This window comes from Columba livia, chromosome 1 (assembly GCF_036013475.1).
Source record: "Columba livia isolate bColLiv1 breed racing homer chromosome 1, bColLiv1.pat.W.v2, whole genome shotgun sequence".
NCBI classification, from domain to species: Eukaryota; Metazoa; Chordata; class Aves; order Columbiformes; family Columbidae; genus Columba; species Columba livia.
This window is the reverse complement of record NC_088602.1, coordinates 144,507,274-144,631,973: the sequence shown is the minus strand read 5'-3', so window position 1 is coordinate 144,631,973 and position 124,700 is coordinate 144,507,274. Positions and strand designations below refer to the sequence as shown.

Here is a 124,700-nt window from a genome sequence, read left to right as displayed (position 1 = left end):
AATCAGAGGCCTTACAAGATCTCAAAACAATGCTCCTACTTTGTTATGTGGTAGCCTGTCAGGTTTTATTTCCTACATTTGTTTCAAGTTACATCCACACCCTAAATGCCTCTAATAGTTTGATTCTGTTATGTTGAGGCTACTAACCTCGCTTTCAAACTGTTCTTGAGTCCAACTCATATTCACTTAAACTGCCTTATGTGGCTACATGTCCTCTTGCAAAATTGTTGGAAAAGTGATGAATAGGTTTGCGATAAGGAAAGCACACGTAAGTCCAACTTACTGAAACCAGGACTCATGGAAGGGTGGGGTTCGTGGTACTTTGTTAACCAAAGGATTTAATGAGAAGAAATCTGTTACCTCTGGAAATTTGCTATTGAGCAGCACAGGAATTCTGATTAATTGCTCCTGGCAAATTGCTCCCGGCAGTGTTATGTGACGCCTTCACAAGAAAGGCTCACTGGAACAGGACCTGGACTGCCCTGTCCCTCCTGCCAGTGCTCTGGAAGCATTTAGTCCTTTTTTGTTCTTTGTTACCTTGGGGCTAAATATTTATAGCACCAGCTGTGAAAAGGAGATTGGCTGGTCCTATCACCCTGCATTGTGGAGGAACAAGCTGTGCTGCTATTTGCCCTGTGGGCTGTTAGGATACCTGAGCTGCAGAAGTTTAACTGGGGCTCTCCCACTTTTATTTATTTTGTGTGTGTGTGTGTGTGTGTGTCCTCCCATCTGCTTTTGGTAATACAAAAGGAAAAAAATAGAAGTAGGAAAATATTTTTTTTCAGTCTAAAATATAAGTTTGTTTGTTTGTTTGTTTTTTCCATTGTAAATCTTAAATGAAATCTTTTTCAAGGTTTCTGAAATTCTTACCCAACGTTATTGCGATTTGGTTTATAAGAGAAATCACCATGCTTTCTCTTTCATGGTGATTGGGCTAATATTATTTGGGATCTGCTCTGCCGTGGCAGTGTGGGAGGGCATGCCCGGCAAGCAGGGAAAGTCATGCAAGGTTCAGTGGAGCCAGAGGTACAGAGCTGCTTGTGCTAAAACTGGTAGATAGGAGCAGAGGGGCACCGCTCTTCCCAGTTCATCTGGCGTGCTGGGGAGGGGATGCTGCAGCCCCTGCTCACAGGGCTGGCTGAGTATGCCTCTTTTGTTCCCTCTCCTTGAGTGCCTGTCATATGTGTTGTCGGTCTGTGAGCGATCCTGTGTCTCAGGAGAGCAGAGCAGAGCTGTGCCTCCTCTGCAACCTGACTCCTGGGGAGATGTGGTGCAGCAGAGCAGAAGGCTTTGGTGTGGTCTTCTTTCATCTCCTCCACCCTCAGTCTGTGCACCAGGCTTTGCTGCAGCCACGCTGTTGTTGTTGAGGCCATGACAGATAAGGTGGCAACAGGCACAAGGTCCCAGCAGCAAGGCCGGATCCTTTCATCAGTGGCTCTACTAAGGATTATTGCTCCCCCGCCCAGATAAGTACTCAGGTGTGGCAGTGGAGACAGTGCCAGGTGAGTCAACCGTGCACTCACTCCCTGGTGGCAGTTCCTGGGTGGAGGCCAATGCCTTCTCCTCGCTGCTCCCTGGGCTGGCTTCAGGCAAACCCAGTGGGTCCATCCCAGCAGCAGTGAAGTGCTGTGCTGGGTATGGGAGGGGGCAATGCTCTCCTTCTGCCATGAGGGATTTCCTTATCAGCTGTGAATTCACAGGGATGCCTTGATTTCTCATAAACTGTGGCTGCAGTAAAGCAAAGGAGAGACCTTCAGCAGAAATGACATGAAAAAACAGAGTAATCCCATTTAAGCTGAAGCTGAGGATGGGTGTGGTTTTCCTGTCTAGAGTTCAGCTGGCCAGCTGTAAATGAAATAGCTCCAACAGCCTTTTATTCTTACGAGTGATCAGATATGGCTTGTCAAGTGTAGATATGCTTTGCTTTGCAGTGCTTTCCTTTGCCAGCTACAGACAAAGGACCCAAGGGAGTGAAACCGTGTGAGGCAATTCCTGGTGCATACAGTGCAGAGCTAGTGTGTAAATATGACCCCACCCCGAGCTTTTAACTCCTCTGTGCTCAGGCAACCATGAGCAAGGAGAATGCCTTCCAGAGCAGTGGCACTTGGAGACCTGAACCCCTTATTCCCATGCCACATCTGGAATGGTTTAAATCGGCACAGCTGGGGCAGGCTGCCCTTGGATGCTTTGTTTTCTTCCTTGAAGGTTTGTTCAAGAAGACTGACGGGGCACCAAGGAAGTGTGGAACCACTAGTTAGTGGTATTTTGGGTACCAGAATTTCAGATTTTCTCCTGACTGGCAGATATAGATGAGGGGAAAACGCACAGCCTGCTACCCAACCCTTTATTTTAACGAAAATCCTAGTGTTGGTTCCTGTTTATCCACAGAAATTGTCCTAGTGAGTCCTGGCAGCAGCTAATGAAGTCCCTTTTTAAGAAGGTCAGCTTTTGACTTGGACACCTACACTTTGTTCAAACCTCAAAATATTAATTTAGCTCCTTCCCTAAATTCTGTTCATTCTTGTAGGATGACAGCTTTGACTAGGGACTACCAGAGCATGGACTACCTGTGGCTGACAAGATGTAGCCTCTTGGAAGTCTGATGCTGCAACTTTCTACCGTGCAAGTTCTCAGCTAATCCAAAGGAGAAGCTTGCTTTGGCCAGAGGTTCAGAATCCAGCCGTTAAGTTACCAGGTGATATTCAAACAGGTTGTGTTTGTAGCTTGTACGTAATACATGCTACTGCAGCTCTTCCAAGATTAATGAAATAATGGGCTCTGATACATATCTTTATGGCTTGTTTAGCGGTTGTGTTCCTCACTCAGTGGGCAATCTAAGACAATGCTTCCTGTAATTAATTACTTTTGAGGCAATTAACATCATCCATGATCATAATGCAAGCAACAAGGCTTCTGTTTTTTCTCGTCTCCTTAGGGAGGAAGTACAGGTCTGGGACCTGAGTCAAATAGCTTCAAGCAAGACAAGACTTGAAAAGTATGACTCCTCTTGTCCTCTGAAGGAAAGAGGAAGGGAGCAGCTCTTTGCAGACTCCAACATATAAGGTTATGACCCACTTCCCTGGTTAACCACATGAACATGATGGTGTGGTATGAGAGGCATGCATGCAAACATTGAGATATTATTTTCCTGGAGTGCTTGTCTTCTGATTAGCTAACACTCTGCTACATGGGACCTGGCTTACTTTATTGTTCCTTGAAAGTCCTGACCCGCAGGTATGGCACCACAAACTGGCCAGTGATGAGACTGGCTGGAGACTTGCGACAGGACTCAGTGGCCTCACTGAAAGGCACATATAAATGAACTGCATGAAATAATAGCGAGAAAGAGGATAGCTCATTGTGATCATGATATCTCCCTAGTGCTGCAGCAAGAGTCTTCCTTGTTTGATGAGTAAGGTGCCTGTCAGGCCATGCATGTCAGAGCCATAGCCAAGGTTGGCGACATGACAGATTGAATGATGCCAGAGCATCTGCAGGCAGAACCTTAGTTTGCCCCTGGTGATGCATGGGTGCCTGGCCTAATGGAACACATACCTGACACTGAGGCAAGCTGTTTGGAGAGCCACACAGGCTCCAAGGAGCCACAGCAAAGAAGGTGAAAAACAGAGAAAAAGGTGTTGAATAAACATCAGAATTGATGCAAGAGAAGGCAAAGTATAGTCATGCAAGAGCAAACAGCAACTGTTTTAAGTTGGTTTGAACTATTGTAAAACCGCACTCTGAGCCAGCAATGACATCCAGACTGAAACACAGGATTTCCCTGTCCTGTATGATGCTGTTGTGGCTCACTGTCTTTACTTTGTTGTCCACAGTAAACATCCTTCAACACAAGCTTTGGGCTTCTAAGTGCTCCATAAAACTGCTGAATGATCATGTGTTGATTGACCTTGCTAAGGAAGCATTGCAAATACTTGCAGTTTACAACTAGTTTAAAACTAGTCAGCAACCAGATCAGACTGGAGAGGCATTCTTCACAAAGAGAGTCCAAGTACAATTAACCGATGGTTCATAATACCTTAAGGCAATTTCTCTTTGGTTTCAACCATCTGTTTTTTTCTCTTTCAGTTCAATTCAAAGTCATTTAAATCTCACCTTAAATCATAGGACACCTTTTTCTTGATGTCAGTCTTGTTGAGCATATGTGAAGATACAGTGGTGATGGCAAATCAGGGAGTCTACTTGCTTACCATTGCTCCAGTTTAATCTCAATTGTAGAAGCATTTTTCAAAGTTGGGTGATAGAAGCCATTGCAAGATCACCTAGTAAATACTTGGCAGGCAGTGTATTAGGCACTCTTGGTCTCTGTCCTTATCTATTGTTGTAATTGAGGTTCATATATCGTACAAGAGATTAAGTTGGTGTGATTGGTCTATAAATTCTGATCTGCCTTTTACCCTCTCTAATGGTAATCATAATGTTTACCATTCTGTGGTCCTTTTGGACCTCGGCACTTGTGCTAGAGATAATCAGTTGTCTCCAGAGATTATCTGAGTCTAAGTATTCTAGTATATGTTTTCTTAGATCCTAACCGCTACAATATATATTTTATTGCATTAGTGATTAACTTGTTTTTGTCCAGTCTGTCTTGTTTCATTTATCTCCCTTATCTTAGCAAGATTTTGTGTGTAGGGTCCTCTTAGAGCACTGCATGAACTACTGAAAAATTGAAGATGAGCTTAGGCATTTAATTTGGCCAATTCTGATGCTGTACTGAGGGTAACAAGAAAGCAGTCAGGCCACCGAAATTTAAACTTCTTACATGGCTCCATAGCTGGACATGCTACAGGCCTTGCTGGAACAATTTTCTTCGTCTGCCTCTTTATTTTGGATCTGGAAAAGAATATACTGCACAAGTGAAATGAAAGTGTGAGGAATTATTTTATTAGCATAAACACCAAGGTGAGCATTCCCTGTGAAGAGAAACATATTATTCTAAGAAGAATAATGTTCCCAGGGCAGAGCAGTGCTGTGGTGGCACTGACAGGTTCTCACCTGTGTGGGTAGTGAAATGCCACACCGATATTTCAGCGACAGTCCTGGGTGCAGATTTCTGTACTGAGGCTGTCTATAAAGACTGTGTTGCTTTTAGGCAACGTCCCCACCAAGGACACACACATGTCTTGTGGGAAAACTGTTGTTCGCAGTCTGGAGAGCCAGAGGGTTGCTCTGACATGCTGGCACATCTCCGATACAGCCAACGTAAAATCTTTTCCCTCTGGAAATGTTCAAAACTGGCCTAGATGAGCAGTAACGTTCTTCAACGTTTCACATTGACCTTTAAAAGTCCCTTCCAACCCAAACTATTCTATGATTCTATACATACTAAAAGAATCAATTTTCTGGTACAGTTTTTCTGATTCTGGCAGAAAGACGTTTTGGAAGGCTATGCTTTAATTTGTGATTCTATTATCATTATGAGAAGCGTATTCTGAAACACAAAGGCTTTGTTTCTAATAAGTAGTTACTTGCCCAAACCAGGCTAGAAAAACCAGCTGTTCTAGTTTACCTGAGCTGTTTACTCTTCTAGCTTTCCTTTGCAATGTCAGTGAGAAACAGGATCTTGTTTTTCTATGTTTGTATTTTTCAGGTGCCGGGTGAATTTGTGGAGCTGGTAGGTAGATAAGTCACCACTGCTCATCTGCGCAGAGTACATTTAAAAGTGATATTGTACATATGCACCGTTCTCACTTTTCTACAGGTAACTTTTGGCATGGGACTTCACTTTGTGGTTGTAAATGCACTGCAGACACAGTTTAATGTCAACGTTCAAAATGTAGCAGAAGCTTAAACCTAAACTTGGCACCTAAAGGCCTCCTTCCAGGATTGTGGGGATGGGTTGCCAAAGTAAGTTCTCTTCAGCATTTATCTGTGCATCTCACCCACTCTTGGCATGGGATGGGCCTGTGCAGTGTGAAATGAAGTCACAGCTTCAACATAATGTTGAAATGTAATAAATTAAAGCTTCTAGCCAAATTGAACTTGTAACTGGTATGTCACTTTCAAATGAGAGAATGGCTCAGGCAGGTTCAGTGGTCTGCCCAAGCTGCAGAAGTGCTGTAATTATCCTGTGTGGTTTTTAATATCCCTGAGAAAAATTAAGTGCACTGGTTTCTAGAACTACAGTTTGCTGTCAATATGCAGCTGGCATCTAAGCATTTCAGCCATGTGAAGTGTTCATGAACAGTAAGGCAGGGTCAAAAATTGTTATTGCCAACACAGGGTGCGTTACTTGTAAAGTTCTGTGAATTCCTGTGGACATAGACATTAGACTGTCACTAAGATTGTAATTTAATTTCAAGATTAAGCTCTTCTTTTCTGTTCCAATGCAGAGAATATGCTGGAAACATAAAAGGAGAGAGCAAAAAACGTAATTTTACTGCTGGTCCTTCCTAACTCTCAATGCTTGACTTTTTTCCCTCGTTCGTGAGGACATTCTTCTTATAACCACTGTACATAAATTTGTATAGACACACACAAGCACAAACACATATAGAAAGAGACATTGAAATTTGGTGTGCCTGAACAAATTTCACACCTTACTATCAACAATATGATATGAAAGCTGTTTTGGCAAAAAGGTGCCCTTAAGCTAGCATATTGCATGAGGAAGTTCCTACAATAAGTGTGTGTGGGAGTAGCTGAATATATTTAATCTGTATTTGTCTGTCAGAAATAATAAATTAAAAACAACAAAAAAAAGTTTATAGTTATTTGACCTTGAAGGCGGAGTATCACCCAACTAACTCCTGAACCTGCTGTGCTTATAGCAGTCTGAATGATTATGAACGCAGGTAGTGCTGCTCAGAACGTTGATGCCCTTTCATATCAAGTTTGTGTAATAGCTAAATATTGAAGTGGCCAAAGTCAGGTCAGGGAGATAGAAATCACCGAAACTGCAGTCCATCCAAACTGTAAACAAGTGATGTTAAGTGACAGATCTATCCATATGCTTGTGGCCTTTCTGATCTTTTGAAAAATTTTTCCATGTCTTTGGTCACACATCTGAGATGCAGTTGTGTAGTCTTCCAAATCTGAGCCTGAGGTTTGGTCTGGGCTGCAGGACTGTCTGCATCAAGCTGGTTCACACAGCTGAGTTTAGGCATGTTGGGCTGTAGTGTGGATGGGCTACCTATACATTTGGAAAACCTATGATTTTTAACAATAAGAACAAACTATATGTTATTAAAAAAATACTGAAACAATACAATTATATGTTAGCTAATGCCTGTCTATTCCATAACTCTACAGTACACTGACCTTTCCCTTTCTTATTTCTTTCAGCAAGGATGGGAAGCTGATGTATGGCCTCCCATCCACATGTATTGGAGGAAGGCTCCACATGTACACTCAGGAGGGTTCCACAGTGTCCATCGCTGCAACAGGACATCTGTAAAGAGCAGCTTGCTTGCAAAGTGATGTATCTACTCAAACCAGGGAGGACTATTAAAACAAACAAACAAACCCCAAACAACACAACTGCAGATTTTCAAGTTAGTATACGGTTATATAACTGTGCATTTTTTAATGCAAAGATTTGATTGATATTGCTATTACTGCCTCCATCTCCACAGGGATAAGTGAGTATTGCCAAGAATAGTGATTGTTTTGTTTCTAAACTGAAACATTGAGTTGCTGTGGATATTCCCATTGCCCCAAAGAAAGGTTTTGGTAGTATCTTTGGTCTCTCTCTTTTTTTTTTTTTTTTAGGCTATAGCTCTGTATGTTCATTTCACATGCGTATGGGCTCCTAGCAGACACAGAAAATTCTACTTGATGTATCTAGTCTTTCAATTAGTTTTTTCAAAGTATTAGAAGGCTACTTCAACAACAACAAACCACCACATCAGTACTTTGCATGGAAGTGGCATGGATTGTGATCACTGGAGAGTAACCTGAGGTGCATCTTTTAGGGTAGAATGGAGTTATGTCCCTGTGGAGTTTGATGTGCTCTTCTAGATGAGGCCAGGGACAACTGGTTGTTTTTTGAAGGGCATCAAGTTCATAAAATATTTTGATGATGCCAAGAGACTTTAATTGATGAACAACAATAAATAGATTACCTTTGGGTGCAGGAATCCAGTATACTCTTCAAGAACAGGTAAAACTTGTTGCTCTCTGTTGGAATGATAAAGGACTCAGCATTCCGATTCAATGTGAATCACACAAAGCCATTTATTACAGAAACAAGCCTCCTTATATATGCAACTGTTCTCTAATAATGCATCCACGCTCCAAGCATGGATTCGCTAAATGAGTATCATGGGCTGTCCACGCGCTGGAGTCTCACTGATGATAGGTCCGATGACTCATGCCATGTTGGGGCCCCATTAATAAAGAGACGCGCCTCTTTCTCACAGCAGATTCTGTTCTCAGCTTCTGGAAGTGGCCTTGAGATTCCTTTGAGCCTGACTAATTCAACAACAAATCTCCATCTATCAAAACCCCGCCACAGCTCTCTTCCTGCAGTATATTCTAAACCATAATATCTACATGGAGAATAAGATTTGAGCACGGTGTTCAGGTTGTTGTTTCCTCTGTACTTTTGTGTATGCGGAGGCTTAGACATAAAATACTAAAGGGTAGTTCTGTATCCAAATGGCATTTTGTGATTTTTCCTTAAAGTGCCTACATACTTTAGGAATAAAAATTCCATTTTTTTTTTTACATGCAACTCATGATGGTAACTAGGCTCCTTTAAGGCCACAAACATTGAAAGGAAGGCTCTAGGGTAAAGTTATTCTACTTGCTGAGGTTTTTGGTGATCCTTAAAACACTTATCTTCACTTACTCAATTATTTGCATCTGGACTATTCGCTTGTGCTCTGCACAAGCATTTCAGTTTTGTAAGGCCAGGACTAACTCCCCTATTACTAGTTAAAGCTGACTAGTTCATTTATTTTCACAGAACTATAGCAGAGGTTGGTCAACACAGCATAACTGCTGAGATGTGGGGCTTTCAGCACATATTCGTTAAATTTTACATCAACTAAGAAAGAAACACGAGATTTATGCTGTAAACAAACTGCCTCCAACTTCACGACTGCTGTTAGAATAGCAGATTTCTGTGGTGTTCTTCCTGGGGTAGGAGGGGAGGCATAAGAGGTAAATTACTTCGGTATTAAGTTCTTTCATATGATTTCTTAAAACTGTACTGTTCCCTCCTGAGCTGTTATACCTGTTCCTCCCTTTTGCTTTGTTCAGCATTTACTAAGTGACAGATGCAGCACAAACCTTACCTATATATTAACTGTTACCCACAGGCCCAAACCTTTTCCCATTCCCCTTACCTAACTAGGAATTAGGTTTCTAAATATGCTTAAAATCTATGCTCAGCCTCCATGGGCACTTGTTTAATCCATCAGTTGTTTTACCCTGTTCCCAAGTAAGCTAGTGTCTATAACTCAAAGCTGTTGAAAATCAAGAAGCAGAATAAAACTGAGGCAGAGTTAACATATCAGTTACAAAATTAGTTGCAGAAGCTCCAAAATTTGAAATGAAGCAGACTCTACATCACATTGTTATCTTTCTCTCCTTTCCTCCATGATTTTATCTCTAGGAAAAAAAATGAGAATAATGAAGACTCATAAATCCAAATTAATCTACGCATCCAAGTCCTAGTACTTCAACTAATGATAACCTACTTTTTACCTATTGAATGTGGTAATTTACATCCACAGTAACTATAATGAAATAAACCAGTGTCACATTATACTAACATCAGCACCGAGGGCTCAAGGCTTGGATCCATCTGGAAGCCATTAATTGATTACAGCCAGTGAAAGCAGCCAATGAACAAGGTTAGGTTTCCTCCTTATCTGAGGCCTTTTTTACAATTGGCTGCGTTTCTCATTCATCAGCTGGGCAAGACTCAAAATCCTTTAAGAGGTGGGACTGCTTCTTGATGTGAGGGTCATATGTAAGCTCCTGGTTAGTGAGTTGACTAAAGGAATTTCCAAAGTTGGCCTGTTCTGACTGATGGTGGCTATTACAGCTGTAATATGAGAGTTATACTGAAAGGAGAAGACAAAAGAATAAAAGGGAAGGGAGCTGTCACAGTTATGAAAAATCAATGCTCAAGCAAAAGTACAGTAGATTCTGAAAACAGATATGGGGAAGCTCTTTTGTAGTGATGATTTTAAGACCTGCTTCAGGAAAGCCTGTAAGTTAGGTTTGTTTTTTTCTTTTTCTTAACATGTACCTTTCCATTCATGAAAGAGACATATGAAATTTCATTGAGGCAGAACTGTTGGCTTAATTGGAACAACAAGAAGGAAGTACAGACGCATTCAAAAACTGTGAAAAACTATTTGTTTTGCTGTTAAGGTTTGTGGTAGACAATAAGAAAGGGATTTTTTTAATTCTAGTACAAGGTCTAAACCTCTTGTTCTACTGTCATTGGTCAAACCAAATTAATGCTAATGTTAGCTGGAACAAATGTAGCTCTGGTCTGCTTCCTGCAGCACATGGTGTTTGGGTCCCCAACTAGCGGATGAGATTGCAAATGTTTCTTAGTCCTAAGCTAAAGTTAGCTCAAAGAATTTACCTTTCTATCCCCATGAAAATAAACTGGTTTGTTATTCTTTCACTTTACACCGAGAAGCTTTTAAATTCCTGTAGGAATTATATTGTACTAGAGGGGAGCAAACACAGAAGCACCACTGAAATGTCACCTGCTGTCAGCAACTGTCTTGGTTGCACTGGAGATACCACCATTTGCACTGTGAACAGGGTAGGAAATATGTAGTTACTTTGCCATTTTTTTCTAGCCAAGTCTTCAAAAGTGTTAAGGGTGGAGCATCTCTGACCTCTCTGGGTAGCCATTTCTAGTGTGACATCACTGTCTTGGTAAGATTTTTTTTTTCCTAATACCTACCCTAAATCTCCCAAACCTCAGAATGATGCTGTTGCCTTGTTGCCTTGTTCCCCCTTGCTTTACCACCTATCACTATGTGACAAGTTTGGTTTTGTCATCTCTGGGGTTTATTTTCAAGTACTGGTAGGTTGCTTTACATCACCACTTCGCCTACTCTTGACCAGACCAAAAAAGCCCATGTCCTTCAACCTTTTCTTTCAGATTATGTGCTTTAGGTTTCTCACCACCTTCGTAGCTCTCTGCTGGATCCTCTCCAGTTTCTTGGCATGTCCCTTCTTGAACTAGGAGGGTTCAAGTCACAGCGCTGCAGTGCAGTATTCTTTCCCTGCCAAATGAGGGTAACAACTTCCTTTGGTCTGCTGGTCCCGCCTCTCCTAACATAGCCCATTATGCCATGTCCCCGGTTCACAATGTAAGAGCACTGTTGTGTGAAATTTCACTTGGTGTCTGCTCTAACTCCCAGGCCCTTTTCAGCAGGGACTTTTCTCAATTCCAGCCAGCACTGACATCTGGGTTTATTCCACCTGCAGTTTGCACTTCTTGAACACTGAGATCTATGTTGTCACAGAATCACAGAATGTTAGGGATTGGAAGGGACCTCAAAAGATCATCTAGTCCAATCCCCCTGCCAGAGCAGGAACACCTAGATGAGGTTACACAGGAATGTGTCCAGGAGGGTTTTGAATGTCTCCAGAGAAGGAGACTCCACAACCTCCCTGGGCAGCCTGTTCCAGTGCTCTGTCACCCTCACTGTGAAGAAGTTACTTCTCATATTTAGGTGGAACCTCCTGTGTTCCGGTCTGAACCCATTACCCCTTGTCCTACCACTGGTTGTCACCGAGAAGAGCCTGGCTCCATCCTCGTGACACTCACCCTTTATATATTTGAAAACATTAATAAGGTTACTCCTCAGTCTCCTCTTCTCCAAGCTAAAGAGACCCAGCTCCCTCAGCCTTTCCTCATAAGGGAGATGCTCCACTGCCTTAACCACCTTTGTTGCCCTGCGCTGGACTCTCTCTGGCAGTTCCCTGTCCTTCTTGAACTAAGTGGCCCAGAACTGGACACAATATTCCAGATGTGGTCTCACCAGGGCAGAGTAGAGAGGAAGGAGAACCTCTCTCGACCTACTAACAACCCTCCTTCTAATACACCCCAGGATGCCATTGGCCTTCTTGAGCCGGTGTGTCCAAATGAGTGTCTCTGTTGTAGATCCTAACACAGCTTAGTCTCGTTTCCACTCCCAAGGAAGGCCATAGTATTCCTAGGAAACTTGATTTTGCAAAACTTATAGCCTGTTTCTTTTGTTTAATATTCACATCCAAACCTGAAGTTCTCTTTGCACTTCTTCAGTTACATGTAATACTCTTGGATTGAAAAATCACTGATATCTCCACTGGTAAGCCCAGACCAAATCCTCTATCTAGTGCAGGCATTAGCAGTAGCAGTGTGGCTGTGAGAGCAGCATGCCTGCATTTTGGAGAGACTGACAAGAATAGATATTAAAAGAAATAAAATGTTTGTTTTGTAAAGTGACAAGTTGATTTGGTGTGGATGGAAGAGCTGACCACCTGTAATGATACATGGATAATGTATGTGATAACAGGGATCAGTGCTCTACTCAAACATGCCTGTCTGTGGGATACTAATGAAAGAACAGGATTGCAAAGCTCCTGAGCCCCTAAAACTATTTGTGTTTAAGGAGAAGCATTTAAAAACTAGAAGCCAATTAACATAAAGGATTTTTAAACATGATAAATCACATGTTGCTGTATTGCTTGAAAAAAAAAAAAAAGTTATAGAAAGCTTTTAACAGAACTTGAAAATCCAAGATGTAGTGATTTAATTTTTTTTACAACCTGCAATTTTTTTGACATTGTTGTTTATATCAAACTGTAAGCTCAGTTTTCACATAACTACCCATCCCAAGCCCCAAAAGTCCCTTAGAATAGGCAGCTGTTTATGGACACAGGTGTCTCAAATAAGAAGCCTTTTTATAAAGACTCCAAACAGACCTTCTGTTATGAAATCTCTATAGTGGATGCAGTTATCAGTCACGCGCAAAGAACTATGTACTGCACAACACAGGTGTGAGAAACCCGTTGTATCTCCTTACCTATAAATTACAATGGCCAGAGCTATGCAGGGAAGGGTTCACAGGTTTGAAAAAGTCATAGTGGGAAGAAGAAAATGGCAAGTGAGGCAATGTGGGGATGGTCTGCTAAATTCAGCCATGGGTGACAGCCAGTGACAGTTGAACGAGCTGGCATCAAGAGGGGATACAAGCTTCTAGATACCACTTTACACAGAAATGATGGGGTATTTCCACAAACCACCACCTCAGACTTTGTGGTATGTTGCTGAGAGGTGTGTTTGGAGAAATATGGACAACTAGAACAATATTGCTGAAGATGCTTCCCATCGAAGCTCTTCAGGGAGTAATAAATAGGCATAAGATAGATGTTTGCCACATCTCTCTTGTCCCTTCAGAAATTATCTTGCATGTGAACAGAGTTTCAGTGAGCTGGACTGTATCTCCTGATACATTCCAGTGAAATGGCAGGTTGCAATGCAAGCCTGAGAGCTTCTGAATCCTCTTACCACTGACAATGCGCTATCTGTTATTTTAGGGGTATCCCTTACAGGGCCCATGTTTTTAAATTCCCTCTCCATCCCCTGGAGATTCTGTTCTTTGTATGGTACTGGTACTGCAAACACCTGTGTGCGTGTGTCTGTGTGGAGCTTTCCTGCACTGTTGTGACCTTAACCCTCCCCACCTGGGGAGAGACTGTAAACCTGTGAGCAACCATTGTATTAACACAACTACTGTAATGAAGAAGAACCCAAACAGATGTATATGTCTTTGTTTTGGCAAGAAAATCCTCAAGCCACATTTGCGATATCCTTTGTTTCACGAACCTCCCTTCCATCCACTCTGTCCTGACTTTTGTGTGCCTGGTAATGTATTTTGGGTTATATGGAGGTAAGCAATATGTTACTCTGACTTCACTGCTGAATTTAGAGGAGGTGAAACTGACTTAGATGTGGGAGCAGAGATGGGACTGCCGAATTATTTCTGCTTGCATCTGTGTCAGTGAGATGTCACCCTCAGAGATTGTCTGCTAAGCCAGAGCAAAAATCATTTGTACTTTATAACATGTTTGCAGTTTTCAGCAAGCCTGTTGTACAAAGAGATTCTAAAAAAAAATTATTTATTCTGGATGGGGATGGACAAAGAATAATAATTTGCTTAATTTAGGGGGATAGTTATTGTTTTGGGCCAGAAAGAGAAAAAATGTTGGGAACATCTTCACAGAAACCCTTCTTCTCTTTTCCTCCTTGCCTTCCTCTTCTTACCTGAAAAACCTATGTTAAATAACATGAATATAGAATTTAAAATGGACAGCAGCATAAGTCAGTGTAAACTATGGGCTGTTTGCTGTCCTTTCTGTGAAGGTGGCAGGTCAAGCTGGGGCTTCACTTGCATCCAGAGCACTGGAACAGGCTGCCCAGAGATGTTGTGGAGTTTCCTTCTCTGGAGACATTCAAAACCCACCTGGACACATTCTTGTGTGATCTGTTCTAGGTGAACCTGCTTTAGCAGGGGTGTTGGACCAGGTGATCTCCAGAGGTCCCTTTGAACCCCAACCATTCTGTGATTCTGCTGTTTTGGGGACTGTCTGGGGTCAATGAAAGAAACCTTGCCAGTGGTGCTGTTAGCAGTCAGGATAGTGTTTTCCTGCCCAAACCACAGGGTCATGAGCATTTAACAAGAATTTCATGTTTAACAAGGATTTTGTTAAAATCCTTCTTAATCCTTAAAATCAGCACACTGATTTTAATTTTTTTCTTAGCTGTGTGTCTACAGAGGAAAAAAAATCCAAGCCAAGGCCCTACAACCAGACCACATGAGTGGGAACAGTAGCAGAGAAAAATATATATCTGTTGCAGGTGGCTGGTACAAACTTATGAGAGATCAGGGACCATTGTCCAGGGTTACACCTTATTTACCTTTGTTTTCTTTCCTGGCTGGGAATCAATTAACTGCTGTTTGCCAACTTTAATGGAGAACCTGAGAGCAAATGAGAGCTGGGATGGGCCAGGGGTGGTTGCCATGAGCTGGGCTGCTCTCTGGCCCTGTGGGGAAGGCAAGTATGTGCCACAGCAGGGCAGATGACACGTGCCTGCCGTTTTGTTGTTGGAGTCATACAGTGAAACTCTCACGTGGACCAGTAAATGTTCTTCCAAAGCTGCTCCAGTGCTGTGATGCGGTGGAACATGCTATGGGTGCTGGGCTTTTTTATTTTAATTCGTCTCTTCCTGAGTTACAACAGTAGGATTTGAAAGTACTTTTCCATTGAAAAATACACAAAATGGTAACAGTGGGGTCCAACTTTTAAATCTACATATAAACATCTTCTTAGATCAAGTCACCTCAGTTTCTTATGCTTTTTCTCTCCTTTATTTTTTTTTAAAGCCAATGTAACAAGTCTACATCTGTATCCACCGTGGTAGATGTGAAGAACACAAGGTTGCCTGTAAAACACAGGTCCATGTCTCTCAGGTGTACTAAATACCTCTTTTTTAATAGGTGAGCATATTATAGACTAGAGAATTTATTGTGTCCTGCTTACTATCCATAATTACCTCCACAATAACTTAATTATAACCCCAAGCCCCAGTAATGGTGAATCTGTCAGTCTTTCGTCATAACAGGAGAAAATAACTGATCTAATTAGGAAGAAGGTCCTTGGTAGACAGGTGATCTGCAGTGCTTGTTCAGAAAGCACAGCACTGGTCAGGCTGCCAGCTGGCAGATGTGGCTGCACAAGAGACAAGTGCCAGACCACTGTTGGCTTCCCCCAGCTCAGTGTGCAGGACTACAGAAACCTGCAAAACAAAATGCCTTATCTATGCCCAGCCCCTAAACCTTGGAAATATCTACTCCAGCTTCATGTTTGTTCCACATACAAGTTGAGAAGGGAGTTTTGTGGAACGTGGTCAGGGTTATCCTGAGATAAGTCCTCCTTGCTGGAGATGCTGGAATTGCCTCTGACCCTGCATCTAGACGGTCTTACTTTCTGCCAAATGAATTTCAGAGCTTCTGAAATTTCTCCTTTCTTTTCCACACTACTCACTTGACCTTTCTCACTTTCACAGTTTACTCCCCTCATAACTTTTTTGCCAAGATAGCATTTGCTGCCTGACCCTGTCTGGTAACACTTCTCACTGGAGGTTTGGTATCCCTCCTCTCTCACCAGAGAGAAGCCAGCTCCCTTCCTTCCTCCCCATGCTCTGGCTTCCCTGTCCCTTCCTCAGTGACCTGTGCTGCCAGTCTCATCTCTTTCAAATGCCTCTGCTCCAACCTTTCACACCAGAAGACAGATTTTCCTCCACCTCTTTGTGTCACTTAAGCTGTGCCAAAGCTTTTGCAATAATGCCTGCAGGAGCATTACTGCTATGCAAAGCATCACTTATTGACTTCCAGGTTTTAAGTATTTTTGGGTTGACTAATAGCATAATTAAAAATGAACAAACAAACAAACAACCCCCCCAAAACCTACAGCAATTCCTGTAATCACAGTTTTCATGTTAAGCGTGAAGTAGGAGCTGGATAATACACTTAATCCAACCTGCTAGCGAATAGAGAGAGCTGACACCCTGTCCCTCCTCAGGGTAAAGGTTGTCTGTGAAAACCTCCATTGTTCTCTCTGCAGCATCCTGCCTGTTACCCTCTTGTAACTGCAATGCAAAAGCAAAGGTAACCACAGCAAAAATGCACCATATGACCTGCCCCAGCTATGCTGCTGGGCAACATTTTAATTACAAAGGGGAAGTTCTATGATGAAAAAGAGTAATTCCTCTTCATACTATTTCCTCCCTTTTATTTAACAGCTTTTTTTTTTTTTCTATGCAGTCTGTTTTAATCTCAGTTACAAATAATCCCACTTTCCAAGGTTCTTCAGCCTTAAGAAGTTGTGTGGTTTAAACTTGTGCAGTTTTTAGTGCCCAGTTTTGTCTTAAACTCCAGTGTGCTCATGTGCTCTGAGACGCAGTGTGCTTTCCAGAGAGAGTTCAACACTGATACTACAATATTACTGATTTATTTTGTTATTATTCCAAGCCAAACACAGCTATTCTGACTGTGGCCCACTATCTCATGACCTTCACAGGCTTCAGAAAGTTTTTGAACTTTCTGAAAGATATTACCCTCTTAGCCAGCAGCAAAAAAATCCCCCTCTGTCTTCATCATTTGTCTGTGTTTGCCCAGTGGCTCAGGCTTGGCTATTTCATTTCTTGGTGAACACAAAGTAAGACATATTTTTGAGGGTCAAACAATGCCCTTAGATCTCTCTAGAACTGAAATCTCTTCTTTAACTTACAGGAGTTCTCAGATATCTAAACACATTCAAGGCAGTAGTGGTGTCCTTCTGATCTCCAAAAAGCAAGAGCAAGCTGGTGAGTCTTGAGACCAACACCTTTCAAGGTATAAGTGATGGCAGGTTGGCTGGTAGTCCTACGGCTGACTACAGCTCAGAGATGGCAAAACACAGGCAAAGGTAAGAGAGACCCTTGTACAATTTCAGAGGAAATATGTGGTCAACATGGAAAAAAGAGCCCACTGATGAGTGTTTGCAGCTGGTGTCCCTGTTCCCTTTCACAATCATGGTGCTGCCTGCCCTGTGACCAAGGGCATGGGCATGTTCAGAAGGCCTGGGGGGAATTTGCAGTATTGGCTCTAAGCTGTAGCTGAAAAGGACATATAAGGCAAAGGCCTACTTCGTCTCATTGATAGCCATGGATATTCAGGCTTGTCTGAGAGATAACTAAGAATAATAGGATACAAATAAGGGAATGGGAGCTTAGGTTGAATAATGGAAAAATTTGCAACAAATGTTACATTCCTAAACTTGAATTATTTACAGTCACACTGGGCACAACACTGGAAGACACAGCTGAAGAACGGATGCAAGCAATCTCTAATTTCTGATCCTGAGATGACAATACCTTTACTGTATATAATAAAACTGTTCTGGCTCTGAACACGTGAAATAGGATAAAATGGGCTTATTTCCTCATAATATGCAAACCTATTAACATATCCAAAGCATGACTGTAGAGAATGGCAAAACCCTGCTGTATGTATACTATCTGGTATAAACTCGCTTTTTATCTTTTGTATAGTTGAGCAAATCTCCCTACATTTTTTTTCAGGGGGAAAATGCTGTGCAACATCTAAACCAACATGTTAAAAGCAGACTCACAGGGTTATATCCACACCTGATTCTTCAAGCCTTGTCCTTGATGCACTGTGATGTTGAGCTAAACATGCGTTTTCTCCAGCCCGATTTCTGCTGCTACTTCCAGATCTTTTTCTCATGTCAGATGATGCCTTAAGGTCATGTTATCTTCCCCACGGGTTGGGTCTAGAGTTTGAGTCAGGAATGCAAATTGAGGTTTTAATCAGTAGCAATTAAAGTAAAAGAAAGGAAGAGCAGCTGCTGGAGTTGAAATAACTTACTTAACATCAGCCTCATCACTTTGCATAGCTTGTGTGTGATTTACCCTGTGACTGTGCTCATTAGGCCATGAACCATCCCCCAAGGGGGCTGTGAAGTGATACTGTTGGGATTTTTGGTCCTGAGCCTTAAGGACAGGAAAAGGCAAGCTGGAGCCTAAGGGCTAAACATGGTAAGAAGCAAATGGGCAGCCTGAGGTACAATCCATCAGCTTTACTGAGTTGCCTTTTGAGGATGTGCTGCCAGGCTGAGCAGTGGCAAGGGAACGGGCTGGCATTTTTGTATCATGGCTCATGATGGTGTCACTTCATCTCACCTCTGGTTTTGTACGGACCCAGCAAGGAGGGTTGAACCTTTCTTAATATGTAACATGTTCCTACTCAAAAGATGCTCTCCCTCTTCCCCCTCTACAAAATGCCATGTAACCTAAACCCTATGTCTGTGCACAATATAATGCAATATTTTATGTAGTTTAATTCTATCTAGCAAGGAAGAGAGGAGAAAAAGCTTTAATATTTAGAAGCAATGACAGCAGGAAAAAGGTAGGAGGATGAAATGGGGAAAGGAATGACTAATTCTCATGCAATGAATTAATGTCTATATTCTGTGGTATCTACTACAATATTATCCATACTAAGGAAGAGTTTCCACTAAAACAATTCAGTGAAAGGTGTTTGCACTGGATTGTAGTTAAAACACTATGTCAAGATAGCAGGATCTGGTGTCCGTTCTTGGTTCAACCAAACACTTTTTAGATGCTACCCAGCACGCTTAAATTCAAGGTCTCAGGTCTCTGTAATATTTCTTAAATCCAAGACTATGGTGAGGATGATCCCAATAACGTTTGAGATCTCCAGTGATGATATGGCCCATGGTAAAGTTTTCTGGCAAAGACCAATTAAAGAGGGGTGAAGACAGAGGATGCCAGGTGCTTTGATAGGTCAGCAATACTGCACAAAGAGAGCTGTAACAGATTTTGTAAGTAAAAATAAATTGTTTGCAGAAGCACGCTGATGTCAAAAGGAGCATTACACAGCTTGCCTTCAGGAACACTCTCCTGTTGTAGAAAAGTCTAAGTCTCTGCACCTAGATTAAATTTAGATATGAATTTGCTTTTTTAAAGGAAGGGCTAAGGCTTGAAAATTTGCATCACAGCAAGTAGGTTCACTAATAATAACAAAGACCAAAGACAGACTTTTTGCATTAGAGAGAATACTTTATTATTTCTCTGACTAACATTGTTTGCTTTCTTTGGATTCCTGCTGAAATGTTTTTGATTGCATACAAGTAGGAGATCAGTTGTACTAAGGTGTGTCATTGTTTCTCATCCCTGTTTATAGCTTTCAGTTGTTGCCCAGTCTGATATTCTTCCTTGTGACTTCTGAACACTGTTGGATTTTAAAGGGACGCTGCCAATAGAAACAACCCCAAAAGTTTGCACCCCATTCTTAGGGACATCTTACTGGGACTTAGATATCTTAAGAAGGGCATTTGAAAATGCTCAAAAAATGCCCAGCATTGGTCTCTTTTTCTTTTCTCTTTTTTGAATAGCGTGTGGGTTTCACAGAACTAAACCAATACTCAGGTGTTTCTGGAAGCCCCCTTCCTGACCTTTAGGCTGCTGATCTTCACTCCTGTGCTGCTCTGTATTTAGGTTTACTCTATGTATATTAATTGTGCCTATTGCTACTTTTTTGGACAGTAAAAGCATATGTGTCTGGGTTTCCTGGTGTTTATTCATTCATGGCATACACGGTGTTACTTGGGTAAACAAGTCAGAAGAAGAAGTTAGATTTTAATTGTCTGTTTTCTATCATATTTTTTAAAAAATTATAAAAACAATTTCCTTGACATGCAGTGTTGTAAGTTCCCCTCCCCTGTGTTGCTTTTGGATCTGGAGTATTTTGAAAACAAACCTCTTAAAAAAACAATAGTATTTTTAAAACCTCTTACTGGAATGCATTTGATTTGAGTTATTCAAAGCAAATGCGGAGGACTAACAGCCCTATGAAAATGATCTGTGATGGGAAAGCAGGGCTGTTTGCCTACCTCCCCAGGACACGTTCTGTTTTGCACGCACATGTGGAACTTCCTGGGAACCCTATGAGAACTATGTGCACCCACCAGCAGAATTTAGCTTGCCAGTATCCAGAAATATGTTTGGACATAGGGCAATGTCACAATTGGCTGGTTGCAAATTTCTGGCAGGAGCAAGACCTTTGGCCAGGAGTGTTGAAATGAACAGGCTTGATGATCTCCTCTGTGAGGTCCCTACTCAAAGGACTGTGCGTCCCTTTCTGGATAGGAGGAGCTGTAATAGCTGCTGTACCAGTAGCTCAGCGTGGGCGTACAGGACGGGCTCCATTTCTGCGGGAAGGATTGTAAATACATACGCCAAAGTCCTGGTTGCCATAAATGTAGCTTAGCTCCCCTGATTTCGGAAGAGACCATGTCAGCTGATAATCCAATCCACAGAGTTTTATATATGAGTATCCTGTTGGTTTAATGGACAATTTAACTACAGGTTTGTTGAGACAGATCTCGCTTACTAAAGGTATCAGATGGGGTTTTTTAGTGCTTCTTTTCCCTCTCTGAGGATCATATCATGCCTTTAAGTACTCAGGAATTTTTCTTCTCCTGTTACCTATTCCCACATGTGCAGACATAGTCCTTTGGTTATCACGTTGCATGTAATTGCTGTAGGGAGAAGGATGATTTCAAGTAAGAGAATATGAAGCAGGATCAGATGAATTCCTTAAGCAGCACAGAGCCTTATCTCTTCTGTGTGTGTATCTGTTTCTTCAAAAATAAAGGCGAGACTCCACTCCCTTTACTATATATAGATTAGCAATAGAATCTTTTTGAAAAAACAATTTTCTTAAAGTAATCACTGAATCACCAGCAGCTAACTCTTCCACCAGTTAGCAAAGAATGATGGATCTAAAGTCAGCCCAAAGTGTCTGAAATATATTGGTTCTAGTTAAAACCCTTTCTGGACACAGTTCTAAATTCCAACAGCCATGTCAGGGAGGATGAGAGGAACAAGGTATGATAAGACCTATGTAAAATCAGTTTTGTTGCTGTTGCTAATGAAATCTCAAAGAAAAGAGGCTTAAGAACCAGTGAGCACATGTATACAAGCAATACAAAAAAATAATAATTTCAACTTGATTGGTGCTTTTATAATGCAGGTAGTGAAACAGCTTATTGTGAATACTTACAGAATCTGGAGATTCTTATTTAGCATGTGGGAAGAAACAAAAGGGTGAAAAAGTACTATGTCCTGAGCAGTGCACTTGATGATTACCCACTGTACAAAATGATCTTTATGAAACAGTCTGAAAAGAATTTGCTGCCAATCAGCATTACAAACCCCTCTGTGTAAATGCCTGTTAAACAAAATGCAGTCACCTGAAGCTCTGACTAGTGGTTAACCTGGATGAAACTTCACCTTAGATGTCCTGAAGAATCCATCTTTGGTTATTCATATATTGATATAAGCTTCTCAAATTGAAATATACAGTGACAACAAAGTGATTAGGATTAAAACCACAAAACAGTTATCCTCTGGTCACTCAAGTCCTATATAAAACCAGCCCCTTTTTTCTGAGATACTTCCTGATTGATGATGGCAACACCAATCACGTGAAGATAGTTACGTTAATTGATGTGTAATCTCATTTGTCTTCAGTGGTGTTACGCTCTGATTCAATCTTTTAGTGAGTTATAGGCTTTTGTGGTCCGACTGTTGATGAAATCCGCCTTCTTAAAGTCAGCCTTTGGAATGAAAGAAACAGAATAATTCGTTATCTTCAGTGCCAATTCTGCAAGGGAAGGGTGGGTTCAGAGCTGTCTAAAAGGGTACAGGCAGAGTCCTCCACAATCAGCAGAGACAGAACAGGCATCTCCCAGGAGTGACTCCGCTCAGTCTAAGATATGTGAGATGAATCACTGGAGCTGCTTAACTCTCTCCACTAACTGTCCAGGGACTTTTCTTCTAGCTCAGCTCTACAGGCTCCTAACTCTTAGGTGACTAATGTCAGCTGAGATTAACCCTATCTGAACAAATATTACAGGGCAATACCAAAATGACTCAGGACATTATCAGTCTTGTTTGACCAAGTGATTTCTGTTACTTACTAGACTAACTTTTCAAAAATGTCTAGCCATTAGGTAGCCTGCAGTTTTCAGTGCTGTACCTGATATCTCTAGGGGACGTGATTTGCTCAGGAAGAACAAGTATTCAGCATTTTTTGAAACTCAGATCCAACAAATGTGTCTTACAGGCATACTCAAAGTATCAGTGACTTCAGAAAATTCATGCCATGGGGGATATTGCTGTACAGCGAAGCCAGGAATGTGGTTGCCAAAAACCAGAGACAACAAAACTCAATTAGAGCTTATATGGGTATAGCACTCTTATTCCTGAATGCAGATTTCTGGCTTGTAGGGCAGTGTACCCTGCTGAATGTGATGCAAGGCTCTTAAAGGATACTACACTAAGTAACTTTTCGAACAAATTTCAACAAAAAATCTACAAGAAGGAACCAGCTGACTAATAAATGTCAAAGGCTAGAACTTGAAAAAATGGAATAATTTTAGGTTATAGGGAATGTTAGGTGACAGAAATTCTGAACAGCAAAAAAAAACGAAGAATGAAAACAGATTGAAATGCAGGTTAAAAGTAGGTAGGCTGAAGTCAATCCACCTTCGTTTTCAAAAAGCAGTCATAGAACTTCAAAAGGAGAGAAAAAACTGTTTTGTTTGTTGATTGATTCTGGTAATTTTTTGTTTGATTTTAACTGTGGCTGTAAATGTTTGCCAACACCTTTCCTAGGCTGCCCTACCTTTTTGTCTGAATATAACTAACACCTGGGCTTGCAGACAATATAAAGAACAAGGAGAACAAAACTGCTCTGGTTTTAAAGCAGGAAGGTGCTTTGCCCTGCCTTTGCTTTTACTGACACCTTAAGCCCTACGTGTCAGGTTGGTTCAGTCGGTGGTGGATGGACTCCTACTGTGCATCACTTCTCACCACCAGAGACTTCTGACAGGCAGCAGTAATGTTTCTCATAAATTTTACCAGTGGATATAAAACCAGAGAGGAAGAGAATATGAACACAGATGAGAAAAAATTAAGGGCATGCCTTACTCGTTCAGGATTATGTACAAGCAATAGAAACACTAAATTCAGACACCACTTGAAATCCTATCACAGGTTGTTTCTTAACAGTGCAGAAGTGCTCAAGGCCCCAAAGGACAAATGACAATTCTAGGTCTGAAAGGACAGATTACAAGTCTTTGTCCTAACCCAGATCTTACCTTTTTGTAAGCACTGTGGAGATCAGTATGTGACCACAAGGAGTAGAGGAGGACTGAAGCAGCCCTGCTAGCTTTGCTGAACATATTGCTGCAATTTTGTGGAAAGAATAATAAAACATCTTTAATTTCCCACTTCATGATCACAGTGCATGTGCAAACTTCAGCAAACGTAACCTCGTAGCACATTTTCTGTCTCTCTCTCTCCTCCTAAATGCTGTTTTACTGTATTTTAGGTATTCTAGCACGTTTCAGGCTACATACGTACCTCCCTGCAACATACCTCCCTGTTTCATTCATTCTTCAAAGTTAGAGGGAAATTAAGTACTCTACAGCCTTCATCTTCAAGCAGCTATCATGCTGTTTATATGCAGTTTAAAAAACTAACTCTCAACATAACAAGCATCTGAAAGGATCTTTCCAGCAGGTACAATCTCTGGTTAGTTAGACAGGATTTAAACTATTCAGAGCCTCATGAGGTTTCCTTTACTGAGATGAATTTCCTCTTTCATTTTGTAAATAAGAGAGGAAAGCAAACAGAATAATTATTCATATTCACAAAGAATGAATTATTTTATTTTGAGTAAACACTGGTTGTGATTATGTATTAAATAATGATTAAAGGAAATTCAACATGTATTATCTAAAATGCCCATTTATAAATATTTTTCAAGTTCTCTCAGCTCTATAAAATGTATATGCATTTTTCTGCTAAAGATTATCAGGGCTATGTTACAAGGAACAGGAAACATAGAAACTATTTGGGGACAGATACAATCTGATGATCAGTCACTATATATATTAGAATATTGTGCCATCATCTTCTGAGGAACTGTTTAAAATGCTGGAACATGGCAAATTTAGCTGTGGATGGAACAGAAGTTATAAGAGATTTTTCTGTATTTCCCAGTATGTGCAATTCTATCCACATCACAGTAACTCATTTAAGCTGTCCTGTACCTTAAGATGCAACGTTTTCACCTCTGCAAATTGCAGAGGTTGCAGGTTTTTTTCTCCCCAGGGAAAGGAGGAGGGGGAGGAAAGGCTTCTCAATCACCTTACCTGTCATTCATGCTTATGGCAATAATCTTGGGCAGGCCGTCAGCACTCAGGAGAAGCCGTGCATTGTGTGAACTGCTCTGTGTCAAATTGTACAGGGTGTAGCAGATGGATGCTGTGGTTTCACAGGCAATATCAGATGCCAGGACAGAACTTGGAAGTATCAAGACCAAATCAGGCAAAACTTCTCTGGCTACAAGTTGGAAGAGAGACAAGCAACTCCATTACTAACAGGTGCAGATTTATCTAGGGGTCCCAGAAGACCTTACTCCTCTCATTATCACCTATCGGCATGCTGTGTGCTCCCGCAACAGAATCATGGTTTCATACCTGCATTACATCCCCACAATTTAGGTTAAGCTGCATCTGTCCTAAATTGGACAGTATCTGTTTGCTTCTTATACACAGCACATTAATACCTCATCTACTGTACTGAGGACACTATGCATGCTCTAGCAGCAGGCTGCCACTTCCCAAGGAACCCTGTGTGCCCTATAGGTAACCATGGGTATAGCGGTATACAGCAAACTGAGAGAGGGTGATGGCTGTAAGTGGAACTCAGTGTCCCGAGCCAGTGTGTGTGCTGTTTATTTCAGAAGAGCATCATATTCTGAAGTCTATCCCTACTCAAACACCTCATCACTTTGACCATACTGAATGTGACCTCACCAGCCAACCAAACATCAAACAACAGCTTTGGACAGCAGTTGAGTTTGACTGTATGTTGTGAGATCTGTGCTGTATGGACCAGAGCTGATGGAGAAAATTACAGCAGCCAGCAGGAGCTCATAGTCAGCTGCTCCCACTGTAAGAAGTAGCATCGGGCATTTGGAAAGCAAGGAGGCTTTTGTATTCAGCGTGAGGCTATTTTGTCCATTCTCCCCTCCCTGCCCAGTGTTTCACTTCGATAGAGCACTTTGATTTCCGCGTGGTCTGTTTATTCGTCCAGATGGTGTGTGACAAGGTTCATGTGTACAGAGATTAAACTACACGCAATTGAGAAAAGGACCTTTAAAGCAGAATGATCCGGCTGCTATGCTGAGTCTCAGTCAAAGCAATTATGTCAGATGTGATAGCCCATCTTTTCTTCCATTGGTAAAACAAGGAAGGCAATTTTCAGTAAGTATATTTGGCAGTATCTTGATAATGTCACTTCAGAACAAAGGTTATTTTTTTCAAGTAAAAAAGGAAAATTTCAGTTGCTTTTAAATAATTTTTCTTTTAGATATGTTTTATATTAAATTTATCTCAATTTAATATCAAGGGTTCATTATGATTAATAAATATAGACACTAGGAAACTAGGAAACAGCATGCCCTTACAAATGTTTTCCTTTGTCCAAAATTACTTGGAGAATTTGACTTGAATGAACACATGTCAGTCAGAAAGAACACCTTTTCATGGAGAAAAGGTTCACCCCAAATTCCCCCAGTTCTCTCTGCCATGGGTAAAGCAAGAAAATGACTGTGAATGTGCAAGGTGAAGCACCTTTCTCCAAAGTTAATGCTATCCTGTCTTTTCCACATGATTTCATAAATTGTTTTTCCTGATGAAATTACAACTTCTTGGTTTAATTTTTACTCTTTCTGGGGGATTCACCACTTGTAATTTTTAACACCATATGGATTATCCCTTTGAAATCAGTCCATGTTACAATATTTTCATTAATAGGGAATGTTCTCTAAGGATTAAACAGTGCCCAGGAGACTGTCCTGCAGAATTCTGGAGGTTAATCTGTCCCATGAACCAGCTGTATGCCTGTAATCTCCCCTTCCCCCTTTGGTGGGAACACAGAAAAGGACAAAAAATCATGTGAATTCATTTTATCTTGTACATTAAATTGAAATGAGAATACTCAGAATAAACATGGCTTCTGATGTCAAAATAATGATAACATTTTAGAAATGAGGTCCTCTAAAAAGACTGGACTATTTTCTCTATGGCATCTTCTAGCTTCCATTCTCAAAAAACTTATGCAGGAAAACTATGAGCTGCAAGCTTCTAAAACTTTGGGTCTAAAAGAAGAAAATACCATCTTCTCTAGAGGAATCAGAGATATTCTATGATTTCTCACAAAGGATTATGTAGCTTTGCTAGCACAGAACTCTGCACTCATTTTAAGCAGAAGAAAAACTCCCTCTCTAAATCTGTGTAGGTTTTACTTCCATTATGTATGTTTTGAAAGTAACATCAATGGAAGTATCTGATGAGGACTATAAAAGTCAGAAAAAGCTTGAGGTTAGAATATTTCTTAGGCAAAACTCTTTATTTGCAATTCTGTATAAAGACTGCAAGTATTTGACCTAAAAATCCACTAAACTCACATATCAGGTTTTTTGCGCATTTATTTTTTTTAAAGAAGGAAAGTTTAAGGTAAAGAGAGCAGAGAACAAAAGCCCAAGAGATGTTAAACCTTCCTCACCTATATCACTTTGCAGAGAGGTGTTGCGAGACAAGTTCCTGAGCAGTGAGACTGCCGTCTTCTTTACTGTCGGGTGACTTACATGCAGCATATTTCGAATACTTGGAAGGCCATTTGCTTTCTGAACAACAGTCTGGGCCACCGCAAACGGCATCTGTTATGAGGCATGTGACAATAGTGTGTCATTACCATGAATGTACAGCTTAATAAAAAAATGCAGCAGGTTCTCTACTTAAATTTAAGTACGTTTAAAATAATTTAAATCCAGAGTGACATATGAGCTACAACAGAAAAGGAAGGTGATATAAAAGAAGTTATGAACCCTTTCCCTCCCATGTGCTCTATGGCCAGCTCCTCAGACAAAGGTCATTAGTTTTTTTCACCAGAAAAGTGATCTGCCATTGTGTCAGAGCCTTCCTCTCCCCATGGGACTGATTATGTTCCACAAACCCCTCTTTTTTCTGTGCTTTTAACATTTATTCATCCCTCATTGTGCAACGAAGTAGCAAATTCACATGTGAGATGTATATGGACTGAGAAGAAGCAGTCCCCATATTTGCCAAAAAATGGCTGCACTGCCAGTTATGACTTTCCCTTCAATATTCTTCAATTTCTTGACCACGTCTGTGAGACAGTGACTTGTCAGTGGTTACCTGATCTGTGGCCGTGTTGCACTGCAGCTCTAAACTCTAGGCATTCACATTAAGAACAAAATGACAAGAAAAAGAAAAAAGCTGACTTACTGGTCCACTGCCAGCTGTGAGGTTTTGAAGAGCTCCCAGGGATGCTTCCTGGGTGTAGTTTCTGGTACTCTTTGCTATTAAGGAGAGATATATCCTAATCAGTGTGGAATGCCAGAGAGATTCGACACCTCTGGGATTGCTCTTTTCTTCAGGTATTGGGGTGTCCTGCTGCTTCTAAACATGTAAACAGATTAAGCCTTTAGAAACAGTGACCTGAAATGACTTGATGCATCACAAGCTAAACTAGCCATTTTGTAACTCTCTTTGACCAGATTATTTCCAATCATTATCAAGTTGTGAACTCAAATGACAACATGTAAAATTTCAGTATTTAATAATACTGGCCACTCCGTCCAAAGAGAGGAGACAGGTGTTGAGGAAGCTGCTTCTCATCTCTCAGCATTTGACACTGGGGGCTGAGGCCAAGGAGAAACAGAAAAGGCCAGCTAGAGTTGTACTGTGGATGAAGCAGAAGACAGAAGGCAGAAGACACTCCAGCAAAACTAATAGATGGGGAATCTATCCTTTTCTTTTGCTTCCCCCTGCCCCGACACCTGTTTTCTCTCCAACAATTCCCAGTTGCCAGATTATTTGTGATCTGTATCACATGGCATCAAAAGAGGAGGTGTGAAACAGTTCAAAAGCCAGGAAATCGTGGAAGTGACAAGTCACCTAAAGCTGGTTTCACTGGTGAAACCGTGACAATGCCTGCTCATTAGTAAGGCACTTGCACAATTGCTGTACGTGGTACAGATACCACCTACATCCACCAGAGGGGATGAAACTGAGCGGATAAAGACTGTTCCTTAGCTAAAGAAACAGTGAATTGCTATGTCATTTTCACCATCAGCAGCTGAACAAGATAATGGGTTTTAGTAAAGACTACCAATAAATTTGCATGTTTGGGGCAAGTAAGCATCACACTACCAGATACATCGATAACAGACTGTTAAGTAGATTACAGCCTTATTCTCCAGAAGTTGCTACAACTGATTAATAAAATGAGATGCAAATAAACAGATGTTTTACCTCTTTTACTTTTCTGCTCCGTGTTCCAAAACAGCCCGGTGTTTTATCATTGCTAGAAATATTTCTTCTTTGCATATATATTGTCCGGGCATAGCTCTCAGGGAGCTCTATCTCTAGCTGGTAGGAAAGATTGTGAAGAATGCACACACAGTTCTCTGTGGCCTAAAATAACAAATGAATAGAAATCTTTAAAGCTTTGGCACATGTTGAAGGGACATGTATAGACATGGGAAAAGCTTTCATTTGTGGATCTTCAGCAACTAACTGCAGGGCTCACAGAAAAACTAGTCTTTGTGCCGGTGATCCACAAGACTGAATTTACACTGATAAATTAAACATGCCCTGGGATGTTCCTGAGCACTGAGGCCAGCTGGCACACAGGGCTTGCATTCAGAGTGGGGTGCATGCCTGTCGAAAATGATCTTGGGACATTATAATTCCTGAATTGTGCCTGGGAATTGTTTGGGCGAGTGCTATTTGGCACAGACCAGAAGTGTGCCAAGGAATGTTTAAGAGCTTAAGAGAAAAGCTGATCACGTACACACCTCACTGTAGCATCAGCAAAAGGGAAGGTTTGTATCTTTCCTAAGGAGGAAGCAGTTTTCTGTGGTAGAATGCTTTTTTAAATTTGATGTGCCATTCTGGGCATGGCTAAGGTTAGGTCTACAATTTCTGAGTGATGAGTCTAGTGGCAAACAGCTTTATTAGCAGTTCCTCCTTTGTTGAAAGTAAAAAAAGAATGAGTGGTTTTAAGACAAAACGCAGCTGGGAGCTATTGGCACAAGTGTAATGTGCTGGATTCTCCCTGAAGCTAATGGCACTGAATACAGGGAGATGGAGAAGCTCAACTAACTAATCCTAGAACAGAGCTATAAATGTGCCGTAATTACCATTACACAGCACAAGTCATAGCAGGCACACTAGAAACGCCTCACAGGCTACAGCTAACCTTCTCATAAGTGACAGCTGGTCTTCTCACCCAACTTCATCCAGCTAAAAGGCAAGCACCTAGTCTGAGCAATGTTCATGGTTTATCTGCAGTCAATGGTGGGAGGAAGAGAGTGAGAGAAACCGGCTTCTGGAGGTGTCCATGTCCTTGTAGCTACTGGCTTAGGCAGAAGGTATAACTTAGGAAAAGCAATCTCATTCTAAATGATGCAAGCTCCTTAACTATGTTGCGACCCAAAGACATTTAGGTTCTTCATTTTCTAAGGGGTATATAGCACTAAATATACAGGAAAGTAAGCAGATTATTTTTTTTAAGCTTCTAGCTGGCTAGATCCCTGAGACAACTATAAAGGTAATATCTGACTCTTCAGGTGTTTCAGTATCTCTGAAAGCTGTGACTTCACATCACATTTAAAAACAAAACAAAACAAAAAAACGACAGAAGTTTCTAGCTCTTTCTGCTGATTCTGAAAATATTTTCCCAATGCCAAGGTATGTTATTCTTTTGGACTGCAGCATAAGAAAAAACAGTTCTGAAAGTTTCTTACTGGACTTTCATCTTTAGTGACAGTTCTAAAAGCTCTGGAAATAAGTTTGGCAGTTACATCACAGCTGTTCCCGAATATTGGTTTCTAAACAAAAAAATATTCTCCTAGCAATTTCCCCTAGGAAAAGACTTTTCATCTCAAAGAGTACCTTGTCATTAGGCTCGTGGTCTGCAATAGTTCCTTGAATATAATACACAAGAGAATCAATCAAGCCGTTGCATTCTCTCATCTTTTTCCTTCCTTCTGGGCCGGCAGAGCTCATGTTTCTGTGCAGGAAGGAATATGTTGGTCAGAAGAGATTTAGTCAAAGATATTTCCTTGTGCTCCTCTGACAAACTTCTCCAGCTACATATTAAAGATACTGAAATTAAAGTTTACTGCTTCCTTTCTTTAGAGCTGTAAGATAATCTGAGCCTCTGCTAGGCAAAACTTTCACTTTAGTGCGCTCCCAGACAAACATACTTCAGAAAAACAAACTGTTGTGGTTGGATGAATAAAGTAGGACCTGACTCGTATCTTCATCTCAAAGCTGAATTAATCCTTTTTAAACAGTCAAACAAACTGGACTTGTTTTTCCATTATTCCATTTGTCAATATATTTTTAGCATATGGGACAGTAGCTATGTCAAAATATCAGAGGAAAGATACCTGTAAAAATTTCCACGCACACAATCATCCTTTAGCATTTACCTACACCAAACCAGTTCTTGATCCAGGATGACGCATCAACAGACACATATTCAGAGAGTTTTAGCAACTTTTGTACATTAACAGGTAAAGATCACCGAAGTCAGTTATGGTGCCAAATTCATATGGTAACTAATATGCTCATGGAAATGCTTGGAGGGATGCGAGCGGGCAGGGGCGACACAAATGCAGCCGAGCCAGCAGGACAGAGCAGCTGCCTGGCCCCGCTGCTGAGTGAAGGGCTGATGTGATGAATCATGACATGGCAGGACAAGGAAGAGGAGAAAATACACTGTGCTCAGCCGACTCCCAGCTTCCCAGAGAAACTAATGTCATCGAAGCAGAAAAAAGCTGAAGCCACCAGAAGCTGCTCAGTCAGAGCAGAAAATGCCAGATGACTTCTGCAGAAGCCTTCTGCTGTCCTACCACAGTGGCTCAGACACTGCTCCACACGCTTTCTGCTTCCTCCAGACCCAAAGGAAGCCACTGTTTGCCTGAGTTTCAGGTAATATTTTATGTGTTTTGTGGTAACCCAAGTACAACTTGAAGATGAATTATAAAAGTGATTTTAAAACTCTCAAAAAAACCAAACACAAAATTGCTGCTTGAAGTTTGGCTCTAAATAAGCTACTGATTTCCAGGGAAGTAGCAACACTTACGATTTTCGGGTATAATTATTTTTACAACTGAACAAACTCTGAATTATGGAATGCTGGAATTACAAACCTAGGCCGCATTATTTTGGACTCCCGCAGCTCTGCTGGCTAAAAGGCTGCATGCAGTATCACATTCCAGCTTTTTTGTTTGAAATATTAAATATAACCCAATCTTAACATTCATCACAAACACAGAGGGACATGTTCCTTTAGATAATTTCAGAGTGTTTATTTTGCATGCTTACTTTACCCACTGGAAATTACAATGGTTTAAAATTTTATTACTGACAAAGCCAGTAAAGTACAGTTTTAAACTTTCCTGTGGCTTATGATTGTGAAATGAATGTAGTGGTTTATATACTGTCAATGCAGTTCTTCTGTTTCTTTCTCCCAGGAAGAAAATATTCAGATTAAATACTAATGCATTGTAATTATAGTTTTACTGTAGGCCATGCTGTTTACAATATCCCCATTTATGAGCTCATTTATTCTCTCATGGAATTATATATCACAGAATCAATATTCATATTCTTCAATATGGCCATCACTTTGGAATTTAATTTTACCTATATATGTCACATTCGAGGCATGCCCCCTTTTCATATGTTTATGGTTATGCTGACAGAACTGTACATGTTACAGCCCTTCTAGCACATAGTCAAAATAGCTTCTGAGGCACACAGACTAAAAATACTCTTAAAAGATAAGTGTGGAATTTCCCTCACCAAAGACATTTCAGCTGATCCAGTATTTCATTTCGTCACAGTACATTATTCTAAAAATCCCTGAACTTCTCACAGCTATGACCATGCTGAATGGCTGTGCAAGGTGAGGCCATCACCTGGTCTTGCTGTCTAGAATGATATGATGGGACACGTAGCTTTATAGCTCCGGTGGCAGAGAAAAGCCTGAATCAGAGGCCCTGGCCTGTTCTGCAAAGGAAATTAATTACTAAACTCTGTTTCATTAGGAAGCTGATGCTCAACTGCTCATCCAGACAGAGATATCAGTGTGTGCCTGTGTGCATCTGTACACATATGGCTTCTCCATTTCCCACTTTTCCCTGTTTCTTTGTCACCAGAATATGGATGGGGAAGGGAAGAGCTCCTGCTCTCCCACTTGCCCAATTATGGTCATAACCATGTTACTCTGAATAAGGTTTGAGCTGGTTTCAAAGCAGAGAAGAACATTTCAGGCAAAAGCTTACTTGACAGTTTATTTGCTAATTAAAGCTTGAGAAATTCCAAGAAATAAAAATATTCTTAGACCAGAAAAAAATAAATGTTTCTGCGATGTTTCACAGCAATGTAATTCTAAAAATAAATAAATATTGATTTTGACACAATGGTAACATTTGCTTAGAAAATTGTAAAACTTACTTCATCTTGGCTTCCCATGATTTGAGGTTTCTGACAACTGGAATGCCTTGCTCTGAGCTCAGGAGTTGGACTCTCTTGGAGTGGAGCTCCTGGAGCCCTCGAAACACCCAGTGCTTGGGCAATTAACATGGTTGGGCTGGCCGAGTACTGTGGCTCGTGGCAACTCCATGGTGAGACTTCAGGGCTACCTAGAAATCTCCAAATCTGCTGTGCAAGTTTGTTTTACTGGCATTTCATCTCAAGTACACTGAGATAAATACATTTGTGGAAAAAAGGATCAGCTGGAGTCAAGAGTCTTCTCATAGAAAAACTCTTCTGTTACACAGTTCCTGATATCTCAGCCCTGTGTTGGTATTGAGTGGCTGGGAGAATACAGCAACAGGGAGAATGCAGCCTGAGGGAGATTGCTGCTTGTAGGGATGCGCTCCTTTGAATGACTCAGAACTTACATTTTGGGCTCATCTAACTATTAAAAATTTCTGGCTTTTGGCATGCTTAAATATACTAATCTTGGTGATACGCCAAAACTGTGCCGCATTCTAATGTGGCTGCATCGTATGTAGTTATGTGCCTCATTTATCTCCTCCTGTATTCACTGCTTCTGTTTTCTCTTGCACACACACATGGTATAACTATATCTGTAACCAAAATAGCCATTTGCCCATATTTCTGTGGCATTTGTGGAGGATGAGCTAATTCCCTCTTGGGAAATATCATTTTTATCCAGAGATATGAGGTAAATACAAAGAAGTGCAAGATAGTAAAATCAAGGGTGATTTTGAAAGAAACAGAATGATAATATATGTTCAGTTAGATTGCAAATGGCACCAAATGAAAGGGATACTCCCTTGAAGCCTGCACGGAGTCACACACTGGCTGAGTATGTTGGAAAAGGTTTTTGCACTGCTGTGAATGATCCACACAACTGTGAAAAAGAGCGTTTTTACTCCTGGGACTCATTCTGCTAAAACTGGTAATTGGAATGTAACTCAATTATGTGATAACAATTTCCTGAAGTAGTTCTGGAAATTCCATTCCCTTCATGACTTACACAGTTCAAAATGCAACAGGGAGGGAAAAATATCCAGGGATCTACTTAGTGACTACAGGCACCAGGCTGCAAGCTCCTTGCTGGAAATAATAATTCCTTTCAGGAATTAGGGGAGCAGATAAACTGAAGAGGAGGCAAGAGAAGATAAGAGTGGATAGAAATAAAGGAATGGCAATGCTATGCAAGAGGCCTTGGTTCAAAGACTTGCTATCACTCATTTGTTTTATGTTCTCTCTTAGAAGCTTCCATTATGAAATTGAGCTGCCATTACACTTTTCAACACACAGTGAGAGATTTGGCTTCACTTCTCTCCAGAGCAAACAGAAGTAGATGTTTACACAGCCTCCTGGTTTGACATGCTCCTTGTGGGTCAATGTGTAGTTCACAAAGACCTTAAAAGGGAGCTGGGACAGATGGAGGGTGAAAAATAATAAAGAAAGAGGAAAAGTTACTTCCATTTTACTGGCTGGGGAACCAGGAACAGAGAGGTTGGTTGACTTTCTGGAGGCAGTTGTCTAGAAAGGTTTGAAGAATTAGGATGCATAGGACTATAGGGTGCTTCAGTTGCAGAGCAGTTAAAAGGGAGGACTCTGTAATGAAACACAGCAGTTGCAATTGCTAGATCCATCACTTAAATGAAATATTTTGCAGGAGGAAGTGTGATCACTAAACATAAATTTTGGAATGTTAAACATTGCAGAACTTTTGGGAACAGGTATTTCAAGCTAAAAATGGAATGAGATCACTATCAGCTTTCAAGGTATAATACAGCCAGCCTTCTACTAAGTCTTCCCTTTTATCAGAGGAAGAATCATGCCAGAAATCCACTTACATATATATATAATATTCAAAACCATATGTTCTGTATGCTATTGGCATCTTACCCTTTCAGACTCAAAAAAGGAGTATGGAGGAGGAGACTAAGTGTCTTAAAGACTTCTATGCACTTGTAGTGGAACTGGTGACAGAAGTATTATGTGTAGGACTTTCAGGCTAAGAAAAAGTGACTTTATCTTTAAAACCAAACAAGACTTGTCTGTAAAAGCCTGCAATACTCCTCTAGGTAGTTTAATATACAAATTTTTTACTTCTTCAGCTTGTTGTCAGTCAACGAGTGAAGTCTTTTGATTTGGCTTATTCTGCCTGTTCAGGGCACAGTGCTTTTCATCATATTCCAGGACTGAATTATACCCTTACTTATTCTAACTGCTAATGCAGAATTGTGGTGTACACAGCTTCTTTTAATTATATTTTGTGGTTAATGATTTCCATAAAACTGTGACAAATTACAGACCTAGAGAATGGGATTAAGAAATCCTTCTAATGTCAAACTTCCTTATCTGTGACTACATACACTGACACAGGTAGATGAAATTCAGGACTCCACAATTCTTGTTGCAATAACTGGTTCACAGAATAGAGAATGTTCCAGTCATTCACTCATTCCAGTGTTATTTTCTGCAATAACATCTGCTAGATGCAGATTCATTTCTCCTGAAATTCTGTCAGAGGATGAAGAGAGCTTTAATTTACTAGTTGGTAACTGTGTTGCACTGTGCAAATGCCCATGTCAGATGTTAGTGTTAGATTTGGACTGTGGGTGTCCCTGTCAGTCAATAGGTGCATGTAAATTTTTGAAAACAAGTTTTGGCATTCTCCTATAACTAAGTACAGTACTATGCATAAAGTATCGCACTTCAAAGAACTATTTTTACCCTGTAATAGAAGCTGCAGGCTGTAGACTTTATCAACATACATAACAAACATGTTAGTATTACAAAAGGGAAGACTAATTATAGACTTATATTGTGGCAAATATATATGCTCTTTAAACATCTTCATTAATAACATCATTCCCCCAGTGCACAGTTTTTTTATTTAGTGGTATGCTCTTCTTTTACTTTTCAGCACTTCTTTGTGCAGAGAGATTTTTTTAAAATTTATATATGAGGAAGCAATACTTTTAGTGACCTAGCTTGGGAGGTGCATCAGTTTACAATAAAGAGATGCAAACTGATTATTCTTTAAAAATTCAGATATTTGGTCTGTACAAATACGGTAAGCCTCATTAAAAACTCTTGTCTTCTAGAAAGTATGTTGGCTAGCAATACTGCAGATCAGCTTTAGCTGTGAATCACAGAATCACAGAATGTTGGAGATTGGAAGTGACTTCAAAAGATCATCTAGTCCAATTCCCCTGCCGGAGCAGGAACACCTAGATGAGGTTACACAGGAATGTGTCCAGGCGGGTTTTGAATGTCTCCAGAGAAGGAGACTCCACAACCTGCCTGGGCAGCCTGTTCCAGTGCTCTGTCACCATCAGTGTGAAGAAGTTACTTCTCATATTTAAGTGGAACCTCCTGTGTTCCGGTTTGTACCCATTGCTCCTTGTCCTGTCATTGGTTGTCACCGAGAAGAGCCTGGCTCCATCCTTGTGACACTCACCCTTTATATATTTATAAACGTTACTGAGGTCACCCCTCAGTCTCCTCCAAGGTAAAGAGACCCAGCTCCCTCAGCCTTTCCTCATAAGGGGGATGCTCCACTCCCTTCATCATCTTGGTTCCCCTGCACTGGACTCTCTCCAGCAGTTCCCTGTCCTTCTGGAACTGAGGGGCCCAGAACTGGACACAATATTCCAGATGTGGTCTCACCAGGGCAGAGTAGAGGGGAAGGAGAACCTCTCTTGACCTACTAACCACCCCCCTTCTAATACACCCCAGGATGCCATTGGCCTTCCTGGCCACAAGGGCAAAGTGTTGGCGCATGGTCATCCTGCTGTCCACCAGGATCCCAGGTCCCTTTCCCCTACACTGCTCTCCAACAGGTCGTTCCACAACTTATACTGGAACCTGGGTTTGTTCCTACCCAGATGCAAGACTCTACACTTTCCCTTGTTATATTTCATTAAATTTTTCCCTGACAAACTCTGAAGCCTGTCCAGGTCTTGCTGGATGGCAGCACAGCCTTCTGGAGTGTCAGCCACTCCTCCCAGTTTGGTGTCACCAGCAAACTTGCTGACAGTGCACTCTATTCCCTCATCCAAGTCATTAATGAATATATTGAATAGTACCGGTCCCAGTACCGACCCTTGAGGGACTCCACTAGATACAGGCCTCCAACTAGACTCTGTCCTATTGACCACAACTCTCTGGCTTCTTTCCTTCATCCAGTTCACAGTCCACCTCATTACCCGATCGTCCAGACCCTTGTTCTCCTCTTAGTTTTAATTTTTAGTGCTCAAGCTCTTAAACATTGAGAAGGACTAGAATATGGACATCATATTTTTACAATAGGTAATGTATCCTTGGACATCTCAATAAGGGCAGTTTAAGAGACTTTTCATTGAGGCTGCAGAGCTAGCTGCAGCTCTGGAGCAGCCCCACTCTCTGACTTTCTGTACAGAGTCAGGTATTTTCAGAATCTAGTGTTATTTAAATTAAAACAACTCAGCTACTGCTACTCTTTATTTGTCTCATACCAAGTTGTGTCAAGTTGCAGTGACAAGCTCAGAAAGAACAATACCATGCTAAAATGGAGAATGATTCTATGTTCCCACTGGCTGTCTCATTGGAAGAGATGGTTCCAGAGTCCAAATGCAGGAGAGGAGCAGAGCGGCACAGCTAACAGCCAAGCTGTTTTTTGTACAAATGCGGCTTGGACTAATTAGTATGAAAAAGGACAAACTGCTTCATTTCATAGACAACACCACTAGCATTAGCTAGAGAGATTTTATTATGGGTCATTAATGTTTCTCTGTACTTTCTTTTGAGCCATGAGAGTAAATGAAAGTTAATTACTACTTACAGATGAAGTTAAATATTAGTTAGTGGGCTGACAGGAGTTCCTGCAGAAAGAGGTGCTTTATTGTTGAGTATTTTGTATAGCTAACAATTCTTTTGTCCTCTGAAACCACCCATGACTCAGATACAGTGCTGTTTACACAGTAAATATTCATGCAATACAGATACAACTACTCAAGGACATGTTAGCAAAACAGATACATGCAAGGCAAAACCAGGCAGCTTCCCTGCCTCTAAATTTCAAACTTAATTCCCTGTATTTTGTAAAGCAGAGTTTCAAACTCAGGCCATACTTTTGCACTCATACTTTACCCATTAATTATTTCAAACTATGTCCTTTCATACATTTTAAAATGTGAAAACAAAAGACATGTAACTCTAATACTCATATTTTTATTTATTTAACATGCAATGACTTTGAACTCAAAAGCACAAAGGGCCACAGTTTTATGGTCTGTTATTTTTAGAGGTGCTTTCATTAAAGATGTGATTTTTACACTTCAGTCATTTAGGGGTGTGTTTACTGATGCCTTTGGTGTTTCTTTGTAGTAGTTGCTACTGTGTTGATGAGACTACTAACTGATTGCAGCAGTACATACACAACTGTAAATCTATTCATTCACCCCATGGCTGCAGCCTGGGCTCAGTGTATTTGAACTTGTGCATAAAGTTGCACAGGACTTACTTTGGTTTAAAATATGGCCTTTTCCAATTTAGATTAAGTCATTTTCTAATCAGTTTAGCTATAGATTATGATATATCAAAACAAGTATCTTTGGCAGCAGCTGAAAACTGAACACTTCTCTGTGTTTTCATGTACCATGTCGCCTTTACTTAGTCTATTTAGAGAAGAAGTCATTATGAATTGAAATAAACTTTATATATTTAACCAAAAGGTCCTTGGAAATGCTACTGAATATAACTGTTAGTTGTGGTTTATATGCCAAGCAGAAGTAAAGAGTGACTTGGTCACTGCTGAACATGTTCTGCTTACCACCTAAAGAACTGTTCCTATGTCTGGTAAAGCTCATAGGACTCAGCAGGTATTACAGCAGGTGAACATACATCCCTCATAGGGATGTATGATCAAAAAGGTTTGGAGACCACTGCACTTAAAAAGAAAGTTGTTTTCATTGTATTGCACAGTAATTCTTACGGTCTGATATGCATGAGGCCATATTTCAAAATATGATCTGTATGCAAACTCTTCTCTTGGAGCCATCAAAGTTCAAAGCAAGAAAGAAAACAAGTGTGCAGCCTGCTTTATCATCACTATTGTTTTGGGTACTTGTAGACAGAGTGCTCACCTCAAGCATCCCGTGGCATTGTAGAAGATATCAGGGTCAGGTAAAACACTTGACTTTGGATAATCTCGATCTGGCCAGCCAGAGTGAGGGATGAGAACAGCTTCAGTCAGCGTCTGCAGGGCTTCTCTAATCAACAGGTGCTTCAGCTGGTCATTGGAGGACAAATTCCACAACAAACCTGCAATATCCAAAATAAAATTAGAGTGGCAAAAAGACTCCCCCACAGTTTGAAAGACCTAATCTGAAACTCCTTGAAATGAATGACTGAAGGAGCCTGCCTGGCACTTGATATTCTGATGAGCAGAAGTGTGTGGTAAGAGTTTATCAGACCTGGTCTGAGGACATGGAAATAGGGCAAAAAAAGGGGCACAACTATCCATGTAATTCAAGTCAGATCTTTACATAGTCAAACACCTGAGAAGTGCAGTTTTCCATGACTCTGCATGTGCCTTGCCCATCTGCAGCAATCATCTTATCCATTACCAAATAACACAAGCTTAATAGAGCTGACATTACCAATGCCAGTGATCATTCTTCACACTTCCAGGGAGTAATTAATCTCTTCTGGATGCCTGGCAGGACTAGTTGCACTTCCAAGTACCAAGTAAAAACCAATGAGTGGAAGAATAAACTTGCATGCAAAGTGGTAGATGGGAGGTACTCAGAGGGCAATTACAGGTCTTTGGAAATCTGCTGGAAGACAGGAGATGTCCATTATCAAGTTTCTCTAACATTTAATAGTGAAATTCCTCATAGGAGGGAAAGCTGTTAATCACTTGCTGGCCATTCCTGTCCAGGAATTTGTCACTAAACAAATCATTACGTTATCCGATACATCTTCTCTGCTCACTATCTCCAAACAGCAAAATAAAACTCAAATATAGTCTTCTATTAGCTTTGCTCATGTCCTATTCGAGCAGATGTTCCAGTATTTAAAGGGTGGCTACAAAGAGGACAGAGACTCTTTTTTTACAAGGAGTCACATGGTAGTGGGTACAAGTTACTCTTGGGGAATTTCTACTGGACACAAGAAGGAAATTTGTCATGAGGAGAACAATCATCTCCAGCGAGAGCCGGAGCCGGCGGGGTTCAGCCGACCATGAGGTTCAGCCGAGATTAGGAAGCTTAGAGGAAAACGTACAGGGACAGCGTGATTCCCGACGAGTCCCGATCCCTGCAGCCCCGGCAGCCATTGCGAGAGAGCGGCTGACGTGGCGGGGGGCGTTCCCACGGTGACCACACCCCCTCCTCTTGCCTTGGAAAAGTCTTTGGGAGGGCAGCCACTAGTCGCTGCCCACCAGGTGTAGGGAGGAGCAACCAGCTTGTGTAGCGGGTGAGTCCCACCCACACTGTGCTGCAGCAGCAGGTGTGGTAGCTTGTGTAGCAGGGTGCAGAGAGCCCTTGTCGCTTGTCAGCCCCTCTAACTTATTGCCAGCATCCCAGAGTGCTGACGACCATGGTCGCCTCCAGGAGGAGAGCTTGTCTCAAACAGACTGTGGCTACGCAGACTGAGGAGGTTCTGTCCCAAACGGTGGCTGTTCAGGTCTCCGGCTGCAGGGAGTGCCAGAGCCTGCTGCTGCCGGGGGAGGGAGGCCAGCAGTCCACCTGTGTGAGGTGTGAGCAGGTGCAAGATCTGCTCAACATGGTTGTGAAACTTAAGGAGGAGGTTGAGATGCTGAGGACCACCAGGGAGTGCGATAGATCGACTGGTGGAGTAACACCCTGACGTGCCAGTCGGAAAGGTCCCAGGGAGGTACCCCCCAAAAGGAGATGGACCTCCTGCCCTCTCGGACAGAGGCAGAAGTCCTGAGATGGCCCCACCCTTGTTGCTGTCGGACAGAGGTAGGGGACCTAAAAGACGACGAGGGTTGGAAGTGTATTCCGGTTCGGCGTCACGGGCAGCCCCCCTCCCTGCCTGCTTTGTCTCCCCAGGTGCCCCTCCGTAATAGGTTTGAGGCCCTGGATCTTGAAGAAGAGGTAGGTGAGGAGGTGGTGCCAAGCCTGCCTGCGAGATCACATAGGAAGAGACGGTTGACTTCACAACTTAAGACTGCCTCTGATAAGAAAGAAAGAAGGGTGATTGTAATAGGAAATTCCCTTCTGAAAGGAACAGAGGGCCCAATATGCAGAGTTGACCCTCATCTTAGGGAAGTTTGTAGTCTACCTGGAGCCCGGATCAAGGATATTGCTAGAGAGCTTCCCAAACTGGTGCACCCGACAGACTACTACCCGCTGCTGGTCTTCCAGACAGATGGGGAGGAAGCTGCTTCCCGTAGTCTGAGGGGAATGAAGAATGATTTCAAGGTCTTGGGAAGGATGGTGAAAGACTCAGGGGCTCAAGTGATCTTCTCTTCACTCCTTACATCTTCAAGTGACGATGTGGGATGGAATAGGAAAATTCAGTCTCTTAATGGTTGGCTTCAAGACTGGTGCTACAGGCAGGGCTTTGGATTTTTTGATAATGGTTGTTTTTATAAGACACCAGTCCGGACAGTGTCACGTGGGAAAGGTTTATCTCACAGGGGCAAAAGGATGCTGGGGCAGGAATTAGCTGGGCTCATTTGGAGAGCTTTAAACTAGGCTTGAAGGGGGATGGGGTTGTAGCTGGGCTTGTCCCAGTGGGGCAGCATTCTAAAACTAATGAGGACCGGGTGGCCTCCTATGCCCCTAGGGAGAAATTGGTGCATTGATGATAACTTCCTCATGCAGATGGTGGAGGAGCCGACTAGGAGAGGTGCACTGCTGGATCTCATCCTCACTAACAAGGAGGGTCTGGTCGAAGCAGTAAAGGTTGAGGGCTGCCTGGGTTGCAGTGACCATGAGATGGTGGAGTTCAGCATCTTGGGTGGCAGAAACAGAATAACAAGTAGAATTGAAAACCTGGACTTTAGCAGGGCTAACTTTGGCCTTCTCAAGCAATTGCTGGGGGAAATCCCATGGGCAAGACTGCTTGAAGGAAAAGGGGACCAAGATAACTGGATTGCATTCAGAGATTGCTTCTTCCACGCTCAGGATCAGAGCATCCCCACACGAAGGAAGTCAAGGAAGGGAGCCAGGAGGCCTGCGTGGTTGAATAGGAATCTGTTGGGTATGCTCAAGCAGAAGAGGAGAGTTTACAGGTCATGGAAGCAGGGGCTGGCCACTTGGGAAGAATATAAGGCTGCTGTTAGAGGATGTAGGAAGGCAGCTAGGATAGCCAAGGCCTCCTTAGAATTACAGCTGGTGAGAGGGGTCAAGGACAGCAAAAAGAACTTTTTCAAATACATAGCAGATAAAACTAATACAAGAGGCAATGTAGGCCCACTGATGAACAGGGTGGGTGCCCTGGTGGCAGAAGATACAGAAAAGACAGAATTACTGAATGCCTTCTTTGTCTCTGTCTACTCTGCCGGAGGCTGTCCTGGGGAGCCCTGTACCCCTGAGACCCCGGATGAAGCCAGGTCAATGGAGGAGTTTGCTTTAGTCGATGAGGACTGGGTTAGGGAGCAATTAAATAGTCTGGACATCCATAAATCCATGGGTCCAGATGGGATGCACCCGTGGGTGCTGAGGGAGCTGGCTGAAGCCATTGCTGGACCGCTCTCCATCATCTTTGCCAAGTCTTGGGAAACGGGGGAGGTGCCCGAGGATTGGAGGAAAGCAAATGTCACTCCAGTCTTCAAAAAGGGCAAGAAGGAGGACCCGGGTAATTATAGACCGGTCAGCCTCACCTCTGTCCCTGGGAAAGTAATGGAACAGCTTATCCTTGGTGCCATCTCAAGGCATATCAAGGATAAGAGGGTTATTAGGGGCAGTCAGCATGGCTTTACCAAGGGGGTAAGTCGTGCTTGACCAACCTCATAGCCTTTTATGAGAATGTAACAAGGTGGATGGATGATGGCAGAGCGGTGGATGTGGTCTACTTTGACTTCAGTAAAGCCTTTGACACAGTCTCCCACAGCATCCTCACAGCTAAGTTGAGGAGGTGTGGTCTAGACAATAGAGTAGTGAGGTGGGTTGCAAACTGGCTTAAGGAGAGAAGCCAGAGAGTGGTAGTCAATGGTGCAGAGTCTAGTTGGAGGCCAGTATCTAGAGGAGTGCCTCATGGGTCAGTATTGGGGCCAATATTATTCAATATATTCATTAACGATTTGGACGAGAGAATAGAGTGTACTATCAGCAAGTTTGCTGATGACACTAAGCTGGGAGGAGTGGCTGACATGCCAGAAGGCTGTGCTGCCATCCAGCAAGACCTGGACAGGCTGGAGAGTTGGGTGGGGAATAACCTAATGAAATTTAACAAGGGAAAGTGTAGAGTCCTGCATCTGGGCAGGAACAACCCCAGGTTCCAGTATAAGTTGGGAAATTACATATTAGAGAGCAGTGTAGGGGAAAGGGACCTGGGGGTCCTGGTGGACAACAGGATGACCATGAGCCAGCACTGTGCCCTTGTGGCCAGGAAGGCCAATGGCATCCTGGGGTGTATTAGAAGGGGGGTGGTTAGTAGGTCAAGAGAGGTTCTCCTTCCCCTCTACTCCGCCCTGGTGAGACCAAATCTGGAATATTGTGTCCAGTTCTGGGCCCCTCAGTTCCAGAAGGACAGGGAACAGCTGGAGAGAGTCCAGTGCAGGGCAACCAAGATGATGAAGGGAGTGGAGCATCCCCCTTATGAGGAAAGGCTGAGGGAGCTGGGTCTCTTTACTTTGGAGAAGAGGAGACTATGGGGGGACCTCATTAATGTTTATAAATATATAAAGGGTGAGTGCCATGAGGATGGAGCCAGGCTCTTCTCGGTGGCAAACAATGATAGGACAAGGGGTAATGGGATCAAGCTGGAACACAAGAGGTTCTGCTTAAATTTGAGAAAAAACTTCTTCTCAGTGAGGGTGACAGAGCACTGGAACAGGCTGCCCAGGGGGGTTGTGGAGTCTCCTTCTCTGGAGACATTCAAAACCCACCTGGACATGTTCCTGTGTGACCTCACCTAGGCGTTCCTGCTCCAGCAGGGGGATTGGACTAGATGATCTTTTGAGGTCCCTTCCAATCCCAAACATACTGTGATACTGTGAATAATCTCCCTTGGGAAGTGGTGGATTTCCCAACATTGGACACTTTTAAGTTTCATCTGAAGAGGGCACTGGGCCATCTTGTCTAGACTGTACTTTTGCCAAGAAAGGTTGGACCAGATGATCCTTGTGGGCACTTCCAACCTGATATTCTATGATTCTATTAATTCCTTTTAAAGTACTATTTCCCTGGAAATAGACACGTATCTGCTTTTCACTACAAAGGCATTCATTGTTTCCCCAGCTTGCTGCTCTAAGTTTCACAGACCTTCTCCTCCAAACACTGGCAGATTATTAGTGAATGTTCCTTTCATCAGTTCACAACAACAAAAAAAAATGTTTCTTTTGTATCTCCTTACACTTTGAATTGAATTACAGCTATTGTGAGCAATAGTAAAATCAAAACAAAAGCCAGCCAGAGGGAGTCTGTTTCTTCTTCTGGGATCAACTCTTCAGCCTCTGATTTAGGAGATAAAGAGAAGAATGTATTTTCCTAAAGGATAAGTAAGGCTTACAGGAAAATCAAACATGCATTGGTAAGGGAAGCAGGTTAAGACAGAATGGCACAAATGCAAGGGCACAAGGATAGTATATCATAATAAAAGGAACAAGTGTGTTTTGGATCACAGACAGATACCTACAATAGAATTGTCAGAACAGTGTTTGAGATGTTGCTCACACTGTAAATTTTGCAACAAAACCCCTACCTTTACCCACAGGCACTATCTCACTGAGTTCAGAAGTATTCTCTCAGTGGCATTCTGGGTGTGAATGAATTTATTCACAGTCAAAAATGTCTTTACGAGTGGGCTGTTCCCTCACAGCTATGCTATAATGTGTTCATAGGGGCATAGTTTGCCCTTAGATGGTTATTTGGGAAAGGGGTGTGGTCTCCTTTTAAATTTATATTTCTTTTGATGACAGTTCTGTTTATGCTGTAATCTTCCCTGTGAGAAAAAAATTTCTTTCATTTCTTAGATTTATGCTGCATGATAAGAAGATCAAGAGGTTAGATACTCCCTCGAAGTTCATCTGACTTACCTTCAAAAGTGAATATTTATTTTTTTTTTTTCTACTCCACAGGCATTTTACTTTCTATTCCTCCATATGCTCTCCAAATACTACAAAATGCCATTCTTGTATTGGCTCCTGCATTATCTCCAAGTCACATCCTCTTCTACTATTCCATGAGTAACCTCATTGCTTCACTAAGAGATTTGCAAGAAATTTGTTTGTATGTCAAACAATGATAGAGCCTATGGTTCCTTTTCTTGTATCAATGATTTTATGAAGCTAGCAAATCCAGCCAATGTGACCTTCAGGAGGTCTCACTCCCCATAAGAAGTGGTATAAGCACAGAAATTACACGGAGAAACCAGGCAGCTATTTTCTGCACGTGGGCATTAGGTAAACTGCTTCACAGCAGCTTTCAAACAACTGTCATAAGCACAAAGCCACTTTGGTGGGGGTTTTTGTGTGTTTGCTTGGGATGCACAGACTATGGGGCAGGACACAGCACTTGCTATAATCATCATTTGTCTCCATACACTTAGTTGCTTTCAGGCTTTTCATGGGAGGATACAAGGCACACTGCATGACTGTGCTCAGACTGTGTTCCTCAGCCTAGGTCTTGGCCTGCATCTGCACTTCTGATGTGCCTATGGGAGCATCTACAAAGGGATGAGCAGGTTCTATGTGTGATGAAATCAAAACAAGTGAGTTACATTTTTGCTCCTGATCCTTACTTCCCTGTTACTGGCTTTTTAGTTCCTTTTGCACAGTAAGAGAGAAAGTGGAGGGAGGACCAGAACAACAGGTCAGAAGAAAACACAAGCCATCAAAATATTATTTGAGAATATGAGATATGGTATGGCTTAATGTTAGGCAAGCATTTATCTGTATTAACACTGCGGTACTAATAAGCCAGTGACCTTAAAGATAAGCTTCTAAAGTTGAGATGTACTTATCGCATGTGCACAAGTATCAGATCATATTTCTGACAGGTAATGAAGAATGGTATGAGAGAATCTCTGTGTCTTAGAGTTTTAACTTCCTTCTCTCCAACAACTTCCTTATCTTTGTGTATTTTTGTCAGGTGGAGTGCTTTGGTACCATGCTTCCTACACAGCAGTAGAAACAAAAAGCTTTCCTCTGCTAAGCTTAGACATCCTTATTAATGAGTAGCACATGCTTTTGACCCTTGGCCAGGAGTCTTTCACCAGAGTTCAGTGTGGTATTATCAGCTATCAAGATTATTTTACTAATCACTTATGGGAGGAGACATCCAGTTAATTATCATATCACACATTTGGAAGTCTATAATTTACAGTTAAAGTAGGCAAGTAATAACTATAATGTGGAAAGAGAGATGGGCTTCTCATGCAGACCAAGTGGAAACCCAAAGGTTCTACACTAACATTTTGGTAGAAAGGCACTCAGAGGTTTGCATTGTGCTTGGAAAACTTTATATATTGCAGCCCTTCTCGGGCTACGTAGTCAATCTGTACAGAACAGTAAATCCAGTGTTTCCTAGATATCACTGTATATGCCAAGCTCATCATGAAGCACTGACCTTTGTAAGCATATGCCTAACAGTGACTGTTTACCTCCTGTTTGCCTCCTGCTTCTCACCTGCCTTTGAAGTGTGGGCTGGGAAAGAATGTGGCTGGAAGCAAGGTCAATATTCTTACAAAAATTCGTTCAATCAGGCTGCCTTTCCTAAGTAATGGCAAAAAATACGTCCTAGTGTGATTTTCACCAAGAGACCTAGTGTATTTCCTAGTAACTGCACATTTGGTCTTGAACAAAATGAGAAATACTTCTCCTTTCCTGTTTTCTTAAAGCCAGCCCCTGCAGCTGATAGTACATAATAATATTTCGGTTTTTGTAAACTACAACATCCTGCCCAATATTGCTTAAATATTTTGTTGGTGTCTTGTATGTTTTCTAAGTGAATATTCATGGTCAATGACAGCAGTAATTGCAGAAAGAAGGTGCCCGTTCACCCATTTTCACACTGGTAAAAGGGAAGACGGTACTATTCACAATACCTGTATGAGTTACCCTGCACAAACAATCAAGGCTCTTCTCAGAAATTATGAAGCTGCCAGCAATAAAAAAGCATTAGCTTTCTGGCCACTGTGCCACCGTTTTCACTGCTTCCCTCAACTGGTGCGTAATAACACCGAGAGACAACACACTCTGCAATTAGTCACCAAGTGACCCAATTCTTCCTCTGATGAATGTGAAAAACTTTAAAATATTTCGATCTTGCAGAACTGTAGAACTGAGCCAAAAGAGCCAACAATACAAAGCTTTGTTCTCCAGCTTAGGGAGCACAGAATTTCAAATACTTAAAAGAATGCAGGATTACAGAAGGTCTCAACATGCCTTTGCTTCAAGGCAGGGCTGCTTGACACCTTCTGTATCTTTTCAAGCACTGTTATTTTAATAACTTGTGTTCCTGGCATCTTTAAAGATCACTTGAAATAAATCCCCATTCACTTATTCCTGGTTTTCTTCCATTTATAAAATATAAACCTGCTTTCCCTGAATGTGGGTCACAAGCAGTGGACTTCTTAGAGATACACTATAGTCAAACAGGAGTGCAGGGATGAAGTGATGGACATTTCTTAACTGGCTGCTGCAAAGCCAACAATCCAGTAACCACAGGTTTCTTTGTGAGCAACGGTGGACATTTCCTTCCACCATTCTTTCTGCTACAGTGATGTACAACAAGAGGTGCAATATGGGGTTTCTGATCCAAAGGACCCCTCCTTCAAAATTGCAGTGGGACCTGCTTATTTTTAACAGTTCCTTCTCAAGGACATTGGAAATAAAAGCATGAGAACATAAGCCCTGCAAAGACTCAATCCAAAATGCAGGTCCCTTCACTGATGTTACCATATGATCTTTACAGTCAAATGGATACCCTGCAGAAATTCACTCCCCTGCACACAGAAAGGGAGCAAACTGTTTTTGTGGCAGGATTTTCTGCTTGTCACAAATCTGAGAACACAGACTCAGGTGTAAACAGCAAAAAGTAAGAGAGGTCAGAGTAGAAATTTGGTAGGGTTTGTGGGGAGTAGGATACCCACTTTCTGTCCACAGCGCCTGACAGTTCTGGGGGCTAGTTTTCAAGAAGGAGCTCCCAGTATGCACTGGCAGCATAATGTCAGAAAGTGAGGGCTGAGCTGCTGTCTAAGTAGTGGGCATTAATTATGATCCCAGGCACCTCTGGGACTGCTCTGATCACTGCTCACCAAAACGTTCCCACAGAATTTGCTGTTGCAAATATATATGTATATATATATCTAGCCTCACTTTCTTTTCTGGAATATCTAGAACTTTAAGCTTCCTGAAAATGAAGAGACTCATGTAATTTCTGAAGAAGCTTTAAGAGGGGAAGTTGTAGTTCTTAGTCTCATCTTACTGTCTTAAAAACTGGTCTTGAGTTCAGACCTTGGAATCTCACCTTAATGGAAGAGATTAGAATAGGTGGCAGTGCTCTTGTATTTAGTCAGTAAACATTGGCCTAGGTAAACAATCATGTACCTCACAGGGAAAGCTTGTGAATTACTTAATGCACTTCATGCTTGACTGCAAAGAAAATGCTACCTGTGATTTGCTTTTTTGTCTCCACATCCCTGGTTTGTCGGAGCAGGCGGAGCAAGAGTGGGATCCCTTTCTGCTCTGACACTTCCAGTTTGTTGTCATTGTCCTCAAACACCAAGTTTCTCAGAGCACCACATGCTGCCCGCTGAATGTCCTCATTCTGAATGTCAAGAAGCTGTAAAAGTTTGGGGATACCACCGAGTGAGAAAACCTGTAAGGAAAACAAAACACAGCAGAAAATAGTTAGATACTGGAAATGACAAACTTCACCCTACCCCCAGCAAATCTTTGAATAGTCATAGGGACTTTTTTCGTTTGCTCCTATTTGAGAGACTTGAAGCACAGATCATTAATCATTTGGACATGACTGTTAACTTTCATATGAATCATAGTTAAAATCCACAACTAAGGGAGGCATCATATTTTAATAGTAAATGTAAGAAAATGAAACTAAATCTCTTCTAGCTGTGCTGCAGATTTGTCCTCTCTGACAAGACATTTAATTGCACTGTATTTTAGCTTCCATGTTGGTGAAATAGATATCTGAGCTTTAACTCTGGAACATTTATAAACTGCTTTCAGATTTCTGAATGTAAAGTGTTCTCGATGTGCCAAGTTTGCTTTTTTCCTCAGCAGCTAGCCTGATGGAAAGACAATATTTTTCTCTGTTATTTTTTGTTTACATATTGAAAGTGTATTAAATGATAATACATTTTACTTAGTACTTCTCATCTGTGACATACTGAGAAAAAAATAGGAAACCAGTGAACTTCAAAATGTAGACCACTAAACATTGTAAGCTAGTTAACTACTGGACCACCTATGTTTAACAAAGACTACTTTCCAGCATCTGATTCTTTAGAAAATGAGGTTTTGGCCCCCAATGAAGAATGAAGAAGATGTTATTTTACAGGAGCTGTATGGAACCAAAGCGTTTCCCTGCCCTACATGTTGTGGCAAAAGATGAATCTGGTATATGATGTGGCATATACAAGCCTTGGCTCATTTAGGAATGAGTTTACTGGGGAAAATCCTTTATATTCATGTACAATTCGTAACGGTTTCCTCCAGCATCTCAAAATGCCATATGGTTTTGTGGACAAACTCATCCTTGTGTAGAATCAACAGTATGTGAAAGGCTTAGAAATCTGATACAACTGTTTTGAGAAGTCCAGAGTTTAATGATAAAAAGAATTCAATATGGCCAACAGGTGCTGGCAACATGAAGAAATGAAATGCAACAAAACCTTCCTGCCCTGGCAAACTACACTGCCTGCTTTTCTTTTGATTCTGTTGCACAAAAGACACAGTTTCTTGCTGCTGCACTGCTGACCTTATTCTCCCTGATTCAACACTCATTTATCTGCTAACAGAAGGAAATACAGAAATATATATCTTGAGGTAAGTGGAGCACAGAACATGACCAAGGTGAATTGACCTATTTTATTACAGTAGATAAGCCCTTTTGACACCAATACTGGTTGTTTTTTACAAACATTTATGCAGACTTTCTGTTGGTAATTTTAAATGATTTACAACTTGTAAAAGAAGTGGTGTTATTTTGACCTAATGTACAGGGCAGGATATAAAAAAAGCTAATAACTGGTCTGTCTACATTTTCATTGGTAGACAAAATTCACCAAAAAAAGCCACTAGACCCACAGATTATCAAGTATCGGAGAATAAAGCACTGGGAGAGAGAGAAAATGAATGCAGGCTGAAAGGCTAAAAAGGGCAAACAAGAAAATGCCAATTTGAACAAGTCTGATGGGCACCAAACAGAAGAATTCAGTTACGATAGGTAGGATAGACAGGAAAACAGAAGAAGGCTGAGGCTGACTACTCTACTTTGAACTCTTTTAACTCATCCACTTGTTTTTCAGGGAAGGCACCTGAGAGAGGTTTGAACAATAAACCACCTTCAAACACTCATTTCTGAAGCTCCGTCCCCAAACTGAAGTTAAGGCTGCTAATTGTACTGGTATCTTTTTCTAAAACAGACTTTGATCTACTGCAAAGCAAGTTAAAACTACCAAAGGACTGAGTGATATTTGGCTGTCACTGACCTGGACTGCATATACATGGATATGGAGTTAAGGCTGAGATTATGTATTAATAATACCAAGCAAATTATGAAACAGAGCAAGTGTAGGAAATTTTTTGAAGAGGTTGAAATAAACAACCACCTTCCACACTAATGCACAGCACTTTTCAGCAAGGGAGCCATAATTGTGTCTGATAGTGGAATTTAAAAAAAAAAGGAAGAAGAAAATATTTTTCATATGCCCTTTCAAAAAAACTTGTAAGAGACTTAACAAATCTCTTATAAGAGACTTAACAAATTTGGTTAATCCAAACAATGTATTAATCCAATTGTGCTCTCCCAGCAAGCCCTTACTGGTTTTGCTAATCCATACACTGTATTAATGCACTCATGCAGCCCTAGAAAGCCCTGAAGCTTGGATAACTCTGCACTGGACTCCCAGAGTTTAATTTTCTGGGATATTTCTGTACCAATGGTGTAAGCATGTCAGTCAAAAATGAGAGACAGGAGCAATTATACTCACAAAAAGTTCAGATGCCATGACTTACTCATAAAGAATGAAAGAACTAATTTATTTAGCCTGGAAAAGGGCAGACTAAGTAGGTAAAGACTTGGCAGCCTTAACACACATGAAAATCCATTATAAAAGGGATGGAAAAAAAAAAAAGACACTTTTCTCCATATCCATCAAGACAGGATAGAAACTAATCAACTCAATTTGCATAAGGGGGATTTAAGTTATACTTTCGGATTAAATGATAAGAATAGTAAAGCTCTTTCATTGCAGGAACTTGTGGGATCTTAAACCATGGGGTTTTTTAAAAGTTGTTAATAAACATCTGCAATTACAGATGGCTTCTTGGGTGAATTCTTAGTCTACATTTCTATGTCTCCTATCACAAAACGCTAAAGACCAAATTTTTGCCAGAGCAGACTAATGTAATTCCATGGATTTAGAAGGATCTGCAGCAAAAACCATTAGCATATTTTAGGGAAAATATTCAACATCAGTATCCTACAATATCCTACAAGGTTTCTTGGAGTGTTTTTTTTTTGTTTTGTTTTTCCCATGTTGGCACACAGTACCATACAGTATAGAAAGCTATTTGCCCAACCTGATTGTAACTGGCATAAAAATAATTACTTACTTTTCTTCTGGCATCTGCTTTCTGGAAGCACTCATGCTGTATGAAAGTTACTGCAGCAAGAATCCTAGGTGTGGACTGTGTCTTTTCACTCTTCAGTATGCTCACTGCATGCTCCAGAGTCAACTCCCCCTCTGGGCTCCTTAAAAGTACAGACAGAGGAAATATAATGAATAAGGCTGCACAAAAATCATCCTTTAATATGTGAAATTGCTTGTAGTACTAGGATTTTTGTACTTTTCAAGTAACTTTAACTTTTCTTAGAAAATTATTCCCTTTCCAGTATCAGTAAATATTATAAAGTCTTTAAGTGATACTAATATTATGGGGGAAATAAAAAATGGAAGTGTTGCAACAATGAGAGGTGCTGGACAAAGCAAGTCATGCTTCAAATTATAGAAACAAAATGGAAACATCACTGGATGAAAAAGGCCACAACCAAATCAGAGTATCTTTTACTGATCATGAAGATACCTCTATGTTTTTCTCAGTAATGAGATGATTGCTTTTTTATATTTCTTTTCATACCTTCCTTCAGTTTTTCAATTCCCAGACAACAAATTTGAGGGCTCAGTACCTGCATTTTTCAAGCTTATAAAAGTTGTTTTATTTTGAAATAGATAGGTAAAGCCTTTTTTTTTTCAGGTGGGACAAAATAAAACCACTACTCATTAAGTCAAGTATGTACATTGCCTGTGGTAGAGTTCAAATTATGTGTGGCCATTTTCCTCCCAACTTCCAGCCTGTTTGTTTGAATGATAATTGTGTTAAAAAACAATATAAAAAACTGGAAAGATTGTTCACAGACCCATTTTTTCACCAATAAACAGAATGTAAAACAATTCATGGCACAATCAGGTGCATTAGGTCTGGGACAAGTGGTTATGTTCCCCAGCCTTTTTATTTACTTTTTGTTTCAAATAGTCTTCACCTATATAAGAAAAAAGAACAAAAGGCGGGGGAGGGGGTGGGGTAGGCAGGGAGAAGTGGACAAAAGCATGAGTGTTCTATTTTTTTCTTTGTTTGTTTAAACCAAATAATTTTGTAGAATTAGACCCCAGGCTGGCCAGACAGGGATGAAAGGGCAGTCTGTGAACCACAGTGAAACAGGTAGTCATTGGCAACAACTCCATATTTCAGAGCTACCAGAATCAGAGTGGTTTACTTGGTAATCATTTCAGTAAATGTATCTAAAATGAGAAATTGTGACACAATAACCTTTCATGTTAAAATAGGTGCCTGGGAAATAAATTGACTTAAATTGAAATTTTGATTTTTTTTTTCTTTTAACTAAGCAGAAATATTAAATAATAAACAATGTTCAGAAAAGTGAAAAATGAAGGGTTTTGATGCTGTGAAAAGAAACATTTCTAAAGCACATGTTTGTGGACTGCACCAGGACTCACTCTGTTCTTCAGCTCTGAGACTTTCTCAATAATGGACCGGCAGAAGTGAAAGAGCTAGGAAGTCCAAGCTTGCCCAGAATGGGCTGCAGAGAAGCAAGGTAGACAAGCCAGATAGAAATCTGGCAGATTTCTCACATGAATTCTTGCTACAAATGCATTGAAATCCACCTGTTTTCCCCAAAATATTTTATGATGAAATCATGAGCTCTGAGACAAAAATGGATTTTGTTGGAATTTCTCCTGCCAGTGACACTGTAAATCAACATCTGCTGCTTACTTGGGCTAAGGCAAAAGACAATTAGTATGGCTGCAAGGACAGCAAAGAAATGAAAAACAATTTTAATGCACCTGTTGCAAATGAAATGATTCTCCTGTACCCAGAGGTTTCCACCTGCCTTTATATTTCCCTTTGGTATAAATCATGTTATTTCTTGTCTTCTGCTCTGAGTTAGCGTTTTGAACAAATATGTTGCATCTGTAGGTGGTGAGGCATGGTTGTGCAAGACAAAGATGAAATGAAGTGGACAGTGTGTTGAGGGTGTCAAAGTTAAATCAAAAGTGAAATCAGACAGAACTACAGTTAATAACGCTAGTGCCCTGGGCTCTGGTCTGGCAACGCTTACAGCTTCCAGATTTTCAGAGGTTACTTCAGCCTGGATTTAAAATAAAGTAGCTACTAAGTTAGTTGCAAGTCCTATGTACTGATCAGAAACTCAAAGATCTTGAACAATGAGTACCGGAAAAAAAGCCTGATCATATTTCTTCTTACTCTGTTCTAAGCAGAGCAGAAAAACAGGCTTTTCATGCTTGGGTTTTAGTCAGGTTTCTTAAATCAACAAGGGGTTTGTGAGCATATTATATATTTCACCGCAATAGGTATGTCACTGCAATAACTTTGGAGTCCTTTGACCAAATTCAGTCGCCTTCTACACAGTGGCAGACACCTCCAATGTTTTAAATTGTGACTCATTTCAGTGACTAACAGCAGAGAAGAACTCTATCCATGCACTTTCCAAGCTCAAGATTGCTGCATGTGCTGATGCCTCATGGGGCACCACAGAATCTATGTGGGAACTCAGCCTCAGGATGCCAAGGATGTCCCAGTGTAGTAAAGGTCCATCAGCAGCCACTGCCAGACTGAAATAAACACCTGTATAGCTTCAAATCACATTTCTAAGTGCTGGGTATGCAGATCTGCCCACCAGACCGCAGAGTTATCCCTTCACTGCTGATACTCCTTCATGGGGAGTAGTCAAAATCTTTTTCTCCTGTTGTGCATTGCCATTCTAGGATTGCTCCTCATGGGATAAAAAGAACACTCACTAACACTTTATCTGACAGTAATAGAGGATGCAATATAACCTTTGACACTCAACGCTATTCATAAAGTTGCAGTGCCATAACTCTTGTCAAAGTAGAATTTGATGCAATGGCTCCATCCTGCCCCCAAAACATTTACAGGTAAACTTAACAGTCATGTAGCTGACTAGCATGCGTAATGACAACAAACAAATACACATTCAGGCAATGGTTGTTAAACACAACAGTGATTAGACAAGTTCTGACTTCACTTTAATTGCCAGAATATAACATTTTTAAGATATATAGACCGTGGTGTCTAATCATTTTGTGACAGTTCTCAGTACATTTAGAAGTCAGATTCTGTAAGCAACTGTTTCTCAAGACAGCTTTAGGTTTAATATCTCTCTTTCCTAAGCCCTTGATACGATTCTTCACTTCTTCACTTTACTGGAAGATACAGAGATAACATCATTATACTTCGATTTTTCTGTTTTGATTTTATAGCACAAGCTAATTCTTCTACAGAAAGTTTGAAAATGCTTTTATATACATTTGAAATACTAAACGTAGCTAGCCCACTATTTCTCTTTAACTTTACACCACTATTTTACATCCTCTTAATTACCCTTGGAAAGACCCAAATTGTGTTTTCCGTAAAAAAGTGCAAATTTCTGGAAAAGTCCAATTACTCAGAAAATGGGTTTATCTTGTTTTCTCCCTTCCACTACTAAGGGAGCAACATGTAAGGGAACAATATATCAGATAATGCAACTTTAATATCAAAGAGAATGGGAAATGACAAGAATGTGAAAGTCTCTACTAACATCTTAAACTGAGAAGTCTTGCCAGAAGATTGTACTACTGGTGGAATGATGGACTCAATTGAAATTTCTCTGATTTGACAGCAGTGTATACTCCAAAGTAAAATACAGTCTATTGTCTTTTAAGTACTTCATTCTACATTAAACTGTGCAGTAACTAGACATGGATCAAACAGAATGTATTACAATAAAAATAGGATTTCAGCATCAAGCCCTTCTGGTGGCAAGAATTGCAAGGGGAGTTGTTAAAAGTGTCTTTTAGATGTCTGAAAATAGTAGAAATGTATGTTGATATCATATGCATATTAGTACACAAGCATAGGTAACAAATACTGACTTCGATCAGTTAAAATGGCTATAGTCTCTTCCTCATAATTTAAGAATCAAGTGGTGCAAATCTCTTGTGGAATTTTATCTTACATGCTGTTTTTCACCATCCTCTTCACCAATATATTTTACAGAGACTTTTAAAAAGTCTCTCCAAAAGCACTCCCCCAAAAACCTAGCTATAAAACTAAAGTAGAACCTAGGATATCTGAAAATCTAAACCAGATATTTACAAGTAAATTAAATAGTCAGAAGTACTGAGATAAATGAAATCTGTAAACATCTGCAAAAGGAACTTCAGAAGCTTTCACAGCACTTCCAGTTGTTTTCCTATGTAATTTCCAGCAAGAGCTGAGCTTAAAAAAGGCATCTAAGGAATTTAACTGTCAAAAAGATTTCCATTGGGTCACAAATTTTCCACCTGGAGTTCAGCATGGTCTCAGCAAGCCACTTGTACAATTACTGCAAATAGATGTTTATATCTGCAGGTATGAAAAACACTTCAGCTGATGTTTGTGCAGGCAGACAACCAGACTCCAGAGGCTGCACCTGCAAAAGTAGATCCAAAATTGCTCCTACACAAATTTAAATACCAAAATTGCTCATTGCGGCTCAGAAACGCATGCAAGACTGCACTTGAAGTTAAGTAAATGATCATGTCAAGGGATATCTCTGCCTGTTTGCAAATTGTCTTACTGAAAAAGAAAGTCCTCCCAGGTACCTGTTTTCAACATCACTTCTCCCAAGCTGTTGTGAGCTCTCAGCTGTTTTTTTCTGAACTTACTTGCTGTAAAGACTGAATAAGAGTCACATAATTAATACTGAATCTCTTAACTCCTGCATCACCTGGAGGTGAAAATTTCAGTCCAGATCAGATGTGGGCACAGTATGTTTGTAGATTTAGTCACAACACACAACATGTAGAAAAATGAACTTAACAGCTACACAGTTACAGAAAAAGAGACATTTCTTAATAACACTGTTATAAATCACACCATGATTAATTTACTTAAGAAACCTTGGGATCCTGTTTGGGTTATGAAACAACAGAAACCACAGAAAGCAGTGCAACTAACCACATCCTGTTTACCAAGTGGTTTGTTCTATCCATTGAACCTTAAGAGCTCTGGAAATATTCAGAATTATTCTAAAACGAAGGAAAAACTTCACTCCTGAGGGGAATTTCAGAACTGATAAATTTTCTCCTTTGAAAATGAAATTGATTTTAAACATTCAGAAATCTTCTCGGGAAGGGAATTTCAAGGGGAAAAAAAAAAGTAATTTTGGGAAAGTTTTCCAATACATCACTGTGTATTGTGTCTTAGGTTGTCAATTACTCACTGACTACTTCATGTATCCTTATAAAATTGATTAACTCTTGGCAAAAGTTGTCCCAAACCTGAGCAGGAGGTGTGGACCCTGCAATATGTACATACGCATACATTTTTTCTCCTTTTCCTCTTTTATGCTGGCAGTGGATTTTTAAAAGCAAATCTACTTTCTGCATCCTCTGAACTGACATTTCATACATCGTGTTGTCTGCTGAACCACAAGCTGTCAGTTTACTTTCTCTTTTTAAACAAACAGGTTCCTTTCAGCTGTGACACCCCAGAACCAAAGCAGGTCCTGCATTGTGCTTACCCTAGCTGAGATCCATTGATGGTGACTTGTTCACTCTGCAGGAGACCATTTCTCCCAGCTGCTGCCATAGCAGCTGTCAATGGCATCCTCTTTCCATCTGTTTCTGCAGTGACACTGGTTATTACTGAAGCTGGCTGGGAAGCTTCCCTCCTGAGCTGTGTGTTTCTGGAAGCGGTTTGGTACCAGCTGGACCTGAAAGATTGCCTGTTCTGAGACCCCAAATGGGAAGCAACTGGTGATCTCACTTGTCCCATCGCACTGCCCGAGGTCAGGTAGTTCTCTTTCTCCAAAAGGTTGGTCATACTGCGACTGTTGCCTGCTTGATGGTACAGAGGTACAGTGGGGCTGGGGTAGACACCATCAAGTACAGCACCATTAGTAGCCCCCATGTGGGAAAGTCTCTTATAAGAGCGTCCCCTGTTCACTGAATCACGAAGAGTGTAACCAACAATCTCAGACCGAGCATATCTTGGTGGGACAGTCCCGACGGATCTCCCGCTATCTCCGTGCCTCATGGGAAATCCAGTTGAAAACCCTCCGTCATAGTGAAAATCATTAGACACGTTTGCCAGTATTTCAGGACCTCGCTGGGGTGAAACCTCTAGTCTCTTCAGAGGCTGCCTTTGTGCTCTTTCTTCCATTGTCTTGTAAGTAGCCCTCATTCCCCAGCCATTTGTGTAAGAGGATGGTGAGGCCACCTGTTCAAGGGTGCATAAAAGAACAGGAGTTACAGTAAGATCACAGCATTTAGGGTTAATAGCAAAGAAACCAACCAAAAAAAAAAAAGGCAAAGGTAAATATTCTAAGATCTGCTATCAGAATCGGAAAACAAAATATAAACATCACTAAAATTGTGTATTAAATGAGATTCTGTGACACTTCTTTGTATCTGCCTAATGAAAGCAGGAAAAAGTACAGTCTAAATATTAGGAGACAAAGTCTAAGTGTGTAGTTTCCTGCCATTAACTCAAAATAGGTGTGTAAGTCAATTATGCCTGGTAGTGAACAGTCTGCTTAATAATGGGGATTCTAGTTTTAGTTTGAAACTCCTTGGGGATCCGCTACTAAAATTAAGTTCAAGGCAGATATTAAACTATTATAGGAAAGTGTCTGCATATTGCTATTAACCTTATTAATAAAAGGTTATTTAGCCCTCCTGTTCACTTTGTGGTATGATTTAGTAAGAAGAGATAGTCCCTTCCCTGTTTGTCTAGTGTCTTAAATCTGAAGATTATATAACATTCCAAGGAAACCAAAGTGACCATTTTAATGGTTTCCCTAATTCTACTGTTACAATTTAAGATGATTTTTCTTTTCCTGTCCCTAATGGGCATGGACATTAGTGGATCATCTTCCTGTTCTATAAGTTCCTCTTTTCTGAACTCAACAAACCCGCCTCCTTCAACATTTCTTTGTAAGGTGTGTCTTCAAGATTCTTACTGTTCAGGTGCCATCTGGGGCTTTCCAATTTTTCTACCTTTTTCTTATGCTTTAAACTGGACATCATACTCTATTCAAGAGCTTCCAGAACTGAATCAACTTGGGAGACTATCTGGCTTTGAAATAAAGGAGTCATGGCCTGATTTTTTAAAAAATCAGTAAGCATAGTGCCATCCAACCATAAATCAAAGCCCCGTATATTCTATTTCCATGTTATATTGAAGTTTTATAATATTAGAAGCATTTTTTAAGGTAAACTGAGAAGCTTATACAAGATATTAATTGAAGGGATAGTGCTTAGCAGATAGAGGCCAGACTGACATCCCTTAATTTAATTGTTGAGGAATTACTGAGGGTGAAAATCAACTCACAAAAGGAGTAAATGCTGTTGAATCTGGTAGGGGGAGGCAAGGATCATTGGATCTATCTGTTTATTTTACAGAAGCTATGCAAGGATATATTTATCTTTTGTTTGGGGACAATGAGATTAATGCTTTTGTGAAATACTAGTTCTTGTGGCATTTTCTGGTTTTCACATGGGACAAATCATCTTTCCCACTCTTTTTTTTTTTTTTTTTTCCCCTGCCTGGAAAACTGCAGTATTTTCTTGTGATTCCAATGTCATCTCCAGTTTTCCTCTTGTTGGTCTATTGTAGAAAGAAGAGTTTCACATAAAATATTATGGACTGGATGACAGGTGAGAACAGAGGATAAGAGGACAGAGAAGGAAGTGTATTCAGGTAAATGATTCTAACTCTATTCCTACAGAATAGGAGCTGCTTCATTAATGGGCCAGGAGCTGGGCTGTTTCATTTAATGAGAATAAGCCATTCTTAGGTAATCTAAAATGAAGAAAGAATTTGCCCCTATCTATACAGCTGTTTACTAGGTAAATATTTATGTTTCCCGGCTGAACTGGTTTCAGTTTACTAACATGGATCATGCAGCAGCATAGCTACTGAGCTATATGTTAATTTCCAAGCCATATGGTTTCTCCTTCAAACAGGTTCATACCAGTTATGAGCTGTGTCACAAATCCTGCAGAAAACCTGTTATTTATCTTAGCATTCAAGCCATGAACCCAAGAAAAGTTGGTCAAAATGACAAGTGAATTTATGATTAGACCATTTAGAAACACCATTGGATTGCAAGGACTGTATTGCTGAAATTCTTGTAATGCTAAAACAGGTTACAACAGGATTATTTTAAATGATAAGGAACACTCTACCTGTCATCACTAAACCAAAGCAATCTGTTTTCCCATGGTTTTGGATGCTTAGTTCCCTAACCTCATTCACCACATTCCCAGCTCCTACCCATGTCACTCATTACCCCATAGGATTGCTGGGCTTCCTCCAACAACCTCCAGCTGTTCGGCTGGGTGAGTGTCAGCCTGGCCTCTGGCTGCTTTGAGCTACTGATGTGCTGGCTGACCTGCAGCATGGTGAGGTGAATAAAGGTCTGACTTGTTACAGCCTTTGCCTTAGAGGAGCGTAATAGAGTTTTTCATTTTCTACCCAACGCTCACAAACCCAACTGGATTGCAGAAAGTCCATCTGTATGACTGAGTTCAATTTAGCAGCTGGGCTCAAAAGTCACCAGGAGGAGGAAAAAACATTAACAAATCTCAGTTGTAAAAACCCTCACTTCTAGAAATCAGGCTTTAAAAAGCAAACAAGCAAGCAAGCAAACATCGAAACGCCATCTACGTGGTATTATTTGTAGTAACAAAACGGATAAACTACGCATGTGATACTATATTTATATCTATTCAGCGCTGGCTTTTCCTCACCTGGTTTGACTGATAATATGAGAAACTATGGGGGCTTCTTGGTGCAAAATCATTTTCAGTAATCCCCATGTTATAGACACGCTCTGGAACACTGGATGCACGGTGCAAACTGCCTGTAACCAAAGACTCATGTTAGTAAGATGTCAACAAAACATGATATTGTTATAAACGGTGATGTACTAGGGAAATGTCCCAATCTGCGCTGCCATTAATAGATATAAGCTGAAAATCAGATAGGTAAGTGATGGGAAGAGGTTTACATTCAGTGTATGACATTCAAAACATGATTAAGCAAAGCTTTCTGAGAACACAAGCTAGCTTTTCAGTTTCCTATTCATTTTTGCTTAAGACATATTTTTAACTTCTAGAAGCCTTGTTGTTCATTTAGCTATTTAATTAAAAATGTTTTAACATAGCAAGTTGATTTTTTAAATATCCCAGAAAATGACAGATTATTACGTACTGAGAGATGGTGTCACTGAACAGCTACTAAAAACACTTATTTTGCACAGTAACCACTTTGAATATATATGTATGATTTACACCAGAGGCCGACTATAGCATGCACAGTACACAAAATGAAAATATTGCAGCTGTAGCTTGTAGATGAGAAATATGGGTTGATGTGTGTACCTGTTACTGTGCACCCTAGAGAAGCAAGTTTCACAATGTACCACTGTAAACAAACAGCATACACTGAGTATAGACTGTTTGTTTTGTAGTTGTCTACCTCAACTGCTGATGTTTCTTCTCCCTTAGGTGCTAATTTAATAATAATCTATTGGAGCAAGTAATGCTTCACTAATCTTCTCAGTGCTTCACCCAAAGAGCATGAAGAGTCCATGAACAAATGCCATGGCGTATAGAGGCATGTGGCATAAGATGCTGTAAAGTAGGGTTGTTTAATGACACTTCAAATCTGCATCTGAAAGGTTCACTAATCCTACAAATAATGTAGAAGATGCACAGTGTATCTGCTCTGATTCTTTTTTTCTATGACCCACCTTTGAAAACAGAGCAGCGCATTGTGATTATTTCTTTCATTAAAACTGCATTCTTCTTTTAATTAAAAGCAAACAAACAAACAAACTTCAGGCTGTTTTTCTTTCACTGATAAAATACATTTTCAAAGAAAAGCTGCTTCTCTTTTTTTAAAGCAACAGATACTGCTGAAATAATTGTTCGTGAAATTCCCATGTTATTATGAGAATCTGCATATAGAAATATAAATAGCACAGGTTATAACACAGACAGGTTTAAAGAGGTGAAACAGAAGTTGAAAGCAAGATACACCTCAAATTGGTCATGAATGGGGTCAGTGTGTACTGCAGAAATTCAGTCTGAACAGATAACAGTGGTTAATAAAGAAGTTAATTTGCCATGAATTTTCAAAACAGCAGGTATTATGTGAGATACTACAGAAAAGAAATCTGAAGAAACAACCATTAACTGGGTCAAACTGATGAAGTCTCCACTTGTAGAAATATAAGAGTCCTATGCCCATGGGAATTCAGGTGCCAAAGACATGCAGGCAAGTGCCTGCTGTGATTTTTGAAGCACCTGGTGTATGTGGGCCAAATAGCTGAGGCTTTCAGTTCATGCAGCTGGATTCCAGGCCTCACTGGGTGCATGTGGGTATTCCTGAGAACTTCAGTGCTCCTGTATCCTTGAGCCTTAGTGTCTGTAGTTAGTAAAGGGCTTGATAAGAATGACAATAAGCAAGAGGCTCGTGCAACAAGAATAATTTACGAATGATTCTTATTAGCACATAGCGACTTGGCTAGGTCCAAATTTGTGTGCAATATCATATAGTATAATACAATACAGTATCAGACTGCAATAATTTGAGGCCTAATTCAATCATACTTTGCAGTTATTTTTGCTTATCATACTTATCATACTTCCCAATTCCTTCATTTTGGCCATGCAAGACAGATTTAAACACGTATTAGGCGATTTGTTAAGACACATTCACAGTAACTTTATATCATGAGAGTGCAATGATGCAGTTTGGTCAAGCTCATTATTTGGATTGTAATAATTCCTTAGTGACAGTACAAGGTTACCATATCCCAAGGGTTATCCAGGTACGTGAGAAAGCAGTAAGAGGAAACTGTTGCAGAAAAATCCTGACAGTATACAACCACATCCAAAACCCACAAATTCATATACATCTCTCATTTTTGTGATATCATTCCCATATCAATGTACTATTGCAGGTGCCAAACAAGACTCCATCTTAGCCTATCACCTGTGCCTGTTTTTTTAAAGATACACTTTATTAATTGCTACATATCAAAGTACTTCCATATAATAAACCTTTAAATACATATACATTTATGTTTCTTAGTAGCTATTATTTTTTGCCCACTTAATTTAACTACCAAGAAATTACTCTCAGCTATTTATGTACTTAGGGCACAAAGATCCTTTGAGCAAGTAATTTGTTTAAGTTTTAGCTAACTCTAAACTCCTTGTCTTTACTAAACAAATTAAAAAAAAAAAAAAAAGAGGATAAATAAAAAATAAATTAAAAATAACAAGGCTGTTCATGGACTACTGGAGGATAAACTACATATCTAACGGTTCTCTCTTTACAAAAGCAAAATGCAGTCAATCAGAAATTGTAACATGCAGTTATCTTCAAGTAGTCCTCTTTTTTTAGCCTTCAGTGTCCCTGTGAAAATATCCATCAGTAAATATTTTTCTCTTTCAGAGATAAACACAATATATGTTAGCTTATGGAATTTCATTTTGCATTTACAGTATCTTTTGTTTGCTTTTACCACATCTGCAGATTGTTTTGTCAGCACTTTATTTGTAGACTTATTAGGTAGACATAAAACTTGTGTCTTTTTACTGTGTGCTGTTTACTTGTGCCAAAAGCCAGTGTGTTAAAGGAAAGAGTAGTAATTGGAATGCTGTGCCTTTCCATTAGTTATGAGATGCAGAATATGTGACCTGATCAAAACTCGCCTCTGTCAGTAAGGCTTCCTTCAGCTTACTTCTACCTTACTCCAAAAACCTACATGTTTTTCACACCTCTCAGACTTGCTCAGTATTGCATATATCCAGAAATCATGAGGCAGTCCTTCTATAAGGGCTCAGTGTTCTGGTTTTAAAAAAAAATACCAATGAAAGCTTCTTTAAAAATTTTTACTGATACGATTAATATTTTCTAACTATGAGACTCAGTGCTTTAAGTCTCATAAAACCTCTCTCTTCAGAAAGTATGTACACAATTCACTTACTCATCCATAGGGGACAAATACTATTTGAAGAGGCCATAGGATACTGCATTTTGTTTCCAGCACCCAGTCAACAAAAGGCTGGGTTTTGTATGGGTCCTGTGTCATGTCTGTCAACCCATAAGGATATTCTGGAATACTCAGGCATTTCAGACAGCAGCAGACACCCATGTGTGGGCAGTTGAGTGGAACCGTTTATCACAGTCTCCCCTGTGCCCTGTCAGTTTGAACTAATGCAGCTCAGGAACGCTTTGGATGCAGGGAGTGCAGAAGGAGAACTAAGCCCCTCCACCCTTCTCCATGCCCAAAATAAAAGCTGTACAAAAATCACTTTATATCACAACAGTTATGACAAAATTTTGTATTTGAATGGTTCCCATGAAAGCCAAATTTTGGCTTAATCTCCACCCCACCCCACCCCCCCCTGCAGGCATCAGTGTAGCTCTACTCTACACATGGAAGTCTATAAAGGACTCTGATATTTTCATGCATCCTGAGTGCCCACCTGCTGATTATCCATTGTCCACTCTTGTTCAGGACAGGTGAGTGATTATATCCTCAAGAGGGACTTCTAAGTGTTCTGGAACTGTCATCTTTTAATCCTTTTTTATACTCCACCACTCACGATGGTTTGAGATGGTGACAGTTAAGAATGGCATATCAAAAGATTCACTGAAACACTTCAGCTAGAGATCAAAGAGCCTTCTTTTGGTCATGGTTCTTCACTCTGCCAGTATATGCCTCATCTCAAAGCATTTTTTTAAACATTTTTTTACTTTGTGCTGGTCAGTACATTTACACAAGTGCTCAAGTTTGAGAAAAAGATTTCTTCTGGGTCAGGAGGCTGAATTGAGGAATTTATTGAATCTCACAAAAAATGGAAGTTACTAACAAGGATTTTTCTGCTTCCTTTTACCATGAAGATATAAACAGAAATTCACTACAAAACAATTAATATGGTCAGAATTCTGCAAATTAGAAGGCTGAGGACAGAAAACTCTCCCAACCCCTAAAACAAGCTTCACAAAAAATACTACTAAGAATTTTAGAAATGAAGAAACCTGAAGAATAAATAAGCTCTGATTGGAACTGTCTTGTATCTTATGCTGTTGATTTGGAAAGCATGTAAGTTTTAATTCTATTTTTTATAAACACACCATGTTTATTAAACCCTGTGTTAGAGAAAGAATCTCTACACAGACAGCAGTTCATCAGGCTGCTTGTTTTTTTATGATCTATTACGCAGTTCTGCCCTCACTTTTTACAATGGAACTGATAAGGATGTACAGGATGTCCAGGAAAGTAGACTTTAGTCCAGGGCTTATACTAAAGAAACAGAAGCACCACAAATGAATTCAAAAAGCCAGTCAAATTCCAAACAGAACAAGCTCAGGGACAAGTGGACTCATAAACAGAATAAAGTGTATTATACACAAAATAAACAATACTGTTGCATCACATGTGAGCTGAGAAACACCAGTCATTAAGGTATATGCTTCTGAATGCTGTTTTCCTTTGATAAGACCCAACTGTCTACCATTCTATTTCCACCTATAAATAACATTCAGAAATTTGATACAGTTGCTTTAGTTGTTCAAAATTTTTCAGGGTAGTATAATCTTTAATTTATAAAGGTTCAGCAACTGATGAACTGGAAAAGTTGCAGCTGTTGTTAAACTACTGATTGAAAACCTTTTAATAACATTTGACAAAGTCTTAACAGGAGCTGGGGCAGTTTTTGACTTCAATGTTCTGGCAGTCGCTGGAATCCTCAAATATGAGGATGACCTGAATTTCTATTATAAAAAAGAAGAGGAAGTGTATCCTCAAAAAGGAGGTAAAAGGGTATAAACCAGCAAACAATATGGGGGTAAGAGGCAAAAAGATGTTTTTTTCCACTTAAAGGTGATGCTGAAGGCTAAGCAAACAGCTTTAATTTGAAGCTTTAAGGAGAAATTACGCTGCCTGACAGAGTCCCTGCAGCTTCAAAGATTCCAGTTCCAGCATAAAATGGGTGTGCACAGACAATACTGGGTAAGACCTTTACTGCTGCTGATTTTTCATACCCAGTGGTTATGCACTTGGCTAATTTTAGGCATGTATGTGGTGAACAGTCTGGTTAGATATGTGCTAAGTATCTTGCTGAACAGGGTCTGAAATACACTTGCAGATAGTGCAGTTGTATCATAGGAGCCTGCTCCTGCTCCATCTAAGTCTTCCCTGTGACACCAAACAATATGGCACCTCTGGTGAATATATCTAGAAAACTGCTGAAATTCAGAGAAAGTGAGGGTTTTTTTGCATGTAAAACAGTGCATATTTTTTTAAGGTACCCTACATGTAAGAATTCAGATGTTTCTTAAAGCACAGTCATATTTCAAGCAAGTCAATGAAGAAAGCACATTGGGATACACATGTCTATATACATATATATTTCTCAGGAAATGTATAAATATATGGAACAGATTCAGTTCTGTTTAATTTTTTGTGAGTTTTACAGTGGGATTAAAAAATGCAGGGTGAGTTGGGCACAAGAACACTTTTGAAAGAAGAAAAGTTCATTTTATGTATGAACAATCCATGTAACAGATATGACATTTGCCACTCCTGATCCAGAAGATTAAAAGTTTTGGTGTTTCAGAAATGCAAAGGGCTCAAACACTTGACCTTTAGAAAAATAAAGCAAACCAAGACAACTATCCCCAAATCCATCAGGTTTGTTAATATATTCCAGAGAAGTTGAGTTAGAAGGATGGAAACTTTGTCTTCATAGTGTTTTATCTGTGGTTTATAGACATAATCTCAGGTTCATGACACCATCTCATTAACTATTGCTTAAAAAGCTTTTCCCATGCTCTCTATTGAGAGAAAAAGAAATCAAGTCACTTTAAAAGTGTTTAGAAACCTAATTTAAAAGAGAGCTGCTAAACTAAGAACTCGCATGTGTAGCTTTACTCTGCATAGCTGTGTATATCTGTCTACGCAATGCGTTTACCTAATTTTTCTGAGCAGAATATGTCCATATCTGCACTTTATGCATTTTTGCCGTTAGGTGCTTTTCATATGAAAACCAGATGAAGTACAAGGAAACATTCCTCTTCTTGACAAGACAGATGAACGAAGCATAGTTAGAAATTTAAAGACCTCTGGCTCACAGCATTTTGCAAATGAGAGGTAACAGCTTCTTTAATGACAACTGAGCAACAGGGCATATAGCCAGTAAGTTAACTGTATCTTCCTATTTAAAAACAGGATTGAAGATTTCACAGTAAGGGTTGCCTTTTCTTTATTTATTTATCTATTTATTTTTAAATTTCACTTTGAAAACAACACATCTCTTCACTGTTAATGGTTAAGACTAAACTCCTCAAGCAGCTTGCCTTTAACCCTCAGCACCTGGCAAAGTCATCCTTTGGGTGCCTGACACTGCAAAAGGCACAACTGTGCGAACCTTACTGGCGGATCTGGCTTTCTGGCTACAAGATCTTAGAAGTAAGGATTGAGTGACTTCAAACTGTGTTGTGCACATCAAAGAAAGAGGTAAATACAAGTCTGGTAGCATTATTATTCCATGTTTTCCCTTCGCGTCATACCTAGAGTTACTTTTCCAAACCTTTTTTGTTGTTGTTTTGTTTGTTTGGGGTTTTTTTTGCTTTTGTTTTGTTTTTTAAATTTCTGCTTGAAACAAGGAAAGACATTCCTCTGTTTCCTCCCATTTTATTTTGCAAACGGGGTAAAGCTAAGGTATTAAAGTAAGTACAGTAAGCGGTTGCTGGATTAGGAGAATTTCGGCTCCATTCTTCCTTCGGGCAGTGGTGAACCGAGAGCAGCCCCCGCCACTCACGCATATTACGGCGTCTGGGAAGGAAAAACTTTTGACCCACTTGGGTGGGAAAAAAGAAGAAAGACGCCACAGAACCACGATTTTATGCCAAATCCCGTGGAGGCCGATGACCTGCACCGCGGCTGCCCTGAGCGGCCCAGGGCCGAGGAAACTGCGGTGACGGCTGCGGCCGCCGGGGGCCAGATCGGGTGTCGCCCCGCAGCCCCTTCCCCTGCTCCCGAAACCGCCACCGACACCACCAGGCAGTACCGAGGGGCGCAGGGCCGAGCCCGGCACCGGGGCGGGCACTCACCGTTGTGCAGCGAGCCCCGGCTCTTCCTGGCCAGAGTCTGCTGGACCTGCCGCTGGATGCGCAGCACCTTCTCCTCCCCGGCCCGGCCGCCCGAGAGCTTGAGCCTGGCCTCGGAGGGCAGAGCCAGGCTGGAGCTGTCCAGCTCCCCCAGGATCTGCTGGCCCAGCACGGTGCGGATGTAGCCCTGCTCGGCGGCGGGGCCGCGGTCGGCCATGGACACAGCCGGGCACGGCGCGGCTCCGCTCCGATAACCTGTTGCGCCTCCGCCGCCGCTGGCTCCCCAGCACCAGGACTCAGCCGCCGAGGGCCTGGCCGAGCCGCGCCCAGCGCCCAGCACCACCCCGGGCTCTGCCCCGCCCGCCGCACAGGTGCCAGGCACGGCCCGCACCCCCGTCCCGCCCGCCGCGGCCGCCCGGGGCGGGGTAGGGCAGGGCCGGGCCTCCCCCTCCCCGCTCTCCCCGTCTCCGCCCCGCCCCGTCCTTTTCCGCCGGGGTGAAGGGTCTCCCGCAGCGGTTCTGCCCGGCCCAGCCCGGCCCGGCCCGGCCCAGCCCAGCCCAGCCCAGCCCAGCCCTGCCCTGCCCTTGCCAGTGAGGCGCGGCGGCTACCTCAGGTGAGCACCTGCCCCGGGCGAGAAGCCGCCGCCTCAGGCAGCCGCCTCCCGTCCCCGTCCTCTCCGTGCGCAGAAACCCCTGTGCAACCCCCGTCGTGAGGACGGGGCTGCGCAGCCGGGACCGAGAAGAAACTTCTTCACAGTGAGGGTAACAGAGCACTGGAACCGGCCGCCCAGGGGGGTCGTGGAGTCTCCTTCTCTGGAGACATTCAAAATCCACCTGGATGCCTTCCCGTGTAACCTCATCCAGGTGTTCCTGCTGCGGCGGGGGGATTGGAGGAGATGATCTTTTGAGGTTCCTTCTAATCCCTAACATTTTGTGATTCTATGTGGACTCCCGGGCGGATCTGTGGCGCCGTGTCCCGCACCCGCGTTCCTGTGGCACACGTAACCCCCGCCGGAACAAACACATGCACACGTTTTAAAAATATAAATATGCTCTGTCCGCATGCGTTTTCCCTTGCAGATCCTTTTGCATTACGTTATATATTTTAGGTACGTCTATATTTTACACACAGCTGCATTTTGTGCACACGTACCTAAGTTTCAATCTAGAAATAAAATATGCGAAACTGCTGACAGTAGTTTCACCCCTTGCTGTGAAGATCAAAGTTTCGGGCGGGGCTGTGTTAGGGGGCTGAAGGGTTGTTGGTTTGGGAGATTTTCCTGCTCTCTAGGGTTTTTTTTTTCAGGCTGTCCTGAGGATTTGCAGAGAGAGGAATTGAAGTCGCCTTTTCTCCGTTTCCTTGTAAAGAGTTGGTGAGGAAATTGTGCAATTAAGGGCTGAAAAAAACCCCCAGACTGGTTCTGCCCTTGCAAGGGTCTGTCTGCACGGTCGTTAACTGGCTCCTCACACACCGAAATACAGCTCAGTGGATGTGAGCCAGAGGAAGGTTGAAGTTCTCACACTATCTCAGGACACAGTTTGGAGTTACTGTTTAAACACTCTATCCATGGTGGGTTAAAAGAAGGAGGAAAAAAGGGACATGCAATGTCTTGGGGAAAAGAAAATGCAGGCGTTAGAAAAAAAAGTAGGTGATCCAGAGTTGCACGATTTAAAACAAACAAATGATCAAACAAATGAACAAACCAAACAAAACCAAACCACTCCAAAAAAAAATAACCCCAAAAAAACCTACCAAACTAAATGTAGGTATTTTAGTGGAAAAACTGATGTTTCGTAAAAGGAAATGAAAACTAATGTGACATTTAACTTCATGTGTTGCTATTCCAGAGACACGCTGGGACTTATTTTATTTTATTTTATTTTTTTTTTTTTTACCAGAACTCCAGAGGTGGCTGGGGCAAAACTGGGGCAATCCTTGTCTTAGGGTATACCATAGTGTAAGAAACAGGGGCACCTTCTTTATTCTCCATGCTGAAGAGTCCACAGTCCCTTTGCCCCTGATTTACTCCTTGTCTCTCTTCCTTTTTTTTTTTTTTTTTTTTTTTTCTCCTTTAGGTGGTGGAAGGACCTCTGGCCTTTCTCATCACTTGGTCTGGCTAATGTCATCCCCTTTTGTTCTAATGTGCCATATCACAAGAGAGGTCACATTAGTGATATGTGAAAACATTTTCACTGGTGAAGAGAAATGGAGTGACATGCTCCTTCCTTTTAGATGGGGAAAGGTTATGTATGGGAGCAGAAAGGTTGGAGATAACCTCTGGGGGTACCAGCTGGGAAGGAGCAGGAATTTGTGGAGAGGAGAAAGTGGGAGATATGTGGCAGAACTACGGGAAGCAGGGGGAAAATGTAGCAGAAAAGTGGAAGGATAAAAACCCCAAAGAGTGGGCAGGATAAGGCAGGAAAAACAATGGGGAAGACACATCACAGCTAGGAAGGAATGTAAACTATGTTAGAAACTATGTTAGACCCTTTTGCTGACATACAGACAGTCACAAAAGCATTTCCAGTAAACAATAGATACTACAATCTCTGCACGTATGACTGAGGACTACTGAGGAGATTAGAAAATAGTCTAAAAAATGTGAAACATTTCCTGCCCTCCTCCTTTTCCCTGCCCTCTTCTCCATTCCTGAACTCCAGCACAAACATGAATTCTGTATAGTTTTTATACTCAAAACCAATTTGGTTTCATGCACAGAACACACCTGAAATGAATTCAGGATTTAGAAAATACTCTCGTTAGAGAGTATCCTCAGATACCACTGACACCACATATAGGTTTACAAGCTCTTGACACATTGGCATTGTCTCCATTGGAAGAGCTGTTGAATTGTTATTAACTTTATTTTGCAAGTATGTACATTTATTTGTGCTTGTGAGATCTGTGGCAAAAGATATCACAGTTTGCTCTGGGATTTAAAATATTTAATGAGATTTCTGAGATAAATTTCTCTCCTTGTAACTAGGAATGCTGACTGGAAAGTTTGAGGGGTGGGGGGAGGGGAGAGACAAAGAATTTTGTGTGCACAGCAATTCAGACAATGCTTAGCCAAGATCTGAAATAGAAATGAATTAAGGCTTTCTATTACCTGAAGAAAATAAGAAAATATCATGTAACTGATTGCCCTATCAATAGCAGTTCCTTGAAGCTGATTTACGTTGGATTAACACCTCTTCTCAACTGAATTGGGAAAAATTCTGTGTCTTTTGAGAGGGAAATATTTTACCAGTGCGATTTGAGGATGCAAAGCAACATAGCTGGGATTATCCCTGAAAGGGTTGCAACTTGTGATAGATGATTGCTCCTTAGATTTTTGTAAAAGATATCTAATTATGATGTATGTAGTGACTAAGGGATGAGGAATCACATGCAGAAACATTTGCTTTCTGTCCAGTGTCTGATGCAGTCAAGCAGACCAGAAAACCAGATATTTCTTTGTAACACTTATTTCCTATTCTGACCAGATGTGCTTGGTCTGAATGGTGCAACCTTTCTCCATCAGAAGTTCTTCACAAATAATGTTTATATTAAAATTGCGGTAGTTAGTCCTTTCACTCTTCTTTCCCTTCCTCCCACCCCTCTCTCTGTGTTAGAACTTACAGAACAAGCTGGGTTTGTACCTTGGAAACAGATTATTTTCAGCTCCAGGAACCTTAGAGGAAATGGATGTAGGTATGAACACTGAGTAGTTCAGTCTAAATGTGAAGCAGCTCGCCAACGAGGGCTTAATCTTAAATACACACAACATTATTCCTAAGTTTATCTCTAGGACAACATGGAAAATGAAGTGCCGTTAAGTGCCGTTCAGTCAAGGCTTTTTTTTTTTAATCAATATTTTGGATCCCGTGGTTGAATGTGTTACGTGCAAATGCCGGTTGATCAGGAATAGCCGGACCGTTTTCGTATCTGTCTTTTTCTTTCTGCTTTCCTTGGAGTCACCCCGCCGAGGGGAGGGGAGGGAGAGGTGACACTGCCACCGCGCGTTCCCCTGCCGGAACGGCAGAACCAGCCCTGCTCCCTGGCGCTGTTCCCTAGGAAGGGAAAACATGCGAAGCAGACTTGGAGAGTCTCCGGGAAGGAGTTAACTCCATGCTTAAACATCCCAGATCGGTATTTTATTGCAACTTGGTCTGTCACAGGAGATAAGAATGAAGTTTGATCCATCTGGCTTTTGCACCAGGCACTGGTATCCTGTATTTTCTCACAGTAACATATACATTTATTTCATCCCAGCCTCATTTTTGGAAGCAGAGAAACAGAAAATCATCTGTTCTGGCCGGTGAGATAAATTATAGCAAAGACTTTTTTTTTTTTTTTTTTTTTTTTTTTTTTTAAAGACACCTACATGAAAAACGCTGCTCTTGCATTGGTAAAATGACCATGATAAGAGTTCCCTGCCTGGCAGAGATGTGGCAATAAAAGCAGTACAAGCTGCGACTGGGTCTCTCTAACTGACCTCGACAGAGTTCAAGGGAGTGGCAAATTGCCTGAGAAAATAAAACACACACACATACACAAAAGATAACAATGATCCTCATTGAAACTTCAGAAACCTTCAGTCACTTTGATGAGGTAAGTGTGCAGCTACCTGTTTTGGAAATCCAGTAGCCTAGAGCTGGGTAAATGTCCTGACTTGAGAAATGTCATAACAGAACTGCCATGTGGCTGTGAGCTTCACTTTATGTCTTAAGGGAGCCAAGGGCTGCAGGAATTCAGGATGATCCTGAAACTGCAGGTAACAGTGGCTCCCCAGGCCTATGGCTTTTTTGTTATGCAGTAGGACAGGACTGACTTGCATCCTGACCTGGGTGATAAAATAATGTTCATTTCATCAGTCTTGCCTCAGTTTGTTTTTTCTTGCAGGTGGAGGTTTTGGTTTTCTAGCCTACCGATACCAGGGTGGCAGCTGATGTTGTAGCCCTCAGGTAAAATCTGCTCTTGAATCACTGACTGTTGAACAATTTGCATGCTGTCACCACCACACAGAAACTTCATCTAGTGGGAAAGGGATGTTACTGCTAGAGATCTGTGAGATGTCTACATTGGGATGCATTCAACAAGGGCATAGTTTTGGATGCTATGCCCAGCACAAGTTGTGGGGTTGGATCATGCTCTGATACACAAAGCAGGTAGAGCCATCTCTAAGGGATGTGGTTATGTGTGGCTGCCCTTGTGTACGATGACATCTGTTCTTTGTGATGGTGTAAAAATGTTTTGACACAGTGGATGAGACAGCAGGACCTGAGATACGGTTTTTAACATGCCTGACTATGAATCACCTCTGTGGAGGTTCCCCAGCCAAGGCCAGGCTGATTTTACTTGTTAGTGGGCTCCTCTTCGCACAGCGGGTAGGGGAGAGCCTGGTTGTACAGCTCCATTGGGAAGATATTTTTCAGTGAGCAAGAGCAGAGGCAGCAGGGTTAGTCTAGATTTTCCACCTCCCTTTGTGTTCAGCAGGACCAGCTGCACCCTGTGAACTGGGGCAGCAACTTTTGGGGGAAGGTGATGAAGCCTGTTCTGTCTTAGCCAGTCAACATCTTGGGGATAACATTCGCTTGACTGTTCTCTTTTAAAACAGTTTATCACAGCTGGCCCAAGGCTTGCTAGCAATGCCGGCAAAACTGAGCAGCAGGGAAGAATGGGCAAAATTGGTGATGCTGCATTTAGGCATTGATAAAGTAACAGCACAGTCTGTCCATGTGTTGGACTGTTTGTTGTCAGAGTACCTGCTGCCCTAGCCCACTGCCCATGCCCAAGGCTTGCTCTCCTGTCCCCATTTCTTTTCGTTTCTTTTATTTCCAGCATCCTGTGCTCTGTTTTATCCTGCCATTCTTAGTCTGTCTCTTTAGAGTCTTGTGCTCTGCATCTATCAGTTCTGGTGTCATCTGAGTGCTAGGGAGACAGCCAGGAAAGATGTAGGAAGACATTCAAATGTTCTTATCAGATGCTATGCTAAAAAGAGCAACAATGTAATGTGAATTGTTTGCAAGGTTTGGAATGAAAGGAATGAAGCAGAGCTAATTTCAGTAAGCTGTGATCAGTGCTCTGAGTAACACGCTTATTCAGTTGTCTTAGATAGTGGTTGTTTTCCCATGCATTAGCATTTTGGTGACTGTAGTAAAAGAACATGTTGTATTTGTAGGCGGAGGTATGAATGCTTTTAAATTTTGACACAGGAGCACAATACCAGTGTTTATTTGAGTTGTTATTGCATGAAGTATCACCTAGAGGCTCTGAATTTTATCAGGGCTCTCTTTTGGTGGGGGCTATATAAGAGAGATTTTTGTCTTCACCTTGTGCTACAAATAAACAATACATCCAAATGACTGATGTCTCACCTTCATATACAAGTCAGGGATGGAGGAATTAAATGGTATTCCTGAAGAAATGTGGTAACCCAGAAAAAGAAAACCATTTTGTATTTTTTTGGCTCCTAATTCTGAGATGTAGGACGTGAGGTTACCGAGGACATAGTAGAGCAACGTTTTAAAACTATCTTCTTTCTAGTGTTAGTAGAAAGGTTTTTAGTGGTCATATTTCCCCCATCAAAACATCTTTTGAGATGCTAAAATTTTGTGCATTTTTTAAAAATAAGACCTGTAAATACCCCCCCCCCCCGCCCCTGAAAAATAGAATCATTAGGTTGGTACAAAAGTAACTGCGGTTTTTGCATTGTTGAAATCTGCTGTTTGATATTGGAATATGTTCTTAAATCAATGTGTTTATGTTATACATCATTTTAATGCTCTTTTCTCACTTTATTTTTTCGCTACTGGCTTATTACTTGCTGTTTCTTTTATGTTTAGTTTAGACTATGGAAATGATGTTAGACAAAAAGCAAATTCAAGTGATTTTCTTATTCAAGTTCAAAATGGGTCATAAAGCAGTGAAAACAACTTGCAACATCAACAACATTGATTAGTTTCATTAAAATATCCTAATATCTTTTGCTATTATGTTTTGTGAAGTTGTAGAAAACAGGGCTGAAGGGACTTGAAGAGGACATCTGCTAATTTTCTGCTGTAAAGGAGAATTACCTATATCTAAAATATCACAAATATCAGACTAATTAGTTTTTAAAATGTTATTTAATGCAGGATGGGAAGCCACTTCTAAATCACCCTGTTTTTCCACAACCTGAAGATGCACACATGAGGGATCTGTTATAATAAACTCACTTGAATAATGCCAGATTAATGCATCCAAACCAGTCACCATAAGAAAATGACAGAATGCACTAAAACATTCAGGAGATTAAGTTGGAAGAAGACCAAAGTGTACATGCATATTCATTCTGCGTTGGATCCTTGACTACTCTTTAACAGCTTTGTGCACAAAACAGTCACAAACCTGGCTGGCCTGTTTCCCTGGGAGAGGAAAATCTCAGTGAGGCTCCAGTTACCAGAATAGTTTATAAGCAATCTGTGTGTAACACCAGCAGGTCCAGCTGGCGAGCTGCTCTGTAAACACAATGATTTCCTTGATTTCCTACTGGGCTTTTTTTCTTTGTTTTTGTTGTTTGTTTGTTTGTTTGTTTTTTGGTTAAGAACTCAGAGTAGTTAACTTTTCCTGGGCACATTTTTCATAGTAATTTATCATGGGTGAGCCAGGTCAGGAAAAGTACAGTCCAACCTTATCCTTGCTCAAAATAAATGCAACTAGTTCTACAGTATAAACAACTGCCTTGTTCTCCATACTTTTATATTTATATATATATGTGTGTGTGTGTGTTTAGGTTTTGTTGTTAGCATAGACAGTGTTGTGTATAATACAGAGCAAAAGTTCATACTCTAGGCAATTTCAGTACAGTTTAGCAAGTGCCATAAGAACATAAAAATGTTTGTCCTGGATTAGACCAAAGATCCAGGTAGCCTACCATGCTGTCATGGTGGCCAACAGTGAATGCCTACTACCAAACCAGAACAAATGTGGAATAGCACTCCCCTAGTATTCTTCTGCAGCTTATAGCAATGTACAGCTCAGGGATGTCTTTAGTCACAGGCAGTACCTTTGTGTTTAATTGTCTTTAATGATTTTCCTTCCATGAATTTGAATAATGCCTTATTGCATCACTATTGCCCTTTTGTAATGAGTTGTACAGCTTGATTATAGAGTATGAGAAGATATATTCCCTTTTGTGGTTTTGAATATGCTAGATGAAAATTTAACTCGATGTCATTTATTTTTGGTATTATGAAAAACAAGGGAGTAAGAGTTTCTTATTCATCCTCTCTGTGCTACTGATTATACAGTTCAGTATTATGTTCCTCTGCAATTGGTTTTCCAGGCTGAAAAGTCCTAACCTTTTAATCGTTCTCTGCCTTGGATTTATACACCTTGGATTTATACAGTGGTACATTAATTACTTCATGTTTTCTTCCTATTCTGCACCTCATAATTCCTTTATGTTCTGTCAGCTTTTTTTGACTGCTTCTAAGTTGGTGTTTTGAAGTTAAAGACCAGTGCAGAGGATTCTTTATTTGGCCTGCACACTTCCTACAAGGATGTTTAATATAACATTTTAGTTACTATTACAGAGTTAGTCCTTGATAGTAACATTGTAACACAAGCCAAAAACAACACTGGGAAGTGAGTCAAAACCAGACTCTCCCCTTTAAATGGCCTGTCTAGTTTAGCCATGAAACATTCATGTACAGTGTCTAAAAATACTCCAGTGTGACATTTAACTCTACATAAGAGTAATTAAATTCTCCTATTATTATGGTATTTCCAGTCCCGGCAGACTCTCTGAATCTGATTTTTTCCTAGCTTGTCACTATTGTTAACTGTCCTTATCTCGACTGGATTGGTGGTAATGTATGCACTTTGCCTTGAGAGCTGCTTTTAAATATTTTGCCTTAAATTTCTGTAGGATCTCTGAGATTTTGTGGTTGGACATCCAACCACTGCTATAGTTCTGGTGGTCTCACAAGTTGTCCATGATGCTGTAGAATACACATCAACTTTAACTAGGAAGATAAAGTGTATAAACACACATAAAACCACATAGTCTTAATTTGTGAAAAAGAGCCATGGTTCAAAAGGAACTAAATCAAAATATTCAAGAGAAACACAGCCCTTACGTGTAGAGTAAACAATGGAAGAAAACCAAAGTTGAATTGCTTGCTGTGTTCTGAAGACTGCAAAATGTTTTACATGTATTCATGAACTAAACTTGACAACATCACCAAAACAGAATATTTGGCAACTGGTTCCTTACGTACAGCCATCTGCAAAATGAAATGAAACTTTGGGGAATTTTCTACGAACATGCTCTAGCTGTGGCTTGATCAGTATAATCAGGCACGTTCACATTCTTCCTACCCTTTGCTTCTCTGTTGCATAACAAATTCATGTATATTTATCAGTACCACAGCATCTGCCATCTGTTAATCCAGGTGCTAGATCTAAACAGTAGAAGTTCTCTGTGCCAGTGGGCTGTTCCTTGCTATGTGCTATGTCTCTGAAGTTAAGTATCATTTTGATATTAACAGAAGATTTTAATATTGTTCCTTCCTTTGCAATTTTGTGAAATGTTTTAGATAAATTATAAAAATGTGTGCAGTTTCATTTTGGTCTCTGTAGTGTCCTGTTTCATTTTTAGCTTAATGAAAACTGTAAGTATAGGAAGATTCTTGTTTTGTACACTTTAGATTACTCTGATATACTGTGCCAGCAGCCACTGGATTTCACTTCTTTTGGTCTGCCCCAGACAATAACTCCAAATGGGATATGAGAACTTTGTAAAGCACTTCCTAAAAATCAGAAGTAATCCAGCCAAATATCTCCCTGATGTGAAGCCACTGGCAGTAATGGAGATATAGCAATAACAAATATTGCCTTGACATCCACTAAATCTGTTCCATTTGGTTTTGTCAATACGTTTATGAATTTTTTTTAAATGAATCAGTCAGTCTCTCCATAACCTGAAACCAGGCTAGTTATGCTTATTCAAGCTGTACTTTTTCTGACACTGATGAAACACAATTGATCCCCAGACATGCTGTTGATGATAACTTATTTCCTGCTGCTGCAAAAAGCCAGTATCTCAATAGGCAATTTAAACTGGAATATTCAGCCGAAGAGCAGTCTAGGCAGACAAGGACATTTTTTGTCTAGATCTTAACTGGAAAAAAGGACTGCACACAGTTAAGCTGTGCCTGCCAGTTCCCAGGAATGCAGTTGTCTGTAATTGGGACGATCACTGCGGGCATATTCTGTTACTGACAGAGGTCTTCTGCCAGCCTCTCTTAAAGTCCTGCTGAAAGTTTTCCTCACTAGACCTGGATTTGTGTGTAGCCAGAGTTTGCAGTTTCTTCCCCAAACTCATTTTTTTAACATGGAAAGGACACCAAAGGCTACCAGTTATTAAATCAATGTTTCAATGGAAATATAAAATAATAAATCAGGGCATGAAAATTATTAAAGATGTTTTTATAGTTAAAACAGATGAAATATGATAAATGTCCATCCTGCCCACTCTGTTCCTTGCAGGTCTAGTTGTTTCCCCTTGTCCATCAGCTACCATTGAACAAACCCATACAGCCTCTTCTGGGCTGCTAAAGAAGTGTGTGTCTTTCATTACCTCTCAAGGTACCGTTTCATGCCACATCTCACATAGTTTGCTGCTGAAATGGTGATTCCCACTTTTTCCCTCACAGTCTCAATCAAATGGTCCTGTTTTTCCCTATGTGTTGGCTGTACCAGTAGTTTGGCCAGAGGGTAAAAAGGCTTACCTTGCTGCTGCTGGAAAACTAGGAATTTCTTTTTTGTTGAGTTAGTGTCATGTGAGGTTTGCAAATGAAGATGTAAGGAGTCATTAGAGAAGGAGTGTTGCTTTTACAAACTGGGGACCTGGCACCTGACCGCAGTGTGGGGGAGGACTGAGAGACATCAGACTACAAATCCGTAATGTTAAACAAAGTCTCTTCAAACTAATCCCAGAATGCAAACTGATTACTGTATTTAAAAAGTTAAGCTAGGGGAAAGGATAACCAAAGAGCCAGAAATCCATATTTTAAATGAATCATTAAGGGGAAGAGGTTTGTTAGAATTAGATGAATGAGATAGGTGAACTGAGACAGGTGTTGGGTAGTGTGTAAAGCCTTCAGTACCCAACCAATGGGAACTGGGGAGGGAACTTGCAGCTGGGATTAGGGTGACATAAGCAGGGGCTTTTTGGCCTGTTCTGTGTGCCTACACCTGGTTTTGCAAAATCATTAATACAATACGCTTTGCTGAGAGATCCTGCCTGAGCCTATTATGTTGGCAAGATGATAATTTCCTACAAAGGAGCAGAATCAAATCTTCTGGCAGTGGTAGGCAGGTAACTTGAAACTGCACAGCTGTGGCTCTGCTCCCTCTTGTGGGCTGCCCCTCACTACTCTTGGGAGTCTCTCAGTCTCTGTTACCACTTCATACCTTTTCCTGCTTTCACTCCAAAGAACTGAGTTTAACTCTGAGTGCAGTAGCCCAGATGGGATGGACCTTTGTTTCTTGGAAGATACCAAACAGGAGATAATACACTATATTGGAAGAAATTAAATAGATTCATCAAAAGTGTACAGGCATGCATATATGTAAAATGCATACATTACTGTATGCATTTTAAATGAAAAAGAAGACGAAAATCAGTGTTTGTGTAGAAACTGCAGACAGTTGGAAAACATGCATGAGTTACCTTCCATTAGCTTTCCTCTCACTACTGGGATCCATCACCAACAGCTTGTTTATTCCCTCCTGCCCTGGGTAATTTAGCTCCTCTTTCCTCCATCATATGGAGAAGTTTGAAAAAAGGCTCTGTATTCGCAGGATGTATGTTATGTTCCACCACTCTGAAACAAGATCTTGGAAATATTTCAGATCAAGAAAGTTGAATACTATTTATATAGAACTCTGGTGCTGTATCAGGTTTCTAGGATTGTTTTTTTCTTTGCCTTCTCTGACTGCACTTGTCAGCCACTTTTCCTACACATTGATATTACTTTTTAGAAATTATACAGCCTTCTAGCCTACTGAGAGGTAAATTAAAGAGCACTGAGATTTATTCACCAAATTGAATTTCCAATTAAAGTTACAATTGCTCACAGTATTGTTTATTTTCCTTTTACAAACTTAGAAAAAGACTACTTAGGAATATGGCTAATGACATTTTTATGGAGTTATAAGCAAATGTGCTTATATAATACTTCACTTCAAAATAACATGGAAACATTGCAATTAAGTTCTGTGAGACTCACCATACTCTCTAGTTCATTTTGTTTCTTTATATGTGGATAGGAGGCTTTATTCTCCTTCCCCATTTATATATAACTCCACTTGAGCACTTTAAGTAGCACTGCTATAATACTGTTGTCCAAAGAAATAGCAACAAAACGTGAGTGGAGATTGGATACCTGTTGAAATTTCTGCTGATGGTGAAGTAGAGTTCTGCTGGAGGAATACCCACAGAAAAAATCATCAGACACGGCAGACATGGCAGCAAGAGAAGAACTGACTCATGGTTGGCACTGCCTATTCTTTGTATCAACTGCACCTCTCACGCTCTTCATAAGACGAAAGAGGGCCAAGTTGAGAAGAGCCCAGACAAGGGTTAGAAGTCATCACCAAAAGATCAGTCAATAGGAATTCATTGCTTTCTTGTGAAGAGTATGTTTCATGACATCTGAAGCCCAGCTGAACCAAAGGCAGGAGGTGTTACACAGCTACCAGAATAAAAGTAGGAGGCAAGGTGCCCACAGAGGCTAGCTTTCAAGTTACTGGGTGGAATCCACATGGAAATATCTGATATGAGCAAAGAAAAGTTGTGTATGTTTAGGGGTATCTTAGGGGATGCCACCTGAAAACTACAGACAAGAGCTATTGATGTAGTCCTCATAAAGGAAGAAGAAGAAGATCATCATTGGCACTATCAGTGATGGTCAGGGTTCAAGGATTTTGCAGCTCCATATGTTCTGGAAAGGGACAGCTTTGCTTTGATGCCCTCTTTTTAACTGAGAAGCATATCAGCTTCTTGACTTCAAACAGGCAGTGTTTGTTCGGCAGGACCAAAGACCAGGAGGCAAGGAGGAGCTGTGGCTTACCTTGAGCAAGGTGGAATCTGCTTCCAGCATATAGACAAGGAAAGAGTGACATTTTCTGGTCCCATCAAGAGGAAAGTAGCTAGGAAAGGAAGGAAGGAAGGAAGGAAGGAAGGAAGGAAGGAAGGAAGGAAGGAAGGAAGGAAGGAAGGAAGGAAGGAAAAAGAAAGAGAGAAAGAGAAAGAGAGAAGGAAAGAAGGAAAGAAAGAAGGAAAGAGAAAAAAGAAAAAGAAAGAAAGAAAGAAAGAAAGAAAGAAAGAAAGAAAGAAAGAAAAAAAGAAAATAATAAAAAGAGTTGGGAAGAGGTGTTAACTTTTATTCATGCTGATAATAGAACGTTCAGGTGCTGTGTAATAATAGCAAGAAAATACTGGAGCTTGTGGTTGAGTCTATCTGCTCCAAAGTTTAATAAACTTTGAATTGTGCCTCTATATTGTTAGCGTCTCTTTAATTAAAAAAAAATGAAAAAAATTGGAAATATAGACAAGTTATGTTTTGCAATGAGCATAGTAATGAGACTATAAATATACAAAACTGTTGTAATAAACGTAAATCTGAAAATGTAAAACAAGTTTCTGAAAGCAGAAATGTGTTGGGATATCATGAAATGTCTCATTAAAGTTTGGATACTTCATTTTCATGTTTCCACTTCTATACTTTTAAAATGAGCCAAATAATAAAAAAAAATGACAAGTTCTGGTTGGTCATATAGGCCAGTAAAAGTTTTAAGGAAGTTATTTTATATAAGAAAAAATGAAGGGTAGGTTGAAGCTATCACACTATAAACTGAAATGAAGATTCGTAATGTATCACTACCAATGGATTCTCATGTTTCATATCCATCGTATTATATTCTCCAGAAGAAAGAAGTTTATATTGTGGAGTCTCCTCTCTCACCAAATTGATACAGAGACAATTTCCACAAGCAACTGCAGGTTCACCTGTTGATATACGTTATGGGATTGAGGCCTAAAAAACGTATAGTTTGCAGTATCCTTTCAATATGACATGGAAGTAGAAAAAATACATTTACACTCAGAGATATTGGAAGTCATCCAGGAGCTTACAGCTCAGGAAAGGGATTTTTGCATAAGCACAATACTTCAGGAGAAACAAGGGTAATATATGGCAGCTGTTAAGTGATGACTAGGTAGTGCGAACTGGAGGCCATTGAAGGTGTAAAGATCGCTGCATGATTTATTATATTTTGAGTATTTTGAGCAGAAATGTTCCTTTTTTTTTTTTTTCCCCACACTAAAGTAGCAGTGATAAGTCATACCTGAAATAAAGACATTTCTTACATGTCAAACAAAATGATGGATTGAAAGGTGTGGGATTTAACTATGACCATCAAGAGAGCTTTTAGCTTTAAGTTTAGGCTCCATGAGATGCATCTGAGATGAGGTAATCATGAATGGTTTAAAAATCTCTTACAAAGGTAGATGGCTTCTACAGAGAAAAATGAAAGGTTCTCTTTGGTCATTCATCTATCAGAAGTGCTTCAGTTCACAGAAATAACCTGTAGTGTGTCAGAGGCAAACTAAATTGAACTAAATCAATGGTACCTTTAAAGACTGAAAGATACCATCTTGCTTGAAATATTGATGGGAAATATGGAACACCCCAATTCACGTAATTGAACAAATCCTTAAAATAATCCTCAAATAGGCTTCTTTTTGGTGCAAGCACTAGGTAGTAAAGATGATATAAGAACATGTAGAAGTTACAAACATTATCATTACCAAGTAACTGCTTGTCTTACAGTGCTGGAAGCAAGGCAAAGTGATAGTCTTCCCTCTTACTTTAAATCAGTTTAGGTTAGGAATCACTGAAGTAAAAATGAAACTATAGTCCTTGAAATCAAAGGAACCGCTGCACTATGATCAAGCCCGTTTAAGTAGAATCAGACTAAGCCACTGCATAGAGATTTCAAATCCATGCTGATGGTGTTATACATGCAGTTCCTCCGCAGGACTTTCTCATCTTCTGCTCATTGTTCTTCCTGCACTGCCACACAGTGCCTGTGTGATCTTCCCCACTCTTTTGGGTCTTTATGAAACATGGGTTTTCTTACCTGAAAGCTGTTGACTAGCTAGCTTTTAATTAGATTTAACCACTCTCCAATCTGTACAAAGTTTACAACAGGATGGCATTCCCCTGACCTTCCTAGAAAAGCAACATAAGAAAGCAAGTTCTTGCAGGCTGTTGAGCATTTAATGCTCTGCTTTGTGCGCACAGTGTGGGTAACAATGAATATCGCATAGTTTGCATGCAGCTCTTCCATCTTTGCAGATCTGTGTTAAACCACAATGCTAGGATGCAGTGACTTTGGTGATTTTATTTTGTAGGAGGAAGCAGTGGGGAGCAGAAGCTCCAAAGGGAGCAGCAGAGCAACTGAGACTGTGAGGAAAGGCTGGTTGGGCACATGTGTTAGTGTTTAGTAGCTATGCATGTTACATCTACTGAAGGAAAAGAAGCAACAAGGGACCAGTCATGCTGAGTGGAGCAGCATTATGGCTGGCCTAAATGGCTCAGCAGAAAGGAAAAGAGAGACAAACAGGGTGGAAGTGCCTAGGGAAAGGAGAAGGCGACCTGGCTCTGTGAACACAAAAATACTTGTCAGCTACTGGTGTGTGTTTTTTTCTGGCTTTATTACTGAGGACAAATTGCTGAAATAAGGCTAGAGTGCACATAGTATTAGGACAGTATTTAGCTTCTCCCCTTTCTTGAGACTTTTCTGTGAAACTGTCAGAGGAAAGAGGATCTGAAATCACTACATCTAATCACAGGAGACAGCTAACATCATTGAAAGATCCTTTGCCTTGGGAATTAGTACCTGGCTTAAAAGTTCTTAAATCATTGGCAGACATTTTAAATTAGATCTTGCTGCTTATGTTAAAAGGACTACAGGAAAATAACACCAAGGTTATAAATTCAAGGATTCTGATTTAAGGAAATATCAGAACCAAGACACACATAGAATATATACAGTTCTAGCCTGGACAGCACAGATCTGGTAATAGATAACTTAAAGGAAAATTTGCAATGAGAAGGGTGGGAGTAATCAAGGGCAGAGGTACTTTTCAGCTGTAAGAGGCAAGCGAACAAACAATGGATGAAGAAAGAGCACAGGGCAGTAAAAGACTATTCCAAAATACTGCAAAATGACTCATCTGTTGTTTAAATGCCTGTTGATCCAATAGGGACTTCAGTACACACAGCTGAAGGAACCTCATATGAACCTGACTGCATTAAACTGAATTTTCAAAATGAGTCAAATAAAAGATTGTCCAATCTCAGAAATAAACTCCAGCTTCTTTAGGAAGTGAGATTTTAATGCTATGACATTAATCTTGCAAGTACATTTTTATTCCCCAAATAAAACTGGAGAGAAAGAAAAGGAACTGCAATATGAAAGAACTGGAATTGAAGAATTAAAATGGCTTTACCAAAATATGTTGAGTATGAATGTTCTCTGCGTATTTTCCATGTCACCTGAAGGTAACCAAGTGCCCAAGGGGCTGTTCTCAAAGTCTACTTTGGCCATCAACTAGAAAGTATAAATCACAAAACTGATTTTGTTCCTATGGATAGTAATTGTCATGTAGTATTTCTTTGTAATCTCAAAACATTTTTTTGGAATGAAATATAAAATGGAGACATAATTCTGAATTCTTACATGTGTTAAATGTTAAAGAAGAAATTTCAAAACTGTGCACAAAAATCTTAATATCGTACATAGAATTTACTAGGAGCAGTTCTAAAATGAGGAAATTTTATTATATTCTTTCTGTCTTAGTGCTTGCTAGCAGTGCTCTTAAAACAACTCTTTCATTTTGCAATTTTACCTAGTTCTGCTTTGGCTGGCTAGTAATACTAGTTGAAATAACACTTTTTGTCTCCAGCCACTCTTCCTTTGTCAGCTATGCTTTCATGTTCTGATTTATAGTGTTCTAGGTGATCTTCTCTCTCGTGCCTGTTTTAGCTGATTTTTCAGTAGTGTAACCCACAGTATTATCAGAAGAAGTGTTAATATTTGTTGTAAATAAGAAGGGAGGGCAAAGTACTTTAATTACCTGGCAATAGAAAAGCCATCAGCATAGTTAATTTTTGAAGATTCACAGGGCTTAAAACAGTGATTACTTAGGACTTCCTTTTGTTATCAACCGAATGATTGCTTGTTTGCTCTTCCAACAAGATGCCCTATCATTTTGAACAGTAGTTGAATCCTATAGTTTTTTAAAGACAGCAAGAGAAATGTGTTGTCTCTTTTTCCAATTCATTTTGCTCATAAAGCCATAGAAAGATGGTTCTTCAAGGGGAGTGAACTAAAAAATAAAGGGACTGCTGGGGTCCAGGTTTTATTATTTTATTTTATTTTATTTTATTTTATTTTATTTTATTTTATTTTATTTTATTTTATTTAACAGCTGCTTTGTATATCAACAGTGGTGCATACATTGTCAAGGCTTTTATGCTTGTAAAACAATGAATGTTTTTTGTTCCAGTGCTGAATCACATACCTAAGTGATGAGCACAAAGAACTTAAAAAGGCAGAAAACCTGGTATTTGTAAAGTTAGGCTCTTCCTACCATAGACTTCTTTTTGGTGGAAATAACTCTGAATCTCTTTACCTAGCTTAAATTATGTTTTTCTTAAACCATCTATGTATTATTGTTTTAGTTTCTTGTTCTACATGTTTCAGACCTACACAGGAGAATTTCTTTTAAGAAAGCTAAATTGCGCTGTATTATAAACCAAACAAGTATGAGTCTCATTTAAACAGCAATTTAATTTCATGCTCAAAGATTATTAAACTATTATCTGACAATCACAAATATGCTAATTGCACTACAGTTGACAAATAAAAAGGCACTTTACAAGTATTATGTGGGATCTACAATCTAATATCAATTCATGTGTCGCCTAGTTTTAATTTTTAATTCTGTTCAGAATTACTTAATTAACTTTGTAATTGTCAAGTAAAAAGAAGTGAAGTTTAAAATCCAAAATCATGTCAATAAAAAATCTCAATTAGCTGTAACAGACTTTGACTCACACATGTACTGTTATGGTTGTCAACAAAATTGCAGTTAAAAAATGAAAGGTGAACATTAGAAGGAGCTCAAAGTAGGATCGTGGAGGAGCCTGTGGGGAGTGGGGATGATGTTAAGGCTGCCAGGTGGATAACTGATGTCACTAAACTTGAAAATGCTTATGTAAACATATAATCCAACATGCCACATAGAGGAAAAACCTAAGTACTCCTAAGCAAAGGAAAACAGCTTTTCAGGTAAATACTGGTCTGTATAATGAACATGGCACATGCTCTGGAAGAAGTGGTATATGGTCATGGGTCATGATCCCTTTATACAACCCTTTTTAGTCTTCTCTTTTCCTATGAAAGGTTTGAGATCAGTTAAATATTGACATGTGCTATCCAAGGAAAGAAGATAAAACACGGTTAAGAAAGGTGATATAGATATGGTTGAGGTGCAGAAGTCAGTTCCAGCTCTCCCACCACAGGCTTCTAAACAAGGATACCACAATCTGGGGTAAAACAAGTACATAGCCAAAGCTGAGAAAAGTCCTTTCATTTTTGTTGTTATACCTGCTGACCCAGGAGCTGGAGATCTGATCATTCATGTGTCCTCCAAGCTGTGGTGACTTTCATGAGGCAAGAGAAGGAGGAAATCAAAACTGTCTAGGGCTGACAATTTAAAGAATTTATAATACCCATTCAAACCCCAGTGCTGGCCTCTCAGGGACTGGAGTTTATTGCTCTGTTGCATTAGGCTGTCTGTATGAGATAAGATGAGGCTGTGAGGCCAATTTTTAATTGACCAGGGTAATTTTCACAAATCATTGTAAGTGACCTTTATACTCAGCCTCAGCAGAGATCGAAAATGCAATAGACCATCAGAGCTTTATTCTCTTTTATTTGGAACCAAAATCCTCTAAACTTCAGTTAAGGCAGATTACAAAATTTTAATATCAGACTATCTCACGCTTCAGTTCTGTCACACCATTTCTGTGATAAAGCAGGTGTCCTGATCTTAAAATCACCTAATTCTGTCACTGTCATTAGTAATTAGAAAAACACAAAATATAAAATTTCAATGATAAAATAAATCCAGCTTCATGTACCTCAAAGTATTTGCTAATACTAGGAGTACGATAACACATTCTCTCAAATGTGCTTATTCTCACCTGAATAAGAAAAACAGAGTTGAACAAACCTCCCTAGAATTCAAAAGTAAAATTTGTAAACTAGCCTAGCACTCCATGGTGAGCAAATGAAGTACAGTCCAAGCAGACATCTCCCCTTTCATTTTGTCTTTCCTTCGGTTTGTGCTATGTCAGTATGAACACAGTCTTCCAGCATATTCCTGAACTATTTCTATTCTTCATTTCACTATGGATTTTATTTTCTAAGAGTGACTGACCTGTTGTTAGAGCACAACTGCTCTGTCAAAAAGATGCAGACTAATATATATCAGTGAGTAAGGGAAAGAGGATCCCTGGGCTAGGTCGTCCTCATACCACACTCTTCCAGCTGAAAGTGTCGAGCATGGGCTCTCCTCACCCTGCACACTAGAAGTGCTGGTTTGAGATGTCCATGGGACAGCAGAAATGCCCGCTTCAGTCCTCAACAGAAGGAAAATCCCCCAGCTGAGAGCATTATAGAGCTGGAAGGTGCTCACAGAGGAATGTGTTTTGCATGGGTATGTTTATGTGCAGGCAATGTTTCTATATATGGTAAGGGCTGAGGAGACTTTACAGTGACACCACAGCTCAGGTGAGACAGCAATGTGGCAAAGGCATTCGGGTGTTGCACACTTCCCCAAAACATACTTTGTACTAAAGTAACAGGCTGAGACTGCCCCCAAGTCATAACCTTTGGCACCAGGAAAGGGGTATGGGGGCCAGAATCACTTTGCACAATGAAGGTCGCCACATACAGCTTGGAGGGACTTCACTTTGGTGTCATTTCTTAGCTGGGCAGCAAGGAGTGGAAAACGGCTGTGTGGCACCCACCCTGTCTTGAGCTCAGCTGAGGGTCTGGTAGCCAAGACACACTGGCAAAGAGGAACGCCTCTGCTCTGGCCCCAAATGTAGCGAAATCTTCCTCACCCACTCTGCATGAATGGGAAAAAGACACAGATCCTGTTGGTTTTCAATGGACCTATGCCAAGAGTCTCTGATACACACCCTGATGCTGCTGTTTTTCTCACTCAGTGGTATCCCAGCAATAAGCAGCGAATGGACCAGGTTGCTCAGAGAGGTAGTGGGGCTCCCATCCTTGGAGATATGCAAAACCTGACACAACTCTGAGCAACCTGTCCTAGCTGGCCTTGCTCTGAGCAGTGGGTGGGACTAGATGACCTCCCAAGGTCCCTTCCAACCTCAGCTGTTCTGTGAGTCTCTGATTCTGACAGTCCAGGTACCTGCCTGCCCAAATCAAATTTCAAAATGTAATTGAAATAATATTGTCTAACCTGAAGGTATAATTTGCCTGCAATTTAATTTCTGACCCACCTGTTCAAGGCATGGGTAAATGCATGTAGTTATTATAATGGAAAAAAGTTATGTCTGTAACAAAAATCATATATCACTAACACTTATTTTTGCAGAAACTCAATTAACTATATGTATTTTAAGAGAAAATAGATGAATGTAAGTACCTAGTAGCAAAAAAGAAAGTGTTATCAGATTATTTCAATGCAATGCCATTCTTGATTATGGTTATTAAGATTTGTTTACTAAACTGGTCTACCTATTTTCTTCTCGCTTAATTAAAATTAATTACAAGAGGAGTAATTATGCTTGCAGTCAGACCTGCTACACTGAGCATATTATTTACTTGAGCTCTAATTTTACAGCTGCATCTGATTTTACAATATTGGATTTTAATATGTGGATGCTCATCTTCCTTCTTGTATAGTTTCTAAAATGAAATGGCTTATGTTGTTGTAATTACTGAGACTTTTGAGAGCCATTTTGATCAAGACTGAGATAATTTGTCACTTCACCATGGTAAGATAGAATTTTAGCTAGGGAACTAGCTGTGTTTTAAATACACACTTGGCTCATGTTACTGTCCTTTCTCTGAATGGTGTTAGAAAAATCATTTTATAAACACTTATGTGTACCACTGGCTTATGCTGGGTATATACAGAATTATCTGTTCAGCTGAGAAATAAGACACTTTGAACAGATACAAGCATATTAAAATCAGCTGGCATGCGTTCAGTGTCTTTCATATAAGGAAATTATGCTTTAATACTAATAAAACTGTTATGTGTATTTATAAATGTATATTATGTATTTCATTAAAAATGTTAACTGTTTAAAAATATGGTTAGGTTTTCCTAAATGAAACAGGCTCAGCACTTTATCTGGAAAAGGAAAATAAGTGTTGCTATTTCAGCAAAATATAAATTTTCATCTTACATACAGAGGTGATATATAGAAATTAAAAGTTCTAAAGAACTGTAAAATACACATCAGCCTCAGCCTGCAATATGATACTGATATCAAAGTTGATGTCTAAGTGGATGGATGTGTGTTTTTAAGCTTTTTTTCTAGTGAAAAGGAAAAGAACAATGTGAGTGTTGGATCAGCTGTTCAGGGGCTACCAGTCCAGCAAAGCCCAGGGTAAGAACAAAGCCGAGGTTGCTGTCTCTCCCCATACAATTCTCACTGATTCTTGTTAAGAGACAAAGCATAGAGTATGGTGACTTTATTAAGAAGTAATACAATAATTTAAAGAACAAATTGGCCAGTGTCTACTGTGTACCAGTGATTAAATTAACGGAATATAGCCACTGAGAACAGAAATTGAACTTTATTATCCAGGGGGATATTGGGTCTATAAACCAATAACATCTGAATAGGACCAGCCTATTCACAAACAACAATTGGCCTGAGAATGAAACCAAATAATCAACTTTCAAAAGCAAGATTCAGCATGGTATATGTATTTCAAATTGCTAAATCATTTCTTTGTGAGAGCTCTGTAACTGAAATGCTCATTGTCTAGAATTATTTATAAATTATATTCCTGCACACCTAATAGATATGCATAGTAAAATTAAATGAATGTTTTGCTTATCCTCATTGTGGTAGCTCCTATATATCTAGGATAAAATTCACAGAAATTTGCTCATGTAAGCTGAACGAGGTTATTAAAAATGGAAACAATATAATGGGTGTACCATACTGGTTTATTTTCTTTTTTTTTTTTTTCTTTTTATTTTTCTTTTTTTTTTTAATTTTTTATTTTTTTAAATTTTGAGATCTAGATAATGTTGCAATGAAACACAGAAAAAAAATCTAATGAGACTAATGAAAAACTCAGACAAATATTTCTCCTTGATATAATTTCCTGATTATCTTGTACAACCAGAACACATTAGGCTCTTTAAAAATGTGATGCACAGCAAGAAATGGAGCATTGGAAATGTATTAATGATATTGCATATATACCATTCATTAAAAAGAACCCAAAAGCAAAATATAATTCAACTTGCAGAATTGTTTTAAAAATTCTCTAATAGTATTAAATCAACACCATTTATTTTTCTTCTGTGAATATCTTATTGCTCTAAGAATGCTCCAAGAACTTTAAAAACATGTGAGGATAAAAGTAGGAAATGAATCCTGAGACTATGTTGAATATGCATTTTCATGTATAGAATGTTGATAATAAGGTAAACAATATTTTATATTTTGCTATAGATGTATACGTTAGAACTACTATTTATTTGATATTTCAGTAAGAGGTTTGTGTTCCTTTCCCTGAGAAGTAGGAAAATACTAGCTAAAGTCAGCATCATCCACAGGAGGGAGCCTCTCTCCCACTGAGCTTGGAGCAGGACTTAAGTGTAGGATCTGTTTCTTTCTTGAAACGTGTATGAAAAGACAGTTCCCTGTACAGAAAGTTAGGGCATATTGGAGTAATTTCTGAAATTAAAAAAAAAGGGGAGGGAACCCCCCTTTTTTAATGATAAAGGAAACTTTAGGATAAACAAAACTTATGACATTGAAATATTTGAGATATTTATAATGAAACACTGAAGCAATTTTCAAAGATACCATCAAAATTTTCATCTTCCTGTCAAATTTGTATTGGAAGCTGTACTTTTTCATAAACCAATAGTTTTGATAACAATGTTGGAATTGGTTTAAAACACACATTTTCAAAAACAAGGGGGTGTTCTGGAATGCTGTAAAACAGAAGGGCTTTTATTGAATATTTTTTTAATTAATTAACCAGACTTACTGAAAAGAGTAAATTTTTAGTTGTACGCATTAAAGTAGTACTGTCCAAACTAAGCATTATAAAAGTGCATATTATACTGGTGGAGATTGTGGCAGCCCTGGAAAGCTCATGTGCATCTGGAAGGATGAACCTAAATGGACTTCTTATCTTGCAGGTTGTTCTGAAGCAGAAAATTAAACTTACAAAGGAGGAAGCTCAGGAAACAGGGAGGAGATTAAATTAAAAAAAAAGACAGGTGACAACAGCCTCCCTGCCAAACTACAAGCTGTGCACAGTTCTTCCTGCAGGACAGGACACTAGACTTTGGATGGCTCATTCTGCAACCCTGACTCAAACACTCAATTCCTAGTGCAGGGGCATTTATCTGAACATTCTCCTACGCGTTGCATTTCCTTCATCAACAAACCTCTAGAGAGGTTCAAATACAGCAAACATGTTTTAGATTACCCCTTGGGGGTGTTTCAGGACCCTGACAGACCTGTTGTGCGTGTGTAAGTGTAGGTTGTCTGAACTACTTATGTCCCCTTTTATTGCAGCTCCTGAGACCTGCTGTTTGCAGGTGATCTCAGCACAGCCACCCATGCAGCATGGTAAATAGGATTCATATTCCCACCTGGTATGCACCTGTATGGGTTTTTGCCTGTGTAAGAAGGCAAGTGTGAAAGAAATAGCAATACCTGATAGTGTCAGTTTTTGCTGATCACAAAGCAAGTTCACAAACACTGTCACTGACCACAGTGATGCACGATGCCTGCATCTTCTGCAACTCTCGACAGCTGAAACACAGCCAATAAAAAACATCTTTCCTCCAGCTGACATAAATATCAGTGTCATCATACTGATCCAAATGGTGATGAAGTTACACATTCCCTGCTGTTCTGAGTCACATATTTTACCAGAATAATTAGGGATTACTGTGTGACATAGCTGGATACTGTTTCTAGCAGGTAGCAGGGGCACAATGTGATGTTGAGCTAACTGCAAGATGTCCTTCCTTAAGAGATTTGCTTGATATGAGTATTTCAAATGCAGTCTGGATAGTCACAGCTTGCTGAGTCTTCCTGAAACTCCAAGGAGCCATCAGGGAGCTGATCCACCTGCCACCAGGGGTAATAGTATGGAGATCAGCCAGGCCGTGCCCTTGTAACCTGAGACAGACACAGACCATGGGCTCCCCTCAAGTGAAGAAAGAGTGGTCTGAAAGCCACCTGTTCCTGCAAAACATGAGGGCTGTGTCTGTTTTAGAAATGTGCTCAGATACTTGCACCAGAAAACTGTCTTCCTCAGCTGCATGGGGTACTGCCTTGCCCGCCCCATTTCTTAGTTACCTGGTCTGCTCCTCCATCTGCTGGGACTCTGACAGAACCAACAAAAGAGGCTGAGGCAGATGAGACCACCATTGACAAATGAGTCCTTTTGTAGCTGCTTTTCACAGTTATGACCACTGTTTCTGTGGCATTGTCTTAACCTGACATCCTGATCTTGCCAGAACTATGTTCCTCAAGAAATTCTTTCCAGTCCCTGCTGCAATGCTGTGTAACTCTCTGCTCCCACCAGGAGTACTGGAGGACTCTAGGTCTCATCAAGTGTTCCCAATGAAAGAAAATTCCCTTGTTGGGTTATTAGCAGTATAAATAGGGTGCATGAAGCAGTCAATAGGGTTGCAATTTCAGTTAAAATGATTGTATGGGTAGATCAGTTGAATAGTGCAATTATAATAGTTAATAATTAGGTTTATTGTAGCACTTCTTAGGACATGTAGACACTATGCAATACTGAAGAAACCTACATGACAAAAGACATCTGCATCTCAAGGTCTAACTTTGCTGCTTTTTTTTATGTCTTGTCATCTAGTATCTTTTTAGATACAATTGTACACAAAATCTTACAGAGGGGCAATGAAATCTGGCCACTTTTTGCATAATATGGGTATTCTCAAATATGGGTATTCTCAGTGCTAAGTGAATACTCACAGTAGCAGAAGTGCTGGCCAAAATGCAAGGCGGTTGCTTTTTTTCACATGATGGTGCAGCAAAAGAAGGTTTGGGAGGGTAAGTCTTCATTATTGGTGTTGTTACTACTGCCATCAATATAATATAATAATTGCAAAAACAATTATAATTCTAATAACAACCATAACAAAAATAATAGTAAGACTTAGTAGAATATTTGTTTCCTGTTTCCTTTGAAAGGATATTTCTCATGGAAATGGATTGAAAAGGAAATGACTCTGAGAAATGATGGAGTTTGAAAAATGCCTTTTGTAATGATAATCCCATCATAACTTCATCTCTTGCAGACACAAAATACTTACACTTTTCTGTTATGTACACAAATATCATGTACAGAAGTATGATACTTCAGAAACTTTCCACACTTACAGACATCTGTGGACTTTAATGGGGGTCACAGTTCCTTTCCTGTTGATATGCACTGACACAAAATAATCCCAAAAGGGATTACTTAAAATGTCTCACTGGAGCAGGAAGCCCTAAGTGAGAAAATCTACTACCTGATAAATGATAAGTGAAATGTCACATTATTTTGTGAGCATATTTATTTATTTATTTATTTATTTATTTATTTATTTATCTTTGTATTTATAATTCCAGTGAATTTTGGGATACATAAACCATTTAAGACAAATCAGTAAAAAAAGCACTAGATTCAAAATAAACTCAATTTTTCCAAATGTTTTGTCTTGATGATTTACTGGATTGTGGAGAGCCCAGTCTGTGTGGTAATACACAACACCTCAAAATGGAAGCTGTGGGGCAGAGACAAAGGTGGAGCCATCCCAGCGCAAAAACTGGACAGTATGAAGATGCCTATTAGTTATCTTTAGAAAGGTCCCAGTTAATAGTAAAATACAGGCCCAAGTCCACTGCTGTACTAATGAAGGCAAGGCAATTGTTCCTGGAGCTGCCTCGGACATCATCAGCTCTGAGCATGAATGAGACAGGAGCACCACAGCTTGCTTCTGTGTCGCTTTGACATGGTTAGCTGCTTTTATGGAAATCTGTGCAGCAGGCTTGAGCTGAAATACATGTTATATGAAACATATAACTCTGGGTTCCGGTGGAGCTCCCAGCTACTTCCCTGCATTCCCTACAGAACGACAAGTGGATGATTTTTGTCTCCAGAGGACTTAGATTTCTCAAGAATGAAGCAAATCTCCACCTTCACAAGGAAAATTCTGGTAAGAAGTCTGTCTGAGAGCCTTTCTTCTCTGGATTTTCAGTATATGTTATCTCTGCCTCATGGATGGGGAGAAAGTAGTTAGAAGAAGTCAAGTACCCTGGAAGAGATTGTAAGGCAGATCTGTGCCGGAATGTGGATGATCATACACATTCCTGTAAGCTGTTACAGCTGAAGTCACTATCTCACAAGTCTTTTTAAGATTTAATAAGGTCTTTCAGAAACCATCTAAATATTGAAAGTGAAAGAGATGCTATTGCATATTTTATGAGATATTTTTCAACTATAGAGATGAAATTTTAAATGCTATTTCACTTTTTTTTTTTTCCCTAGAATCACTGACACAATAATTGTTCTACAGCAATCAGGATCCATTTAATAACATGCGGAAGAGAATATAACATATGAGAGAGGCAGCAACCCAGTACTGTTTGTTTCTCATTGGAAATTTCACAGGAGGGCCATGTGTAGAAGAAGGGTTTTAACCCTTTATATTTTTGCATGTTAGCTTCAGTCAGAAATTGAACAGTATATGCATAAAGTGCATATATTAGACAATAATATTTGAGCACACACTAAGACCTGTTATTTTTACTGTTCCTTTGTTTCCTTTTCATTCTTAAACATCTTCCCTTTTTAAAATTTATTTTTTTTAATTAAACTTTCTTATATGCAGGTTACATGCAAAATTAGTTTAGTGCCTCACTTTGTGAAGGTAGGTTGTTGAAAACAGAGAAGTGTGCAAGAAAGATATCTGTCAAACTAAATGAACAATAAGATAATATGCAGCTCAAGCATAAAAAAGGGAAAGTCTCTTATGGTGTTCAGTGAAGAGTATTTGCCTTGGTTTTTAAAATTTTAGATAACTATGATATTTATTCTTGGTATCACAGTAATGCACACAGCCCCAGTAGTGAGTGGGATTTGATTGTAATTGGTCTCTTCTACTCCAGTATTTTCAGACATTACCCAGTATTGCCTCTTTTATTGTAAATGAATTTTAATGGTATTTAAGATACTCTGAATCAAACAGTATATTTCTAACCATAATCCCATTAACAAACTATAATTTTATGTCTCCTTTTTAATTATGGTTACCCTTCTGACTGAGGTGTCTACAGATAAGAATTACTTAAAAGAAGTGCTGGAATATGATCCATGTAGTACCAAGATATAAAAATGTTAGAAGCTAACTGGATGATTATGAAGAAAGATATTACTATGGATAAAAATATTTCCTCAAAATCAGTATTATAAAGCAAAATTTAGAAGGTGTACTCCTTACAGAAAATAGTGATAGGGACAAATAGTTGCTACAATTAAATGCAATATTTTACCATATAATCATAGAATCGTTTTAGTTGGAAGAGACCCTTAAGATCATTGAGTCCAACCATATAGTCACAAGACTTTGATTAAACAGCAGAACTACAGACTTTTGGTTATTAATGTAGAATGGATCAGTCTCTATTTTCCTCATACAGTGGGATGGACTATGTATGTTTGGAGGATATGAGCTGTGAACTGCCTTCCTGGGTTTCTGGCTTCTATAGATCACTGTTCCTCTCCAGAAAGGAAGGAAAAGTTTATTTGCATCTGAAATGCTATAATGGAGATTCTGATGTACATCCTCACTTTTTTCTTTTTTTCTTTTTTTTTTTTTTTTAAGGTGTGTTTTAAGCAAGTGCTTATACTGGAACAGCATAGGTGTAGCTGCACATTACCATTTGCCAACTCTACTATGAGATATCATCTGGCAGAAGGATGAGGAAGGTAGTTCCTAAAAATACAGTAACTAGATTTGTCTTGCCTCATGTTTCAGATATTTGCACTGAACTATATGATTATTTTTCATTTGCCACTTTTGTTGCTACTGAAATAATCACTGGGGCTAAATTAGTCTTCAGATTTATGGTCAGGAAGAAATATCTCCGCCATGCCATAGTAGTGGAGACTTCAGAACTTCTGCTCACATTTTGGCATAAGTTGTTGCTCACCTCTTGTTATTGCCTGTGCATTTTCACACAACAAAGTCCCTGCTGTTGCAGGAATCTAAGATACTGAAGATACCCATAAGCTCTCTTGCTCTTTTCTGGTAGGAAATAGTAATTTTTGTGTCAGTCTTATATTAAAGGCCCTAAATTTGCTACACATTTCTGATGGTGGTGAACCCACTCCTCCTCCCCTACAGGGAGACTTTAGGGCAGCTGACGTGATTCTGAGTACTGAACTTCATGACTGTTAGGCTCCTTACCAACACCCAATATTCCAAAATCCATAGTTTCTGTAGAAGATTCCTGGCTGTAACATGTAAACTCTTACTGGAAAAGCTAGACCTTTGTGTAGAAGTCCATTTTGAAGCCCCTGAGCAGAACCTCTCAAAATGGTTCTCAGTTTGGTCATAAATCAATTCCTTCAGAAAATCTAAACAAAGTTCAGAAAACTAAATTTTGATTCTAAATCTATGATGAATCTAGTTTTTCTTCCTAGGTGGAAACTCTTTGTTGAATTGTCCAAGCTTATGTGCTCCTAAAAAAAGTATATAGTGAATTCTCCACTCTTCGGACTATCCAGACTTGAGAATTCATCTTTCTAGAAGACAGGCTTTGGGCCAACAACTTGATTTTGTACCTGATGCAAGGATCATAAATGAAATTATCCAGCCTGTATCAAGAATTTCATTCTAGCCTTGCAACTTAAGACCATAGAGTGTAATGAAGCCCAAATTTTGTGTACCAAAACATTGATTTCCTTTTCCTCTACATGGAAGTGCTCACATTTCAAAAGAAAACACTTTAAAGATTGAATCAAACTGAAATATTTTAGCCAAGTGCTCCTACCTTCCTAGGTTTAAAGTAATAGTAAGAGATAAGTTCTTTTTCCTCAAGGGAAAACCAAATGGACAGGGTTTTGCAGAATATGAATACCTCTGATTAAGTCACCTCTTTCTCTAACTTCATTTAATATCACCAACTATTCCTGCTCTCTTCTCCTTACCTCTTCTGTCTCTTTCTACAAAATAACCTCTCTTACTTCCTTAACACTAAAGACTAAACAAACCTTTTACATATCTGTCTGTTCTTGCCTAAGCTCTAATGTGTTACATTTATAGGAAACTAAGAATTTGAACAAGAGAGTTTGTTTTATGGTCTTGCATTTGTTATTAACAGGCCTGTTCCTGTTGTTTGTAACTATTTTGTTTTCTAATGTTGTCCATAACTTCAGGAGAGACTGTAACATGAGTTAATGAGGATAAGTCGGGGGACCAATCAGCAGTGCTCCTGTGCTGTGGTTTAACCCCAGCTGGCAACTAAACAACACAGAGCTGCTCCACTCACTCCCTGCCCCTGTTGGGATGGGGGAACAGAATCGGAACAGTAAAAGTGAGAAAACTTGTGGGTGAGATAAAGATAGATAACAGATAAAGCAAAAGCCATGCATACAAGCAATGTAAAACAAGGGATTCATTCACTACTTCCTGTGTGCAGGCAGGTGTTCAGCCTTCTCCAGAGAAGCAGGGCTTCATCACACCTAACAGTTACTTGGGAAGACAGATGCCATCACTCTGAATGTCCCCCTCTTCCTTCTTCTTCCCCCAAAATAGGTACTGAGCATGATCTCATATGGTATGGAATACCCTTTTGGCTGGTTGGGGTCAGCTGTCCTGGTTGTATCTCCTCCCACACCCTTGTGCACTCCCAACCCCTTGTGCCCTCCCCACCTTCTCACTGGCAGGCCAGTATGAGAAGTTAAAAAGTCCTTGACTGCGTAGCAACAACTACAACATCAGTGTGTTATGAACATGCTTCTCATACTAAATTCAAAACACAGCACTGTACCAGCTACTGGGAAGAAAATTAACTCAATCTCAGCAGAAACCAGGACATCCTGAAGGGGACAGATTTACTGCAAACAGCAGCAGGGTCTGCTTGAAATACTTAAAGGCCCAATTAATGCCTCAAACCCAAACAATTTCCATTATATTTTAAACATATCATTAGGAAAACTGAGATGCTAGGCTTTTAAAAATCATTTTAAAAATCATGAAACAGAAATCATTGTGTTCTGGTTTCAACTGAAATACACTATGTTATTACCAGATTTGTGAGCTGGTTGCATTCATCAGTCAGATGAACTGACAACATGAGCTTCTTCTATAACATAGAGGTGGTTTTGAAAATGTGAATGGCCCATTTGAGAAAAAAACACATGGTTATTCAGAGATCTGAAAAAAATTTTACAAGTAAAGAGCAACACAGTGAAGCCAACTAATATAGGAAACTATTCTTTCTGTTTTCATGTTGATTTGATTTTTTTTTTAACACACAAATGTGTTAATAACTGTATAGATCATCCGAATTAGTTTGATTGCAACAATTGTTTCCAAAATGATAACAAAACCAAATCAAAAGTGCTTTTGCCTACACTTAATTTTACTTAGTGGAATCATATTTTGCGTACTTATTAGCCTGATAAAGTTATTAGTCTTAGTTTTGAACTTAATGTGTTCACTTGAAGAAGTATTTGTAAAGCATAAGTTTAAGCACACATGGGTTCTGATTTTGTATCCTATTTTATAACAATAATGGTAACTGAAATTTCAGCTTTTCTGCATGTACTATATAGCTAACCATAACTGAATTCTGTCCCTATATTGTCACCAAATCTATCTCTCAAATGCTAAATACGTATGGAAGGATTAAAATAAAACCAAAGTCACAGACAAAGCAGAAGTTAACAAAGGAACACAAACTTGCTGCTCTGAAGTACAAACCTTCCTCTGACTAACAACCTTTTAGTTATTGCTGATCAATGTTTACGTGGTACCAAGGCCTTTTCTGCTCCTCATGCTGCCTCACCAATGAGTAGGCACAAGAACTGAGTGGTACTCAACTGTCTACCAGGGTTAAACCATGACAGAGAGCACTGATTTAACTACCTTGAAACACAGGGGATGTTCTAGAGGTTTTGAAGCCAATGCTGAAACCTAAGAGCAATAAAGGCGATAAGTGGCTCATTATAGTCAATTTGGTATAGTGTCAGTGAAAAGCAATGGAACGGACTCATAACAAATTCAAGCAAAAGTAGTATAATTAAGGTCAATCAATATGAATTTATGAACGACTGATCTCATGTGACTCAATTAACTTTGTATCTTTTATGGTGATTTATTTTATAGAAAAAATTATGTCTGTGTCCTATACCTGGGCTTCTGCAGTGTTGTTTGACCTGGCTACATCAAGGAACATGAATAATACAAAATCAGTATAGCACATATCAAGTGATTGCCCAAATCAGAGATACCAAACTGTAATTCTAAATGGAGAATTTTCTCTCGTGTGCAGGTCCAGTGAGTCCTTGGAATGTTAAGTTAAAAATTCCAGAGAGTGTTTTTAAAATTAAACAGGCCAGTCTCCAATGCAAAGCAATTTCAGCCACCTCATAATCTGAGTCCATCCAAACAACACAGTCATACATAAAGCCACATGTTCTCATATTAAGACAGTAGGTTACATTTACAGAAGTATTAAAAGCTGGAATGCTATCTAGATGCCCAATTCCCTTTGCCAGCACCCTGTTAATAAAAGACCACTGATGATCTTTTCAATCAAAAAAATTCTGGTTTTCTTCCCAGTGTGTCTATGATGAGGACTGACAGCAATGAGATACTTTGCAGTGTTACCTGTGGAACTGGACCTTTCCAGTGTGGTATTATGTGTGCCATTGTGAACAGAATGGAGATTTGTGCTCTAATAATGATTTCTAAAAATGGTCTACTTGGTTCTGTCCCATTATTTGTCTGGCAGTAAGAGAAAGAATTTTAGGTTCTCACATTCTTATTTCAGCTTAAATAGAAATAAAATATGTGTGGGTGGGTGTGAAGAACCCATAATGTGTAAGCTGCTTACCAGGAATACACTGAAATATAAGGAAGGAAATACTTAGTAGTTGTGATTTATTTCCCATTTTAGATATTTATATGTCTGGTGCAGAAGTTAACTGGATACACTCATTAAACACCTTTGTTTCAAAAGGGCATCAGCCTAGACTTATGGACCTAGTGGCTATACATACAAATCATGTATCCCTGCTGAATCTAGATTTCATCTGTTTAACATTCTTCCAACTTGCTTGATCACTCAGATTCAAGCCATGCAAGGGACCCTATGCAGAATATGCTGAAACCCTCTGGATTTGGGCTTGTAGGAACTTGTTCACTGCGAGCAAAATGTAGGGAGGTGGACTGTAGGGCAACGTCCGTGATAAAGCAGTGGGAGGTTTGGACATTTCAAGGTGCCTAAGACTCCTAAAATGATTAGGTGTCTGCTCAGTTCTGACATTTGTGAATGCCTGCATTTCTGTTTATGTCCCTCCAGATATGACAGCATCCTTGGCCAGAGTAGTGGTTGTGATGGGACTACTGTTATCTATCATATGAAACAAACCCCAAGACCAACTTTGTGGTCACTGGAAAGAAGTAGATACTTTCACTGATTCTCAGGCACATGTCTAAAATGAGGCACTTGAGCTGTTGTTTAGACATTCCCCGTTTCTCTCTGCTGACTAAGTGGCATCAGTAAAAAGGCATCTACAAGCCTTGTAGATGACTGAAGTCAGCAAGATGGAACCTACGCTGGATGGTGATTTCCTAGCAAAGCACAGCCAGCATCCAGATACACTGGAGACAAAATCAAAACCACTGAAGGCCCAGGCTGTCTGGTATGTTAAAATATTTGGCTTCTTACAGAATACGGTTGTAGAAAAGAGTAACTACAGTGTCTATGACAGTAAAGAGGGTCTGCTTCACTGAAAGTGCTCGTGGTGTGCTCGCTTTTAAACAGATGAATAATTAGCTTCCTCTTCAGCAATGTACTCAAGTACACATTTAGCAGCAACACCAGTGTTGGCCCATGCACTTTAAGACAATTTGCATGAAGTCAGGTAAGTGGCTTAAGTACTTTGCTAAATCATGGCTACAGGGCAAGAGACAATTCCCACTTTACATATCATGTTGCTAATAGCTTCTCTGGTCTCTGTAATGGAGTTCTAAGGGCACAAAAGAAAATTAAATAAAAAAAAGTAATAAAGCACTTAGTGCTGCAGTATTATATCTTCCCATGGCGGTATTCCTGTAAAAGGGCAGCTAATCACTTTCTCTACTTCCAGGATAAAAAACATTTTCAGAACAAAACCCCACAAAACAACCAAGATGATAATTTTATATGGTCACTATGTAGAAGTACATGAGTAGCTTATAGGTGGACAAAGTAAGACATTGTCACACCATTTTTTAAATGGTGACATGGTTGTAGAAGAGATGTTATTAAAAGGCAAGAAAAGCATAAGGAGCTAGTTGAATAGATAAGACTATTTTGCCTCTTGTCCATTTACAACTCAGTTAACCATCCATCATAAGGTGAAGAAGATATATTGACTTTTCTGAATGAAGTCTGTGGGCAGATTGCCATTGATTGCAACAGTACGGCAGCATAAAGTTGTATCTCATAAATATTTCTGAGCAAAAAATGACAGGATTATGAATGACGAACTCTATACTAGATTCTGTAATGTAGGTGTTATTTGTTTAGAAAAGGAGGATAACTTTAACTAACTGGAAAGGTATATTACTATGTCAATTTTATTATAAAGTTGTTATTTTTGACCCTCTTAATATCACCATTGGTATTAACATTGAAGGGGTACCATAAACATAAATTTGTATGTAAGGCCATAAAAGGTGTGCCTGAGCTGAACTGCGTTTTCTCTCAATGTAAGAAAATAAAGTGAATACTATTACAACGATGATGCAAATAAAACAAAACCACTTCTCTGGACACAATACACCTCAACAAATACGTATAAAATAATCTAAATCAAACCTGACAATGTTTATTGAAGTGTAAAGATGGGTATGTTCTTCCTGGTTCTTGCCTTCAACATCCTATTTTAAATCACTTTCAGCACTGGATCAGTTCTTTTCCAATGACACTTTAAGGCTGGGCATCAGTCTTAGTACATCGAGTAGCCCATCTGCCTGGGCAGCCAGGTCAGCTGTCAGTCAGTGAAGAGGATGTGAAGTTGTTCTTCATTTCTTTTTGATCCCACTTGTTTTTCTCTTTAAAAGCCCACCTTAAACAGTCAAGTAACATGAATGGCTTGTTAGCCTTTCTATGACTGTGCCTCTTATCTGTCACTGCTGCTAATATGATATGACAGTGTTCTGTTAAAATTAACTAGCCTATGTACAGATAGTTTCAGTATCAGTGAGGAATATAAAATCAAGGATCCCGCAAGGTGGTTATATTATTGTTATATTATTACTGGCATGCTAGAAATATTTAATCTTACTCTTTTATTACTGAGAACACATTGCTGGTGAATTAGGGCTTAGTTAGCTTCCAAGAATTGCTTTATGTTGCTGAAGATTATTTGCCATATTCAGTCAGCCTAAATTCCACCTAGCCGCTAAGCCTAGTGTTTCTGACAGGCTGAATCTTAAAAGCTCCTAATTCAATGCCTTTCACACTGTGAATTGCCTTGTCTGCCTGTGTAGGTGCAATTTAGGCCTTCAAAATATTCCCCTTTCTTCTTTCAAATCAGAAAGAGGGAGAGAAAAACATGGTCTCTATAAAGAGCTCTTTCTTTCAATCTGTGCATCCACCATGGATAATTGTGTTTGTGTAGTGGTACAAAGGAGTAACTTGTAGATCTTCAAAAGAAGTTTCTCCAAGAGAACACAGATGAAAGTAGCAGCTAAAAAAAAAAAAAAAAAAAAAAAAGAAAGAGAAAAAAAGAAAGAAAAAAAAAAGAAAAAGAAAGAGAAAAAAAGAAAGAAAGAAAAAAAAACAACAAAAAAAACCTCTTCTGTTTCTGGCCTACAGAAATTACCAAAGAAAAAAACTCTTCTGTTTCTGGCCTACAGAAATTACCAAGGAAAGGTAGTAAGAGCTTTTCAGAGTGTGGTGTGAGGCGAAGTGAGTTTCTGCTAATACAGCTCTCCTAAAGCAAAGTTTCTAGGGAATTATGCCCCATCACAGCTGATCAGTAATGTAGAACTGTCTTGGAAGTTGCTACTTGTGCTTGAAAGAGAGAGGGGCAGTATCAGCCATATTGGGCGGCTTCTACTGTGATGTGTCTCACGAGACATTGTCCATTCCTGGAAACAGAAGCAGAATTTCAAAATGGTATGAAGATAACTGAAAATGAAAATATTTTATTTATGTTAGAAAGCATAGTATAGATAGGATTTCAGCTTCCCAGATAATTTGCATAGCACCATGTAATTTCAGTTGCAAAAAAATTTCTTAGCAGTACTCCAAGTCACACAGGCAGTCCCTTATCCTTAATTTTTGAGAGGTTTTTCAGATGAACTTGTGTTAGTAATGGTGGGAGGCTTTTTTTTTTGGTTGCTTTTTCTTAAAGAAATTTTGTCTTGCATGGATAAGTTTGGAAAAAACACAAGGAAGAAAGCGACTAGAAGTCAGATGAAGAGAAGCAGAAGGTGGCTGAGTCATCTACCATAGTTTCACCAAATCACAGAATGATAGGGATTGGAAGGGACCTCGAAAGATCATCTACTCCAATCCCTTTGTCAGAGCAGGAACACTTAGATGAGGTTACACAGGAATGTGTCCAGGTGAGTCTTGAATATCTCCAGAGAAGGAGACTCCACAATCTCCCTGGGCAGCCAGTTCCAGTGCTCTGTCACCCTCACTGTGAAGAAGTTACTTCTCATATTTAGGTGGAACCTCCTGTGTTCCGGTTTGTACCCATTGCTCCTTGTCCTGTCATTGGTTGTCACCGAGAAGAGCCTGGCTCCATCCTTGTGACACTCACCCTTTATATATTTATAAACGTTACTGAGGTCACCCCTCAGTCTCCTCCAAGGTAAAGAGACCCAGCTCCCTCAGCCTTTCCTCATAAGAGAGATGCTCCACTCCCTTCATCATCTTTGTGGCTCTGCACTGGACTCTCTCCAGGAGTTCCCTGTCCTTCTTGAACTGAGGGACCCAGAACTGTACACAATATTCCAGGTGCAGTCTCAACAGGGCAGAGTAGAGGGGAAGAAGAATCTCTCTGGACCTACTAACCACCCCCCTTCTAATACACCCCAGGATGCCATTGGCCTTCCTGGCCACAAGGGCACAGTGCTGGCTCATGATCATCCTGCTGTCCACCAGGAGCCCCAGGTCCCTTTCCCCTACACTGCTCTCCAACAGGTCGTTCCCCAACTTATACTGGAACCTGGGGTTGTTCCTGCCCAGATGCAAGACTCTACACTTTCCCTTGTTATATTTCATTAAATTTTTCCCTGATCAACTCTCAAGCCTGTCCAGGTCTTGCTGGATGGCAGCACAGCCTTCTGGAGTGTCAGCCACTCCTCCCAGTTTGGTGTCATCAGCAAACTTGCTGACAGTGCACTCTATTCCCTCATCCAAGTCATTGATGAATATATCAAATAGTACTGGTCCCAGTACTGACCCTTGAGGGACTCCACTAGATATAGGCCTCCAGCAAGACTCAGTCCCACAAGTCTCTGTCTTCTTTCTTTCAGCCAGTTCCCAGTCCACCTCACTACCCAATCATCCAGTCCACACTTCCTCAGTTTAGCTGTGAGGGTGCTGTGGGAGTCTGTGTCAAATGCTTACTGAAATGAAGATAGACCACATCTGCCGCTTTACCATCATCTAAGTAAGTCCTTAAGTCCTTAGATAACCTCCAAAATGCTTCTAGTTTTCCAATAAAATGACCATAAAGATGTGATTGCTCAGTAAGAGAAAGATATTTTATAACCCAAACAAAATCAAAATATTTTGTAATTTCTATGAAAAAGTCCAAAAAATGCAAAAAGGATATTTACATTTAAAAATGGCTTTGTTCACCTGTGATCCAGCTATAAGATTAGATATACACTGGAAAAAAATCACTTAAATGGAAAAAATCATCAGCTTCATTACAAGAGGTCTTCTACTGCTATTTTCTTTTTTAATTTCTTAGTAGGAAATAAATTCCCATTAAATATAGGAACTGGCCTATCAAATTTCAGTATAGGGTAGGGGTACAATTTGTGCTACTGTTTAGGAGACCCGTGTTCTGAAATAACACTGAGAGCTTCAGAATCCTGCTTGAAGGACTTTGTCTAAATTATGGTATAGGCAGTGGACCATAGAGTTGGACCTTCTCTAGTCTTGTACTTGACCATCCTTTCCTTCTACCCTATTCCTATGACCTGATTTAATTTCCAAGGGAAACCAGATGGAAGTGGAGCTACGTAATTTCTTTGGGCTTCCTTCTTTCCCAGCCAGATGGGGTACAGGGTAGGAAGAATGGCAGCATATTATGTTTTTCTTACTTCATGGGAAGCAGTCTAGGTTAGCTTGTGCTATTCTCTTGTGGACTATGTAGGATGATAGAAAAGACAGGATTTTGAGATCACTGAGAAAATACACATTAGCAGGTACCTGGAAATAAATAAGGATTCTATGGTGAAGGTTTCTTGCTTCTGCTTCTTTTTAGTGACCAGATTATGGAACTTCATTTTCTGTTGATTTTATTCATTATGAGTGCCTAATTGAAGATCTGGTACTGTAACAAATCTGAGAAATTGAGAAGAATACACATTTCTTCCTTTTATATCTAATAAAGGAAGAAATAAAAAGATTAAGACAAAAATATAAAAAAAATGTGGGGGAACAAAAGACAAGTTTTAAATAAAAGTAGATTTTGATTTCCAGATCTATGAAGGGAGAAGAATTTGATTCAGTGGGTACAATTGTGTGTGCAACTGTATTATACCAGCACGGTTTAAACCAGAATGAATTCATCTAGAACTGAAGACTTCCAAAGTTAAATAATGCTTTTATATGGATTTTAATTTATCCAGTAAACAGAAGTAATGACTGGTTTAGAGCCTAGGAACCATGCACATTATCAAAGCACTGTGGATAGGATTTGCAAGTAAAAGATACTTTTCATAATCACTCTCCAATGACAGCAAACTCCTTCCACTTTGAATGCCCCCGTTTGACACTCGTCAAACAAATTCAGAAGTCAACATGTACAACATTAAGGGATCTAATTAATGAAGAGTTGGCGAAAGGAACTACTAGACTGTACACTTAAATAAGTAACTTTTACTGTACTCTTAATGTTGAGATGTTGTACCAAAGGATTTTGAACACCTGCTTTTGTCCAAGTATGAGTAATTTCAGCCACAGTACTGGGCCTGTTCTCTTCACTGTGAATTACAGTGTGCAATGTAACATGCTATTCCCTCCTGCTGTCTGTTTGAAACTACTTTTAAATGTTTGGGATCACTGAAGCAATACATTTCACATTAATCAGGGTTGTTCATTTGTAATACTGCAGTGAGATAGGTTGGAGGGATGTTGTACATTGATTCCCATCTATGCTGAATTAAAAAACCCATGGAACTTCCCAACTTCGGAGCTCCCCAGGCACCTGCCTACACCTTTAAATGTCTGATACTGTTGTATTGTGGTCATTAATGAACTGCACAAGATAACATGGGAAAAATATAGGATACCAAATACCAGTTCCTTTGTATTGCAGGCTAGTGTTTTAGCCTCTTCTTTAATACATGCAGATTTGCAGTATGGATGTATTGATATAGCCAGGAATTCAAGATATTTAAAAAAAATCTTGATTTAAGCAGTCTTCACTATTGTTGGACACGAGTTATGTTTGAGGTTTTTGGTGATTAAAGTGTTACAATACCATGCAATTTTTCAGACACAGAAGGTTTGCATTGCCTTGGTAACAGGTAGCTCTCAGTTGTTTTCAGCCAAATAAATGACTTCTTAATTTTCAGTTGGTTTCCATTGTTGGGTTGCTACCTATAGCATGATTTAAAATCTGAATCATGACTATGCAGCTGAATGTGCAAGTAGCTGATATCACTTAAAATAAGTCTGCAAAAAGACTCCCTATGTATGCCTCTGATTAAATAATTTGAGATGATTTTCCATTTGGTTGTAATCAGCACAATATGAAACCTGTCACTTGGTGGTGAGAAGGAAAGAAATGCTGCTGAATATTCTGTAGAAATGTGTTATGTGCTATGTCTGGAATGCAAGGTTGTTTGGGAATATATTAGGATGGATCTTGCTCATGTTTTGCTTTTGAATTTCAACAATAAACCAAAATGCTATATCTGCTAGATCTGCATAACTCTGTGAGAAAAAAGGAATAGTTGGTAGCTAACATGCAACAGAACAGTGAACGTGAGGCTGGCTAATTTGTCCCCAGTAGATTTTGAACTGTCCAAAAGACCCTGAGCATCTAGGCAACAGAAGTACCTAGAGGTCTTCAGTAACAGGTAAGGGAACAAACTTGTGAGCTCAGCTCTGGAGGTTAATGAACAGATATAGTGGCTGATCTGCTCTGAACAGGAGATGTTTGTTCCATGTACAGGTGCTTGGCTGAAGTGTTTCCAGGGGGCTTTGAGCACATCCACATCAAACTTTGGATAACACATCCTTGACCTTGTCATTTATCCCTTAAGACACCTGGCAAAGTGCTTCTAGCTTGTGTCTTCCCTTCAGCTTGTCTGCAGTACTTGGAGAAATGACCCAGCCTGGGACACTGACTGAGATACACTGCTGTGTATTGAGACTGATAAGAAAGGCTTGAGGAGAAGGAAAGATAAGCTTAGGTGATCTTGGTGTTTCCTAGAGGCTGTTTCATCCTCAAATCCGGCAAGCCAGCAGCATTGTCTACTTCTTTGGAGTGTATAACAGAGGAAGAGTCTTCTTACTCCTCCGTGACACTGCCAGATCTGGGCTTACTGTCAATGCTTGACATCATCACCCCACAACCTCTTTCTTAGAGGACCTATACCTGGGTCAGACCTGGTATAAATACTTCTCAAAGGCACTCAGTACTGGCTGGCTATGAACAAGTTCCTTTCTGGGCTTTTGTGTCCTTTTGTGTTTAAAGATGAGGAAAATGGACTGACCTTGCAGGGACTTCCCCAGAGCACTGAAAGAGGGGACAAGGCAAGTGCCACACAGATTGCCCAAAGCATTTGGGCAGCTGCATGGGACCAAGGTGTCAGGTGGGAGAGCAAGGACAAAGCTGATGGATCCCAAGCGAGCACGAGCTCCTGAGTAAGGTGTCAGGGTTGGATCATGTCAGTGCTGCTCTGTTTGGCACCAGTAGAGTGGGAACTGGCCCTGGCTCTAGTTCTGACTGTGGCACTACATATGGTCTTTCCTGATCAGAGCCTCGGATGGCAGTCCTCTGCAAGGAGAAGAACGCCTCTGATCTGACTGTGCTACAATGTTGCACAAGGGGAGAGCATGTGGAAAGTCTGGTGCTGGGGGTGGCTGGGCTGTAATGTGGGAGGTTTTGGGAGACTGATGCAGCTGAAAGCAGTGGCCCAGGTCTTCTAGAGCACCCGAGGCTGTTCACAAGGGGTACCCCAAGGATCCTCTCTTCTCCGTTAGTTTCACAACTCGAATGCTTTACTACCACACTGGGCTTGCTCCCGAGGCAGGACGGAAAAGAAAGGTGATTTGAGGAAGTTTCTGGAGGTACTGTAAGAACCTAAACCACTTACGGCCATGTTGAATTTTGTCTCATCTAATTTTTCCATGTGTGTTTGTGATATCAAGTCAGCAAAATATGCGCATGGACAAGACCTACTGGAAAGGACTAAACCTCTGGGATGTGACTTGCTGGGAATCATGTCCTGGCATCAGTAATAGCATGACACCTGGAGAGTGCAGCACCTCAGAAGTGGTCTTTGCTTTTCTTGGATTAATAGGAAGAAATTCCAGACTTCAGTCCTTACATACTAATCCATTTAGCATTCATTTACATTGTCACTTTAGACCTGTTGTCAGCCAGAAGCTGGGGTCTAGAGGGATTAGTTCTGCATTGAAGAGTGAGAATCTGGTGGAGTCAAGTATTGCAAGTATTACAAAGAACATACGTGGAGTTCTACTTCATACTGTGTTCAGACAAAACCAAACTGTTTACATGCTTACACTTTTAAAGTTTTGTCAACAATTTGGTTCTTGTGAGTGTAGCCCAGGTTTTCTGTTGCTTCTTTGCTGTCCCTGTTAGCTCTTGCACTGACTGACACATACAGGAAAATCTCTGTTCAGATAAACCCTTCATGGGTCTCTATTTTGGATTTTGACTGTTATTGTTTCAGCTAATTAGAGCAAGCTCAGCCATATATGAGAAGCGTTATGGTAGAAGCAAAGTGGATTTCAAAAGGAGGAAAGTGAGCAGAAGAGTTAGGAAAAGGAAAGGGATGGGCTGAAACCTATAACCATCCAACACTGATGCTTATTTGTCCTGTTTTGAACTTGCTCTGATGTTACTTGGTTCTAGAAAAAATAACTTTTTATCTTCTTTTTTTTTTTGACACTCAAAAATAAGATTGACTGTTCTACTTATCCCTTCCAGTGCTGTTTATCTCAAGCTGAAAAGCTACCTCATATTCTATAAACACATTTCTTAATAATTGTTTTTTCTTTTGCTTTCATCTCTGTTAATGAACTGCTCCTTATGTAACATATACTATAATGAAAATACATGACACAGGCTGCTGCAAGCAATAGATCCTGAAACCTTTGGGCCACTCATCTTGCACTTGGCAGTCAAGAAGCATTTTGCTTAAATAATGTGCATTGTGTTCATTCTCCCTTCAATTAGAGTAACCAGGTAAGGTAATTTGGCACATAGCAAATGTGGCAGCTGCAGGCAGTAATCATAGCTCCAGCACCTGCTCCCATGGCAACTGATGTGTTTACATTCACAAAAGTACACAACATTTTCTTCCTTCTACACAAAAAGAAAGGTTTTAGAGTTACAACGAAAGGGGGGGATTTACAAGGATAAATGTTTAAGCAAGTGGCGGGGAGAAACAGTATTTGTTCTTGGGAGCTGTTATCTGACAACAATTAAGCATCTTCACCTCCTGAACTCAGTGTGCAGTAGGCGTCACTCAGAAGCAGATCTCAATCCCTTTGAACTAAACTACCCAAAAGAAAAAGGAGGCAGCAGGGATTCCAGAAGTTAGCAGTCTAGCATTGTTTCTGTAGATGTGGCACCAGTGTAGCTTCAGAGGCATCATGCTTATAGGATGTTTTGCAATGACTATTTTTTCAAAAGTTACAAAATACTGGTTCAAAGAGACTGTGGAAAAAAGGTCATTGCTATCATCTTCATCTGAGAGGTTGTATTGGGGTTGAGATATGTCTGCTGCATCTACTCGTGTATTGCCACGTGTCAGAGAGGGGACTGGGTGGAAGTTTATGACCTAAACTCTGTGCATACAGGGAAATTACAAGTCCTTTTGCCTTTCCTTGCCTTCCCAAGATCTCAGCAACTTCTGCCTCTCCTACAGTAGATCCAAGGCATCCAATACATTAGCACTACTTTCTTTTTCCTGCCTACACATACACCAAATTCAAACAGAAGAGTGATCTACCATGCTGGAAACATAGGGCAAAGGTATGTCTAATCATGTGAGTGGGTTAGGAAAAAACAATTACAAACCAATCCCAGGTGAAATTGCAGAAGTGCTCAAACACAGCAGAGATGATCTTGCTTGAATTTTCATGTGGAAAATGTGGGCATAAGAGAGCCTTCATCTCTAGAATTATTTCTGACAGATTCTTTAAAAAAATGATGCTCTGAATGACTGTCTCATGAAAACATAAATAAGCATAAAAAATTACCAATCTATACTTATTAGACTTCTCTTTTCATTCTGGGAGCTGTTCAATCTAATGAACACTTGTTCCTCTGGACTGTGGCTCTTTGTTGACTCAGAACAGATTCCACTCATTAGAACAACATACCTTGAACAAATAATTTATAAACACTTCCTCATCCAAAAATGTCTGGACTGATGAAATCAGCATTTAAGACGCTTCTGACATTCTGTAATGAGATCTAAATCCTCAAGGGAAAAATTGAAACAGTGCAGCTTAAGTTGAATACATCTCCTCATTATAATTCATTTCTCAAGCCTGGAGAATTAGGTATTTGACAGTGGACTAAATTTGGCAGTTCTGAACCAGGAAAGGTGACTGAACTAAAGCTCATGGTCTGTTTATGTCTATAGGCTACCCCAAAGTTATAAAAGATGCAGATCTTTTAGAATTTCCGTTCTGCATTTTCAACTGTTAAAGGAGGTGGAAATGATATATCCTCTCCATATATGAACCTGGTAGGAAGATTATGAGGGAAGATGCTAAAATGTCTCAGTTTAAGGCTGTAATTTATGATTTAAACCCTAGTGTTTCAGTGAGATCTCCTTTACACACATGCAAATTCACTAATGTCAGTGTGTCTGTGCTGGGGCATTGGGCTCTTTCTGCAGAGATTTCTTTGCCAAAGTGTGTTTTATATTATCTGATTTGTTTCTTCAGATAAAAAGTTGTATTATGGCCAAATAGATGGAGTGCTCCAACAGGACTAAGTATATCAGGATTTTACTCTACAGAAATTACCCCTGGCTCTGCCATTGTTCTTGGTGACCCAGTGCATGCTTTTTTTTGCTTTTCTCCCTCTTAGTTTCCATATGTGTGAAACACTAGTAGTCTATTTAGTATTGTTTAAGAAAACTATGTGCACTGTGAAAATGTTTGATTTCTTTCCCCAAATCATCTGTAATTTTGAGATTATCATTATAAAAATTGAGCTCATTTTCAGATTTAATTTCTGCTATCAAAGACGCTTCACTAAAACCCTTTAGAAGAGCTGTGACAGCCTTGTCTTAGTGATTGCTCATAAAATTTCAGTTAAATAGAAGTAACATTACATGAAAATTTTAGATGTGGTTCCCCATGTAAGGGTAAAAGAAGATGTTAATATATCTATCAAAAGATTTCCTTCATGGTTTAATCACTTTGTACAAAGATTATTCTGGTGCAGTTTTTAAAAAGAAACATTCATTTCAATCAGATTCATTTAATTCTACTCACTTGAAGTACACTATTTCAGTGCAGTCTCAGTGGGAATAACGTAATGTCAATGCACAAAGAGATATGAAAGTGTTTTATGTTACTAGGGGAGAGTGAATTTGTTACCTTATCTAGGCAAAGATTTCAGATGGGCCAAAAAACTTTTCTTATTATTCACTGATACACAGTGTACATTATGGTAATCTGAAAAAAGGCCCTAGAAACTACATTCTAAGAGAATAATTTGTTCCATCAAAATTTAAACATTTTGCAAATGGTATGGCTTTACCAGTTTCACTTTAGAACAGAAAAATTGTGATAATTTTAAAAAGTCTTCTTCCAACATTTTTTAGGTAAAATTTGTATAAAAATTCATTATGTTTTTTTTTAAAAAAGTATTTTAAAGCAAACAATCAAAGTAAAAAAAAGTCAACAATGGAAAATGTTCCTTGACAATGCATTTTCTTATTTTGAATTTCAGCTTTGAATCGAGCGTATGTCACATTTTAAAATGGTCTGAAAAGCAAAACAAAACAAAGCAACAAAGTTTTGCCCAAATGATTTATGGCTTATTCTTTGATTCGTTGGCTCCTTAAGGAAGTGTAATACAAACTACAGAAGTAGAGGGTAGTGGAGTCATTTGTTATTTGGCATCCATTTAGAGACAATTTTTATCTAAGCTACCGAAGTCTGAAAAAAGGTTTTGGAAGAAATCAGTCTTGTAAGTGGTATGAAAAGATGATCTTTATGTATCTGTATGTAAGGAGTACAGTCTCTGCCAGACCAGGGATGCAAGCTACTGCTAAAGCATGCTGAACAACACACACTGAAGCTTCCACATGATAATCAAATGAAGCATGAAGCAGATCAGTGAAAATAATGTTTCTAGTGCAGCTCTTCTATCAGAACTTTATTTATTGAAATTCACATCAGACTTTTGTGATTTTTCAGGATGTCCTTTTTCATGAAATGTATCATTTGTAAATCTGTGTCCACATAGAGCACCATTGTGGGAGAGGAATCCAAGAAGAAAAATTAAAAGCACAAACCCAGTAACACTTGCACAAGTGTCATACCAACCATATGAACCCAGCCCAAGTTCAGCACATTGAACCAAAGAGGTCATTTGTATCATTCCCTAGTCAGATCAGCAGTACCGACAGCTCAGTGATTGACGCATACATAATTATGTAGTAATTGAATAATGCACCAATATCCTGTGATATGAGTGCTCACTATAATCCCAGTTGTCATCTAATTATTTAAATAAGTGACAAAGTATAGCTACTAAGAAAGCAATACAAATTCAGTGTTGTGACTATGCTCAATATTCCCACAAACAAGTTTGCACTTTAAACTGATCAGGGAAGGGGCAGAAGCTCCATCCGTGATCCAGCACTCAGGTCTGGGCACTGACTGGAGGTCTCTGACTGCTTGCCATCTGTGGGGCCAGTAGCCCTGGAGGGTGGTGGGCCCAGCAGACATTCATCCTGCAGAGGCCACCCTTAGGTGCTGAAGTCCCCTCCTGTCCCCCACATGCTTAGGAAGGTGAAATAATGGGTTTGAGGTAAAGAAAAATATTCCCTTTCCTCAAGAAGCTGCAGCTTGAGCATTTATTTATGCTTGTGTGTGATTTAAAGGTCTTATCAATACTTTAGCAATATTACTGTGGGCAGGCTGATGGGATCGAAGTTTAATTAAGGACTGTGTTTAATCTGCTTTGTTTATTATAACTTAAAAAAAACCCAAACAAAAAACCTAAACCAGCCAGCTGTTAAACATGTTTCTATTGGAAGTGGCATTTGCTCTGTGTCTGTAAGACAAAGGACTTTGCAATCCTGAACTGTGGCTTTCTGAGTTGCTGCTGGAAGTGACCTTTCCAATGCCTGATGTCTCTGTTGCATCCTGAAGTTTCCTTCTTTTTCTTACATTTGAAAGGCTGTTTCACCTCTGGATAAGTCAGTGTACATCTCTGCTATGGTCATAAACCTGTAAGCCTATTTTGTAGCTCTCCTGTTGACCTTTTCCTGTAAGGTTGGCCTGGAACTGTGTATTGTAAGACCTCTGTAAGGCCCAGAAGACCAGGAACAAGTGGAAAATGCTTAGAGAAGCAGGGAGACATGGCCACGGCATAGTAACTATGTTGGGTGGCTCAGTCTCAGTTGATGGGCTTCAGCAGACCGCAGGATGTAGGTGGGTTTCTTGGCCACAGCCCTGATGTACACTGCCTGGGGTCCTCCAGCAGCAACAGCCCCTCAAGACAACACTAGTGAAGGCTTTTTGTCACTTGTCCAGATATTTGGAATTTGTTACTGGGAATCTACACTTTGTCATGACTCTGGACCAAGAAGACAGACAATATTGTCATGGCCCATAACTTTCCCAGCAAGTGCCTGAAACTGGTTGGTGGAGGAGAATGGGGGATTGGTGCCTGCACAGCTGCTGGGTGTGACTGTGCCTGGTAGTGGCTGAGTGACAGGGCACACAAATGCGCTGTGAGCATCCAACTTTGAGGAACCACATCACTCAGCGTATTTGGACCATAGCCATGGTTTCAGACTGCTGACTCCTGAAGTTCCAGAAGGACAGGGAACTGCTGGAGAGAGTCCAGTGCAGGGCAACAAAGATGATGAAGGGAGTGGAGCATCTCCCATGTGAGGAAAGGCTGAGGGAGCTGGGACTCTGGAGCTGGAGAAGAGGAGACTGAGGGGTGACCTCATTAATGTTTACAGATATATAAAGAGTGAGTGTCAGGAGGATGGAGCCAGGCTCTTCTCAGTGACAACCAATGATAGGACAAGGGGTAATGGGTTCAAACTATAACACAAAAGGTTCCACTTAAATTTGAGAAGAAACTTCTTCTCAGTAAGGGTGACAGAGCCTGGACCAGGCTGCCCAGGGAGGTTGTGGAGTCTCCTTCTCTGCAGACATTCAAACCCGCCTGGACATCTTCCTGTGTAACCTCATCTGGGTGTTCCTGCTCTGGCGGCGGGATTGACACAAAGCTGGGTATTTTCCTGCCTAAGGAGGTCCTTTTGCTCTGTAGAGGGCTCAGGCAGATTCTTGCTCATCAGCAAGTAGCTTGGTCTCTGTTTATGGTTGTGCACGTAGTCAGGGAGTAGCATGAGTGTCCTTTCTGATGGGGTAGTTAGTTGCTGGTAAGGTCACAAGAATAGCCCAGCACACAAGTAGTCTAGGTATGCTCTGCTGGTGGGTTCTTGAAGGGGTTTATCATATACTGGGCTGCAGAAGGGTGGAATAAAGGGCTAAGGTGCACCTTCCATTGTATAGCTTCATGGAGTATGTGCCTGTGAAGCTGTGTCACTGGAGCTCACCCCAGCAAGGATATGACTCCTCTGGAGCCATCAGGGACATGCCAGACAAATACAACAATGGTTCCAGAAGGGTTCTTTTGGTGGTGCTGTAGGTGAAGCCAGTAACTTATTTTCAGCTGTTTTAGAGAAATATTGTGAATATATATATTTTTTTTTTTCTTGGCCTCTGTAGCAGTTTAAGTACATGTGTCTGCAAGTGGAATCCAAACTGTTATCTCCATAAAGAATAAACACATTTTCTACAGACAAGAGCTATTCACAGTTACATATACAATATTCCTAAGCTTATGGGTATCCTGTGCTGCTCAGTTAATATTTGGAACCTGCTTTCTAAGGGAAAGTCACTCTAAGGGTAGAGCCAATGTCACTGTCATTTGCTGATGCACAGAGGGGCCAACAAGTGCAATTCAGGTATGTTAGACACTTAAGCATTGTGGTGTCTGCTTCACACCACATGGTAGAAACATTAGAAAGAGACTGAGACAGTGTCCTGAGCACACAAAGTGAACAACTCAGCTCTCCAGGGGAGCTAAAAGTGTCCAGAAATGTGCCAATCAATCTGTGGACCATGGGTATTAGGAAGAAGTTTCACTTCTAATAAAGATTAGTGAATGACTTTCAGTCAACTTACATCAACAAAGGACAGCATTTTTAACACTGGTATTTGAGGAATTCTGAACTTTCTACCAAAAAAAGGAATGTATTTAAGGTACAGAAAATAAAGTGGAGTTGAATTAGAATTTCTGATTGATCTGAGACATAAAATGTCTGGTGGAGTTAGCTGAACTGACAACAAAACCAAAACCACTCAGGCTTTCAGAAATGCTGTAGTAACCCCAACAAAGGAAAATCAGAATCCAGCAAAGACAGCGGGCAAAACAACAAGCCGCACAACATCAGTGTAAGGAGAACCCACAGAAACCAGCTGCATGTGGAAAAGCAGCCAGACTCTAATAATATTCCGACGATATGAAAATGCCATCATGCAGAGTTCAGTGTTAGAATGATCATTCTTTCTGAAAATAACCTTTTGGGGAAACACTATTTCCTTTACTATCACTTCTATATTTACCTCAAGTGTATCCTTCTACTATCCTAAATGTAGAATTCAGTTATAAAGCATAGACTTATTTTCTATTTCTTAAAAAAAATAAACAAAAAACTGTTCATGAAATCTTTATTGTGTGTAATTATAATAAATTTTAGTTTAAAATTCTGCCTAAACAGAGTCAGTATTCACCCAATTTCTGCAACATACCCAAGTCCATTCCATTACAAACAATATTCTTTTAGCTGCTGTTGTTGAGATGGGGTCAAATGTAACAAATGTCACACTTTTTAAGAAACTGTGAGTCAAGATTTTAAGACAGTATGAGGCTATATCTTAATACAGAGTTATTCTGACACTGTATATTGTTGCTCATAAAAACATTCCACATTCAGCTTTCTGACTGATTGCAAGCTTTTAATAATGCTTACATTCCTGAATAATCAATATATATTTTGAGAAACTGAAAATTAAGAGTTTAGTGAAATTACAGGTTAAAGAAGTTTCACATGTTCAAATCAAAATATTAGGTCATTTAAGAGGAAATGTGTACCAGATAATTAAGGTTTGTTTGTTTGTTTTGTGTTTGTTGTTGTTTTTTTTTTTCCCATTTTCTGTTTAGACGGCTACTTGTTTTCTGTAAAAAATTGATTTACAGTCAGACAGCCACCCTTCAGTGAATGCGTTGTCATGAGCCTGTGCACACATGAAAGGTTTGTTTCCATTTTCTGAATACTTATAAATATATCTTCTTAGATTTCAGTGCATGGAATCTTACTTAATATGTCTTTTATATGTATCTTATAACATAAATAAATCTTCATAGATTCCAACATTATTCAGTTACTCAAAGCATTTTGGCCTTTGTCATCATCACTGTCCTTAAAGAACGTAAAAATTACAGCTGGGGAATCCTCACCATAATAATAGAAGTAACTTCTAGCAACTAGAGAACACTTTAAAATACTTAAAATGTCATGGAAAAGAGATAACCCACTTTTAAGATTGAGTATTCATGTTCCGTACACTAATGCTGTCATAAAGCAATATTTCTGGTCATTCTGAGCTTCTTGGAGCAGATGAGGGAAAACGCTTACGAATTTTTAAATACAGTGTTCAAGATACAGTGGAAATTCATCTATGGTTCACTTTGCCTTATGTAGTGTATCAGTTTGGTAATTAACAGGAAGAAAATATTAATTTTGTTTTTTCTTTAAATCACATGGGTATTTTTTAAAGTTAACCTTTATCTTATCAGCTGTAAATGATACTAGATCATTGATTTCCAAATAATTTGCACTTTTTTCACTTTCAGACTGCCCTAATGCAGATTAACTCGCATGTTACAGGTAATCAAGCAGATAATGGATTTTTCTACTTCCAACTGTAGAGTTACCTCATCTTATTCCCATATGTTCTCTTTTCCCATATGGGTCACCAATTCAGCAAGGTGACAATAAACTGTGGCAGATGCTCTCTGTTAATCTCTCTCACCATAAAAGGTGATAGAAATATAAGGAAGAGGGACTCCGAGTTAGAAAGAGTCTTGCAAGTTGGAAAAGTTTCAAAGGTTTTACTAATGCTACTAATAAATAGAGAAAAATATACAAAACATACAAAGCCAATCTTGAATGCCTGATATAGAGTTGGTGTCACTCCAGCAGTGGCAGAGCTGGGAGCTGGCTTGGCTCCAGCAGCTGCAGGGCAGGCACCCAGAAGTCATGGATGGGACTTCACAGCAAACCAGAAACTGGATTTCAGGGATGCAGGGCATGAGTCCTGTAGATTGCAGGCAGACAAGACAGGGTCCCATCTAAATGCCGGCCATAATCAAAGAGAAAGGAGACCCTTGCGATCACCCTCTCATATAGGGGATATGATGATTATGGGATGGAATACTCAGTTGTTCAGTTTTAGTCACCTGTTCTGTCTGCCCCTCCTCAAACATGCCCCTCTCAATTATGGCATGTTTGGAATCTTATCAGTCTTCTTGGTTGTCATAGCAATAAATCTAAACTTGAGCTTCTTCAGCATTCCACTGGTTACTGTATGGGAATATAGCAGAAGATTTGGCGAGAAGGTTAGTTAAATATAAATATGCTCAAGTGACTTGCACCTGTCTGCAGAAAATGCACATACATCACACTAATTGTTTTACTGACCTTGTGTGCTTGATGAGTAGAACCTCTGTGTTAGATAACATAGGCCTGTGAGAAACCCTAGGCACCTTATCACTATGTCTGAGATTCCTGCTTTGTTGTGAGAAAGAGCAGGAGGCTGCGCCTGCCTGAAGCCTTGAAATACAGAGAGCTCAGCAGGCCCACTGATCTTCCAGCAGGGCTGAACTTACCAGTGCCTGTGTCCCCGCTTGTGTCAGCTCTGCCTGGGAGCTTAGGTGCGGCTTTGGAGAACCCCCAGTAGAGAGGTAACTAAAATAAAACTTGCTCTTTGCAAGGCATTTGTGGCCTCTGGTTCTTCTTGCGATGTGCCTGTGTACGTGTACACAGTCACTCTTACCAATTTTGAGCACAATGTCTGAAAAACATGCAGGCAAAAATTCAGAAAACTGCAGTTACTTAGAAGAACTTAGCTGAAAGGAAAATTCACTAAAAGAGAACTGGTCTTGTTTTTAACAAAACCACAACAAGTTAAAAAAAATATTGGGAACATTTTGAATTTCTTATGCTTTGAAGCATCAGAAGACACAGAAAGGCTCTTTTTAAACAAGCTTTTTTTTGTTTGTTTGTGTTTTTTTGTTTGTTTGTTTGTTTGTTTGTTTGTTTCCTTAAATTGTATCAGGGTTTAGTGTATTCTTGGAAAAACACAAAGGTTTTGTCTTACTAGAATGTATCATCTCAGCTAAAGGTGAATTTCAGAAAACAGAACTATTTAATTTTCTGTCGAAGTGTCCTGCATGAAGGATTATATACTACTTTTTTCTTTTGTGGAAAACAATATATTTTCTGTATTTCAACATATGTTATCAAAAAGAAGTCTCATATTTTTCTTCCTAGAAGTAATGCTAACATTATTTATGAGATGCTCTGTTTGCAACCTGATATTTGACAACCCACAAGGATCGAAAACTTGTAGTAAAATCATTGTTAACTTTGGTGCTTGGACTAAAATCACTTCTCCATTTGCTCCAGAAAGTAACAGTGGTTTGTCTGTTTTACAGAAACCGTCTTGACTTCCTGACTAAATATCAACATCGCAATTACTTTTATATCGTGATCCATACAAGCATAAATATAAACTGATACAGCAGGACATGGTTGGGTGAATAACAAGAACTGCCTGAAATTCTTCCTAGAGGGCTCTGGGAACAAACAAATACTTAATTATGAAGGTGGTTTGGAGTTCAGTCAATCACCTAGTTTTACTTTGTTCCATTGCCACAAAGCAGTCTGTTGTCCCATCTATGGGAGTTCTTAGACCACCTAGAGAATGAACGAATTAAGTACCTTGGACGTTCACACAGGCACAGCCCTGACTTGAAGCGACAACACAACTATAACTACATGGTAGACTTAAATGTCATAATTGTAGCTCACTTCTAACTGGACCCCAATAGTTCTTGCCACAGAGTCACTGCTGGATTCCTGTATGGTGGGGGGAAGAAATTTCCAAAGCTAGTTCTTTTCTTGAAGTGTATGATAATTCTTTCTGGCATTAGTGGGAGGTAGTAGAAAACATATTCACCTAACTTGTCTTTACGTAAGTCGTGGGGATAACTTACACTGTCAAGATGGGCACTGTACCTTGCCTGAGGTCAGGGTGATAGGAAGAAAAGATCTCCAACAGGTTAGTTGCTTCTCACTTAATGAGAGCATTGTAGAAGCAGTTGCAGACTAATGTAAATGACCAAGATAATATCCTACAGGGAGAGATTTATTTGAGCTTTTGCCTCTTAATCTATGTAACATGCTTTTAATCTTGCTGTAGGCTATTAGTAGACATAGGGATGTCACTTAAACTAGAATAAACCAAATGGGGTGACTAAAGGAAATGGTTGATTTTGCAGAGAAGGCAGGGACTGATTTGTTTCAGTACAAATCACCTTCCCTGTCATTAAAAATAATACCTAAAAAGAAGGGTACGTGGATGTGGGAAATGTAGGAGCCTATCCTGGATTTCCTGTTAGTATATTTATTGAAAGGATGTGGAAAATTATTGGCCACCGATTCTGAATTTACCTGTTGTTAGAAGGGTGCAAATGAGGAGAAACATCACTGTTTCTCAAGTGGTAGCAGAATATTTGTACTCTTCCATGAGCTAAATGAGAATGAGTGAGAGATCTTCATGATGACTTGAACTGATAACCTTGTGTTTGAACTGTTAATCTTGTGCTTCCTTAGCAGTTTACTGTCTTTTTTCTCCAAGCCTTTCTTTGTAGACTTCAGACTTTCAGGGACAGGAATCACCTTTGATGTGTCAAGTTCTTAGTCCCTTGAGGCCTGAGCAGGGCTGTAGGTACACACCACAAACACGAACAAAATCAGCAGTCTGTTTATACTGCTTCCAAATTATAAAGAAAAGTGCCCCAACTCTGAACCTTCTTAATAGTTTACCTGTTCTGCAACTGAATACAAAGCAAACACAAACTGAATACATCTAAAAAGGAAATCAAGAGCCCCTCAGTGCCTACAAGGTGCTAGTGAGAAGACCGAGGAAGAAGGGGAGGCTCTGACTAGACGTGAGGTAAATGTTTTCACTGTGAGGATGGTTAACCACAGAAACAGGCTGCCCAGGGAGGCTGTGGGATTTCTGCCCTTGAAGGTTTTCAGGATACTGCTCCACAACTGTAGCTGATAGCAATGCTCTAAGTTCAATGCTGCTTTCTGCAGAATATTGTCTGTACTTCAGCTTCAGTTTTTTGCATTTCCTCTCTGCTTTTTGTATTCTTATTCCAGTTTTTGGTTGGAAATCACAGACTGGTTTTATTGCTATTATGGAGCTGGATTTTGCTTTGTGTTCATAAGAAAACTCTGTGATATATGCACAAACACAGTGAGATTTATCAGAAATATAAACAAATCTCTCAGCAAATTTACACCTTCCTGGATTATTTTTTAATGCCTTGAGAAATACTTTATTTTGTAACAAGATGAAAGCACTGTGTGAGGGATTGTGTCTTTTTGTGCAATGACAGTGAAAATGCTATGAGACTGCTTGTGATTGTGAGAGTGGAAATGCCGGAACTGTTCAGATCTCTTACAAAACACAAAAATGCTATTGTTGCTCTACTTTATATAGGGAAAATGTCCTCGTTACTGGTGCTGTGAACAAGATGGGGCATAAAAGTGGCTGTTTGGCACTGACTGAGGATGAAGGCTATGTCAGACTTGTTTTTCCTAGATCGGAAAGACACTTCTGAATCTAAGTTGCTCATATTAAGCACAGCTACTTTCCAGTTGAATCCTTGGCTTTTATTATCCATTACTTCAGCCCTAATAGTTCTTGCCTTTTATTTTGAGAGACTGTACTGCTTGGATACTAATACTGTATTTCTTTTGAATTTAATCTGCCAAAATGGAACAAAGCTGCTTTCTTGAGTACAGTTTCTCAGGCCAAGGACATGAAGCCTCTACAAACAAGCTGTATAGGTTACAAATATTTCAGAGATTGTAACTTTGTTATAGGGAAGGGACATAAAACAGTCAGGTTTGAAATATTTACAGCTGAAGGGAGTGCAGATGGGTAATCAGCTTTCTGCCAGTATTGGGTGTAAGATCAAATTATAGAGATGTTAATGGAACCCTTTATGGTGCTAGAAAATTTCCTGCTACTTTCTGAAGCAGGACTTTGCTTTCCTTCATGGCAGACTTCTTCCACCTTTGTGTTCTTCCACATTTCCAAAGTGTAAATGACTTATGGATGGCCAAAAAAATTCTGAGTTAAATTACATCCATTGATACACTGAGACATATTATTTAATGCTTTCTGTCACATTTGAATTTAGAGCAATTTTTTCTAACTATTTGAGGGCTGAAAATTTCTGTTCTTGGCATGTTTCTTAGAGGTTTTGTGGAGAGTTTATTCAAAAAATATTTATTTGCTTTTAAGAATGAAAAGGAAAAGTAGGATGTTTTTCCCAATTATTTTGGACAGCAGTGGTGCTTCAAGTATTAATAAATGAGAAGTTTAACAGAGTCGAAATAAGCAGCTTCTTTCATTCTCACTGTGTAAATCCATCCAAAGGTGTTGATAATCACCATTTGCAGAGATATAACACAACTGTATTATATGCATTTCTTGATCTTGCTTAGTGTATTGAACCATCTTTTAATTCTCATCTGAATAATGACTAAAAGGATTTTCCTTTTACAGCACCCATTTTTCCTTTTCAGAATAATTTTTACCTTAATGAAGGAGCATTGTGTGGAGGACAAGGAAAAAATCTACTATTCTTACATCATGCATATAACTTTTCTATTTGTGATATTTAATTATATTACAATTATGTGGAATAAGTGTACCTTTCCTTACACTTAGAGTTGGAGTTCAGGTTGAAATGTATTATTTGCTCAGATACTTCTGGAAACTAAACATACAGATGAGCCAGACTAGACAGAACCATACAGACCTCAATTTTCTATGATAAACAAATTTTACAGTTATTGCAATCATCTATCATTATTATTGTTGCTAGTGAAACACCTAGATCTCATTAAGTCTTCAAAATAGTCATTTAATATAATATTGTATAGCATTTCATTATTACAGAGGTCTTCAGCCTTCTGAGACAACGGATAGATAATCAGTAGGTATCCAACCAAGAGGAAGATGGCAAATGTTGGTTTGATTTTTTCATTTTCTTTTTTTTTTGAATTAATTAATGAATCAAGGAGAATTTTGCATGGAAAAAAAGTGGCCTTGACCAATAAAACCCACTTAATATCTTTGTCCCTTCTGTGTGCTCCATCTATCTGGCATTGATTTATAAGTAAAGCTTGCAGAGAGCTGTTGCTAGGGGACAGAGCTTTTGTAGGTCCCCATTAAAGCAATATTCCTGAAGAAGAAAAGTAATTTACATATTTCAAGTGTTGCCTGCAAAAAATATTTAATCAAGTCCCATTAAGTTATAAAAGGGAACAAACATAATCATCTGTATGAGTAACAACCCTTATGCCAAAGAGAAAAAAGGAGGACAGGCCAAACTCTCTGGTGTAGATGCTACTCCTTTGTACCCAGCATTCAACCTAAGTCATTTTTTAATTTCATTAAGTTCCTCTCAATTCATATCCCATAACCAAATCAGAATACCTGGAATGAATTTGACCTAATATATATATATTAATCTGCTTTCATTTAACAAAATAACTTTTGATATTAATCGAAGTTCCTAATCTCCAGGGTAAAAGCCATTGTAGTCTGTGGAGGGTCTGTCAAGACCACCTCTTTAGTTCCCCTGGAGAGGAGTCTGCCCTAATGAAAAGCAGCAGCCTTGTGATGGGAACGTGCTTTTA

General features: G+C 39.9%; 1 protein-coding gene and 2 long non-coding RNA genes across 5 annotated transcripts; 2 read left to right on the top strand and 1 right to left on the bottom strand.

The window, feature by feature from the left end:
- Positions 1-5,012: 5,012 nt before the first annotated feature.
- LOC135575768 (uncharacterized) lies at positions 5,013-19,056 on the top strand. 3 transcript variants are annotated; one of them, XR_010467036.1, is made up of 5 exons: positions 5,013-5,719; positions 7,303-7,511; positions 15,369-15,482; positions 17,277-17,451; positions 17,818-19,056. It is a non-coding gene; the product is annotated as an uncharacterized LOC135575768 (long non-coding RNA). The 3 variants fall into 3 exon arrangements; XR_010467034.1 differs by lacking the exon at positions 17,818-19,056 and having other exon boundaries at positions 17,277-17,629; XR_010467035.1 differs by lacking the exons at positions 15,369-15,482; positions 17,818-19,056 and having other exon boundaries at positions 17,277-17,629.
- A 550-nt stretch (positions 19,057-19,606) lies between these two features.
- Positions 19,607-68,734, bottom strand: PKP2 (plakophilin 2). The gene is made up of 13 exons (XM_065034745.1): positions 68,324-68,734; positions 60,940-61,052; positions 57,708-58,405; positions 52,214-52,352; positions 49,025-49,232; positions 39,363-39,540; positions 30,628-30,745; positions 28,984-29,145; positions 27,955-28,128; positions 27,212-27,365; positions 24,793-24,982; positions 23,734-23,821; positions 19,607-22,188 (listed from the first exon to the last, which is right to left on the bottom strand). Exons 1-13 carry the CDS (start codon positions 68,535-68,537, stop codon positions 22,120-22,122), a joined length of 2,505 nt encoding a protein of 834 aa, XP_064890817.1. The 5' UTR covers positions 68,538-68,734; the 3' UTR covers positions 19,607-22,119.
- A 153-nt stretch (positions 68,735-68,887) lies between these two features.
- On the top strand, positions 68,888-81,558 carry LOC110359280 (uncharacterized). Its single transcript, XR_002414340.2, has 3 exons — positions 68,888-72,913; positions 73,205-73,266; positions 75,439-81,558. It is a non-coding gene; the product is annotated as an uncharacterized LOC110359280 (long non-coding RNA).
- Positions 81,559-124,700: the final 43,142 nt, after the last annotated feature.

Excerpts from the sequence above, each read along its gene's own strand:
- PKP2 (XM_065034745.1), bottom strand. The coding sequence starts at position 68,537 with ATGGCCGACCGCGGCCCCGCCGCCGAGCAGGGCTACATCCGCACCGTG. Across the intron at positions 39,541-49,024 it reads GACAAAAAAGCAAATCACAG|GTTTGTTGTGGAATTTGTCC; the intron begins GTAGCATTTTCT and ends TGGATATTGCAG. Across the intron at positions 28,129-28,983 it reads GGAGCAGAAAAGTAAAAGAG|AAGCAGCAGGACACCCCAAT; the intron begins GTAAAACATCTG and ends TTACATGTTTAG.